At 37.8% G+C, this 119,777-nt stretch overlaps 16 protein-coding genes and 3 long non-coding RNA genes across 29 annotated transcripts; 9 read left to right on the top strand and 10 right to left on the bottom strand.

Moving 5' to 3' along the window:
• Positions 1-932: 932 nt before the first annotated feature.
• LOC140791935 (U-box domain-containing protein 35-like) lies at positions 933-4,611 on the bottom strand. 2 transcript variants are annotated; one of them, XM_073142664.1, is made up of 9 exons: positions 4,197-4,611; positions 4,020-4,120; positions 3,812-3,933; positions 3,492-3,697; positions 3,347-3,392; positions 2,859-3,219; positions 2,341-2,769; positions 1,500-2,256; positions 933-1,401 (listed from the first exon to the last, which is right to left on the bottom strand). In XM_073142664.1, the coding sequence occupies exons 1-8, from the start codon at positions 4,363-4,365 to the stop codon at positions 1,546-1,548; spliced, it is 2,145 nt and encodes a 714-aa protein (XP_072998765.1). In that variant the 5' UTR covers positions 4,366-4,611; the 3' UTR covers positions 933-1,401; positions 1,500-1,545. The 2 variants fall into 2 exon arrangements, with proteins under 2 accessions (XP_072998765.1, XP_072998773.1); XM_073142672.1 differs by having other exon boundaries at positions 4,193-4,357.
• Positions 4,612-5,215: 604 nt separating this feature from the next.
• LOC140780708 (putative lipase ROG1) lies at positions 5,216-11,348 on the bottom strand. Of its 3 annotated transcripts, none has more exons than XM_073126428.1 (10): positions 10,731-11,348; positions 10,561-10,628; positions 9,263-9,336; positions 8,846-9,088; positions 7,672-7,835; positions 7,530-7,585; positions 7,323-7,375; positions 7,096-7,216; positions 6,318-6,415; positions 5,216-6,236 (listed from the first exon to the last, which is right to left on the bottom strand). In XM_073126428.1, exons 1-10 carry the CDS (start codon positions 11,033-11,035, stop codon positions 6,201-6,203), a joined length of 1,218 nt encoding a protein of 405 aa, XP_072982529.1. In that variant the 5' UTR covers positions 11,036-11,348; the 3' UTR covers positions 5,216-6,200. The 3 variants fall into 3 exon arrangements, with proteins under 3 accessions (XP_072982529.1, XP_072982527.1, XP_072982528.1); XM_073126426.1 differs by having other exon boundaries at positions 5,216-5,450; positions 10,731-11,346; XM_073126427.1 differs by having other exon boundaries at positions 5,216-5,450; positions 9,263-9,333; positions 10,731-11,346.
• Positions 11,349-13,711: 2,363 nt separating this feature from the next.
• LOC140780509 (uncharacterized) lies at positions 13,712-18,920 on the bottom strand. The gene is made up of 4 exons (XM_073126119.1): positions 18,494-18,920; positions 15,261-17,206; positions 14,212-14,424; positions 13,712-14,127 (listed from the first exon to the last, which is right to left on the bottom strand). The coding sequence occupies exons 1-3, from the start codon at positions 18,815-18,817 to the stop codon at positions 14,217-14,219; spliced, it is 2,478 nt and encodes an 825-aa protein (XP_072982220.1). The 5' UTR covers positions 18,818-18,920; the 3' UTR covers positions 13,712-14,127; positions 14,212-14,216.
• A 195-nt stretch (positions 18,921-19,115) lies between these two features.
• Positions 19,116-22,263, top strand: LOC140780780 (uncharacterized). 4 transcript variants are annotated; one of them, XR_012107557.1, is made up of 5 exons: positions 19,116-19,414; positions 19,580-19,743; positions 19,892-20,059; positions 20,163-20,230; positions 21,888-22,263. It is a non-coding gene; the product is annotated as an uncharacterized lncRNA (long non-coding RNA). The 4 variants fall into 4 exon arrangements; XR_012107559.1 differs by having other exon boundaries at positions 19,126-19,414; positions 20,176-20,230; XR_012107560.1 differs by lacking the exon at positions 21,888-22,263 and adding an exon at positions 20,690-20,779 and having other exon boundaries at positions 19,126-19,414; positions 20,176-20,230.
• A 3,869-nt stretch (positions 22,264-26,132) lies between these two features.
• LOC140790940 (uncharacterized) lies at positions 26,133-30,679 on the top strand. Its single transcript, XM_073141263.1, has 7 exons — positions 26,133-26,748; positions 27,459-27,497; positions 27,851-27,921; positions 28,544-28,608; positions 28,725-28,814; positions 28,914-29,006; positions 29,929-30,679. Exons 1-7 carry the CDS (start codon positions 26,297-26,299, stop codon positions 30,343-30,345), a joined length of 1,227 nt encoding a protein of 408 aa, XP_072997364.1. The 5' UTR covers positions 26,133-26,296; the 3' UTR covers positions 30,346-30,679.
• Positions 30,680-32,121: 1,442 nt separating this feature from the next.
• LOC140794028 (lachrymatory-factor synthase-like) lies at positions 32,122-32,619 on the bottom strand. The gene has a single exon (XM_073145876.1). The coding sequence runs from the start codon at positions 32,617-32,619 to the stop codon at positions 32,122-32,124; it is 498 nt and encodes a 165-aa protein (XP_073001977.1).
• A 3,368-nt stretch (positions 32,620-35,987) lies between these two features.
• On the top strand, positions 35,988-37,014 carry LOC140780376 (uncharacterized). The gene is made up of 2 exons (XR_012107492.1): positions 35,988-36,031; positions 36,710-37,014. It is a non-coding gene; the product is annotated as an uncharacterized lncRNA (long non-coding RNA).
• A 2,768-nt stretch (positions 37,015-39,782) lies between these two features.
• Positions 39,783-45,294, top strand: LOC140790826 (casein kinase 1-like protein HD16). Its single transcript, XM_073141114.1, has 16 exons — positions 39,783-40,528; positions 41,683-41,817; positions 41,907-41,980; positions 42,157-42,226; positions 42,356-42,411; positions 42,504-42,575; positions 42,703-42,797; positions 42,929-42,995; positions 43,157-43,286; positions 43,372-43,590; positions 43,682-43,824; positions 43,898-44,072; positions 44,208-44,298; positions 44,384-44,541; positions 44,649-44,837; positions 44,919-45,294. Exons 1-16 carry the CDS (start codon positions 40,211-40,213, stop codon positions 44,976-44,978), a joined length of 2,052 nt encoding a protein of 683 aa, XP_072997215.1. The 5' UTR covers positions 39,783-40,210; the 3' UTR covers positions 44,979-45,294.
• A 1,787-nt stretch (positions 45,295-47,081) lies between these two features.
• LOC140790833 (transcription factor MYBS3-like) lies at positions 47,082-50,578 on the bottom strand. Its single transcript, XM_073141126.1, has 3 exons — positions 50,157-50,578; positions 47,951-48,159; positions 47,082-47,845 (listed from the first exon to the last, which is right to left on the bottom strand). Exons 1-3 carry the CDS (start codon positions 50,461-50,463, stop codon positions 47,312-47,314), a joined length of 1,050 nt encoding a protein of 349 aa, XP_072997227.1. The 5' UTR covers positions 50,464-50,578; the 3' UTR covers positions 47,082-47,311.
• A 3,133-nt stretch (positions 50,579-53,711) lies between these two features.
• Positions 53,712-62,018, top strand: LOC140790813 (azadirone synthase LFS-like). 2 transcript variants are annotated; one of them, XM_073141103.1, is made up of 12 exons: positions 53,712-53,964; positions 54,969-55,164; positions 55,367-55,465; positions 56,050-56,101; positions 56,515-56,636; positions 56,732-56,832; positions 56,931-56,989; positions 59,946-60,002; positions 60,608-60,653; positions 61,168-61,247; positions 61,446-61,580; positions 61,660-62,018. In XM_073141103.1, exons 1-11 carry the CDS (start codon positions 53,884-53,886, stop codon positions 61,534-61,536), a joined length of 984 nt encoding a protein of 327 aa, XP_072997204.1. In that variant the 5' UTR covers positions 53,712-53,883; the 3' UTR covers positions 61,537-61,580; positions 61,660-62,018. The 2 variants fall into 2 exon arrangements, with proteins under 2 accessions (XP_072997204.1, XP_072997197.1); XM_073141096.1 differs by having other exon boundaries at positions 61,446-62,018.
• A 388-nt stretch (positions 62,019-62,406) lies between these two features.
• On the bottom strand, positions 62,407-69,142 carry LOC140790806 (NADP-dependent malic enzyme-like). Its single transcript, XM_073141083.1, has 20 exons — positions 68,912-69,142; positions 68,421-68,689; positions 67,797-67,917; positions 67,627-67,701; positions 66,968-67,119; positions 66,783-66,888; positions 66,637-66,702; positions 66,374-66,469; positions 66,208-66,279; positions 66,026-66,109; positions 65,821-65,919; positions 64,880-64,927; positions 64,631-64,684; positions 64,434-64,532; positions 63,852-63,941; positions 63,685-63,762; positions 63,497-63,571; positions 63,290-63,380; positions 62,792-62,920; positions 62,407-62,722 (listed from the first exon to the last, which is right to left on the bottom strand). The coding sequence occupies exons 1-20, from the start codon at positions 68,939-68,941 to the stop codon at positions 62,634-62,636; spliced, it is 1,923 nt and encodes a 640-aa protein (XP_072997184.1). The 5' UTR covers positions 68,942-69,142; the 3' UTR covers positions 62,407-62,633.
• A 7,289-nt stretch (positions 69,143-76,431) lies between these two features.
• On the top strand, positions 76,432-79,420 carry LOC140788892 (auxin-responsive protein IAA16-like). The gene is made up of 6 exons (XM_073138776.1): positions 76,432-77,156; positions 77,270-77,420; positions 78,118-78,377; positions 78,598-78,748; positions 78,984-79,047; positions 79,172-79,420. Exons 1-6 carry the CDS (start codon positions 76,838-76,840, stop codon positions 79,211-79,213), a joined length of 987 nt encoding a protein of 328 aa, XP_072994877.1. The 5' UTR covers positions 76,432-76,837; the 3' UTR covers positions 79,214-79,420.
• A 970-nt stretch (positions 79,421-80,390) lies between these two features.
• Positions 80,391-85,577, top strand: LOC140792424 (elongation factor 2). Its single transcript, XM_073143424.1, has 3 exons — positions 80,391-80,529; positions 81,504-81,643; positions 82,905-85,577. The coding sequence occupies exons 2-3, from the start codon at positions 81,553-81,555 to the stop codon at positions 85,343-85,345; spliced, it is 2,532 nt and encodes an 843-aa protein (XP_072999525.1). The 5' UTR covers positions 80,391-80,529; positions 81,504-81,552; the 3' UTR covers positions 85,346-85,577.
• A 1,978-nt stretch (positions 85,578-87,555) lies between these two features.
• LOC140780572 (uncharacterized) lies at positions 87,556-88,088 on the bottom strand. Its single transcript, XR_012107533.1, has 2 exons — positions 87,950-88,088; positions 87,556-87,868 (listed from the first exon to the last, which is right to left on the bottom strand). It is a non-coding gene; the product is annotated as an uncharacterized lncRNA (long non-coding RNA).
• Positions 88,089-90,598: 2,510 nt separating this feature from the next.
• LOC140781130 (protein IQ-domain 26-like) lies at positions 90,599-94,236 on the top strand. 4 transcript variants are annotated; one of them, XM_073126948.1, is made up of 4 exons: positions 90,599-90,961; positions 92,469-92,921; positions 93,077-93,256; positions 93,341-94,236. In XM_073126948.1, the coding sequence occupies exons 2-4, from the start codon at positions 92,508-92,510 to the stop codon at positions 94,043-94,045; spliced, it is 1,299 nt and encodes a 432-aa protein (XP_072983049.1). In that variant the 5' UTR covers positions 90,599-90,961; positions 92,469-92,507; the 3' UTR covers positions 94,046-94,236. The 4 variants fall into 4 exon arrangements, with proteins under 4 accessions (XP_072983049.1, XP_072983072.1, XP_072983064.1 ...); XM_073126971.1 differs by having other exon boundaries at positions 90,624-90,961; positions 93,344-94,236; XM_073126963.1 differs by lacking the exon at positions 90,599-90,961 and adding an exon at positions 91,906-92,076.
• Positions 94,237-98,733: 4,497 nt separating this feature from the next.
• On the bottom strand, positions 98,734-102,425 carry LOC140792343 (profilin-2). The gene is made up of 3 exons (XM_073143297.1): positions 102,180-102,425; positions 99,928-100,065; positions 98,734-99,164 (listed from the first exon to the last, which is right to left on the bottom strand). The coding sequence occupies exons 1-3, from the start codon at positions 102,300-102,302 to the stop codon at positions 99,030-99,032; spliced, it is 396 nt and encodes a 131-aa protein (XP_072999398.1). The 5' UTR covers positions 102,303-102,425; the 3' UTR covers positions 98,734-99,029.
• An 803-nt stretch (positions 102,426-103,228) lies between these two features.
• On the bottom strand, positions 103,229-106,916 carry LOC140791758 (phosphatidylglycerophosphate phosphatase PTPMT2-like). Its single transcript, XM_073142405.1, has 6 exons — positions 106,251-106,916; positions 105,743-105,865; positions 105,065-105,158; positions 104,215-104,297; positions 103,982-104,071; positions 103,229-103,678 (listed from the first exon to the last, which is right to left on the bottom strand). The coding sequence occupies exons 1-6, from the start codon at positions 106,437-106,439 to the stop codon at positions 103,403-103,405; spliced, it is 855 nt and encodes a 284-aa protein (XP_072998506.1). The 5' UTR covers positions 106,440-106,916; the 3' UTR covers positions 103,229-103,402.
• A 2,163-nt stretch (positions 106,917-109,079) lies between these two features.
• Positions 109,080-115,771, top strand: LOC140784467 (ATP-dependent 6-phosphofructokinase 6-like). The gene is made up of 14 exons (XM_073131891.1): positions 109,080-109,484; positions 109,726-109,772; positions 109,876-109,915; positions 110,119-110,181; positions 110,256-110,393; positions 111,319-111,477; positions 111,604-111,657; positions 111,867-111,935; positions 112,035-112,164; positions 112,746-112,786; positions 112,906-113,130; positions 113,367-113,415; positions 113,503-113,657; positions 115,375-115,771. The coding sequence occupies exons 1-14, from the start codon at positions 109,383-109,385 to the stop codon at positions 115,585-115,587; spliced, it is 1,485 nt and encodes a 494-aa protein (XP_072987992.1). The 5' UTR covers positions 109,080-109,382; the 3' UTR covers positions 115,588-115,771.
• Positions 115,772-116,399: 628 nt separating this feature from the next.
• Positions 116,400-117,656, bottom strand: LOC140784458 (zinc finger CCCH domain-containing protein 20-like). Its single transcript, XM_073131881.1, has one exon. The coding sequence runs from the start codon at positions 117,609-117,611 to the stop codon at positions 116,706-116,708; it is 906 nt and encodes a 301-aa protein (XP_072987982.1). The 5' UTR covers positions 117,612-117,656; the 3' UTR covers positions 116,400-116,705.
• Positions 117,657-119,777: the final 2,121 nt, after the last annotated feature.

The following is a 119,777-nucleotide window of genomic DNA, read 5'->3' as shown; positions in this document are numbered from 1 at the left end:
TACAGTAAATTGGAGGGATAGTCGAATACCTACACTGTATGTCAGGCATTGCTTTAGGAGACATCCATGAATGTACATGTATGCATCCAATTAGGGATGGTCGAATACCTACACCGTGTGTCTGGAAGGATGTGCATCTTTACAAGAAGGACAGGGGGGGCCATCATAATGTGTAGACACTGTAAAAGATCAGATCCAAAAGAGGGAGTTCATTCATGCCCTTGTTTGGGACTTCATTGGGTGAGAAGAGACAGATCGCCATTGACAAACAACATCCCGGAGAGGCAGCTCTGACATGAAGCCGATGGTATGTGCATTACGGGAGAGATATTATTCAGTATGCCCATCTTGGGACTTTTAATGATCATCTCTAGCAAATGTTTCAAAGTTCCAACTTTTGAATATATATATACCGTAGCAGCATGCAAGAGATTGGCTTTAGCCCTTTAGCCTTCTGTGATCAAAATTGGGGTCCTCTGCTTCGACTTGATATAGTGCTTGATATAAATAAATGAGGAGTGCTTGCATGACATTGTGGACAGAAGGCAGAGCCTGTGCTACTTGCTAGATGCTAATTGTCAACGACATTGCATCGACTATCACAACCTTTTCTTTCTACAAGACGGTATACGATCACGGCAAGTTTCTGCGACCTGGGAGTCAATAATTTATCGTGCTGAGAATATCTTAGAATAAATTCTACTTGCCTACTTTGGTACTTCCAGAAAGTTACATATTTTGACTCTCCAAACTAGCTTTGTGTAGCAGAGAAAGCTATAGCCAATTTGGTGGATGCAAGATTTAGGCAATCGAAACCCACATTATTAGACTTGCCCCTGTTTCTAAGTTAAAACGCTTTCACAGGGCCTGCTAACAAGCTTGGCTATTGATGCCTATATTTTGGTCCACTTTGATACTAACAAGCTCCACTCTTCATCTCCGAAGTAACGTATGCATTGCTCAACAAAACCCAGGACTATACATATTTTTATATTGTTCTACAGTAAAGTTACACTTGCTCTCTAGAGCTTTGTGACAAAATCAGAAGGCAGCAGTTGGCTGCCTGGCAAAGGCGTCGACTAGAAACCATGGGAGAATGAGAGCAGAGGACATGCACCCACTACTACTCAAGGGCTCTTTTCCTCCATCAGATCCTTCGTAGCATCTACTATATGTATTTCTAGTAGTATACTCAGGGCGTGACAGTGCTTCTTCTTCCTCTAGCATTATACCATCTTCTACCTATCTCTTCCAATGCTTTATATACGTGGAGTATAGTGTTCTTGAATATATTGTAACACTTTCTGATGACACATTTGATCTCACTCCGGCAGTTGATGATTCACTTGTTCTTGGGCTATATCCAGACTGCATAAACAGGGGTTCATTCTTGATGACATCCTAAAAAACCGAAAACAAAATGATAATAATTGTTAGCTTGTACTCATGATGAAGAAATACCAACAGGATTATGCTAATTAAAAGGATTACCACCTTACCTGCCGTGAAACATGAGTACTGGAGAGGTGAGCTACGTGGCCGAATTCATAGGACGCAATGCTGCATGTTTTCTTTTCCGAGAGCGCTCAGCCTATTGAGCTCTGGCAACACGACGGTCGCGAGATCCGGCCGGTCTTTCCTTCGCAACTCAGCGCATTTTAAAGCTGTCTCCGCCAGGCGCTGCGCCTCCTCGACCGGCCAATCCGTCACGGCGGGGTCCAACATCTCGGCGAACGTCCCCTTCTCAATAGCTCCGCTCACACAGTGAGTCAACCCCATGGGAGGCTTCGCCGTCACGATCTGGAGCAGCATGATGCCGAGGGAGTAGATGTCGGACTTGACTCCGAGCATGCCAGTCTGCTGGTACTCCGGATCGATGTAACAAAACGTGCCAGCGGTCGACGTCATGCGGTACTGCGTGACGTTGTCGGCGACGGAGGGCGGCACGAGGCGGGCGAGGCCGACGTCGCTGATCTTGCTGACGAAGTTGACGTCCAGGAGGATGTTCCCGGGCTTGAGGTCGCGGTGGACGAGCGGCTCGGGCTTGGTCTGGTGGAGGAAGAGGAGGCCCGTCGCGATCTCGGCGGCGATGCGGAACCTGTGTTGCCAGGGGATGACGGCGGTGTTGCCCCGTCGGAAGAGGCGGTCGTCGAGGCTGCCGTGGGCCATGTACTCGTACACGAGGCACCCGTACTCTGGGCAAGCCCCGAGGAGGAGCACCATGTTCGGATGCCGGATGCAGCTAAGCACTTCAACCTATGATAAATAATAATTATTATAAACTAACTTTTATAGTTTTCATAATCAAATTTAACTTCCGAAATCGGAAGGTTTCATAACCTCTTGCTGAAACTGAGACCTCCCTTGAGCCGCATCAGCGCGAAGAACTTTAACGGCAACCGGCGTGTGGTCCAGGTAGCATCTGTAAACAGGACCATAGCCACCCTCGCCAATCTTTCGGCTCTCGTGAAAGAAATCCGTGGCGATTTCGATCTCCTCTATCGTATACTTGCGGTAGCGTACATCCGTATGCGAGAGCGCGTCCAACGTTCTCCTCTTCTCCTCCGATTCTCTGAGCGCCGTCATCTCTGCGTTGATTCTTTTCTGCGCTTCTAGCTCCGCAATCCTTTGAGAGGCCTCCGCTGCCTCCATCGCCGCTTTACATTTCGCTTTCTCTCTGGCGACTAGAGCCAGGGCCGCTTCCTCTGCCAGTCGAGCTTCTTCTACTCTGTGCGCTTCCTCCACCTTCCACCGATGAAGCTCCATTGCCTACGCCACCCATTCAAACGGAGTTATCTTAACAAACAAAAAAAAAAAACTCATGCTAAATAATTAATGGTGACAAAATTAATGTTTACCCTTTGTTTAGCTGTGAGTGCTTCTTTGCATGCAGTGCTGTACATATCCATTGTTTGCTTGAGTTCTAGCCGCAGCCTCTTCATCTCTGCTTCCACGTCATCCAATCCCTGTGATGACCATGATGTGCCGGTGCTGTTGGAGAAGGGAGAGAACTCGTTCCCCGTCGATAGCGAATCTGACGAGATCTCGAAGCTATGGTCGAGCCCATCCGATGCATCAGACAACCTCGGAGTGAACGCGCAACGATCGACGCTCGGCCTACCGGAGCTGACGAATGAGATATCAGAGGACTCTCTGAACAACACATCGGGGTAGGACTTCTTCGCCGAGCCATTATTGCCTGCCCTGGTGAACGGAGACCTATTCGAGAAAATAATATGTTCCACTCTTAATTGGCATACACGGATAATTAAAAAGAAAAAGGAAAAAAAGAGATATATATATTTAGCAATATATGGATTAAGAGTTGCAATTCGAACTTTATTACTTGATAGAGTTGTCGCGAAAACTTGGCGTCTCCGGAGAAGCATTGCCTGCAGCAAGCACAAGGACATGCTCCACTCATTTTGTTTCTCTCAAGTTAAAGAGAAGAAGAAGCGATTAGCAGCAAGAAGATATGAAAGATTACGAACCTCCCGTGGCAGTCAAGTTTTGGTTGTTCATGTTGGGTTTCTGGGTCGCTTTGTTTTGGATCTCTGTTCGGAGAGGGGACACGGTCGGAGCTTGACGAATGGCGTTCTTGATGAATGACACCTTCCCTTTGGAGATGACGTAAACGGAGCAAAAATCCGGTGCTCCTTTGGAGATGCTTGTACAGATGTCCGCGTGCTTGAATGTTCTGAGACAAAGGATGCCAAATTAGTACTTCGATTGTGAATTATTACTATTACTATTATTATTATTTGGTCTTAGTAAAGAAAGCTTAAGCTTAGGAACTTATTTTAAAGGTCACCTGACAAAACCCCCTTTTGGTGATGCCCCTAACACCAGCTTCTCTATTGCAGCTTGGGAAATGAACTCGACAATAGCCCTTGGTACGTCGGCTTCATCAATCACCACATCCTTGCATTCAATCTGCACAAAGTATATTCAATTGGGCCAACGGTGATTAACATTGGAAGGGCAAAGAATGAGATTGGAAGCTCATGATATATACCCACATCTTTACGAGTGCAGAAGAATCTAAATGGAAGGAAGAGTTCCTTCATCTGTGGATCCGTGGGTTCTTTGAAACTGGCATTGCCATCATCACGGCTCCCAGCTGCATTTTGTATAAGAATAATGAGAAGGTAATGTAATGCATTGGCCATGCAATTGGAAGGCATGCACTTACTTACATGAGGTTCCCCTAGTGTTAACATGGACAAGGGCGATCGTCTGACCCCTGGAGACAAGGTTGTCCACGGCCCATTTCAAGGCATTTTGGCTTCCTTTGTCCTTGTCAATAGCAACTGCAACCAAAGGATAGCCTCCTTCCCCATTCTTCACTTCTTGATACTTCCCCATTCCTTCCTACCTCCTTAACCAGACAATCGAATGCAAAGCCTTATTGTTGGTTTCTAGCTTTCTCCCTCTTCCCCTTGTGTGCTCTTGACAAGGACCCTCTTTGCCAGGAAGAGCACCAGGTTACATATGATCCCTCTCCCCTCTCTTAAACAGTCCAAGGGAATCCATGTGGATCTCCCGTTTGTTCCGGTTGTTGCTCGAAGTGACTCGTGGCCACCAATCACCCTTGCGTCTAGGCGTGAGGACCTCAGAACCATTGCAAATTAAGGGTTGGACCAAGTTTGGCTGAGACAATGCTAAGGGAGAGTAGAAAGGTATAAGCTTATATGGGAATGGTGGGGTTATCTTTCTCATACCATTTATCTGCATGGTTAAATATATATATATATATATATATATATTTTTTTTTTTGACATGAAATATTGGCATTATGTTTGGAGTATAATATATCGAATTGGTTCCAGGCGACAGCCAAAGCTACTAATAAGTTTCCACATCCCCATAAGCTCACAAAAGATGTGAAGATGGATTGGATTCAATATGGATATAGTAATATTCAGAGATAGCAATAATTTATTTTCAAAAACAGTTGCATGTAATAATCTAAATTTCCCGAAAACGGAAAATAAAATCATCACAAAAGCAAGGAACTGATAGCAGTTGAAGTGGCCAACCCTTTGGATTAAAGATTGATGGTAACTGTGAAAGATACTCACAAAATCACGAACCCTGGCTTAAATAATGTTGACCTAAAATTAGCATAGGATATTGATTTAACAACCAGACCAGTAATCCATACATTGTTGCTTTTCGGAAATTCATGCATGAAGTATGCGAGTTCATCATGAGATTGCAGAAATAATTATAATCTTTTATTAGCCTATATAATATAGACAATATTGAGTTATACACAAAATTGAGGATTACAACATCGATGTACACTCATTAATTGGCCAAAACAATAGAATTCAATACTCTACCCTACCGATGAGGTTTACAGAATTTATACAGGATTAGATGAGAAAATTATCTATCATATGGAAAATCACATCTGCACCATCTGAATTCAACCAGTAGCTCTTCACCTGAAAAGTAAGCCAGAGTAAATCGTAGTAGCATTTAACAAAACATGTAATTGGTGTTCAAAATGTAAATGTGCCCAATACAGCATGTAACAAACATGAGGTTTCCAAGGTAGAGATTCTATCAAATGGCAAATGTTGGTGCCTCTCCACAAAGAAAAGGTGCAACGCTGGGAGAAGTTAGATCCTCACCCACCTTTTAATGTTTACAGGTCCCATAAAACTAGGACAGATAATAACGCGAATGCAAAAAAGTTAACGGCAGGTTTTAACTTCCATATTTTCTGTGAAGCACAACCAGAAGAGGATCAGTTTTATGGATAAAGAAGAATAGGCCATGCCCCAGAGAGGTCCTTGTATCAAGTTCTTTAGTGTCAAGCTTGTATCTTGTCAAATGCGATTATTTTCTTGTGGGAACAAATTGTAAGTTTGTCCAACATGTCACTATCTTGTAAACACGGATTCCTTGAGAGTTATGACAAATAACCTATGTTATCACAAATGTCCTATTAATACAATTCAATAGTTCCATGACACTTTCATGCCTCCATCTGTTGTAGTTCCAGTAAGTTACTCAATGAGGATTTCATTAAAATTACTCACTGACCATAGAATCTACCAGAATTAGCATCAAGCATAATTATGGATCAAAACATAGCTCGTACTAAATAATTTTAGTTTCTGACAAGTAGTCCATCAGAAAATTCAAGACCATTGTATACATACATAAACACAAATTGGTTATACAAGAGCTCAAGCACTAAATGGCAGATGAAAGAAGCCACACATCTGTAGATCAATAGGATACAGAAGCTAGTAAGATCCTGAACAAGGATATACAACCCATACGGTGCATTTAATATAGAATACCTGGATGGTGTTATGAGCGACATATCTTTGCTTACTTTTCTGGAAGCTAACATCCACACGTTCCCAAGACACTTGTGTAAGGCCTCTAATCATCTCTTCTGCATGTAAATATAATCTGTTAACGCTGAAATAGAGCATAAGAGACACAGTGTTTGCAATTTCATTGAAAATATTACAATCATAACATTTGAATTCACTCCAAAAGTTATGAGTTATCACAAGGTTTAAAGGTAAAATGCAGAGGATTTCCTGTTGTAACGCTGTTAGTTAAATAGTTGCAGACTTGCAGATCATTAAAAAAAGAGTTCAACAATATTTTGCCAACTGATCGATAGAAGTACACATCTAGAATGATACCTCTTGATTTGGGAGGGACTGTTATTACTATTACTATTTTTATCATTCATGACCATTTCATGGCTAATGCACAATATGGTTGTAGACATGTTTACTACTTTATCAAACCTGACAAGTTTCTGCCATTTAAGCAGCAGATTTAATAAAGATACCATATAATTTGGCTACAGGGCTTCTCTAGGGATATCTGTCAGATCTAGATGACCAGTTATAACTTTTCTGAAAAACAATAGCGCATGAAGGAAAACATGTGAAAGTTTGAATGTGGTATCATGCATGTCTGCGCCATCTAAAGTTCTAATCTATGAAATTCCACCTACTGAAGGATAGACAACAAACATTTAACATAATGCATTTTGTCAAAGGCATCATTCATATCATGGCCCTGGAGACACAAACGATGACTAAGTTATCGACATACCTTCCATGTCATAGGGCTGAGCTTTGACATCCGAAGTTACTTCTTTATGATTGTTCCCTCTATTCCCTTTGTCGACATGAACAATATGTGGATACTTCTCATCCTGTACAAGAAGGCGATGCTGGAAGACAAGAAAACAAGCACGACAAATTATCAAGGAGAAAGCAAGTGCAGAAACCCAAATAGTATTCCATCTTGCCAAACAGATCAGAGGAACTTATGCATACTTTTGGTAACTCATGTTGACGCCGGATTGACGATGTTCTCCATCCTACCATATCTTTTTAGCCAGTTAAATGAAGATAGTTCCATATTAACGATCAGAAAGTCAAAATGCATGAAAATAGACACCGAAAGCTATTCCAATACTGTCTACAGCCTCATTTCAGAAAAAGAAAAAGAAGAAGAAAAAAGAAGCTATTCTGACAGGATACGATCAAAATTTGCATTTGCATAGGCAACACGGCGCTTGAAAGAGCGCAATGCCGACCTGCATAAGGAAAAGAAAGTACTGAACATTCAAAATCATGAACAAATAATTAGCATCAAAAGCAGAAAATTTTCAAGAAAACAAACCTGAATTTAATATCGTCACAGTCATCAACCATCCGGAGGAGAAGTGGCGGCCTCCCATCAGTAGTATCTGTGAGGAAGAGATGTTTACCAGTCCTCCCAACTATCAAATGTGCAGTTTCCAATGCCGTTTGCTCCAGGAAAGGAAGACCACAAAGAATAGGAAGCTGGTGGAATAACATAGGCACATGGTAGAAGAATCTGAATATGAGACCACAATTATTCAAGTACCCGCAAGTATTGCAAAATATCTTGTTTTTTTCATGAAGCTTCTAAACACATTATGAAGTGGAAACAAAAGAGACCTGCACTCCTTACAAGTAACATAGGGAAGAGACCATGTGAAATAAAGAGAGGACAGGCCTACTAATTCTTGTCTTCATAGAATTAAACAATGAAGTTAACATTTCATCCACTTTATCTCGGAATAAGGGAATAAAATTGAGTCAGCAAAGTGATGAACGGTGATCCACAGGGCAAAAGAGTGTCAGAATGCTTTTAGTGCTGAATCCCAAAGATCAAATAATCTATGGAAACTCCCACAAAGGCCAAATAGATTAAAATATCAAATAAAGCAGTCAGTCTACCTATTTTCACAGCAATGATCACAATTCCTGATTTGGAATTGAGTTTACTCAGTTTGCTACACAGCAAAGGTGAAAAATGATAATAGCACAGACATCACAGAGTATGAAAAGAATGAGAACTTCTCTACCTTTTCTAATACATAATGATCGATCGACAAATGATGTTGTTAACAATACATAATGAGTTGCTACAAATGTTTCAGTTTCATTAACCATGGTTTCAAACTTTCAGTAACATATGATTCATGGCACTTGCATACACATAAATTTTTTATAAAAGAAACATGCTAAACAAGCCCAAGAAAAGAAAAAAAGTTTAACAAAGTTGTAACAATTTGGAAGATTTCTATTCAAATTTCTAGTCCCATTTTCCCTTTTCATTACACAATTTGATTTTCAACTTTAAGGAAATCAGCTGACAGAATCTTAAAATTGTTCACTTTACAGGCAAACTTAAGTACATGCTTGTACCATTCAACTTTCTCTCTATATCTAGAATGATGCCAGTTTCCCAGCCCAAACACATCAAAATGTTATTTGGTGGATGCAATTGAAAGGTACACCAGTCAGTATAAAGTAATTAGCCTCACCTGTTTATGCCCTCTTGAACCCAGATGAGGTGAGGCAAATGTAATAAAATTCATAGGTTCCAACCCAGCTATTCGACCTTCGAGACCATTGACTTCATCTGAATTGTTATCTGCAGGAGACTTCATTGTGTTAACTTGTTCATAAAGCCTTCCTATAGCATATCTGGCTACTAGGCCACCCAAAGAGTGGGCCACAAATGAAATCCTCTGTACACCTCTTCTCTGCTTAACAACTGATCTTACCTGTAAAAGTTTTATTAAAATCATTCATACACTCTTACCATGAAAGTGTAGTTCCTTCCAAAAAGGATAAACACACTGAGTCATAAGAGTAGGGAGTATGAATATGAAATGGGTAATATGGAGACCTTCTGGGAATCGGGTAAGATAATCAGCATGTGGAAGGAAAAAGATTACCTCCTTGGCTAGTCTCTCACCCATCAAGTCAACTCCATCAAATGTCAGCCTAGAAGAATTACATTCGCTGCCTGCTTGAAAAAGGTTGTATCAGGGTTCTCAGTACTCAGTAGTAGATGAAACAAAAAAATATTAGAACCACAATTAACTTGTACAACAGTCTCATAAGTGATAAATATGCAAGAATAGCTGCTGCTTCAATTTAACCTTTCTTCCAAATTAATTAGCAAAAAATATCTATCTCCTGTTCCAGCAGCTTGGAGCAGAATCATAAGAAGTATCTTTCCTTTATGTTTTTTACATTTCTTTGGACCTCCTAAATTCTAACATTTTTCTGTAACAGAATCAAATGATATCATGGCTAAACAAATTTCAGAGAAAACAGTGAAAAACACAGAACGTGGTCCTAGAAAGATATAGCAAAGATGCATGAAAATTTCAAAATACAATTTCAAGTTTTCTAACCATGGAATTTGCTCTTCTCAGAGATGATAATATGAACGCATTCAAAATCTGATTAAAGTAACATAGTACCACTTGGAATAGACACTACTTGATGACTCATTCTTAGGTCTAGGAAACAATTTACCTAACCTAAGAACTGGAAATATATTTATCTTCACATTCTTATACCATATGATAATGATCCAGCTCATCTCAGTGCAACTAGCAATATGGGTTGGCAAGTCAGCTAGCACTGTACTATTTTACTAGTAATCTATTGTTATGTATCTTATGGTCCCATATCAGCAGCAGTCATCTTCAAGCAACTGTTATCTTACGAAGTTACTTAGGTACCCCAATATTATTCGGCACTCAAATTTCTAATAAACTATAAAATGCATGCAGTTGCATCACAGAACAAAAGACTACTTTTTAGCCATCTTTCTTTTATGCTATGAGTTATGCCTTACATTGTTTTGGTTGAATGCTTGAATTCATCAATGTAAGGTAAGATCTCTCCGGTAAATCTGGCGATCAAATTCATTCCCAATTCTTAAGCAAACAGGACAGACATGGAATCTCATTGATAGAACGTAAGATGAGTTATACAAACATCAATGTGAACATATTAGTGCTTGATGCTATAAGCTTATAATGCCTGCTTTTAAAATTAGTCTTCAAGTTCTCTCTAATCCATATATTTCATTGGATCCAGACTAATTGTCAATTCACACTTCAAGTAGAAGAGGTACTGATACTGAATCGTGCTTCTTTTATAAACTAGAAAAATTAAAATAAACATTCCAATGACATGGGAAAAAAAAGCAGTTATTGGTAATGAGAGCATAACTCACGATGCACGATTACTTCATCCGGCAGTTTCTTCACGAGCTGCTCCGCAGCAAATTTCCAGTCCCCCGCACTGCAAATTAACCATAATTGACCAAAACGAAAAAGATTGCACAATAAACCAATTAATTGCAAGCAAAACTAAGTTCACTCCTCCAACAAGAGATGCACTCACCTTCCGACCAAGCCATTGACCATTATAACGAGATGCTCCGGGAAGCTCCCGTTCTCCTTCTCCGCCACCGTGCTCCAGATATCCACCCCTCCGCCGCGCGCCGCCTCCATCTCCACCTGATTCCCTTTCCCCGCCGCCGCCTTGAGGCAGCATCCCATCGACCTCCTCGTCACCTGCGCCGATGTCGCCGGATAGAACCCTAGCTTTACGCGAGCCACCCCCCTCGCGCACCGGATCCGGCGGTGGCCGCCGGGGATCCCGGGCCCGAGGCTCGCGGCCCGGGACATCGATCCGGCGGCGAGCATTCGTCAGCGACCTCGAGAGGCTTGGAAGAGGCAGCCGATTCAAACCCTAGGCTTCCAATCCAATCCAATCCAATTGAGCTTTTGCAACTCGGTAAGTTTTTAATAGTCGCAGTGGAGATTGGGGAAAAACGGCGGAGGGCGGCGGCTAAATAAAATCACTTAAAACGAGCGACGGGAAAATAATTAAATAAAAGTAGCGGGAGATATCAGATATCGCCTTAAACCAATCTACGTCCACAGGCACGCGTATAGTTTTTCTAACAAAACTTCATTACTTGGGTTTATTTCTCGACTCGAGCTATCCTTGTCGTCTGGTAGCTGACAATGTCCAACTTTAAACCGCGAACATGCTCACACTGAGGTCTGAACTTATCACATGGGCTTTTTTTTTTTTTCATATAAGCCCCTCGTGCATCACGTGATTCACATGTGACACGACCCAAATTAGTGAAAAATGGTCATAAAATATGGGGCCACGGCCACGGCCACCCCACCATCAACGCCACATTTGATTTGATTTTTTGACAAGTTGGAAGTAACATGTTTCTGCAGTTTTAATCGACAATATCTTCCTAGATAAAGAGAATAAAGTTAGTTTTAGACTTGTGATTCTTGTGTTCTTATGCCATAAGAATTGTGTGTCTAATTTTTTTTATTTTTTTCACCCATTGTTCTATGTATCTTCTAACATTCCAAGACCATTTAATTTACACTAGAATTCACTGTGAAAAGTCTAAGTTGTGAATCATAATATCACCCATGGATTGGGACCCGCTCAAGATCAACTCATGATTTTGTTCTCAGAAAAGAACGGGAAAAGAAAAAAGAAATTTTACTTTCTAAGTTTGGCTTGACGCTATGTATTAACTTAGGGGAGCAGCTAAATAATGCGGTGGTTTAAATTAATACTCAATGATGTTTAGTTTGAAACAATAGCTCAATAATGGATTGACTTGGAGCTTGTATATGAATACAAAGAAAAAAAAGAGTCAAGAAAAGAAAATAACTTTTTGATGATTTCTTTTTCTGGGGTTTTAAAAAGGCATTCATCACCTTAAAAGAGGGCGTAATAGTTCCTCAAGTATCTAGAAAAATACTTGTGGAGTCCCTATATCAACATTGAGCCAACTCAGTCAGTGAAGAGACAAACCAAACAGATCTAAATCTTTGATCCCATTCTAGGGCTGCCAACTCGTGCGCAGCCTAGTTGGCATTCCTAGAGCAGTGGCTTAAAAGTTTTAAAAGATGTACAACATCAAGATACATCGCCCTCCATTGCTAAGAAGCCGGTGCTCGTTGACACAAAATATTGATGAGGCCTTCAGAGTCAACCTCAGCCATAAAATTTGATAGGTGAAACTCCTAAACTTTTAAGAGTACCAGACGTAATGTTTCCGCCTCTACTAGGAGCGAGTCTGCAGCTCGGCGCTAGTAGCACCGGCCAAAATAGAGTCCCCTTTCCCGTCGCGAATAACAAATCCCAACCTAATAGTCGTCGATGTAGATATAAAAAAAGCATCCGAGTTCAGCTTTAACAGCCCTTGAGAGGGCTTTTGCTAGCCAACCAAACCTCCTCCTACTCCATCTTTGTTCTCAATCACTTCTCATCTTATACAGCCTCCATCGCATCAGCCACAGTCCCATATATGCTGTTGGTCCATAGTAGTAATTTAAAAAAAAAAAAAAAACGAACGCGTTGGGAGCTAGCATGCCTAGAGCAATAACGCTAGTTATAAAGTTCCCAGCCTCTTTCGGTAGGCCCTGCTCTTCACAAATCCAGTCGCCTCTTTGCTTTTTCCTGATGCCTGAAGTTAATATTCAAATGTGCCCCTACAGCCTTCCAGAAGGCTATATAGCTCTAGAGCACCCATAATGTGATCCAATGTTTCCTCCTCATCACACACTAAGCACAAAAAGCTCGTGCATATGAGTAGGCAAACGTTTTCACACAGCTTTCCAGAGAAACATCTTTACTTTAGCAGTGACCCACAATCGCCAAATGATAGGCCATCCGTACCAAGGGAAATGTGCCTCCTATTTAGACACCTTAATAAATTCCGAAATGGACGAAACCTTGGGCTTCCCAATTTTGCTCTGTGGCAAACGTTTTCCACACAGCTTCTTGATGATTGGCGACAGGGAGGAGGAAAGGATCATAGGACGTTAATAGTCGGCCATTTATGCTGCTTCTTTTTCCCCCAAAATCATGAGATAGAAAATCAAAAATAGAAAAATCAGTCACTCAAACCTTAATCTTGATCTAATTCCCTGTTACACGAAATTGAGCCATTTATAGGAAAATTTTGTGCTCACGGGAAGACCGTCAGAGTTAAGATGCTGCCACAGCACTATTTAGATTCCAGAGAAGTCGATAAAAAGTCAGCCACATATATATATATATACTTGCAAATGTAGCAACAAATAACCTCCAAAATCATGGTTGAAAATTTCAGTTTTAGCTTCGATTTTGATCCTTATAAGAAAAAACATTTAGGACAAAGTAGAATACTTTTAGCTGCTCGAAAATAAATGTGAAAAGAATCCAAATAATTTTGACCTTAGCAAATAAATTTCAGCTTTACCTTTTATTAAGTTTTTGCCGTTACTGTTTCGCCTTGAGTGAAACTTTCAAATTATGCTCCAAACTATATGATAATAGATTGCAAAGACAATACATGAATAAAATGGGCACGTTGAAATTCATGTTATATATGTAATTTGAAGAATCACTCTGAAAAACAAACTCTCAATGACTCTAGAATATTGAGAACATCACGCGTTCATGGCCTCATTTTTGCATTCCCAGAGGACAAGGATGATGGCGCTGTCCCCGAATGCCCCGGTATAATGAACAATACCATGTTGCTAAAAAGAGCATGATCTGGTACTTGATTTGGATCCTGGGAATAAACATGACCTCACTAAAGTGTTACCTGAAACTGTGGAGCTCAAACCCTTCCAATCATCAAAAAGTTTATGATAATCTGAAGGCAACCAAGAGTCAGGTTGACCTCACTGACCGAGGTATTGACATGAATCATGCCTACTCTCCGCTGATCATATGCGGGAATATCAACCAACACATATTTCAGCTATGAAAAGGAATGCAACGATTCAGTTTTTAAACAAAGATATAGTAAGAGAAACTTAGCAACAGAAAGGCGTCATCTGTATACCAGGTTCAGGAATTTGACTTGAAACTCCCAGGCTTATCAGGGATTGAGAGCTCATCCTTGAGCATGAATGAAAGATCATGCATTTGAGATAACAGGATCTCTAAGTTCACATTGGGAGGCTCTGGTTTTTCAGTGGAAACATGATCAGCATCCATGGACCCTCCAAATGCAGAAAATGGATCAGCACCAATCATCTGATTTGTATCATTCGTCCTGTATAAATATCAAAATAATATTTAATGAGAATTGTACTTCTATCTTAGGAATGGAAATTGAAATTTCAAATGCAAAAAGCAATAGATGCCCAAAATAAAGATAAGAATGGATTAAAATCAGACAGATTCAGTAAGGAACAAGTCCATTATCATATTTTTATACAGATTCCATGATTCAATTTGACAACTTAGAGAATTAGAGATAATATACTCATTCTAAAATTCTAAAGCAACTCGCATTCGAGGTACAGTCCATTATAGATGTTAGTTATAATAGCAGCGAAAATGGAAGCATCATGTTCCAGGACAAAGCTCTCTAGTTGCCCCTTATCTGGTGAGATTTATGAAATTTAGGATGTTTTACATGAAATGAATGGCCAAGTTAAAAGGAGACAAATTTTCTCTTCATGCCTAAGTCTATTTATTGCAGAATCACATGCCATATTTAAATATCGTAATGTAGGTTTTGATGATTGAACATTAAGTGTATAATGCGTACTTAGCAATTCAATTTATAATTCCTACAATTGCCCATGTAGTATATCACATTACCCTCTTCAGTGTTTAAGATTAAATATCATTCATATACTTTCAGTTCTCACAAGCTTGCAGCTTGTGCCTTGAGCCTCATGGCATACATTCACTTACTGTGAATGTGAATGCAAGACTTCAATTTGTCCTTTCTTCAGAAAAAAGGGCGGAATTTTGAGTTGGATGATATCTAAGGAAAAGAACAGCAGGTTCTAATTACCACAAACTCAATAAATTGAAATTAATAGTTTCTATAGCCTATAGATAAGCAAAAAAACTCTACCATTACCATTTCTCACATACCTGTCAAAAGTCAGTGCCTCAAATAGCATGCCATTTGCTTCATTAGAATCTTTCTTTTCATCTGGTGCTTTCGAAAAGGAATCGAAATGCATAAAGCTGCCAAATTCCGAACCTTGTAGTTCATTCTGCTTTGATCCTGAAGAGTACTCAAAAAATGAAGCCCCAACTTGTCCCCATGGTTTTGATAAGCTTTCCTGTGCTTGACCAGAACTGGTGAAATCATGCCAATCACCAAAAGAGTCATTATTTTCATCTACAGATTCACCCAATCCCTTAATGCTGCTAGTAGGCCACATATCTATAAGTTTACTTTCTGGGGGATGTTCAAATGACGTGCCTGCAACTTCTTCCCCTTGATTTGATAAACTTCCTTGAGCTTGACCAGAACTGACCAAATCTTGCCAATCATCAACAGAATTATTATTTTCATTTATAGATTCAGTAAGTTCCTTAATACCGCTTGTGGGCCACAGGTTTGCCGATTTAATTTCTGAGGTATGTTCAAGTGACATGCCCCAAGTTCGTTCCGCAATATTTGACAAAGTTCCCTGTGCTTGATCAAAACTAGCAAAATTTTGACAATCATCAAAAGAGTCATGATTTTCACTAATAGATTCAGTAAACTCCCTAATATTGCTTGCAGGCGGCTGTTCCGTAGATTTTATTTCTGGGGATTGTTCCAATATGTCCCTAGTTTCTTCCCTTATATTTGGCAAAGTCTCCCGTAATGGGCCAGAACTGGCAAAATCTTGCCAATCATCAAAAGAGTCTTCATCTTCATTTACAGCTTCTGCAAGTTCCCAGGTGTTTCTTGTAGGCAACTGGTCCATAGATTTAGTTTCTGAGGGGGATTCAAATGGCATGCCCTTAATTTCTTCTGGTATATTTGAGATACTTCCCTGTGTTTGACCAGAACTGGCAAAATCTTGCCAATCATCAAATGACTCATCATAATTTGTGTCTTTGGTATTATGAACTATATTTGTGCTGCTTGTAGGCCATGGGTCCATAGATTTTGTTTCAGAAGAATGTCCTTGTGGTGTGATTGCAGTTTGTTTCTCCAAATTTGGTAGACCTCCCTGTGCTTCACCTGATCTGCTAAAATCTTGGCGAGCATCAAAGGACTGTAACGTGTCATGGCCATTTCCAATATTCTCAGATCTTCTACTGCTGTTTGTAAATAGTAGATCACCCTGAACCCAGTTGTCACCTGAAGAGACTTTCAGTTCACTGCTGTTGGTTTCATCAGTACTTCCAGTTCCAACATAAAAATCTTTGTCTAATTCCGTGTTCTTTCTAGGCCAAAGATCATCTTGAACAAATTTGTTATTTGTCAAAGGCTGGGCCACAACATCAGGAAGTTCTACACCTAAACCTGTGCTATTCTTTTCAAGTTGAGTATGTATTGTCTTGTCAAAAGTTGGTGCAACATTTGGGTGACTTACAGACTTGGTAACTGAGTGACTCCGAAATAAGTCAACTGATTTGGGGTCTGCTGCAAAAGATTCAGAACTAGCAGATTGAAATTCAGCGTCCCAATCAGTGAATGAATGACCAGATTCACTGTTTTTAGTATTCAAAGAACTACCTTTGCTGCCTGAAGATTGAAAGTTTTCAGATAAATCAAAATCATCTGGGCCAGAAAATGTATGATTTTTCCTACTGATGTGTCGCTCATGTATATACTGGCCACTACCAGAAGCAGAAGCATCAGGAGCTAGATCTTTCTTTGTTTCAGTAAAAAAAGAATCCAGATCAACCGCTGACAAGTTAAGAGCATATTCACTAGAAGTAGATTCCTTGTCTGCAGAGCTTTGAGTATCTCCCTCTCTCTTTGAACGCCATCTAAGTTCCAAGTCCAAAAGATCAGACAAAACCAACCCATTCTTTTGTGTATCTTGGCCTTTAATTGGATCCATTGACTCAGTGTCCAGCATAATAGGTTCCTACATAAGAATACACCTATGTTCGTGAAAAGAACTACTTAGTACAGAAATTATCAACAGTGTGCTATCACAAACAAATCTATTCCTTGACAATAAATGAGGTGAAAAATATATGATACTAACACAGTAGATCCACTAAAAGAAGCAAACAGATAAAGACACATTAAAACTTCTTTAAATAATTCAAATAGCTCAATAAGATGAAGAAAATCACACCTTTCAACAACATAGATATTTCAGATAGCTAGTAGAGAACCAGAGTGATGCATAGTAAACTCAACGTGAGAAAACTAACCTGATCAACTTTCAGTTGTAAAATAATTGGTGAGAAATGCTTTTCAATATGAGAATCTAAAAAAATATTCATTTTGCTCTTATTCCAAATTGGACTGTTATAGTTTTTGAACCTCCCATTTAACTTCTTTATATGGATCCTCTAAATTCTAATAATATTTTCTGTACAATGGAATAATTATCTGACTGATTTTAGGCAATTGGGAGTTAGTCCTATTAATTTCAACCAGGTTAAGCTGAAGTGCTAAAATTATCCTTGATTCATTGCATCAGCATTGTCCTAATAAAGATCAAGATGTTGGAGTTCAAGGACCCGAGTTTTGCGTAAGCACCATCCCAGTTGGAAATTTTCAATCTCAGTTTGCAGATTCAGGTGAAACTTTAAACCATAATTCCAAAAGATCAACAACCGATAACTCAGGCACTGAATTTTACTTCTACAACTATATTAACTTATTCTATTATTTCAAATTAACAGGGGAAACAAAGTCATACTAAACATTATCAGTTTAAATATAAGAACTAAATTCCAAACTCTCACAATGGAGATAGAATCTCCCTTTCTGGCGTTGAGATAACATATCCAAGCAGTTAACAATCAAATTATGCATGTCAAGATTTTGTTGAGCTCACGGTAGAACCACTCAACTTAAGGTTCGAATGAAACTTGAGCCAGAGAGGAAGTTCTCAAGGCAAAGCTACTGTGGATCAGTGCCAAACTATAAAAATCCATACCATGACCCAATTTCCATTTCCGCGTCCATCACTTTAAGGCCACCTTGGGCTCAAATTATTGTTTTCCACGAATTAAATTTCCCCTATATCAATTGTTTAACAGAACCGTATGCTTCCGGAAATTAAAATTCCACTTGCATTAACACCGAAATCAACTCACAGGACTTCGTTTAACAAACTAACGCCCTCCATAATTTGAGAACAAATCATCCAAGCGCGAACTGCAAAATAATCACGAGATCAGAGAAGCAAACTCACAGATCCATCCAGTCCAAGGGAATCGAGCAACCACCGACACGCGGCGGTGCAGCGGAAGGAGATCGTATCGGAGACGCCTTCTCCGCTCCGTCTCTCGCCGCAGTAGATGCACAGGGGAGAGCTGAGGCCTCGGAGGAGGCCACCCTGGCATCGCGCACATCGGAGGGAGGACGGGAGGTCGGGGTCGAGCGCCGCGACGGCGTCCTCGACAGAGGGCGGAGGAGGTAGAGAGGAGTCGTCGGGGTCGTAGAAGCCGATTCCGGCTTCTTCCCGGAGTGAGATCTGGAGTTGGTGGATGAGAGCGGTGGGGATCTCGAACGCCATTGGTACTAGTTGGGGGGAATGGAGAAAGTATCGGGGTTTCTCCCTCTGGTTCGGTATTATCTCGTCTCTCGTTGCGACTCGAGATGTGGTTAACCAATTCGTACAGCTATACGCCCCCCGAGTCAGATTAAGAGCCCTTATTCACAGATAAGTAGGCCTTATCGTGTTACCAAATCGGAGATGTGCAAGCAACGGGTGTGAATAACATTACTTATCGCAGGTTTATTCCGGGACCCGTTCCGTTCAATACCCACGTGTAAGCTACAACGGCACTCCTAAGTCGTAACACTGGTTCGTTTCTCCCTTTTGAGGTGCTTTCGCTACTTACCAAACATTAGAGATCTAGTGGAGAGATTGGAAGCCTCCAAGCCGCGGTGCAGTCGCTCTCTGCGCGATCTCGGCTGTCGGTTTCTTCACGAGAGGTTCTCGATGCGTCGCCGGTGGACGCGGCTATCTCGGCATTCGAACAGTTGGTGGAGAGTTCCGTCCGTCGGGTTTCGGCGGCTGCCGCGAACATCGGAGGGAAGGTTTCGGAGGCAAGCAAGATACTGGAGGAGGCCTTCTTGGTGCAGAGTAATCAAGGCCAGACACACCCAGGTTACTTCTGTTTCTTTTTTGGGTCTACGGGATTAATAATTGCCTACCAGATATAATTCGGATTGGTGGTATTACAAATATACAACTCATGTGATGCTTTTGAGTATTCAAGTTGAATCATAGGTCATGTATTTATGCTACCCAACTTTCTTTTTTTATTTGCAGATTGTGGTGGTGCGATCTACTGATCGAGAAAGCTATAAAGTATACATGAAATTGAGTTCCAACTTATGACTGCGCATTTTACTTTATCAAAGCCGACGAGCTCTGGATTTATAGTTGTGCTTCATTTTGCACATGATTCGATCAAAGTTAAGAAACTACAGAAGGTAGATGGAACTTCAATTTATGCTCCCTCCCTTCTTCATCTCATTAATCATTGTATATTAATATTTTAATTTGTATCTTAATTGCTCCGACTCACCATTCCAATTCTTAATTTGATGTCTAAGTGATAATATATGATCTCTGCCGCAGAAACCCCGCCTTGAAGATTTGGCAGAGTTCTTTAACCACTGAATGAAGTAACATTAAAAGCAAATGCTTTGACTAAAGATACAAAATCAGATTATATTAACCATCTGAAGATGGCCGCAGATAGCTTGACAGCTTTGGCTTGGATTGCTTACTCCGGAAAGGATTGCGGTGAGTGGTGATAGCTTTAAAGTTGCTATTCTTGATTTGCTTCTCTTTGGAGAGAACTATTTTGACTTGATCTATCATTTCTCTCTTCGAATCTTACTTGAAGCCTCTTCCCACAGCACATGTGGATGAAAGTTGGCAGATGGCTGAATTCTATAAGACTACAACAATAAGGTGTTTCAGCATTCTCAGCTCTGATCTTGTCCTCTTGGTTCTCTAATATGTACAAATCCTATAGAGTAAATTAAATTTCGGTGGCAGTGATTAACTCATCTGTGAAGCAATCCTGTGAACTTTCTCTGATAACATGTTATGCCCTTCACCTACATAGTATACTTAAGAATCTCTATAGATAATCATATCAATTGATTCTTGTGCTTGCCAATATGCTTAGTATGATTAGTGAATATAATACCTTCTCTAATGACGTTTCTACTGTTTTCAGATTTTTTGTCTTTCCGTTTCACTATTATTTACTCTACTGTAACATTTATTGCTTTGAATATTAAGTAACTATCTTTTGTTTTTATGCAAACGGTCTGGATAATGAATAATTTCTTAACTTTTTTTAGCATCCTGTGCAGTTGTACTATAATTCATGCATAATGTTGATATAACTAAATTTGAATACAGGGCTTGTAGAGTACAGAAATAAGGATCCTGACCATGTGGAGCGGGCTAAAGCTTTAAAAGTCACCTGAAATAGAGTCCCCAATTTAATGCATTTATCTATGGTTATGTTGCTTACCTTTCCTGCAGACAGTATGTGATATGCAGTTGGTTACCCATGTTTTGAGAAAAGAAAGAACCGTGTAGAAGCTTTAATTTTAATTATTGGCACATGAAAAAAAGGATTCATAGAAATAGAATGACCATTTGAAACCACAAAGCTGAAATTATCCTTAACTTGCAGTACACAATCCTTGCATCCAGACGCATAATTAGAATCACATCATTATTAAGTAGGATCTTGTTACCAATCTGTTTTCTTCACCACCCATCTGCCAAATGTATTCCCAAGTTGGTAAATTGCAACACTATATAAAACAGCTAAGAAGAAATTCTTAATTCATTAGTACAGTATTGCTAAGGAATGAAGTTCCCGTTACTTCTGACCCATCTGAATCTCCAGTTTAGGTATGCTTGAATTTGAGAAGGAAGAAGTACAGAAAGGATTTATTTTTCAGCTGCTCTCACAATACCAGTTCTGTTGTTTCTGTTCTTTGTTTTTGTGTCATCTGTTACCTATTGCAGACGTGTCATATAGGATAATGTATTGTGATCTTTTTGTATGTAACTTTAGGAAGAAGATGGGTTAGATGGCATTTTATTCTTAGTACACAAATTGAGAACAACAGAAGGCCTGATATAATTCAGGTGAAACTTATGATGTGCATTGAAGGATTACATATATGTCAAATCACTTACCTAAATGTACACAATGGGGGAATATACTGGTATAGCAATCTATTTTGGTGTAGGGTGTTGTTGCTGCTTGTGAGATTGTTAATTGCAGCAGTATTGAGGTGCAATGCGAGGTATATCTTGCAGTCCTAAGTAATTGCACTGGAACTATATGGCCTTATATGATTTCGAAGAATAAATCTATCAGTTCTAGAGCTCAATGGCATCCAAAGGCATTTGCAGCTCATGAAATTCACCAATATAATTGTTGATCTGGCTGATTTCAGTGGAGTTGGCTCTTGAACTACAGTTTTCAGGGAATTGCTTTAAATATACTGAATTTTTAAGATGAATTGATCATTGGTGTTTAAATTGAATATATCAATATCTTGTCAACTTTAGCTACTTTATTTCCTTACCATCTCAGGGTTCAGCACCAACAATATCAATACACAACACATCAAGCTGTCAACTTTACCAGAGTACAGATTTGTTGGCGGTTTCTATAACTACTGCCAAATCTAGTGAAGTTAATGTTCTGGTTCAAGATGCTGGTCCTGAAGGTGATTGAGTATGTTTTTCTTTCTGTCAAAAAATTATTTTGGGTCGCTTAATCATGAGTACATGAAAACAATATCAAAGTAATGTAATTTAATATCAATGTGATCCAAAATGTCTAGATCAGTACCAATAATGTAATTTTCAATAAATGTTATATGCCACTCTAGTCTGATTAGTTGGCATCATTTGTTCCATGTCCATTTCATACTCAGATAATAAACTTAGTCAACAATGTTGTTAAATTTGTAAGCGTTCATTCTAACCATCTAAAATATTGACAGCGAGTTATATGGACAGAGTTAGATTCTTCTCTTTTCTACTTCAAATTATGAAACCTCAGTTACTTCTGATCCTTCTCATTTTCTATATCTTCCTTTGGACCAATTCTAGGCCAAGCATCCATTGCCACAGTAGTTTATTCACACTCTCGCTCTCTGACAATTCACAACATCACCAGTGACCAGTCTCTCACTCCGGTGGATAACCAGTTGCATCAGTTAGTTTAATTGCCTTTTGAGGATCTTCTGTCTTGTTTGCTTTGACTTTAGAGACCCTTCCTGAACTAATTTAGTAATTAAATATTTTTTAATCTTTTTTTTATATCTAATTAAATTTATTCTTTAAAAAATCAAGACTGAAAAATAAGACTAATTAATCGAGTTCGGAGTTTACTCTCAAACCAAATAAGGCTTTAACGATTTATTAGTATTGCATGGAGCACCTTTGCTAAATTCTTAGCCAAAAATGGTTACAATTTTCTAACCTATACAGTTTTATTATCCTTTTTCCGGAAGTTATGTTTCACTATTTCCTTTTATTTTCACTTTCAGTTTGTAAGAGTTAAATTTTTGTGTGCACTTCAGAGCTGCCCATGTTTTACCTGACATAGTCTATTGGTTGCATTTCATTCTCTCCATGTTTTAATCTATTGATTGCAATAAGAATACCATCCAATTTACCCGTGAATATATAATCATCATATACTTTTTAAATTACTTTGGCAACCTGAGCTTGAGCTCAGCATGTTTAATAACCAAGTTGAGTTCGAACCGAGACCTGCAAACGAATTGCGAACATATACTGAAGAATGAATGATCTTTGCAATAAAGGCTCAAACATAGGTGGTGGTATACTGATACGTAAAAGATAGGAGAAGATGGAGCCAGTTGTTGGGCTAAGCCTCTCTTTTTGTAAGCCTTGCACCGGCATGACCTGAGCCCAATTGCATCTGTTCCGAGTCAGGACTAAATCAAGCCGGACTCAACTAGACTCGATCATTCACTAGACTTCAATGACTTGTTCATCATCTGATGTTGGCCAAAATGGACGTGCATTTATGAAGCAGACAGCTATAAAACCCAACCTATTTCTCCTTCAAATCCTACTAATATACACGCAAACTCAGATACAGGCGAAGTGGAATTCACTATATATATATAAGCAAATTATAGTTTAACTCTTGATTGATAGTTTACAAGTAAATTATAAAATGACGAATATTAGTTATAATTTAGTGTGAACCATAAAAAGTTACGAAATCTTATAAAGATAATTTATATATATATATATAGCGGAGAAAAGGACAGGTTTCAATGAACACGCCAAGGCTTTTAAATGTAAACATGTATGGTAGAAAAGGAGAGGTTTCAATGAGCACGTCAAGGCTCTTAGGTTTACGTCTCCATCTCCTGCTTCCATGGAGCCAGATCATGGCATCAAGCCAACAGTATATGATTAATACTTATTGCACTCAAGACTTAGTTTGGTGACTTCACCAACCTCTACTTAATGACTCCTGCTATTTTGTCTTTGTTGGTAAGGGTGGTGACTGGGGAAGGGGTGGTCTGTGTCTCAACAAAACAAACCCAAAGACATGTCTCTTTTTAAGTGTTCCTTTTGAAATCTTGAGCAAGATTAACTCTTTCCAATGCATAGATTCAATATCTAACTTAGCTCTCTCTCTCTCTCTCTCTCTCTCTCTCTCTCTCTCTCTCTCTCTCTCTCTCTCTCTCTCTCTCTCTCTCTCTCTCTCTCTCTCAGTAAACGATACTAATTTCTCCATCAGAAGAAAAGGAAAAAGATCCGCGATATTTGACCCTGTAGCCTGGAAAGGAATGCCATGGTTGACAATAAAAGGGTAGTAATTTTCTCTTTGTCTTCATATGCTGCAATTAATTAGCTGACAGGATCCACACGCAAATATAGTCCTGCATTCTTTGAATGTTATTCTGGACTTCCACTGTTCGCTTTCAAGATCGTGCTTCCACACACTGTGTGCCATCATCTCTCTACGTTTAAAAACTATGGATGTAACTAAAGATGATTCTTTATAGTAAACATGGACTTAAGTTTGATTCGCATATAATCTTTATAACCTAAGTAACATTGGAAAGAATCAAACTGGGTCGGATTACAGGCATCTAATTCCTTTCCTAGAATTATTCGAGTCGATCTTATTGAATTCAAGTTGGAGAAACTTGACTCACATTTAATTACTTTGATCGTGGGCATTGACCTGATCCAATTAGACCTATTCCTGCCCTTATAGTTTTCTTCTTTCTTTCTCATTTTTAGAGAAAAAAATAATCTTGAATGTTTAAATGGATCATAGATTTGATGAGGATCTCTCTCCACTACAGGCCTCTGGTTTCAACAAGATCCCAATAAACTATTTAGTTAGAGATCAAATCCTACGAAAATACTAAAAAAGAATTATAAAAGATATATCTAAAGATTCTAAGTCCAAGCTCTATCTACCAGGCAACAGTTATAATTCATAGCCAAGACTTATCCGCAACAAACAATAACAATCCTAAGTTTCTTAGAACATTTAATTGGTCATTTACATATTATTATATTAATATAATGTATAATTATGACATTTTATTTGTAAAACAATGATTATAGAACAATATAGTCTGCACATAGAATGAATGAGACAAAGACATAGCTAATTGTTAATTAATGTCATAAAACGTTCGCCATTTCTTTTACCACTCCTTTTGGACGAAGGTTAACTTCGTTCCTCATCTAAACTAATATTTGTTGATCTAACTCTGAAAGCAAACTTATATTGTTAATTAATTTCATAACCTCGACTTTGCCAACCGTATTTAAAAACTAAACCACCTTTCAAATAGTGTTACGAGACCCACGTACCTGATAAAAAAAATTAGTTGTAAATATAACCTAATTAACCTTTAGTATTTTCTGACATATTATAATTTATATATTTTACTCTCTTGTATTTTAGATTAAAATCATTTTATCCTTTGAAGTTTTGACTAAATTGTAATGTTAGATTTTCCGTTGTCTATGCTTTTTATTATCTTAGAAATTGCTATTAATTTGAATTTTTTTTTTTGTAAATATATTTTTATTTAACACAAGCAGCATACAATTAAAATACAAGTGGGTAAAATTTATTTATATTTTCGTCATTTTCCTATTACTATGTAGGAAATACAACAAATATAATACCCTTATGAATTATGTGGGAATGGTTATGATCAATTTGATGCTAATTTGAGATCATGCATATAGTACTCGGATTAAACACTAACAAGATATCAACTCTAATATTTATAATGAGAATGGAACTCATTACCTTGGTCGTAAATTAGTAATATCCAACTATTAAATAAATAAATAAATAAAAGTCCTCAAAATTCTAACTAAATAAACCGGGGAGCGGTAACTACCTCCGCGAAATAATGTAATAAAATGTCAGCCGACGACGGAGACTGCTAGCACGTAGGAAACGCATAATACACGTGGCAAATTACCGAGGGCCGAATATCTCCTCCGCGGGTGACCAGAACCAGAATGCCACACGACTGCGGACCCACTTGATTTAATTTAAGGCAGTCGTTGTTTTGCACATCACCCCCTGCCTTCTGTGGAATTACAGAATAATTTCGTTGTGTTGGAAATATTTGACCTCGTCCTTCCTCTCGGTTTCTCCGCAACTGCTAATAAAATCATCTTAAAGGATTTAGTCAAGAAAAGAAAATTAATTTGGTGAAGAGACCAATTGCCAATATATTGAATAAATTTGCAAGGCAAATCCTTCACGTCCTTATAAAAATGTACTTAATAGTTATCATTTTCCATACGATAGAAACTTAGTACAACCACAACGACGTGCGTGAACATTTGCAAAAACAACCCCTTTTACTGGTGAAAAGTTGGAAATTGTACAATTGGGGGCTTCATCTATAAAACGAGAGGCAGAGCGGACCGCAGAGAAGAATAGAAGCCAACGCGACGGAGGCGATGGAGCGATCCCTGCCGGTGGAGGAGTTCACCTCCGGCGCGAGCGGCCGTATAATTCCCCTAGCCCGCGACGTGCGGCGCTCGCTCCTCTCGTGCGCCGCGCTCGTGCGTGTCGTTGTCTTCCTCCACGCCATCCTCCTCTGGTTCCTCCTCCGCCTCCGCGTCAACTCCAAGTCGTCGTCCTCGTCCTCGTCGTCAACGTCTGCGGCTCTTCCGTCCCTCGCGTCTCCTCGGCGGAGAGGCGGGCTGAGGAAGAGGTGGATCAGAGGGGCGGCGGTGACGGAGGAGGAGGAGGACGTGAGGCGGCGGAGAGCTCTTGCGGAGGAGGTGGCGATGGTGGGGTCCTCCCTTGGCGGCGGTGGAGGGTGTAGGTGGGAGACCTTTGTGCTCGTGGGGCCGAGGAGGAACGAGCTCTTCTGCCGGTCGTGGCTCCCGGCGTCTGGGGAATTGAGGTGAGGTCTCTATCGGGTTCTCGGGTAAGGCTTTGGCCTCCCACTTTTGACTTTTCGAGGCTTTAGGGATTTTTCGCGTTGAGTGATCGTTTCGCTGCTCTAAAGGTCGCCCCTTTTCTCATTCTAACTTGGGGAATTGAGTTGGTTAATTACTTTTTATCGGGGAAAGAGATAATCTCATAATTGATGCCAAAAACTTAATAAATTCCTTGTGACTTCTTATAGATGATGTTCGATAAAAAGGAGTAATTTTTAATAAATTTCAACTTTTCTGAGTTTAGGATATTTCTGTATGTGTTATTCGTTATGCACCTTAGAGCCGTCTAAAAATGATACCGTTTCTACAAGAGGACTTAGGTTCGATAATTTTGGTACTACTTGTGGGTCATTGGTTTGGATCCTTTTGTTGTGAATGTTATTTTAGCAATTTCATAAGTTGAAATGCTTGGCGCTTCATGTAGTTGAGGGGGAAACTTATGTCTACTGATCCGATTCAGCCAGGAGTTATTACTTCACGTAGGAACTTCGTGGATATTGTTTAGCCTCTTCAAAAGATGTTTGTTGTGCGATTAATAGAGTGTTGATAAATACTATATGTTATTTGCATCACCCTTCTGACAAAAGTATCCTCTTATCAATCTTATGTTGAATCGTTTATGATCTGCTTAGAGTGTCGTTCTTGATGAGAATTATCTTTTTTCGATTGTTAGGGGCATATTGGTGATTATACACGGGCTTAATGAGCACAGGTAACAGTCCTAAGGAACTTCTCCTTCAAGCTTTAAACTTTTCCTTCCCATTTCAAGTTTCTGTATATGATGGTTCATGCAGACTTAGAATATATTTCTGCTGGTGTGAAGCTACCTACTGATTCCAATTTGTACTGAATACATCAATTTGGTCACTTTAAAGCCCAACTATGACCACTATTTATTATATATTATCCTGTGATTGGCATGAGCTTTTCTCTTTATTCCATGCTTTTGGCTGAATATATTCTGAAGCAGTAGTCAATTGATGACTGTGTCTATACTCTCTACAAGAGCATGAGTGTTCTGTTGAGTTATGGAGAATCTGATAATGCGTTGGCTATGACTTATAGTGGAAGGTATGCACGCTTTGCAGAGCAGCTAACATCATGCAACTTTGGAACATATGCAATGGATTGGACAGGTGAGCTATTTGCACTTGAAATCTTGCAGATCTTAGATCTCTTCTCATTAATCTCAGTAGTCGGCTGTGTATTAACAGAAGCAAGTTTATATATACTCTTGATGTAAGACAGCTTTCTAGTGAATAGTTATTCTCTAGCTGATCTTGTAAACATCACTGCATATACATGCAGAACTTATTGTGTCAGCATAAATTTGGTGACAGACTATCTTCATATTCTCCTCTATCCAATCGTTAACCTCCCATCATGCATCTTGAGATGGAACAGTAATCCTGAATTCTTAAACAAATCTTCAGCTTGGTAACCATTACCGTTATGCTGATGATGCGTTTTTTTTTATTGAGTCAATCACTTGAGTACTTGACCTGTACTAATTAGTGCCACATAGTGGCAGCCTTGCAGGTTTAGTAAAGTATTTGTTCATTTTTCCAATTGAGCATGCTTGTTTATAGTTTCTGTTTAGTTGTCGGTGTTCAAGACTTCAAATGCAATTTTTTTTAACCTGTCAAAAAATCGTGCTTCTGGTTCTAGTGGTTGCAATTAATTTTTTGCTACAAATAAGTTCAAGCTAATTTGCATGAGAATGTAAAAGATAACTTGATACTTCTTGGTCTTTGATAGGCCATGGTGGTAGTGATGGATTGCATGGATATGTACCTTCGTTAGATTATGTTGTTGATGACACGGTAAGTTTAATGACTTCATATTTATTTAATGGTTCTTAAGAAATTTAACAGATTATATATTTCTATTTGTTGCTTGGTTCAGAAAATGACTGTTATTTTTATCTTCCAATGAACAGGGTACATTCCTGGAGAAAATCCAAATGGAGAATCCTGGTGTACCTTGTTTTCTTCTTGGTCATTCTACTGGTGGAGCTGTGGTTTTAAAAGTATTCTTCCTAAATTATTGGTTTTGCTTTAAAATTTTGAGTTTGTGGCTTGCATCTGTTTCTTGGTCCCCTGGCTCATCTCTGGCTGGAACTTTGCAGGCAGCTTTGTATCCTCAAATTGAGGCCATGTTGGAAGGAGTTATACTAACCTCACCAGCATTGCGTGTAAAACCAGCCCATCCTATTGTCGGGGTAATTCATTTTCTCACCATATTCTCACATGCAGATCAAGCTAAATTTGAATTTCTTTTTGATGTTGTAAATATTTTATACTATTTATGTTATTTTAGGTATGTCTAAATCCTTATATCTATCTAATAATCATCTGTTAGTGATTAATCCTGTAAATCTGTCGCTCTGACACAATCTAGCAAAAGATTGGGATATATGGATATTCTTTTGTTGTGTTGTTTCACTTTGTTGGCAATGATTGTTCCTGCTACTTTTTAACACCTGCAATAGTTTGCTTGCTTGGGCATATAGCATGTAATGGCCTGCTAAATTATAATTGTTGGCATATTGAAGAAGGTTTATGTGCAAATTGTTTTTAACTTTATGATAGCTTCTACATTAGCACACACCAGTTCATTGAAAAAACATTCATGAAATTGACCAGTTTATAGTATGATTGCTCAAAAATAATATTTCTGATGATTCAAGTTGTTAGATTCCATTACTCACTGAGTCTATTTGGTCTACCTGAAGTACATTAAAGAATCTAACATTTCAAAAACGCTGCATAAGACCTGATTGCAACCTCCATAAATGCTCTTTTGTTTTTCTTCCTTCTGGACCAAAGACCTCAACTTTTGATAGGGCTTATTGTACCCTTTATGCCGGTGTAAGTTTACTAGCTAATGTTCCTAACGTCTGTAGTCCTTATGGCCCAGACTGGAGTACTGATAACGAAACATAAGGCACTGAATATGGTTGATCTTCGATATATAGGCACTCATCAAGATCTGGAAAAAATTATAAAAGAAAATAAAATAAATAGAAAATTAGTTATTAACTCTCTGTAGTGATTGATGACATATGGACATCAGCAGCTTAACTAGCTTTTGTTGAATAAAAGCGAACATTGCTATGGTATCAATTTATCCCTATTTTGCAGGCTGTGGCTCCATTTTTTTCACTTGTAGCCCCCAAATTCCAGTTCAAGGGAGCAAACAAAAGGGGCATTCCAGTATCAAGGGACCCTGCTGCTCTTCTAGCTAAATACTCTGACCCTTTGGTCTACACTGGGCCAATTAGGGTAAGGACAGGCTATGAGATCCTACGACTATCGTCTTATCTACTGCAGAACATGAAACAAGTCACTGTTCCATTTATGGTCCTGCATGGAACTGCCGATCTGGTCACAGATCCATCGGCTTCTCAAGAACTATACAATGAGGCTGCCTCAAGGAAGAAGGATATAAAGCTTTATGAGGGCTTCTTGCATGATCTTCTCTTTGAGCCGGAGCGCGATGAAATTGGTGCAGATATTATCAGTTGGATGGAGAAGAGGTTACAGCAGCAGAGCTTGTAAAGATAACAGGGAAAACATAGAACAGTAGCTTTTCATGCCAGAGCACCTGGCAACAAAGGCCTGTTTCATCGACCCTATTGGTTAGTTACATTGGTTTGGATTGAGATTTGTCAAGTTAGCAAATCAACTTAGATAAGCCCTGGGTGTTGAAGTATACTGTAAACAATATTTTATTGACCTATTGCCACGTTCAACTCTATTGCATTCTAATTTTGCAGATTAGGGAATAGACAATTAGATGTGTCTGAGATAAATCATTATAATTTCATCATGTTCTTCTTATAAACTTTATCAAGAAAGATCTATAAATGCAGATTTCGAAGTTCTTATTAAACTGTGTTATTTATTCTCCTTGTGATTCAGACCTATATTAACTGCCTGACACTTTTAATATGCAAGAACTAAAATACTCCTTTTGGTCTACAATAACCAGTTGGGATAATGATATATTTTTTTATGAACATTCTTAAGTCATAACATTTCATCTCAAATCCCTCTAATTTTTGTATTGATAAAGGGTAAAAATGTCAAAGTTTTAATTATTTGATGGAAAATTACCTGCACCAAGAAAAACATAATGGTTATTTATAGATTAGAATTACAAAAGGATTGAGTGATGTATAAACTGTATTTTACTTTACAAATCTAATGAGAATAACTAGAGATAGGACAAAGAGAAAACTAAATTGATCGATAATTGTAGATTTAGCTCCTCTCTAGACCGCCCAATCTTATCCGAACCTTATCAGGTATAAATTTGAGTAAATTACGAATTGCAGCAGTACCTGCAGATGATCAGCTTCCTAGTTGAGTGCACCTTCTTCCAACCTGATGGAATCTTAGGGTGTGAGCAAATTAAGGCACTTTTCTCTCTTTTAAGATCACCAGGCATTGCAACTAACACGAAGTTCTACACAAAGGATAAGCCTTCCCTCTTCTCTCACATGATATGCAATTGTCCTGAGAATTTTTTGCATTTTGTTTACAACTTAAAATTATTGTTTTAATTTCATCGGAGAAATATATGAGCTCTTCGTGTTAGATTGCTAATTAGTTGATTTAAAAACTCAAACTGCTTATGAATAGATGATAGATAATAAGATGTAATAAGTTAAATAATAGAAGTAAGCTAAAAGCTCACCAAACCTAGCTATCTTACAGAAAAGTTGTTGTCCATGAGAGCCAAATCAATCCTTTTAACTTCCACTGCGAGAATCTTATCTTCGTTTCTGGAATATAATATTCATGCTGGCCACCTTTCCCTTTCAAAATATTGGACGGCTTGCCATATTGAATCTATTTCTGTTGGATCTTGGTGCTAGCTGACACTAAAAATATTCTGGGTATATATACCTGCCCCTAGTGATCTTGAAGCAACTACTTATCTAAGGATAGAGACATTAACAAGGTAATATATATCTTCTAAAAAAGAAATATTTTAATCTGAAAAATAAACTTCACAATATTATACAACTTTTGGAGTTTTCTTTTGCAGCTAAAATTTTCAAAATACTATTTTTTTTAACATGGATACTTCCTCATCAATTAAATGATAGCAAAATAGAAATACTTGTTCTTGTTTAAATATATTTAAGAAAAAAAAACTTCTATATACTCATAATAATGATATTAATGTTTCCAAATCAAACAATATGCCACTACCCTTCATATCACAATCAAACTACACAAACATCCAATTCTTAAAAACAACAAACAAAGTGAGATCCATCACACACCTCTCATCCACTCCTAGTGGTAGTAGCATCGGCATCAGTGTTAGCATTTAGCCTCATCATCTTCTTTACCTTTTAGGGCTTCCTCCACCCTCTCCCCAATGGCCTTCACCCCTGCATGAAGATAACCCACCAACCCCTCCTCACTCCAGCCGACCACTGGCTCACACTCGAACCCCCACTCCAGCCTACACCCACCTCCCTCCTCTCCCACCACCTCAAACGTAGCCAGGTACCTCCCAAACCCTAAGTTGTTCTCATTCACAGAGTAGCTAAACCGCCGGCCTGCCGCGTCGAACGCCACCAGCTCCTCCCTCGCCCAGCTCACCGCCTTCCCGGTGTCGCCCGCGGTACTTGACACGTAGCGGACGCAGCCCGGTTGGCCCTCCACGCCGGCTACCCTCTCGCATATCGCGACGCCGGGGAGGTAGAGGTGGATGTCGCAGAATTTGGAGAGCAGGGACCAGGCTGCGTCTGGGTTGGCGGTGGGGAGGCTGGTGGAGGCCTTGCCTTGCCATTTTTGTTGCTTGGTTTCGTCCATGGTGGATGAGATGGACTGGGGGCGACAGGGGCGGCTAATATTAATATGGTGGTGTAGCTTTTTTTTTTCTTTTTCTTTTTCTTTTTTTTAATAAAGGAGAGGAGAGGGGAGGAAGTCTATATACATGAGAACATGGGAATATTTATAATGGAGTTATGGAGGATCGGAATATTTATAATGGAGTTATGGAGGATCTCTCTCTCTCTCTCTCTCTCTCTCTCTCTCTCTCTCTCTCTCTCTCTCTATATATATATATATATATATATCTTAAATCTCAAAAGAACTAATAACTTATTTCTCTTTGTTCATAATCGAGGTCTCAAAAGTCGTGCAATAAGACATATGTAGGGCTGTTCATGCACTATGGCTAAGAGAAGACACAAACATGTGAGCAACACAATGACACAAGGTAATAGGATTGTTGAGTGCAACTATTGACGTGAAAAGATCTAGTCAACTACTTTTGGCCGAGTTTGAAATAAATCCCTTGAAAATATTAAAACGTGTTACATAAAATCCAGGTGATTATCTGCTACTCTATCATCGGAGACTAGTTTTTGACGATCAACAAGTCGAAAAACTTAGAAGTTATAGGCAATACATAGGTCCATGTATTATATTCGTGGTGTATAAAACTAATGTGCAAAACATATAAGTTCTATGTTTTTAGTGGAATTAAAGTTCGGTGCAGGTTGACCCATACTTTCAATTTGTGTGCATCATTAAATTCACAATAATGTATTAATCATATGCAACTGACGGCTTTGATGCATTCAAATTATATATGACTCTCTTGTATTTCTTCTTGACACACTAACTATATTAATGACACACATAGACCAATCAATATAAGTCAGCTTATATGGAATTCTTAATCATTTTGGTAGCCCCTGAAAAATAAGTATAACATTTGATAATTTAACTGCAATCCTTATTTTAATTAGAACCATGACCATCACTTTTATCATCACCGTCTCTCTAATAACCACTAACATCTCACCATGATTATCATCTTCACTATCACCACCACAACAACCACCGTCATAAACCTATCACCACCATTTTGGCTACTACTATCTTGGCCATCACCGAGCACCACTATCATCACTCCCTAATACTACAACCACCCGCCAATACTACATCTTAACCCAAGCTCTATCACCACCACTCTAGCATTCACACTAGAAATTAAATAAGCGATATAGCACATTAGAAATGAAATTTTAAACCTAACACTCTACCAAAGTTATTTCTAGTATAATATCAAGTGATGCACACTTATAAAAATATTCATGCTTATATTTTACACATACGGTTGTACATACCGGTTGAACAAGCAATGCACATTAGAAATAAAATTTGAATAGACACTACTATTCTATCATATAAGACAATCCACGCTAAGAAAAAATTGATGTACATATTTTAAACTACTAATACATACAAAGGTATAAAATCAAATCAATGCATACCTATAAAAATTTAATGCACATATTTTAAACTAACAATATAAATAAATTTAATTAAAACATATTAGAAATAAAATTTTAATAAAGACTAATCTTATGTATCATTTATTCAATTTATAGATTATTAATTTAAAAAGATATGCATCAATTTTTTTATAAGTGTGCATCTCAGTTTGTTATTATGTTAGATATAAGATTTGATAGGATGTTGGCCTCTATTAAAATTTAACTTTTAGTATGTACACTTATTTAATTTATGTTATTTCAAAATATGTGTATTAATTTTTTGTAAGTGTCTATTTCTTTGATTGTGTGTTCAGGTTGAAGGTGAGCAAAGTTGTGTTACTAACAAGCATGGATAACATTCTAATTATGTGTTGGTGACTAATTAACCATGTTAGTGGTGGGTGGTGGAATGATAGTGGCGGTGGTGGGCTAGGTGATAGTGGTGCTAGCAAGGTGGTGATGATGGTGGTGTTGCCATGGTGATGACAATAGTGAAATTGATAAATAGTGGTGGTTGGGATAGGGGTAAAGGTGGTGATTTGATACGAATCAAGTCAGATCGATCATATTATGAGGACATTAAGCTTAATGAATTGGGTCTATTTAATCTTATCTGCTCATATAATTTGTGAGAGTCTTAGTAAGTTAAATTTTGTTTAATCAGCAAAATTTAGCTTTGCACAGTTTCGAGAAATTTTAGAAGATATACATTTGACATTCATATATTATATAACCAATTGAATAAGATCGGCGATATCATGATCTATTTATGGCGGAAGAAAAAACTAATCCTACAATGATAAGGAAAACTAATTTAACTAAGTTATTTAGTTTATTTACAGTTAGTCTCTATATATTTGTGGAGTATAGCCCTAATTTTATAAAGCAATGAATTAAGGAAGAATTATTTGGCTCAAACCTTGCAGTCCCCTACCTTCTTTGATCTCAACTTGGCCGCCATCCTCAACTTCTCCCTCTCGCTCTCATCAATCGTCGCCGCCTCTTCTGTCGAATTAGTATGTTTCCCTTCTAGGTTGCCATCCTTGGCCGCTGCACCCTTCATCTGGCCGCACCACCCTTGTTCCAAAGGGTCAGCTTCCTCCCCTTCATTTTCTCTAACTGTCGATTATCCTCTAATTTGCATTACTGTGCAAAACAATCCTAACCTTCAACTAGTATTGATCAATATCTCAATATCTAACAGGCTAAACCTTGAGATCTTGTATTCATTAAAAATCTCTCTTTAAGAGTGATAATATATCCAAATTTCAGGAGAATCCAATAAGTAGATTTGACAAAATTGCCATTGAAAATTCTATTATTGAATATGTTTAAAAAATATTACGAATTTGATTAAATCAATTGGTATCATGATTAGGGGTGAAGGTGGTGATGCCAATGGTGATGATTTGTTAAAGGTGGTGGTGGTGGTGGTGGTAGTGTTTAGGTGGTGACGACAATGATGATAATAACTCATGACCAGGGGTAATGGTTGATGATGGTGTTGGTAGTGGTGCTTGGGTGGTTGTCGCGATGACAATTGTGGTGAGGTAGTGGTGAAAATGGTGTTGGTTAGTAGTGATAATGCTTAGGTGAAAGTGGTAGTAGTGAAAATGGTGGCATGGTGGTGAGTTGTTGTGGTGGTGGATGAAGTTAGATAAGATGGTGGTAGATTGTAGTGGTTATGATCATGGTAAAGACGGTAGGGGTGGTGTAGTGGTATGTACTAGTAAAAAATAATGAGAGTGGTGACGGTGAAGGCTATGGTAGTGATACGGTGTGATGATAGTAGCAAGTGTTGTTGATGAAGGTAGTGGCAACAGTGGTGATAGGGTGGTAGTTATAATGGAGGTAGTGGTGCGGGTGAAGGCAGTAGTTTTGGTGGTAATAAAGAGAGATAAATTAGAGAAAGAGAGCTAAAAAAGGACAAAGGAAAGGTAAATGTGATACTTTTAAATTTTCTAAATAGTGATCATTTTTTACATCCATTTACCCTAGCTCTAGGGTTTTGTTTCTTCCTCCTATCTAGAAAGGGTTTCTCCTCACTATCATTGGTAATCTCCTTCACTCCCCTTCCCTCTCGTCGTCCTACTTGACTGTCATTTCTTCGAGCTTGAAATCATTATTGTGCTCTCCTTCACATTTTGTATTGTCTTGCTCACCTTCGAATCCCTCTCTGTTTCCACCTTCATGATCGGATCTGCTGTCGGTTGCGCCGCCATCTGCCTTGCCGCTATCAATATTGTTGTTAGCTCGCCTCTACCATTGTCGTAGTGGTAGTTAAAGTCATTTATTGATTTGGTTGCTTTTTTTCCTTTTCTTTTCTTATGTTTAGTGTTGATTTCTTGGTGGTGAGCTTTGATAGTCAGAATTCGTTGGTGTGGTTGTACTTTGCTATATTTATTCTCCCTTAGGGTTTCATACTATATATATTTCATTGTTTTGTTGTTATCGTTTGCCAAGTTGTTGTACTTGTTCAAACTCTCACTCTTCTTTCTTCTATATATATCATGCTTATATTCTTCTAATCGAACAAATGAAATCTGTCTTCAAGCTTTCCCTCAAAAAATATAAAATCTGACTTAAAATTGTCATTTCAATTTTTTGTGACACAGTAATCCTCCTTGTGAAAAGAACTGCATTAATATTGCAAAGAAGAAGAAGAAGAAGAAGAAGAAGAAGAAGAAGAAGAAGAAGAAGAAGAAGAGATCTAAAGCCCAAAGGGCCCAAGAGATACTTTGGTCTGGCCCAAGTTCTCTATCTAGGGACTGATCTTTGTACAACTACAATTCGACAGCCAGAAATCAATTAGGACTCTATAGGTATATGTATAATCACACAAAATCGCGTGTACAAGGCCTCTTGTAATTCCAGTAGAATGCTTCACCAGTTTCATTGCTTTATTGGAATGATTTGGATAGATTGTCTTGGTCTTTTCTTCAAGATAACCCTAGGGCTAAATTTATTGGATAAACTATCTATAGCTCAAGAACACATTCTTTGATTGATTTATACCTAAATATATGTTGGGTTATGCCTTCCCTTTTTTTTTCTTTTGAATAATTCTTGAGCATGCAGGCATAGGTTATACAAGAATAAACTCTTTCTTGGACATGAGAATAGGACCCCAGTATAAGTGTTGTTGGCACAAAAGGATTTTTTACGACAGTATTAAAAATGTACCTACAAATGTAGTGTTAGTTAGGATAAAAATATATACATAACAAGATATTGAATATTAATTAGGGATACAAATCTCTCAAGCACACACTTTGTTAGTTTTCATTATTTTCTTTATGTATAAATTATCGCATGAGTAATTATATGAGATGTGTGTACTCTTATTTTTAAAGTGAAAAAAACACATCTTTAATTTATCATTTTTTACGGTGCCTATCTTGATCACTGCCCCAGTGTATTAACAGGAGAAATTCTAACCCTGTTGGAAGGTATGAAGACGATAGAAAGCTTTATGTCGCTTGAGGATAGTTGGATCTTCAGTGATTCACTTAGTGTGGTAAAAGCTATAAACGGGTGTATGGACAATGTGGATTGGTCTATACGCCTGATGGTCTTAGAATGCAAATGGTGGATGTTAATCTACCTTAAGACTAGGGTTTGCTTCACAAGCCGTGCAAACAATAGGGCGGCTCACAGGCTAGTCAGTCTAATCTCTCATGATTGTAAAACTAGAGTATGGACTAATCCACTAATTGAATTGGACTGTAACTTGGTTCCAAATGAATATTAAAAGTCTACAAACTGCTTAAAAAAAAAAAAGAAGATTTATCATTGTAGTGAATCCACAAAAATATCCTTCATCAATTTTTACTTTATCAACATGCCTGAATCAACCAAAAGGATGGCTAATTCCTTTTGAATCTTTTGGATAGGAGATGGGAAAAGAAACTACGTTACAAGATATTCATGCAACTTCCTAATACTCTTGAGATCGCAAACTAGTTGCTTGGTCTTTTTCCAATAGCATCTGGTTTCCATTCTCACAATATCATTAAAGGATCTTTTTTATCATTTATGAGCCCGAAAGCTAGATATGAGCTAGACAAATGATCAACCCTATCTAGATGCAAGCCATGTTCTATCGCTATGTCGAGTTGCTTCTCCAAACCAACTATACTGTCGAACCATCAACCAAGTCAAGTCATTGATACAAGCCACTAAACCACCAAATAATTTTTTCTATAATATTATTTAGGGTTAGAGTCGAACTTATAACCTCCTTAGTCATGGAGAATGGTACATACTAACTCTACTAGAGTTAGTTATCATCTAAGGACTTAAATGACCCCTTCTCAACAGTGACACTTGAATCCCCTTTATCATGGGGCTCATTGTAACCCTAATGTGGACAACCTCTGGCGGCTCCTTTTCAAATGTGCTCCCTCAGGGATAGAGAAGAAAAAGTGCTCATGAGTCTAGAGGAGAGTGGAGACACAAGGATGACTATTGCATAGTAGGGCTTGAGGGCAAACATAAAGAATTTAAAAAGAAAAATTATTTTATTAATTGATTTACTCAACTCTCCTACCATTATGAGTATAGGGATATTTTAATTTTTTTTTTCACTTTCTTTCACATCTCGAAACCACGTCGTTTTGTTGAACCCTCAAAACCACCTCCCTTTGAAATCTTTCAGTGGAAACCACCACCCATAGGGTGGGTCAAAATTAACACAAATAAATCTTTCATCAGTAATGATGAAATTGGAGAGACTGGTTTTATGGTTTGATAGTCTAACTGTCCTCCTATCTATGTAGGGTCAAGATATGGTTTCTATCCCTCTATTCTAATTATAGAGACAATGACAATATGTGAGGCACTTACATTTCTTCAAAACAAGAACATTGCTCCGTTGCTCCTACTAGTGAAGTGCCTAACGGTAGGGTTGAAAGTCCCTTAGACCATCCACTCGTCCAAGTCCTTATTGATGATGTTAAAATACTAACTAACTATTTTTAAAATTGTAAAGTTATTCACATCCTTAAAAAGGCTAATCGTGCTGCCGATTGGCTTACGAACTAGGATATAACCTTAGGATATTATTGTATTTGGTTTGAGTCTTTTTCGTCTTATTAACCTTAGAAGTTAATAAAATTTTCCATTCTTGTAAAAGAAAAGTGGGTTGAGGTCTATTTTACCAAATAAAACTTCAAAAGAAGTACATAGAAAAGTATCGATAGTTTAGAAAATCTAAGTAAAATTATTCTTATTATTTATCCGATTTATGCAAGCTAAATTATTATACATAAGTAGTATTACTCTCACATACCTAAAGAATTCTTTTTATCAACATTGATAACATATCAATGAAAGAATAATCTTTTGGGGCTAATCATAATTATATAAGACCTATCATCTTTGATTTCTTTGTATATCACACTATTTTCTATATATTTTTATATTATCTTTTTTTTAATAAATGAGTTTGTAAGCTAATCATAGCTTAGATAAACAAGTTTTATTTTTTTAATATATAAGTTGGACAATTATCTTAATTTTTTTTAAAAAATAAGTCACAATATACTAAAATTATTATATTATATATATATATATAGCGCTCTGGTGCAAACTACCATAAATTTCTAACCACAGGGATCAAAACTCATAACTTCTGCCATAAGGATTCAACCGCTATAACTAACCATTCCTTAATCCTTATCACGTTTCATAATAAGCAATCATCCAATTTCTCACTCACAAAAAGAAAACGAAAAAAGTAATTAGTGAAAAAAAAAAGGCTAACACGTCGTTCACCGGCCACGCCTTTAATTGCTTCTCAGACATTGGTACTCTCGGCTAGAAAAATTCCATATCTTCTTGTCGGCTGTCATCGCCTTGTCGTTTGTCGGCGAACTCCAAAGCCTCGAGCCCAAACCTCGCCCTTCCCACTCTCTCTCTCCACCCGCGCTTCCTCCCAGCCTCGTTCCTGCGAAACCCTAGCTCCCGATCTCTTCTCCCCTCAACTATCCAAGAAAGACAATCTCCTCAATCGGCGATCTCCGCCGTCGAATCATTCCTGCCTCTCGCAACCTATGGTTCCTGAGATTGAGAAACCTAGGGCTTCCGGCGGGACGATGGGATTCCTCCGGTGAAGGATGCCGGAGCTCCGGAGCGGAGCGCGCAGGGGCCGGGCAAACCCGAATCCGATAGCAACGGAGGAGAGAGTGACGAAGAGGAGGAGGAGGGCGGCAAGGAGCAAGCAAACGTGTGATGAGATCGTTGTGACGAAGTCAGCTGAGAGGAACGAGGAGATCGGATTGCTTGAGGGAGGAGGAGAGATCGGGGAGGAGAAGAAGGACGAGGAGGAAGGAGTCGGAGAGAGGAAGATGGATGAGTTCGACAGCGGCGCGAGGAGCGCGGATAAGATCGCTGGTGCGGAGGACGAGGGCAGTATCGCTCCCCTCCCGGAAAAGGTTGGTCGTTAGTGTTTTGTCCTATTGTCGTACAATTTGGTCTGAAAAACCAACCCTTTAATCAGGCATTATCTCACTTAACCAAATGCACTTATCATTCGATTCGCTTATCTGCTTCAATAAAAATATTAAAGGTCAGGTTTTTTTTTCTTTTTTTTTAAATCGATGGTTCATTCTGCGTTTATTGCTTATCCATCACAGAACAAAAATTACATTTCTAGCTTCTGGGTTTTTGGTAAGAGTTCTAAATTTTGTCTGAAGGTCATAAGGAAGACTAGCAGATCAATTGAAAGGAAAATGGTCAAAGCACTTTGGAGATTAGCCTACACTATTGGATTTAATTCCAGAAGTACACATATATGGTAGTTCTAACAGGTTTTGTTCTTCTACTATTCAAATACTAGTGTTCCTATTAGGTTGATGATGTATGAGACTGCCAATACCATCTACTGGGAGACTTTTTCTAGGGTGAGGCACCCACTTAAAAACTTCCTTCAAGTCAGTTTTTCAGCCCCTTCTTTTGTGTCTTCTTCCCCTAATTATCTTCCATGTTATTGTATCACCATAGCTGCACTTACATGCACTCTCTTCACTTAAGTAACAATTACATTGAGCCTTCTACTGCAGTGAGCCTAGTGGCATGCTTGGTTCAACTTGTGCATATCCTGTATCACGCTCTGGAAAGAGTTGGACATATACAACCTGAAGTGTTTCACGCTGGGTTCCACTCTAGTACCTTACTTGAATGGAACAATTGGGCAGCGTTAACCTATATAATTTAAGATGGCAACTAGACCACTTAAAGATATTATCCCTTTTTACATTGATGTGAATGCTAACACTGTTGTTGTCACCACGTGCAGCATAATGTAGCAAGTAGAATAGGAGAAAATAGAAAATAGAATGATGTACTGCCTATAGTAGGAGATAATATCACAATGATGTAATCTTCGGTTCTGCTCTCTCTGATTTTCTTCCAATGTGGTTGTTCTTTAGCTTGTTATTTAGATGGAATAGAATCTCAGATGTGAGTTGTGTTTGATAGATGAAAATCTTCAATATTTGGCATTATGATATTCCCATATTTGTTCAAAGGTGATGTTCTGCAATGTTCATTTTGCAGTTTGCTTATGCACCTTGTTTCGTTGTCATAGGTCCACGTTGGTAATTCTCCAACGTATAGACTTGAGAGGAAGCTCGGAAAGGGAGGATTTGGACAAGTATATGTTGGCCGTCGTATTTCTGCTGCCAATGCAAGTGATCGGACTACTGGAGCGAGTGCTCTAGAGGTGTTATTCTTTGTGTTTCTCTCTTATTATTTCGTCCTTTAATTGAAACTCATATTTTTGTGCCTGTGTTCATTTTTCTGTTTATCCAGGTTGCCTTGAAATTTGAACACTGTAGCAGCAAAGGGTGTAATCACGGCCCTCCTTATGAATGGCAGGTTTACAAGTGGGTACTATTTAAATTTATCCATCTGTTTTTCCCTTTGTATATTTGGTTACTGTGAGTTGCTTGTCTTTAGATTCTTTATGCGGTCACCATCGACAGTGTTCTTCTTTTTTATAAATAGAGAGTTTAGCTTGAAGATGCATTTTGCCTATCTGACTATGGCCTCCATCTTGTAGCACTCTTGGTGGCATTCATGGTGTACCTAGGGTCCATTACAAAGGACGCCAAGGTGACTATTATGTCATGGTAATGGAGCAGATTCTCTTGAGTTTTGTTGGCTTTAATGATATGTTAGTAGGATATTACATTGTTCATTTCATTTGGATTGCCATTTTAGTTGCTCCATGTAGTAGTTTATGATAATAAATATTGCAGGTTATGGATATGTTGGGCCCGAGTCTATGGGATGTCTGGAATAATAATTCTCACACGTGAGTGTTCCAATTTTAGCTGGTCCTTTCACTTTGTTTTACAAGTTTCTTTATAAATAATCTGATCTATGTTGTCTTTCTAAGCCTTGCAGTATGTCCATTGAAATGGTGGCATGTATTGCTATTGAAGCTATCTCCATTATAGAGAAGATACACTCTAAGGGGTAGGCATATTCTTTAACACCTAATTATATTGACACATTCTTGAGGGTCCTTGTTTTTCTTGCTTCATATAGAAAAATTATGCCCTGATGGTGTTAATATGTAATCGCAATTCACTGTATATGATAGATATGTGCATGGTGATGTAAAGCCTGAGAATTTCTTGCTTGGTCCTCCTGGCACTCCAGAAGAGAAGAATCTTTTTCTAGTTGACCTTGGATTAGGTAATTTAGTAGTTTTATCCAACATTTTGTTCTGTCAGATATTTTTGACATGCATTTTACCTTTTCTCTTAGCTATATGTCAACTAACACTTTTTACTTTGTTTTTTTTTTCTAAACTTTTACACCATCAGCCACTAAATGGAGGGACACTGCTACAGGGCAGCATGTTGAGTATGACCAGAGACCAGATGTTTTCAGGTTAAATATCAGAGTCATGTTGATCAAATAGTGGTGTTTTTTATTGTATCAAGTTGTTTTTTCCTTATAAGTAGTTTGTAGACGTTTTATGGTTCTTTACCCTTGTTTTCCTTTGTCTATGGCTCTATGCCCTTATTGCTTGATCTTCCGTAATATCTCAGGGGAACTGTACGTTATGCAAGTGTGCATGCTCATCTGGGAAGGACTGGGAGCAGGAGAGATGATTTAGAATCCCTTGCATACACACTCATTTTTCTTCTTCGTGGCCGCCTACCTTGGCAAGGGTACCAGGTCAGTATATTTGAAACCATAGTTTATATTGGGATCTCATTTGTTTATTTTTTTTTCTTATGACGTTTTTTTTTTGTGCTTGAAGGGTGAGAATAAAGGTTTCCTTGTCTGCAAGAAAAAGATGGCAACCTCCCCAGAGTCTCTCTGCTGCTTTTGTCCACAACCCTTCCGGCACTTTGTTGAGTATGTGGTGAACTTAAAGTTTGATGAAGAACCTAATTATGCAAAATGCATCTCTCTTTTTGATGGCATAGTAGGTCCCAATCCAGATGTTAGGCCGATTAACACAGATGGTGCCCAGAAGGTGCGTTAAGTGTTGTTTCTACCATTATTCTACATTTTTCCTTTCTCCTTTACTAGCTTATGATCTGATTTTGTGTTCCGATGCTATATAGCTTGTATATCAGGTTGGCCAAAAGCGAGGCCGGTTAATGATGGAAGAAGAGGATGAAGAGCAGCCAAAAAAGAAGGTCCGGATGGGGATGCCTGCAACCCAATGGATTAGTGTTTATAATGCTAAGCGGCCTATGAAGCAAAGGTGCATAATAGTATGCTTTATTGACATAAAACGAATGCAGAACATTGTCTCACTTGTCTCATTGGTGTTTCAGGTACCACTATAATGTTGCAGATGCTAGGCTATCTCAACATATTGAGAAAGGAAATGAAGATGGTCTGTTTATAAGCTCAGTTGCTTCATCATCAAATTTGTGGGCCCTGATTATGGATGCAGGCACTGCTTATACTGCTCAAGTTTATGAACTCTCTCCATATTTTCTTCACAAGGTAAATACTTGATCTGTCTTTTTCATTCTTTTTTGTGTTGGTCTGAGTAATATGGTTCTGAACTTCTATGAATGCATCTACAACATTCACGTACTTAAGCTTTTTCATGTCTTGTACTTGAATGGTTGCTTAAAGGAATGGATAATGGAGCAGTGGGAGAAAAACTATTATATCAGTGCACTAGCAGGGACGAACAATGGCAGTTCCTTGGTAGTGATGTCAAAAGGTAATTTCAATATTGCACTACTGGGCATTGGAGATGTCAGAATTTTGTGCATGTTTGCTAAATACTTCTGATGTACTCTTCTCAGGCACACCATATGCGCAACAATCGTATAAAGTTAGCGACTCATTCCCCTTCAAGTGGATAAACAAAAAATGGAAGGAGGGCTTCTATGTCACTTCCATGGCCACTGCAGGAAGCAGATGGGCTGTTGTGATGTCCAGGAATGCTGGCTTTTCAGATCAGGTCTGTTTTATTTCCTTACATGTTGTACGATAGTTGGTAACACATTTTCTACTTCAGATTGTATTCACTTAATAATTATTTTTTGTTTTTCTTTTTTTGTTTACCAGGTCGTGGAGCTTGATTTCTTATATCCCAGTGAAGGTATTCATCGGAGGTGGGATAATGGTTTCCGTATTACTGCAACTGCTGCAACATGCGATCAGGCAGCCTTTGTTTTGAGTGTACCTAGAAGGAAACCTACAGATGAGACACAAGAAACACTTAGAACTTCTGCTTTTCCCAGTCAACATGTAAAGGTGTGTTGATTATTCCTCCTTTCCCTTGCTTGAAATTTTGGTTGATCAAGCAGTTATATGAACCGATCTGTCTGTTTGCAGGAAAAATGGGCGAAGAATCTCTATATTGCATCTGTTTGCTATGGCAGAACAGTTTCATGAGGTGTAAACTTTCATATGAATGGTGGAGAAAATGTCCACTGATGCAGCCAGAGATCCCGTTTTCTTTATGGGTATGTGTAGTATTAATTTTGGGCAGGGAATTTTGATCTGCGATGTTTTGTTAGCAGTCTCCTTTCTCTCATTTATGAAACAACTAACAGATCGTGTAGCATCATTGTCAATTAGGAGATCTTAGCTATCGACTGATGTATTAGGCATCTCTAATTATTTTTAGGCTTGTAAAGTAATTAATTGTTCACTTATTAATTAGAGATGCATGGGTTTGGAGCTTGATCTCCTAAGCAGTTGCTGCCAATTAGATGTCATGTGCACTTTACAGAAGCACTCAATAGCTTCTGTTATTTGCTTTTTGTCAGAATCCTGCCATGTCTTAATTTTTTTTTTTATATTATCACGAGGAAGTCTCATAATTTGATAAAGATGCTGCCTTTGTGATGATAGAACCATCCATATTATTCCTTTCTTTTTTCCAGTTCTTACATTCTAGAATCTATATCTAGGTTAAAAGGCTTGCTGGTTTATATTGCCTAACCTTTATCTATTTTTAAAGATGATGTTATCTTAGCAATTATCGTTTCCTTGGTGCTTTATCTCTCCATATATGGTGTAGTTTTGACATCTATGAGGATCATTTCATCTGTCTGGATTGTGCCTTCAAAATCAAACCTCAAGTTGCCAGAATTTGCCAACCCTTTTCCATTGTAGTGCTTCTTGGTTGACATATTTTAAGATAACTGTAGTCTTTTGGTTCTTTTTTCAGCTTATAATTATCTTGTAACGTGAACCAACTACAATGTTTGTAACTAGTATTTTTACTAGGTTCTCGTGGTTTAGATTATTTCAGTTTGTTGTCTATATTAGAAAAATTTATAGCACTGCAATTTGTGACCTATATTTCAAAATGCTTTCCTAAACGTTATTAGATCGTCGTCAATGGTGTTTCTTTAATTCATGTAAACGGTGGTATTAACGTTGCAGAAAAATATTCGTTAATCCCACCGTAATAATAATACCCTTGGTTTGAAATTGTAACTCTATCACTGTTGCTAGCATAGTAAAAGTATCATGACACTCTTTTACGTGAAAGAAAAAAGTCTCATGCCATATGGCTACTATAAGAGGGGGAGATCTCAAACGAAAGCAAAGTTAACACCAGTCAAAATCAAAAGAAAGCTTGTGGATGAGTCCGGAGATATGCAAACTCCACCTGGAGGCGGCGGTGCGCGGAGGTGAGGAGGCCGCGAAGCTCGAGGAGGAAGAGGGAGAGATTCCTGCTTGGGGGGACGAGGAGGACGAAGGGGCACAGCAAGAACCCCATGGCGAATAGAATCGGGATCATGGGAGCTAGTGTTGCTCTTCTTCACTAGTCTGGAAAGTGCAAGTGTCCTCTTAATGCCAGCCACAAGCTTCACTAGTAATAACAAACAGGTGACTTGAGTTAGTAGGTGGTTTGGCTTTGATCGGCAGATAAGAATGGAGGGTGTAGTGGTAGTGGGGTACGGTAGTTTCTATTGATGTCTATAGAATATGTCACAAAAGTAACTTTCTGCAATTTATTCTTGACATTTTTACATGATTGCCACTAAAACTTTCTAAATATCATAATGACCATAGAGATATTTGTGCTCTCTCAAAAATATTGTTTATTTAGTTAAATTTAACTAATCATGGTTAAAACTAGAATTGGATTATTTTAAATAATTCAAAAGATATCTAATACTTTTTACCTAATATCATAGTACAAGAAAATATATCTTTTGTATACAAGATAAAAATTGTTAATAAATATTTATGCTTTAATCTTCAAAATAGAATTATGCTTTGATCATTTAAATGTACTTATCTACTTTAACAATAATCTGTTAGGAATGTCTCATAAAAAACAAACCATAATGGTATGAAAGAGTCAAAAAAATTTAGTTGCAATTATAATATTTCAGATTTGAAAATTTTAGTGGCAATTATGGTTTAAATAAAAACTTAATTCTAATGACCAAAGGTTTCACAAAAGCACGTGTGATTTCTGCTGTATAAGAAGAAGCAGCTTAAGCATGATGATAAACTTGTATCATAGCATAACAGTTTTGAGCTATTAACCACTAGGAAGAGAGATTAATTATTTGACAGTGTCCAGTTTAACTGTTAGGAAAGAACATAAAATACAACACGAATTATTATTACATCACATCTAAAGCTTGCAAAGGCTACCAAAATGACTTTTTGAAGGCTTGCAAATATTAAAAAGGGAGTTTAGATCAGAGGAACAAGTACATACTGAGGAATGAGCCCCCCAAAAGCCACTATATGTTTGCTCATACTGCATGGATTGCATTGCTGTTACTCTTGCTCAGATCTGACCTGGTTGCTGATGGATTCTGGTGAAAGGCTGACTGCCTGGAAGTGGCGGAACCAAGAAGTTTAAGGGAAAGAGCAGATGGCTTCATGCAGCTGGAAGCACACTCACCAATTCGGAGCTTCGACATACCCATGACCTGATCTACATCACCAGGCTCCTTCAGGATGACCGGAATTGGCTTTAGGATCTCATGATTAGTCTCCTCTGTCTCTATTTCTTTTGCAGGAGTAGCAAGATTTGGAGGCCAGAAATGTAATGGAACTGGAACGAAGGCAGGGCAGAACGCAGCTGGCACCATCTGCACCGGTTTATTGTTATATGGGATGTTTTCGTTTTGTACTAGAGGATGGTTACCTGGTGGAGACGGAGCAAACCCAGATCCTTTATCTTGATTAAGATGTAACGATGGCAACTGATATGAACTTTTGGCCATGCTAGGAGGAGAGTTGAGCAAGAACTGTTCTTCGAGAACCTGAATATGGCACATTGGCTGTGAAATGCAAGAAAGGGCAATAGAACAATGGAGGCATAGTTAGTATATCAAAGCAAGAGGAAAGGCTATATGAATGAGAAAGTAGAAGCCAAGGAATCATACCATTTCAGGGGCCATGTCAAACAAGCTTGACCGCCTCTTCCGCCTTGCTGCACTTGTCTGTCGAATGAAGTACTTCTGGGCATGGCTGGCAACCTGAGTTGATGTCCTTGACACGACAAAATTTCGAGCTATCCCGCGCCAGTCGCCTTTTCCCAGCTTCTGCAGACCCAGTAAAAACATTCGGTGTTCTTCTTCAGTCCATGGAGTGCCTGGAGTTGTGAAAGAAACAAAAGTGTTCACCAGTTACATATTGACATGGTTATCATGCAAACAGGCATACCCTCTTCCTCTAACAAAAATGGATGTAGAACAGTTATCACCCACTAGATTGCTATATGATAGTATGGTACGCTAAAAATATCCAAAACTCTTGAAGATGGACCTCCCCAGGTTTTCAAAACAAAGCATCTTCGGAAAGATAAAGAACAAAGTTTCTACTATTCAAGCAATTGATTCAACATGAAGTAATCATTAAGTTAACTAAAACTTAGTGTTATCATCAGATCTTAACACTTTGCATAGACTAACAACTAGGAGGGATAGCAATGGTTTCCAATGTTTACATAAATCTGATTTCATGATGGAAATATTTCGATTTTTATCAAATTAATGTCATCATCTGATCCTGAAAATTCACACAATCTGGACGTACCAAATGCTTATATCAATACTGTAGAGAATGATGAATTAATTGGGGGAAGATAAATAAGGGAAACAAACAATAATTAAGTGGGACCTATTAAATGGACAGCAGGGAAAAAGATTTCAGAAACAAACAAAAGAAATCAAGACACAAAAACAAGCAAACAAGAATTCACAGGTGGCCCTTGTTTCAAGGAAGCTAAGTTGCATCCAACCTCAACTACTTAGTCTACAATAATGTCTTTTAACATTTTCAGAACCTGTGTTCATGCCCAGTCGAATTTCCTCCATAGCTAACACTGGTGCACTTGCAGTTGGAACTTGAAAATTATGGACAATTTACCTCCAACTTTGTAAAACAAGAGAAACAAATTGGAGCCATTGATCACTCCTGGAACAAAATCCAAAGGAACATTTCTCCTCCATTCATTTGTTCATTCATTAACATTGTCATATAGTGTTATTCTCTAGGTGCAAACATTTCTCACTTATCTTCAGATAATTGATCTGAGGTATATTTGCAAGGCAAATGATTAAGGGAGTGGTATGCAAATACGAATATAGTGTGGGCTAATCGACAATTAACGCTGCAGGGGTTATATGTAAAACAGAAATCCAAAAATTAAAAATGGACCAGCAAGATAACGCTTACCTACATAAGCAATTCAGCTACAAAATGTCACGCCTGTTATTGCACCATATTAACAAACATATATCAATTGGAAGCATATGATGCCCCATTGATTGCCATTTTGCCGTCAACTGACAAACTTTTGGCAACTTCCTACGTTGATCAGCTCAAATCAAAAGTCCTACCATATTTTAAGGGCAGTACCATCACCCATTGCTTTCACGTAGAAATGCATATAAAATTTAAGTAAACGCCCTGGATAGCATAAGTATGGAGGGATATCTTCTAAGGTTTTAGCTAGCCATTAATATATGACTCAAATATCCGGCAGACGGAAGGGCTAATTTCTATATTTTAAAAAAAAAATTGATAGTAATAAAAGATAACAAATGCGAATGGGTAGAAACAAAATCTTTATTTACTAGGCAGCACGTCTTTAAAGCAAAACGCCACCAATTAAATGACTACGAGATGAAGGGAAAAAGCAAAACTACGAAACGGATTTTTATTCTTAGAATTCAGCTAACAAAACGGATTTTAGTGAATAAACTGCTCACCGAAATTTCCATTCAAAATACGAAAAGAAGTCGGAATCTTAATGCCGCTCAAGATTGAAAGCAAAAAAATCAACTTCAAAAGGAGTACACCGTTACAGGGGAAGCAAAATAAGTAGAGGCAGGCAAATAATGCCACCGACGAATTAAAGAGAAGGAAACTATTTTAGCACAAAAATCCAAAATTTTAGCTCAAAAATCTTCATAGAGGAATTGAACAGAAGGAATATCACAAAAAACCAAAGACACACAAACAATACCAACAACGAGTTAAAACAGAGGAAACGACTTTACCCAAAAATAGGAAAAGGAAATTCAAGCAAAAAAAGAAAGAAAAAACTGAAGAGGAATGAGAACGGAAAGGTGACAAATGTCTGACCTTTCTTCCGCTCATTGCGGCAATTCATCGAGCAGGAGGAACGCGCGGGGTCATCGGAGGCATAGCCTCCCTCTCCATCGCCGGATTCTCCGGTTCCGGCGGCGCCGGCGGAGGAGGAAGAGGAGAGGCAACTCATGCTTGCGCTCTTCTTCATGGGCCCCACGCCCTCGGTGAGCCGAACACCGAACAGTCTCACTCCCCCCGCCCGCGCCGGACACGTCCGTGCGTTGTGTCCGTTGTTGCTGCAGTTCGAACACCGCCTCGTCATCTCGTCGTCACCGCCGCCGTACTCACATCCCCCGAGCATGCGACGACATATGGAAGTAGAGAACTCGGATGGTGTATGCTTGTGCTGTGCGGTCTATGTATTGACAAGGTTAGAGCAATCCGACACCTTTTTACAATTAATTACAAAAAAGCTTACGAATCTTAAAATGCCTAAATTATTTATTTGCCCTTTACATTGCTCAAATTTACATCCCGCAACCAAATTACGAGGATGACCTGGCTGTGTCCGGCGTTACACAAGAAAAAGATGCAGATGTTATGCGTTCTCGGCCTTAGGAATTTCCTACAGTCGAAATACTCTGTATATTTACAGAACAACAAGTAGATCGGTCGCAGAAAATCTTTGCAACCCGGGTAGCATGTAATCAATCGTCTACCTTTAAACTTCGAAACGGAAAAGCGTGATGCAGACGAGGCCTAGGCGCCCGTAACGGCGTTACTTCGTGGCGACGAGTCCACGTGGAAAGCCATGCTGGCAGCTTTTGCATGTAGTTGTAGAACATCAAGATTACCTAAATACCCCTCCCCCCCTTCCCTCAAACATTTATAGATGTAGTTGGTGCTGATATGCTATCCTCCGGAATCTGGATAAGAACATTAATAAGTTGGATTTTCTCGAAAACTGGGTTTGGTTGGCTAAGAAAAATCTTGAGCAGTGAACCGAGTACACGTTTAAGTAGCTAATCGACACACGTCGTTGTGAACCACGTGGATTAGGTGGGTAAAGGAGTTTGGCGAATAGAAACGGCTGCCCCGGACTCGGGCCCTGAGAGGATTTTTTAGTGGGAAGTTGATTGCCTGCAGTCTGGTATGCTGGAAGTCATTGCAGTCGGTATTTGGCAGCATTTGGTTCGACACATCATACTGCCCAAAACCTTGAGATGTACAGAATTCAAGCCCCCTTCTCATAGAGATAGAGGTGGTGGGTTCAATTCCCTGTTGACATTTAAAGTTAATATTTATTAAAATGTTAGCTGAAAATTAATATTTAGTAGATTTTTTTTATTTGAAAATATATGCGAATAGTTTGGGCTTTTTGTGATTTTCTTTTTCTTTTTTTTTAAGAGTTGATTCTTTTGTATTTATTTTTATTATTAGCCACAAGTTCATAATATATCAACAACAACCAAAAAAATACTGTTATAGGCGACCACTGTAGTGGTAGTTAGGCCATGTAGTCTATTGAGATTTGATATTTGATAGGAAATTTTGTGAAGTCTCAAAAATGCATTTAGTATTTTGATTATATTTTTATTTAGGAAAAGCTCATAGGCATAAAGATTTATTAATGCACTAATAATGGTCTCGTACACAAATTAAGAGGGGGCATAGCATGATGGTTATTTAACACAAAATTTCTGCTTAGCTGCAATAATAGACAGCATAATAAGTTCTGCTTAGGTGCAATAATAGACAGCATAATAAGAAAAATAAAATATTAAATTTGAGGGCGGATAATGATATACAACAAAAAAGTACGACCCTAGTTAATTCACATGGGTAAAAAGCTTAAAGTGAGTTTATAATTCTATCACAATACAACAGAAAACACAATCTCACAACTCTACAACAAAATAATAATAAAAAAAATACTCTTTCTAAAGTTTTGAAAAATAGTATAACACTACAATCCAAGCTAAAGATCTAACAATGTGCCGCTCAAGGTGGCATTGGCAAAAAAAATTAAATCTAATAAATCTCTCTATAACTAAACCCAACCCGCCCTAGCGCCACTCACATATGTCGGCTTTCACCGCTACAATCTCAATTACCTCAATAAGGCCTATGAGTGGAATGTCAAGAGGGCCATCTCCAACTCGTATCCACCGGTCGGATCACTCCAGCAAAGGAGTAAGCCGTGCAAGGTAGGTCAATCATGCCAAATAGAGAGAAATGGGGGGAGGAAAAGATTAACCTCACATATCTCGGTGGAAGGGAGGAGAAGTAGTAGCAATGGCAATGACACAGTAATAACGATGACAAAGTGTGATAGCAATGGTAAGACGCGGCAACACAAAGGGTAGAAAACTGAAAAAAGATGATAAGGGCTGAAATAGAAGGCACCCACTCGTAGTTGGACTTCATTGGCAACATAAGAAGAAGTCATAAAAAGAGGAGAAAAGAGAGGTGAATGAGACAGAGAAGAAAAACCACACAATGAGAGAAAAAAAAATTCCGATGACGACTGTGCATGACAGAGATTCCTTATGAGAGAGAGGAGAAGCGAAAAATGAGGTATCTATGTCGGTCTACTATTAAAAAAAATAAAATCTACTCATAATGTTTATATATTACATCGTATATTAGTTAAATCAACTTTAATCTGATGGACGCACGAACGCACGACGAAGACTTCCCTTAAATCGACAAAAGCACACACAGAGGTAGCTTTTCCCAAGTATACTTCATCAGGAAGGAAGGTGTTAGTGTGCAAATAGTTTTAACACTAAGAACAAAGTCAAATCGTTTACTACAAGCAAATCTCTTTTACTTTTCAACATTTTGGAGAGACAGGTGACAAGCATCCCCTGCCTACCTTAATAATGATATATAGGAGAATATTCTATAAGTCATAATTGTTTATCATCATCTGATCGATATGATAGTAAGAAGTTAGTGACTTAGGGTAATGCAATTAGTAAAGATATTGCAACATAGATATATAGGATAAATTAGAGTTGCCATTATTCCTACCATCATTATATTAAAAAAAAATTTTAATAAAACTTTCAATTTCATTATTGTCGTCACATTCTTTAAACTATCATATTGCCACTAAAATACTAAATAATTAAAATATTATCTCTTTTTTAACTTTAGAGCATAAAAAATTTATCAATTTTTACATAAAAAATATTTTTTGTTATAAGAAATTTTATAAATTACACTCTATATTTTATCTATTTTACTTTTAGCGATAGTTAGATTCTTCATTAGCACCCGAGAGAAATCTCCTGTCTATCTAAATAGGCATCCATTCACCTCAAAAGCTCCTTTTTTTTTGTATACCCTAAAAGATACACTTAATTAAGAGTAATATATGCAAAAGATACTAAGAGTATTTTTTTTTTCTTTTTTCCTTCTTCTATTAACTGGATGAAAATTTAAGTGTTAGTTAATTCTTATTGATATCCTTTCAAAGGTCTTCATGTAATAAACATGTAGTGTTCTAAGGGGTATATACATAAATATCAACTATAGAGGTGTATATATATAAATATCAACTTATCCTTGTATTTAGAACCATCTAAGTATGGATGACAAGTTGACAACCGGAAGAACCAGAAAAATAAACATATTTTAAGAATAAAAATGGAATTATTTATAAAATTAGGTTTTTAGATCTCCCTTTTGTAATGAAATTTCTCGTCACTCCTGGTCACCGCCTTCTATCGGATACACAAATAAGCGAACGAGAGAGAGAGAGAGAGAGAGAGAGATGGCGAATTCGAGTACTACGCTAAATTGCATCGATCTCGCCGACCCCGACATCGGCAAATCGGTTGCGGTTCTCAAGCAGGTCGCTCCTCTTCCGATCCCTCTACTTTTGTCTCTTTATTTCTAACTAATTCGAGTTCGTCTCTTCGTTCGTTCTCTTATTTGATTTGTTCGAATAATCCTGTTCCAGCTCGTGGTTATAATATCGTTTTTTTTTCCTTTTCTTTATTCTTGTTTATTGGAAGAGTTGAGTTGCTCTCTTGCTGTTGGGAAATCGAATAATAATGAGTTTCATCAAGCTCGTTTGATTTTAATTATTGAATCTCAAGTTCTACTTGTATTATATGGTCTTTGTTAAAAATTGGCATGTAGTTGTTTATGATTTTAATTATAAACTAGAGTTTGAATGGTTAGTAAGTTAAGTAGGAAAAATATATTGATAGATAGAATGACAGTGGTATACCTCAATATGCCACTCAGTTGCACACATGTTGGAGGCTTTAAGTACCCACAAAAATAAACTAAAAGGCTATGCCGCTCTCAGAACTCAGAAGTTACTACATTTGAGAGAAAAAAAGAGTAAAAGCCAAGAGGGGCGGAAACTTATATGAACGATGATAAGATGGGATTAAGGTATCAGGGAACCTTAGTTCTCTTCTTTCTCCTATTCACTTATGTTGTCTTTCTATAGCCAAGATGGCTAATTTGAGGGGTCTGAAGTTTGAGGTCTTAATTTGAATATGACCAACGATATTATATAGTGCCTGTAGTTCATATATTTCTGTTCATTTGATCTAGGAGAAATCCAAAGAATATGCAGGTGTTCTTACACGTTCTCTATGTAATCTATTTCACACGTTATCATCCAAATACTCAATAATCTTTTTTTTATTTCTTTATTTATTGCAATTAATTGAAGGCAGTGTTTTTGCACATTCTCTATGTAACTGAGTCCTATATTCTTTTATGATCTCAATTGTCAAATTCTTGCAGCTTTTTTGCTTTTTTTTCCTCCCTTACTGTGAAAGAAGTTCATGCTCTGTGGTTTTATTTTAAAATGCATTTTCTTTATTCATTCTGCTGCAGGCATGTCTGGATTCAGGATTCTTTTATGTGGTTAATCATGGAATAAATCAGGAGTTCATGGATGAGGTTTTCGCCCAAAGTAAGAAATTTTTTGATCTGCCTATAAATGAAAAGATGAAGCTTCTGAGGAATAAGAAAAATCGAGGTTATACCCCTATTCTTGATGAGATTCTTGATCCGGATAATCAAGTCAATGGTATGTCTTTGAAACATGCTTGATGATGAATCACAGCTGTAGAGTAGACTTCATATTTCTGTATTTGACTTGCATGCATGCACATTGGCATTAGCTCATGCTGAACTATGAATTTCCTTCATAATTTATGTAATCTCCATTAGCTTTATTTCCTAGGTTGATGTATGATGTTACACTGTTTTGAAGATAATTTCGTTCCTAGGTGACTACAAGGAAGGATATTATATTGGTATTGAGCTACCTGAAGATGATCCAGAAGCACATAAACAATTTTATGGACCAAATCAGTGGCCTTCCAGAGGTAAATTAATCAAGTCTTTCAGATATACTCTTTTCCAAGATTATGAAATTTGAAGCAAGTTAGAAACCTTTTATTTACATCATTATAGTGAATTATATTGTCATGTATTTTCACTAACATTTGATATGATGTCCGATTATTAGTATTTAACTCCAAATTTTGGATTATGACTATATGATGTCATTTTATTTCTCACCCAGGATAAGTCAGCTATTTATCTCTTTAAAGTTGACTGTGGATGTTAATTTTTCCGGCTTATATTTCTCTTCCCACTAAATTTCAAGTTGAAGAATCCTGCTTGCTTGGTGCATACTACATTAAGGTGTAGTTAGAGGGTTGACCAATGTTATAGTGTTAGAGGGTTAATGTTATCTGCCAAAAGACACAGAAAAGTGCTCCTCCCCATCTTCTCTCATTTATGTTTTATTAAAGTAAATTAAGCTTTGTGCATATATACGTTTTCCGTGATATCTCAAAACAATTTCTATTTGGTTTGGATATTTGCTTTCATAAGCATGATACACTGAGTGTGACATACTTGTATCTTTGTCCTTTATAATTTGATCTTGCTTTTGCCTATTAAGATCGATTACCCAGATGGAGGGAGGTGATGGAGCAATATCACAATGAGGCATTGTAAGTTGTCTTGTTCTTTTGCACTTAATTAAGAAAATAAAAATTATTTTGCTACTCTTCTTTAACATTATTATGCATCTTGCTGTTACAAATGTGAAATGTCTATGCTGTCATTCGGTTAATTGAAAGGTTAAGCCGACAGAGGGGATGTAACATCTCAAATTTTTGTATCTGTGGAAACAAGTAGAACTAGTACCTTGATGTGTGTACAGTTGATGTACAAAGTCATTCCTTTGTTTATTCCTATATCTTTAGGTACATTTACTTAGGCTTTATCATGTAGATTGGCTAATAAAATTTGCAGATGTATAATGTGACATATTTGGGTAATTGTTTGTTGTTTGATTGAGTTAAGAGTAAGTATGCATAGGCATTTAATTTTCTATCTTCCCTCAATTTTTACAAGTTTACAGGAGGGTAGCACAGGCCGTTTCTAGAATCATAGCTCTTGCACTCAACCTAGATGTCAGTTTCTTTGATAAGCCAGAAATGCTTGGGAAACCCATTGCAACTTTGAGGCTCCTACACTACGAAGGTGTAAGACTTAGTTACAGGTCATGCCTTTGTCTTCTGATGTTCAGAAAGATTGATTGTTATAATACTATCGTAGATTTCTGCCCTTTTTATCAGGTAAGGTTTCAAATCCTGCAAAAGGAGTGTATGGAGCTGGGGCACATTCTGATTATGGCTTGATCACTCTCCTAGCAACTGATGATGTTGTAGGCCTCCAAGTAAGAAGTTGAAAGAAAAAAAAACTGATTACATGTCAAACTTCCTCCTCTATAGTGGAGTATTTTCATGAACCCAATACCTACTTCTTTTGGCGTAGATATGCAAAGACAAAAGCGCCCAAACTCAAGTATGGGAAAACATAGCACCATTAAAAGGGTGAGTTTGTTTAGTATGCATTTCTTTTTCTTAGTCCGTAGCTATTTCCTTCTCCTATTTTTGATTGTGCTAGAATATTTGTAGCATATATTAATCGATCAAATATCTGACTATATATTGTTGATATTATCGTACTATTTCTCTCTATTGAAAAATTATCCAAAAGGGGCAATTTTATGTACTGTGTCACATTTTTAACGCTGCCATTTACACTGCTGTCTTCATACTACTGATAATGGGTCACTTGTTGCTCAATTTGTCTTCTGTTATATTGTTTAACTCGTTGACCTATGTACTGTTTCCTTTCATGGGAATCTGAGTATTCTGACGGATGGCAGAAGAAATGGGAGAGAAAAGGAGATGAAAGAAAGAAGTTGGAAAACCACATCAGTCTTTGCTTGTGTTAGCTAGGACACAAGCAGAGGATGTCATTAATAAGAGCACAAGCAGTGCACTGAATAATGAGCTAGGCCCCTTTGAGCATGAATAAAGAAGCATTGAACTTGAAAAAACATATTAAGGATCTTGTTTCGTGCCACTTATCTCATTGGTCAGGCTACATAAGTTGTCCTTAGATACATATACCTCATGTATATACTTCTTCCATATTATAGCTGGAAAAGATATCTTAACAGGAGGGCCATCTTTTATATACCACCTAGGATAATCATTACTGATCTTTGCAAATGAAGTTGTAACATTTTGCATTTGATTGATGCTATTAGATGTGTAATAGTTCAAGTACAAAAAATGGGAAAAGCAAAAATTGGAAGTTGTACTATGTATGGTTTTGCATTATACAAATTCTATGAATAATATTATAATAGATATCCAGTACATAAATCAGAATATCCCCTCCTTTTCGCAGAATTTGCTTCTTGAATTTCTTTGTTTTTTAATTAAAGGAAACATGAGAAGTAAATAACAGAAGCTTAGAGTGCACTTATCTAGATAGACAATCAGTAGTATTTTCACATCATATGAGCTATTACCATGATTCCATGCAAGGATTGTCATGTCAGTGGCATGCCGCAGCATGCCCAACATGCCAGTGTGTCATTGACACGCCTCTAATATCTCTTTGCATATTTTTAGTTTTTATATACGTATTAAAGCATGCATTAGAGTTTTTATCTCTAAATAATGTTGCCAATGATCTACTTGTACAAAATATATCAGTAATCAATAGTAATTTACAAAAAAAATATTATTATTAAATAAATTTTAATTATGCTGAAAATTTAGTTCAAAATTATAAATTTTGGATACAAATCAACTGATATGGAATTAATCTAACCAAGAATTGTCATGCCAATACTCAGTCGACACAACATGTGTCAGTCAACACTAGGCATGCTGGCTTGGCACTCCTTTGCATGCTAGTGGCATGCATTGACATTGCATGCCACACCTCTAATATTTCTTTAGTCTTATATCCCTAAAAAGTCACTTATTACATATTTTTAGTTTGAATATATGATTTAGAGCCTATTTTAGAATTTTTTATCCTAGTTTGGGATGAGCTTAGGCCCGAAGTAAATTTACCATTTTACCCTTGATAAGACCAAATGGCAAAACTTATCATTTTGTACCTAAAAACCTGCATTTCCTGCCTACAAGCAGACATTGTGTACCTATAGATAGGCACTGTATTCCTATAAGCAAGATTGCTTGTGTACCAACAATATTGCTTACCTACAATCAGACATTGTGTACCTATAAGCAGGCATTGTTATCTATAAACAAGTATTGTGTATATAGAGATAAGTGTTACACAAAATCATAAATTGGACGCGTTTTGAAAAAGAATGAATGGAAGTGAAGGGTCATTTTTAATAATATTGAGCTAGATCTATCATTCATATCCTCCAAATTAATTTTTTAAGTGTAAAACAAAGAAAATACTTAAAAGAATGAAATAAAAGTTAATTCTTTTGTTGGGATTTGAAGAAGAAATCTTACATTCCTCCTTAATCTCCTTGCTTTCTCCACTCTATCATTTCACCTCAATCTCTATTTTTAGTAAAGTGGCTGCGAAAGGCCCAAAGCATCCTTAATGGGTCTCTTTGGTTAACCCTTAATGGGTAAGTATAATTTGTTCAACACGGCCTAAAGTCCGTATCTGGTGGTGATTCTTCATTGGCACAGGCCATAATCGAGTCTAATATGTTTCTACCATTGAGTTTAATATGTTTCTACACTGATATTGACCCAATTTTGAATTTTTTTAAATATTTGGGGGAAATCAGATTTTTCCTTTGATTTCTATATTTTGAAGTATTTTTCATAGATGTAGCATCAACATACTAGATTTATATAAAATAACTCATAGATTTATATAATATAACTCCTACAAATAATAAATCTAGCAAAATTAAGCTAGATTTATCATTTTAGATCTTTTTGATTTTATATAATGGTCTCGAGCCACACATATTGAGTGTCGTCCGATACTATACCTATATTGGATGAAACAAGCTTAGCATGGATCAATAAGGCAACCTTCAATTCTGTGAGTTTTTGCAAGGTTGATGTATGACAGGCATTCAACTGCAGGGTATGTTAAAATGTAATAGATGGTTTTCTTTTTTCCTTTTAATTGGGCACTATAATTTGGACCTTAAAATGATGAAAGAATGTAGAGAAGCAATGTGCAAAGATTTCAACGCCTGCTGCACATTGTAGAAATCTATGCATTTGAGCTCATTATTTTGAGGTTTGTTCAGTAATAGGATGTATCTTGTACATTGTACAGCTCTTTACTATCAATCTTTCAGGTTGTTAAAGGGTATTATCATATTATGAATTTATGATATTATCTTTCCTTTTGGATACATATGAATATTATCCTTCTTTTAATTTCTTTTTGTACATTGTACAGCTCTTGTAAGTCTGAACTATTTTTATTGGAAAGTATATTCATGTTGCTTGAAATTCTTGTTGCTCTGCCTTGCAGAGCATTCATTGTCAATCTTGGCGATATGCTTGAGCGTTGGAGCAATTGCATTTTCAAGTAATCATCTTCCTTTAATGGGTGGTATTGTACTGGATTTCAGATACAAGTTGTTTGTCATTCCATTGAGGTTTGCAGGTTGTTATTGAGATACTTATGTCAGCTTCTTTTCTTTTTTAAATAAATCATGGGTTCATAAGCTAATTAATGGCTAGATAAAGGGACACTTAATCTGATGTATATGGTGGATAAACTACCCTTAATGTCTAAGGTGAGATATGAACCTACAACTGCTGTTATTATACGATGGGATGCCAAGTCACTTATGCTAGTGATTGAGCCTTTGTCACTCGTCAGCTTCTTTTGAGAAGTCATAAATGTTTCCTTTTTTCATTTATGACTTCTACAAGAATTTGTTGTTAAAAATATCAGTGGTTTTTTATAAGTTTTTTTCCAATGACGCACTGACTAATTGTCGAGCATCTTGCAATTAATAGAAGACTAGAAAATAAATGTGAATATAACATTGCATGGAAAACCATTCAGAAAATGAGTGAAACAACTTTACCATGTCGGTTATCTAGCTTATTTCCTTTTAGCATTTTTTAAAAGATTTGTATCAATGCATGCATAAATTGTTTATAAGATTGCTTTTATATTTGTAGGTCAACCTTGCATCAAGTAGTTTTGGCTGGACGAGAACGCTATTCTGTAAGTTCTTAAAAAAATTCTACATCATCTCTGTAATAGTCCAATCAGTTTTGTTGTCTTCATATTCGTTCCAATTGCTGAATCACTCCAGCTGAGCAGATAATTTAGTAGATTTCAGCACCTTCTTTTTCGCAATGCGAAGTTATATCTGGCATTCCTGGATCAGTATAACATGTATTATCACAAGGCCTCAGCTGGTCATTTCTGCTGACTGCATTATTATCTGCTTTTGCCCTCAAATCCTATATAAGCCTTATTTTTTATTGCAAATGGAACGACCTATCTAGGAAAGAGGGAGAAAAATCAATGTAACAGTTGAAAACCATTTCTCTGCGGAACTTAAATGAACAAATTGATCATGCATAACTTAAATGATGGAAATTAGCACTACAAATGAGATCATTTAGACCTTACCTATAATAACTCTTTAGGTATAACTTTCACAAGTATATTAGTGTTTACTTCTGGACAAGATTGAATGTGATGTATTCATTTGTCTATCTTATTGGAGCAGATTGCATATTTTGTGGAGCCAAGCCATGAGTGTCTAGTGGAGTGCTTGCCGTCCTGCAAATCTGAAGCCAACCCTCCAAAGTAAGTTTCACTAGAATATTTTCAGCCGAAACCTTCTTATTGCTGGGAAAGACAACCCAGACCAATTATATTTCACTTGCATTATGCACCCACATACTGTTTACATCGATGGTTCACTTGAAAGAGTTTGCCCTGCTTAGTTCTCTATATCATGTTATCATATGCATTTACTATTTGCTGACTTACCATTTTGATCAGGTTTCCTCCTGTAACTTGTGCAACATACTTGCTCAAACGATACAAGGAGACACATGCTGACCTGAGTACCTATGGTGAGCATCAAACCTAAAAGAGATGCCAAGTTTCTTTCCAGTAGAAAGAGTTCCAAACGTGGTACGACATTTCTTCCTCCAAGATCCTCGTAAAGTATATTCTTATGGGATCTTCACTTATATTATAAAAGGTAGTTCAGATAACAAATGAGACGTTGAATCTAAATGATACATCATTTCACTCTCATGTATCCGAGGGTCACAACTCAGTCTAGCAATGGCTAAGAGACCATGCATATGGATAAATACTGTGATACTTTCATTCAAGTTAAGAGCACGGAATTTGTCAGCGCAGACGCATGTGCAGATAATTTTTCTTCGGAGCTGATACCAAATATATATTACGTTCGAATGTCATCTCTCTCAAAGAAAAAGAAAAGCATTGGAGCTTCTCTACTTTTAGAACAAGTTCTTTGGTCAATAAATCTTCCTTAGGTTGGGAAGATAGATGTTTTGATTGACATACAATTCTCTTAACAGTAAGCTGTACATTGTACTATCTCTCAAGTTGTGACAGACAACTAATGTGCAACTGATGGTTTTTTTTATTAAGACTAACGAAGGGTAAAAGACAATATACATCAAAATTGTCAAAATTTTAACCTTTTTACCCATTAGCTTCTCTTCTCGGGATGTCAGATTTTACAAAAAAAAATAAATAAATAGGGATTTGATAACAAAGAAAGAAGATCCAGTCTGACTAATTGGTTTAAATTATATGGGCATTTTGATTCTTTTATATATTAAATATTTGTCACACAGTCAGTCGATAGGTCAGAAATCTATTGTCCGAAAAAATAAAACTTTAACACAGGCGCTACGAATTCAGGCTACTCCAAGGGGGTTGAAATATATTCTGATAACATAGAGACCAAAATACAAGGCTGTGATTATAATTTTACCTTCTTAATATCAAGCAGAATGCCTGCTTCTGTAGAAACAAATGTAAGACTGTTGACTTTATGACACTTAAATAATAAGTAGAAGCTATTTATGTGAGGTAAATCATGTCTCAGCAGTACACTGGTATGAACCATGCCAAACAATGCTGGAAGACCACAAACAGCTAACACAAACTAAAATACTATGACTGCAGAATTGATGGATCCTACATTTACCGATAACTGTGATAGGCGGGGGTGTACATGCAGCTTTCTGCATATTCCACCAAGTTTTCAGGGCGAGGGAGCCGAGTAGCCAAACCTACAAAGAGAGGTATTATGAGTTCAAGAGGGCATAAGAGAAAAATGCACGAGTGAATAGGGCACATACCAAGTTCATATGCTTTAGCAGCAACGTTTGCAGCAATGTGAGCAGAAATCTTTCTGATATTACTGAAAGGAGGATAGATCAGTCCTTTATCGAAGTTCTCCTGTGTGACCTGTTGTGCTAAAGCTTCCGCTGTTTCAATTCAAGAGAGAGGGTTGATGAGTAACTAAATTATTGCCCATTTCGTAGCATGTCAGGAATTTCCTGAGTGATATTATCCAACATTGCTCCTAATCCAATTTCAAGACTCTTGAGTGACATCATGGAACAATTTTCCAGAACAGCAGTGCAACTTGCACTTGAGGAAACAAATTAAATTCAACGAAGTGATCTAAACAGGCCTAATAGCATTGTATAAGGGGTCAGAGTGACAAAATAATGCTAGGAGCCTGACTGACAGTATCACTGCCCTCACATTAGCAAAAGGCAACTTCTAACTAAACACACAATGATACAAATAAGGAATCTAGGATGCATTCAGATGCTCTGAGATTTACTTACAGGCAGCAAGAAGCATGTCATCATGCACACGAATGGCTCCAGAAATGACCAGACCAAGACCGAGTCCAGGGAAGATATAAGCATTGTTTGCCTGAAAGAGCAAGGAACCGAAGATGCAAAAGGAAAAAAATCAGTCTCGGCATCTCAACTATTTTCCAACAAAAATAACCTTCACAGTTGCTTCCAGAGACGGCTGAAAGTTCAAACCTGGCCTGGCACGAAAGTTTTTCCGTCATATTCAACAGGATCAAAAGGACTCCCACTAGCGAAGATTGCACGACCCTATAAATAGATGGAGGCTTTAGAAAGGTGTTTTTGGATTCAAAGTGTACTATAGAAAAGGAAAAAAAATTTGTTCTTAATAGAAACAGGAGCAACCAAAATGCAAGATTCACCTTGCTCCAATTATATGCTTCCTCAGCAGTACATTCAGATTGCGATGTTGGATTTGAAAGGGAAAGAATTATTGGTTTCTGTAATCCATGTCCATAAAATTTAGGGTAAGTACCAACTGAAGCTGAATGGAAAAGGATAAGTATGAATAGTAACTACAATACATCACCTCATTAAATGAAGCCATGGCTTCGACTACATCTTGCGTGAATGTTTTTCCTACTCCAGAAGTTCCAATTAACACAGTTGGCTTGATAGCCTACAAGAACCAAGAAATATTAAGAACCTAAGTACCTTGCAATCTCATGACATGGAAAGCAAGCAGATTAGAAAAAATTTAATTATGTCACATGACAGAGTTTAAACATATGGTCAATTTGCCACTAACAGTGTCCCTGCTTCTACCCAAGTCAGCAGGTAGAATTGCCTTGTTGTAAGACGGTCACAGGATCAAGTGACCATGTTTGCTGGATGCACGGACTACATGTATTCTAACAGGGACAAGGCTATTACTGCTAGGAATGAATCTTCCAGTAGTCAGATATAGGCAGAGTATTAGCCTCATTGTCCATACAACCCAACTTGTATCACACCAAAAGAATTGTCATTATCAGCAAGAACAAATGATATTGTAAGACCATTATCGACACCAGTAGGCAACCTAGGATATAGCAGCGGAATGATGTTCTGGATATCTTCATATAGGAGAAAAAGGAGGTAAATGGGAGGATCATGTTTGAGACTTCCTTACCTGGACAGCATCTAAGAGGTTGTTGATAGTTCCATGCTCATGTGCCCAAGGTTTCTTGAAGTGTTGAAGGGACTCCTTCCGGGAGCTCACAATCAGTCCCTACATAGGATGAAATGTGTTGTAGGTTGATAGACAAAGTAAGATAAATCCATAATGACATGACATAAAGGTGGTACAATGTCAGCTTGAATCTCTACCTTAGAGTCCACAAGCCAAATCTTCTTACGGCATTCTTCAACTGGAGCATTTGTCTGAAAAATTACCAAAACATAAATATATATATATATATATATATACAAACATATGTGATATGTAAATAAGTGAATATATTAGTATCATACGCGACTCGGAATCTGAAATAAGCAACTAGAAGATCGTCATTATTTCTTTCTTGCTCTCCTTTTTCTTTCGGAAGGAAAATGCTATAGAGAATTAAGGTCCAATACCTGTCTTGACATCTCAAGGGCAATGAGTTCTGCAATACCAGTTCCAGCCTGCAGAGACCACATAAAATTCGAGGCGTTATTTAGAGGTCATCCTGGATTGATTATTTTAGCAGGAACAAATATAGTTCTAACAATGGACACTAATCAAGAGTTCAACGCTACACTTCTATCAAAAGTCATCAGCTTGGCTGTTTAAGAGTAAATCACTTGTCGACTTTATTACATAAGAATAAAAATGCCTGACAGCCTATTCTATGGGTGCCAGCTGGCTGAATTGGTGAAGCCAATGAGTGATACCAGAACCATAATGAATCCACCCATATCCTCTTGTTGTCCAGGAATCCAGAGAGACAGAAAAGAGAGGAAAAAAGAATCAATTCGTCATCAAGTTCAAGAGAAACTCCAAGATGTGTCAGAAACATTAGATTTAAGAAAGCGTAGATATAAGTATAAAATTGTTCTCATAATTTTGTCTTTTTATGCTACATCTACTGTTTGCTAGGAGTGATAAATTTACTAGGTTCATCTCTTTTTTCTAGAATTAAGTTGGGATCCTAGATTGGAAAGTGAAAGTTCTACTGTCGGGTATCGACTAATGAAGTAGGTTCAAGATCCAACATCTAGTTGGTGTGCAGACCCGAACCTTCACAACACTAGGACATTTGTTAAATAACAGTATCCAGTGGCATTCAGGTTAAATCAAACAGTCGGTTTGAAATCAACTTTTGAACACACCATCATTCGATCAGCTAATTCTTTTCCACACATCATACAGACAGTTTGGACCAGGTATTTTAGTGCGCATGGCAAATTTCCTATTGGAACTGGACAGATTTTATATTTAGAATGCTGGACTGGACAGGTTTTTGTATTTATAATGTTGGATGGAACAATAAGCAGTATGTAGAAGAATGAAGAAAAAATAGCACAAACCTACTAACCTCACCAGCACCAAGGAACAAGTAAGTATGCTCTGCTAAGGTCCCACCAACCAACTTCAGTGATGCAACCAGACCAGCAAGGACTACAGAGGCTGTTCCCTGCAGCTCTCAAATTTGATTTGTAAGAAACAGAACTAATTGAATTTAACAAATTAACAATGAAATGCCATTCTGAGTTGCAACAAGAAAAAAACAATACTTTTACCTGAATGTCATCATTAAAGACAAGATGGGACTTGCTGTATTTTGCAAGCAAATCGAAAGCATTATGATTAGCGAAGTCTTCAAACTGTCAGAAAAAATAAAGTTAGTGAAAATTATTTACAGTAACAATACTTAGATTTCCTGTGTGACTAAGGATTGCAGATAATCAGTGTTTTGACTGACCTGAATAAGGACTTTCTCCCCATAATTCTGCTTAACAGCAGACATGAACTCATCTAGAAGATCAGCATATTCCTACAACATATAAGTTCAACAATTTATGTATAGAGTTATAGACTTAAGTTCTAGAATATCTACAATTCTGCATGTGTACAAAGTTATATTTTACCTGCCCTCTAGCACGCTTTTGCCTTAACCCAATATAGAAGTCATCATTCAGCAATTGCTCATTGTTTGTACCCACATCAATTGTTATGGGCAAGCACTGAAACGAAAATGAAGAATATTATAGAACAGTATATCATCAAGCTACAGTATTCTAATCAGAAGCTACTCCAAACACATATTTACAGTGGACAAAAGAAGCAACAAGATTTTCTGAGCAAATACTGCTAATTTACCACAGGGCAACATAAGGAATGAAGCACTTACAGCAGAAGGACGAAGTCCTCCAAGGGCAGTATAAAGGGAGAGCTTGCCTACAGGAATTCCCATCCCCTATACCATTCAAACTTCATTACATTACTAAAGAAAGTTTTATCACCTGATTATATTTAAATAACAAAGTAAATATTAACCTGGCATCCAAGATCTCCAAGACCCAAAATGCGCTCACCATCTGTTACCACAATAACTTGAATGTTCTTCTCAGGCCAGTTCTTGAGCACCTCAAGAATCTTTCCCCTGCAACGCCCTTCAGTCAGTCATGGAAAAGACATAGAATGGTTGTGTAAATAGCAAGGAAACAAATCAGAGAACCCACTTCTCTTTTAAACTGATATATAGACCCTGCGGACGTCTGAAAATGCTGCCATATTTTTGGCAAGCCTCACCAACTGTGGGAGTGTAAACAACAGGAAGCAGCTCCTCGACATTATCAATTAGAAGTTTGTAGAAAAGCCTCTCATTCATCTCCTGAAGAATCATATGATTATTAAGACTCACCCATTATAACTAAAGATGAAATTTCATTCAATACTCAGTATTGTTGAATATGTCATGGTAGGAAAACTACCTCTCAATATTCCCAGATCAACCACACATAGCACTAGAAATGTTCAACTAACACCCTGGATGGCTGGATCAAATTTAACCAAGCAGAGACCCTAACGCAAATGGATCAAAAAGAGAATATTTCATTCTCTTTATTTCTAACAACTACTAATTAATTTTCCCTTTGTTCATATAAGTGTTCAAGTCCTTGGTAAGGAACTCAGGATGGATTAATCACCCGATTTAAGTTGGATTCATATTGCTAGGTTCTTATCAAATGGACCTAGGATTTTTGAGTTACTTGGTAGGTGACTAACTAAAGATTGACAATTTTAAGGAAATGTAAGGCTCAGTTTAGAAATAGCTATCACTAATGCAGGGTGCAAAATAAAATATTGCTATACAAAAAGGAGTAAACTACTGAATCACCTGAAGGTCCATCATTGCCATGTAACGCTGCAGGGGAACCTTATATTGGCGAATATTGTGCATGAGCTTCTTCACCTGAGAAACCAATAAGAGAAAGCAGGAAAACGAGCATAAGTTCTAAACTACAATAAGAGAATGTATAACTCTTGAAAGCATGGATTAATACGAACCTGAAGCTCTTGACTCACTACAGCTGGAGGCAAGAGGCCCCGCAAGTAGTGTGCATCTCTCTCCTTCTCGCTGAATGCTAGCCCTTTGTTGTGATGTGGATCCCTTAGCAAAGTGTAGCCACTGTTAAGCAATAATAAATCATATCAATCACCATTTTTGAATTCAATGATTCTGAGGAAGATGTACTACCAAAGAGTGACAATAATTAACATAATTATATCAAAAAAATTATTGAGGCTGGGAGTCAGGACAAAGACCGATCCACCTACATCCCAAAGAGCCCACACGACCTATATATATAACAAGTATAGAGACCTCACATGGCAAAAGAGCACGTCAATATAGTGACATAACGAGAATTATATCAAATAAAAAATATATACGTCACGAGCATACACAAATAGGCTACTACTTCCATTCTAAGATGGCCGGGGAAAAAAATAGGGTAAGATCTACCGCACATTACAAGGAGCCCGCCGACATATAGAAAAACAATTATAGATCTGGAACGCCACAAACTACTACATACATCAATAAAGCGACAAAAATGGCAAATCAAATTAGAATAAATAAAGCAAGCAAGCCGATGAGATCGAAGGAGGTGAGATGTGACCAGATCCGACCTGGCAACGGAGAGGGTCCACGGAGTCACTTGCTGGTCCTCCATGGCGCTGTCCTCGCCGTACGTGTCCTTCACGCCGCCGCCGACTGTGCTCTTCGGATCCATCATGGCCTCCAGCTCATCCTCGTGCGTCGCCGCCGCCGACTCCATCGCGATCGCCCTCGAGCTCGCCTGGCAGCGCACACCCGCCGCCCTCACCGGTAAGGTTACCGCCGCCGGTGCTCTCCTCCGCGGGGTACCGAGCCTCCTGATGCAGCTCTCCTTCCACCTCTGGTCTCGAAGCAAGGAAGGAAGGTCAGACAACGACGAATCCCCATTTATTCCGATCCGATCGGAACTGTTACTAGTCTCGATCAAGATTAATTGCTAAAATTAAAGAAAAGAAACAGAAATGCGGGCAGATAGCTTTCGGAATCGCCATCATCCTTGGTCGGGGATCAGCTGCAAGATACTAGCTTGGGTAATTATTAGAAGGGGAAGGGGGAGCTTTACCAGAGAGGTGCTTCCGTTGAGCGAGAGCATGGCTAGAGAGAGAAAGAGAGGAGAGAGAGAGAGAGAGAGGTTTCTCCTTTCTCTCTCTAACTCGGTGTTTCCAACAAAGAACGGAGAAAGAGAGAAGAGAGGAGAGGGAAGACGAGGAGGGTGGGTTTAAATTGAGTTCCAAGCTTCCCAGTTTTAGGGTGAATAAAATACAAGAAAAATCCCGTGGCGACATCAGATCTCAGGAATAATTTAACGCCTCGCATCTCCTTTCGTTGAGTATCACATCAACCAAGTGCGAAGGGAAAAAGTTTGGAACTTGGCGTGAACTATAGTATGCCACGTCGCCTTCTGCGATTAACTACAGGTGGGTCTGTTTTAGGTAGGTGAGTAACTAGCACCGTTGGATTGACCGGTGGTGCGTGATTTGGACGGCTGATGTGATGGGGGGAGGGAGTTGGCTGTGTGGCCAAATGCAGCGTCGCTGGGTTTGGTCGTCGGAGTACCCAATGTCGGATCGTGGCTTGCAGTTGGGAGCCGTGTGCACGCGGCGAATAGCTTCTACACACGCATTTTCTAATCGACGAATGTGACGTTTTTGCCCCCCCCCCTCCCCCAACTACTTTCGCTTTCCTCCTTTCAATTGGTATTTGCAGCACAAACTTAGAAACGCGGTGGATTTTTTTTATATCGGGAAAATTTTATTTTAGTTAGCCTTAAATTTATTTTAACATAAATAAAATTAGAAAGACTTAAAATAAATTTAAGTCTAACCCACAGGGGATATAATATAATTTGCTATTTTTATTTCTTATGAGTTAGTTTTTCTAAATTATTTTGATGGAATTTCTGATTGGGTGATGAACTGACAAATTTGATCCATTGTTCCTTCAATCTTTTTTTAATGCCAGATCCATTGATTCTTTAGTGGATTGGATAATTAAGGCCTTAGTAGTAGAGTTAAATGCAATGTTGATTGATGAGTGGGATGATATGAACCTCAACCACATAAAAGAGATCATGGGGTCTACTAGTTAATTTGACTGCTGTAATCGTGGTTAGGTTCGTTCGGCAACCAACGCTTTAATTTTGAGGGGCCAACTAACCCAACCCAACCCTTCCCTTGAGAACCAATCAATTATTATTCTTGATGTCTATGTGCCCACTGGCAAAATTATTCCACTGTTCAGTGCGTTGATCCAATCAAAATAAGTAGGATCGTGACATTATATAGTTGCTCATTTTCCCCTGTCCATTTAGGGACCATTTTAATTTATTCATAATTTAAAACCACCTCATTTTTTTTATCGACCAATAGAAAAGATTATGTGTAAAGTCATATTAGCATGGGTAATGCTTAACCACGTCCGTATCTATATTTTTTGTTCGGATACAGATCAGATCTTAAGCAGACGTTGATCGAATTTTAGACGAATTATAATATTTTATTTAGAAATAATTAACATACAAATATTATAAGTTTTAAAAAAGATAAATTTCTTGCATGTCAAATAGATATAAAATTAGTAAAATTAATCTCTACAAATAATATATAACACATCATTTGTAACAATATCAATATTCACTATTTAAATATACAAACTAAAAATTATAAATTATTTAAAAAATATGCGGATAAACGGATATCTGGTATTCATAAAGAAAATTATATCTAACTCATATCCAAGTTTTTTTTAAAAATCATATCCGTATCCGAGCCGGATAGCGAGTCAGGTCGAAGTTAATCCGACTTATTTTTATTCCTACATATTACACATAGTTATTAGAATCGGACATGACACTAACACGGTTGAACTACATGATAGGAGTTTTTATTTCTACCATGTAATCATGTCCGGGTTTTAATAACTACGCTTGTAATTCTTAGTTTGAACCGGTAAAAAGATTTGGTAGAAAACTTAGAAAAGAGAGAAGAAAAAAGTGTCGGGCGCACGTTAACCTCCTTAAGAGCTAAGTCAAATTTGAATTAGTAATGCTTAGTTATTCAAACTATTAGGCTAGAAAGGGTGAGGAAGATGTTTGAATTAAGGGAGACAGTTAGGAGGGCCGATGTAGACTTTTTAAGCTTTGTTTATATTGAACTATTATTCGAAATCAAACGACAAGCATTCAGAAAGATGCAATTTGTTTCTAATATTTGGTAGCCGTAGTTTTATGTAGATTTTCTTTTTCTTTTTCTTTTCTTTCTTCAATTAAAGAGCAACAAACTATTTCACACAATCGAAATAATAACTTCCAAAATTCCTGAGTGGTTGAGGCTTATCCTTGTATCCACTTTCCTAAAACTAACTTTTCATACGTATATACATACGATTTTGACATTTCGTGTACGATATTATGGAGTACCTAAGGCGCATTATACCCATCCCTAAGGCACACCAGAGTTGATTTGCATCTAGCTCAAGCCCTCTGTTTGTTTTGAATTTAGATTTAGTAGCCGAATATTTTTTTAAAAATTAAGACTACAAAATAAGATAAGACCTAAAGTCGCTTGAAAGTTATTCATTTATGTATATATTTTTTAAAAGTTTATATTAATTGTTCATGTTATTTTTGACAATTATATTATGTTAATAATTTATTTAATAAAAGACATATATACTATTAATTGAGAGTAAATGTATGTATGTTAGAATAAAGTTATTTATAAATTTTTTATGGTTAATTTCATGAAAGTTTAACTGAATTCTATCTCGTGAATTATTTTTATAATTACTTTCATATATTTCTTATTAATTTAATAACATATAAAGATTAAAAAATATATATATATATATATATATTTAATTGAACTCTATATCCAATTAATAGAAATTTAACCGGAAGAAACGAAAATTGTCTTTTTGAATGATAAGTATGCCCCTTTTTTTTTAATGTAATATATGGTTGCATTCTGTATATGAAAACAGTTTATAGTGGCTAGATTATGATTCTAAATTTTAAACGTACTAATAAAGGATGTGTCTTAAAAATATGCTTCACCTTTTGTTAACCCTCAAACGTCGATCCTGACGTGTTCTGCTCGTGGTTCCACGTTGCTGCTAGATCCAGTTGGCGTGACGTGTTTCTCCGTTGGCGTACTCGGCCAAGGACACGTCATGTTACGCGTTTACCGTGTTCCACGTGACAGACTATTAAAGAATCTGAGACGAAATTAAACCCACATCCTAATTGGCTGCTTTTGGGCGAATAGGATGTGACGTGAGCACTCTTGACAAAAACTAGTAGGAGAGAGAGAAAAAAAATTTTAATTGCTGTTGGTGAGTTGGTGAAGTTTTGTATGTTTAGTAATGGATTAAATATAATTTATCCTCTTAATTTTGGACCAAAATATGCTTACTTGCACTGTGTTTCTTCGCTTATATTTATTCAAATGAAACAGAATCATTTAAGATTATTTTTTGTTAATAGCGTTTATATTTATAGTTTATAGAATGATCCATGCCTTAGTACACATCTAAGAGTGATTCACTAATAGTTGGGCCACTATGCATCATTAGTACATGAACGGCTGCAAACAAAGAAATGACAAAAGCCCAATAGAATATCTAATGCTCAAGCCCTAACACTATTGACGAATAATGGTAAAAGATACAACTCGAACTCTTTAGCTTTTATTGAAGAAGTTTACTGTTTCCAAGTTCTTACCTTTTCTTAATCGAGGATTCAATCCAAACTCTTTAGTCTAAGTTACGTGCATAAGTACGTATGTATATGTATGCATGCACGTATATGTACGTAAGCAAACATGTAGCAATGCAGGGTGGTATGTATGCATGTACGGACGGATGCATGAGTACGTGTATTAGTGCAGGTACGTATAATGCATGTAAGTGCGTGTGTATACTTTCTTTCTTTCGCTTGCTAATGTTGACCCGAGTAAAAATAATAGACATACAAGTGATTGATATGATCGAGAAAACTTATCATCAAATCCTTAACTATATGAATGCATACCTTCCAAAGTTAAAGATACTTAAATTACCAGGGCCCACGTATGAGTAGTATTACTGTTCTTACAAACACCTTTGATATGACGACATTCTAACTTTTAATAATATCTCTCTTTTATCTCATAATTAAGGATCATCTTGTAGAATGTCTGTAAAGTGCTTGTAAGCATAGCATTATGATGTTTCGAGGTCAGTTATTTTCACACTACAACTTAAACAACTTATGAGAGCACCGTTTTCCATGTGGATGACTTCACTCACTCAACCTCTTTTCCCGGCATATAAAAGATGAGGGAAATAGAAAGGCCTTAGGATCTCTAAGTGCATCTCAACTTGGCTAGAACTAAGTGACTTTGCTTTTATGTTATGCCTTGTCTTGCCTATCATATATATATTACGTAACTACGTAAGCATGGGGTACTAATTAAAAAAACCCAGCCCTCATCACTTTTGGAGGGACAAAGTGAAAGTGGGCTGCTTATAGAGCTCCACAAAGCCATCAAAGCTTCATTTTGGATATGCTTCAAACTGACAATTAATAATATTTTTCTTTTCTCTGTTCAACTGGCGTGCTTAAGTAGCTTGCGTAGCGAGGATGCATGCATGCCTTTTAATCTTTTTATTTAATAGGTCATGTAGTTGGTGACGTTTTTCTAATTTGTTATAAGGTAGATCTAGCAATGCTATCTATCTCAGCCGTAATTAGGTGGTCTCTCTTAATTTCCTCTTTACTTTCACATTGCATCACCTAGCTCCCATCTAGTTGGTCATTAGCTTGGTGCACTTCAAGTAGTACAATTTCTCTCTCTCAAAAGCAAAATAAAAGAAAAAAAATAAAATAAAGAACAGCAATCTATCTATATCTCGAGATAAAAAAAAAATGGTGCATTGGGACGAGTACATGTAAAGAGGTAAGGAAAAGAGTATGACAGTGATTGAGAGAGGATCTTAATATGTTTTATAAGTAAGCACGTTTATATTAATGGTCTCTTAGCTCTAGGTTTTATCTCTATTCGTTGATGATAAGTGGGATTCCATTAAATATTTTACACGATATTATATGTTATATTTTCATAGTATACGCATGCCAATATTTAATAGCTCTTGAAAACAACGTTTCAAATCTCATGATAGGTACTAAGGAAAAAAAATTAATATGTATCGACTGTATCAATCGCTCCGATCAAATCAAAATATTTTTTATATACATAAAATTTTAAATAAAAAAGAGAATAATAATTATTCACGTATGAAAACTTAAAAACTAAAAACATACTAACTTACTCAAAACTTAATTAATACTAAGTTAACTCTCATAAATAGGTTGAAGAGGAAGAAAAAAAAAGAGAGAAAGAATAAACCAAAAAAAATTGCATTGAAGAAGAAAAGGAGAAAGAAAAATAAAAAGCCAATAATTTCATTTAGACTGCTTGAATTATCACTATTTTTTACATATGTTTTCTAAACTTTTTTATTATCCATATACACCTTCTAAACTAAGAAAAAAAAAATCTATGCGGACATCTAAACCAAATCTTCTTTTGGATCAGGGGATGTATATAGTAAAAAAATTATAAAGTATATATAAAAAATAGTAATAGTTCAGAAGGTCTAAGTACCCAAGATACTAAAGTACTCGCTAGAGTTGGATATGCACTATGGAGTTTATAGAAGTTGGATCTAGGCATCAAGAGAGAGAAAGAGAGAAGGAGAAAGACAATGAGATGGAAACATTAATCATTAATATTCATGGATCTGATATGGGATTTGACCCAATCGACTCAAATAGCTTGATTCAGATAGATATTGATCAACCCCACCCAAATTGATTAGGATGTGATCTGGATCGGAATCGACCAATTTTTCTATCCATGCTTGAAAGTATCTTCCTTGTGTAACTTTTGACATAAGCTTCCACTCGGTGAGGAGGCTAAGTGGAGCTCACCATGTTTTGTGTGTGTGTGTGTGTGTGTGAGTGTGAAGTCCACATCACCTATATTGTGAGAGGAGCTGCCATTAGTTTTTGCTAGAGAGATCCTACACGTGCAAATCGTTTCTTACTCTATCCTTCAAACTTAGCTGCCTATCAGAAAAGCCGGCACACCAGCAACCAAAATCTAGAGAGAGATGTCTTTGTGTTCAATTATTCTATCTTGGGCAGAGATCAACCATACACATACATATAAAATGGTGGCCCATTGTGAGAAGACGACAATGGCTTTGAGCCAGTGGAATCTATTTTGTGGGTCATCAACTCATCATGGTTGAGGATGCATGGCAAAGAAGTTGTCATGGATGTGGACTTCTTTTTGAGATTCCATTTCAAGTTGTAGAGTTCCTTTATTCCTTTTTATTAACTGCTAAAAGAGAAGTCGAGAAGAAGACAAAAGATGCACGGTGAAATGTTATAAGCTAAACAAACTCTTTCTATATATTTGTAATACATATTACACCGCTGCTCTTCAAATTCTTATGCATTATAAAGAAGAAGTTGATAAATTACGAGCTAGTAAACTAACTATGATTAGATTAAAGAATTAACTCTTCTTTGTGATATATAAATTGAATAATTAAATCAACTTCTATGTTTAAACTATTTATACGTATATAGGGAAGTTACCTCGTCTACAGGTAAATGGGCCATGGACTAACGGTAACAATGATTGATTCCTTCTAATGACGTTGAGTAAGGCCACCGTTTGCAAGCCACTTGTCAAGCGCCTACTAAAAGATTGGGCAGCACTTTACAAGTGGAATATCTAACTCTTAAATCAAGTACAGTAAATATAAATTTAAAACACCGTTGAATTATATTACATCTATTAGCTATTATAATAATAGATAATATTTTATTAATTTAAAAAATTTTGAGGATAAAAAGAACTAAAAATCCCTTGGTAAAAAGTACAGCCATTATGCTTAGATAATTAACTTAACCCATTCGGGCCATGAAAAAAAAGCTCATGATCATTATGAGAAATGGTGGTACTAATAATAAAATAAAATTCAGAGTCCTAATAAAGTAACAAATATATACACACAAATAGTGACAGTTTATTAATGATAATTATAAAGGAAAAGGATTGAGCGTTGTTTAGAAATCTCTCTAAAAAAGATTCGGATGGTTGAGATTGTGGACTACGGCCGACGGGGGAAATGATGACGACGCCGACTATGAAAAGGCGAGCATGTTGCTCGATGGGAAGCGGGGTCGCGAGCCACCCACGCGAAAGACAACGCGGGGCCCACTCCAAAAGGCCGATAAACACCCACGTTTCGGAAATCCATTGGCCGGGAAGCAGCACGCGTCTATTGACTTGGACCGGATCCTGGAGGTGCGGTGGCGCGAATCATGCATGTGTAGGAATGGAATTCATCACAATCGTGGGGTTCAAACTGTAAATATCCGAACATCCATTATATTTTCTAGTAATACTAAAAACTAACCACCTCTTTAATCTAAGTAAAACGTGATTTAGCTTTATAACGTATTAGCTTTTAGGTACTACTGTTTCTTTTTTTTTCCTTCTTTTAAGAGGTATATAGAGGAAGAGGATAGAGCGGCATTAGACTCACATCTCCATCCTTGGGCTTGACAAGCGCCGAAGTTGTCAGAACTACGCCTGCTCGGTTTCTTCTTCTGTAGAATAATTGCGTGAGAGATGCTCTTAATTCCCTTTTAAGGAATGCCTTCAGCCATGGAATCTCTCATGGTTGCTCGGCTCTTTTCCCCTTTATGATCGCAGGGGAGAAAAAGAGTATTTAGAAAGCAACTTTCTTGTCCTCTAAAAATCTCGATTTGAGTTTTTATTTTTTTTCCTGGTAAATAGTGGTGTTTTGTAAGTGGGTTTTTGATCTTGTAGCTTGAGGGGAAGGAAAAGGGTGGCAACTTTCCTCTGTGGCTGCTCAGAGTTCAATATCATAAATTCCTAGTGGTCTGTAGGTTTTCCCCAAGAAGAGAAGAATGGAGGGAGACCTCAAGAAAGGTTTAGAAGCATGCCCTCAGTTGCTTGATCTCATAGCAAATGAGAGAGAGTGGTTGGTTAAGGAAGGGGGAGGAGAAGCCAATGGTTTTGGAGTAGCAGAGGAGAGGAAGTTAGAGCTAAGACTCGCTCCCCCTGGAGAAGAAGACTGGGTAGAGGAAAAGGAGAAAAGAGTGGAGCATTCTGTTAAGTCTATTCTGCCTCTTGGCCACCTCTCTAAGGTTGCCAAGAACAATGGTTTTAACCCTTGTTCTGGAGCCAAAAGAGGGTTCTTGGGTGCAGTTGAGCCCAACTCAGAAGGTAGTACTTTTAAGCTAGTCTTGGGTCTTATTCTTTCTATGTTTCTTTTTATCTACAACCTTGATTTCTTTCATCATCTTCTTCTTCCTCCTCTTCTTCTTCCTCTTCTTTAGGCTTTGAGCGGCAGCAGTCTGGGCTTCTTCACTTGCAGAGTAAAGCAGGGATGGAAAAAGAACAGCAGAGCACTGAGAGGAAAGCAAGTGGTCCTCCCCATGCAGTCACTGCTGGGAATGTAGTTGTGAGCATCAATAGCTCTCAAGCAAGGCAATAATTTCATGGCTTTTGAGCTTTTACTTTTTAATGGAATCACTAATGATTGTTGTATATTGGTTCACATCTTTGAAACGGTGTCCCTTTATCTTGTCATGCATTTCTTTTTAATATCTTAGGGCTGATGTAGTTGAAATTCTATGTTACTAGGCACTCCATGCCTTCTCATGTCCGATTTATTTTTGGTCATTCCTTTTATTTTTACCTTTTGCGCTCATATCTACCTTTTCATGTTGTATGCAATGATTAGAATCTTAGTATTTAGCTAGAAGTTAAGAAAAAAAGATATTCATTTTGATGTTTTATCACTTTATGTGTGTACAAGAATAACAATTATGAAGACTTTTGTTGGACAAGAGAAGTATTAATTTGTAGTATTAGTTTATGTCTTTGCACAATTTTAGTTTTATGTTTCCACAGCAATGCCAAGTTTCGGTTGTCTCTTCTAGTTTTTTACATTAGGATTTCTCAAAAAAAGCACATAATTTTTTGTATCTTCCTGTCACCATTTCAGTTATTATTCTTGCTAATTGAGTAACTTCAGCTTAATGATCTATTCTATATTTCTTAGTAGGTTGCTATGTCTCAAAGCTTCTTTTTATATAAAATATGAGTTTACTCTTAGTTAGTTCTGCTGTGTTCTAACAACATTCTTCACTGTTATCTTTGTTCTTTGTGTTCATACAAACAGAACCGCAACAACTCCTATTGTTGGGTGGCCTCCTATTCGTTCTTTCAGAAAGAACATTGCGAGCTCTTCGAAACCAGGTCTTGGAACACAGAATGTCAGTTCAGAGACTGCAGCTAAGTTTGAGGATGACAAGAAAGGATTATTTGTAAAAATCAACATGGATGGCATTCCTATTGGTAGAAAAGTAGACTTGAAGGCCTACAATAATTATGAGAAGCTCTCTTTGGCTGTAGATGAGCTCTTTAGTGCACTTCTTTCAGGTATACCTCTCAATTTGTTACATATTTACAAATAATGAAGTCATAAAAGTTCTGACTAGCATATTTTTCAATCCAATTTAATCATCTACTTATTACTTAATATTGTAGTACAAGTATTGACAATATTATATGTAAATTACTGGAGGATATTTCTTGAGCTTAAAGTCCTCAAAGTACTGATCTACGAAACTCTCTCCTCTTTTTCTTACTCTAAAATTAGCTCAAAGGGATCCAGTTGCTAACGGAGGTCAGAAGAATGCCAAAGAAAAGGAGACGATCAGTACTGGCTTACTAGATGGGAGTGGTGAATATACTCTGGTTTACGAGGATGAAGAAGGTGACAAGATGTTGGTTGGAGATGTTCCATGGGAGTAAGTTCTTTTATTCTGAATAAATTCATTGGTTCTTTTACTTCCTACTTATAAAAGCTTTAGCTTGCCATATAAATGCACGCAACCAAACAAATACTTGCAAATTTGCACCTCACTGTGATGGAGTAACAACAATTTGATCATGGACATTTCATTTAAAGTGATCCACCTTCTTATGAACTATATCGAGAATAATTTCCATGTAAAGAAATATACTGTTCTTCAAATTTTGCAGCATGTTCATTTCAACTGCTAAAAGATTGCGCGTTTTGAAGAGCTCCAACCTCTCCGCATCGTCTGTAAGTCTGCCCACAGGATCATCTATTTGTTTAACACTAGTTCCCCTCTAGAAAGATGCACAGTTTTATGTTATGCTTCTACTACATCTTACTGACTTCACCTTCTTCTTGCTTGCCTTTCCAGCTGAGATCAGTGAGCAGGAAAAGAACAGCAACTGAGTGCTGAGTGGCAAAGAAGAATGTGTTGTTTGAGTCACTGGTTTAAATGTTATTTTGCTTCCTTTTACTTGCAAAGTAGTGGTCTTTCCCTTCCTATTAAGTTAATTACTCCTGTAAAGTATCAAGTTGAGCTTTTATAATATTGTAATTTTTCTTCATTTTGGCTAAAATTAACTTTGTTAATGAAGTGTCAAGTGGATCACTCTTGCTTCAATTTGTGAGTAAATAAATAGTCACTGTCATTTAAATAGGATGGAGGGTAACCAAGCAAAAGAGTTGTGATTCCTTACGAAAAGAGTCTGCTAAGGAGTTTATCTCCTATACAAAAGTGAGCACCACTCCAACTCTCCAAGGACAGCCTTGGACAAACGTGCCTTAATTCCACTCCCCTATCACCCTCCATATGGAAAGCTTAAAGAGGTCAAGACTAATGACTTGTGAAGAAGTGTCTTCCACTGAAGTGGTAAAAACACAATCATTGACCATTTGATTTGGTTAGGTCCTAAGATTGACCCACATTGTTCCAATTTATTGGTTCATTTATTATCTTTTTCAGATAATTAAATATATTTTACCCTCTAGTTTTTTATATTACTATGATCCCTTTAGAATTTTTTAAATTGCAACTGTATATTTTCGTCAACAGAGATGGCAGAAAATTCACGATGAATTAGTACAAAACTAGAGAAAAAAAAGCAAGAATAATAGACAAAGTAATGGTGAAATGAATTAATTGTAGTTTTGTTGTTATAATAATAATGATAATAATAAAATACAATAAGAATCATTCTTATTGGTATGTTTTGACTTCTACTCCACCTAGTTGAGAAACTAGCCAGTGATTGCACATTGGGATTTAGAAAAAACCAACCTTAAAACTTTATTTTACCTTAAATTTTTATTAAAATTTTAAATTGCAAAAAAGCCCCCAAATAAAAATGGGCCAAATCTGCAAATGTGCCGAGACGTGGCGCCAAAGCAGGATGTTTTCGTCTGCTACTGCCAGTGCGAAGAATCTACTGGCAATGGTGGCATCTCGCACGAATAAACGGTGGGCGCCCTAAACGGGTCGCAAAGTTCCGGTCGATCCGATAACCCGTTTGGACCATCGCATCAACGGTACGTATCACAATCACGAACTAACTTCATCGGATCAGACCCGTCCAATGGTCAATGGATCGGTTGCTGAACTGTTTCCCTCACTTTGCCGGACCAATCACAGATATTTCGTCAAAGCGAAGCACAGAATAAAATCTCCTGAAGAGAAAGAGGAAGGTGGTAGGGCTTTAGAAACACTTGCGCCTCCCCTTCCTACGCTCGGAGGTAAACGCCTAATTCAATCCGTGATGGATCGTGATCTGCTTCTTAATAGTTATAGATATATTCATTTCCTGATTTCATTCTTTGTTTTGCTTCTGTTGTTGGATTTGTGTTGAAATCCCCCTTCTTTTTGTTTCCATTTACTGGGATAAATGTCTCCTCTTAGGTTTGGTGGATTTTGATTGGGGACGTGCTCTTATAGATACAGCTTTAGCTGATATTGATTGAAACTGGGGATCTAGTTTTCGTGTCAATGATGCTTATACTCTAGCATCAAATTTTTTTGTCTGATCTAATGTTCATTTTTTTTATTGGTATAGAATTTTTCCTTCTTGTTTAAACGGAATTTATATTGTTTTGCATGGCGTCTTTCTAAAGAAAACCAAATTTTATTAGATCGAGATTTCGAAGAGAGCGAATTGAATTATTTGCTGCTATCAACTGAGAATATGCTCGCAACTTTGTTTAATGAAAGTCAATTTTGTGACTTCTATATTAGATGGTCAGTTTCGTTTCACAGCTGATTTTACTCATCCTACTCCCGAAAGTATCAGAATAATTTCTAATCCTAGCATCTCAAGAGGGCCTTATGTCATCTGGAGTTCAGTTTTGATGCTGCAAATGCTGAGCATGAGTAAATGATTAGTCTAACTGTTTGACCCTGCTAATTCGTTATTCGTTGGATTGATGCACAGAGGTCTGCCATAGATTTGAAGCAGGATTTCTGTTGGTTAATGATTTTATTCTTTTAACACATCCAATATTTGGTTGGATGAACATGGTCTGTAGTCTCCGAAGTTTCTGGTCTTTGCGAAATAATTTCTATTTAATTGTACTATTTATTGTTACCACATTGGAAGTTTGCTCCACATCGAAATGCCCAGCTGCCTAAGATCAAACAAAAACCAGTCTTATCATATTCTCTCAACATTGCTGTTATTAGCATTCTGCTAAAGGAAATATTGTTTTTTCCGTAGGTCGGAGAGGAGTTTATCTATTTTTGTTTGATCTTCTAGAGCAGTCAAGATGGTGAAGTTTACTGCTGAGGAGCTTCGCAGGATTATGGACCTGAAGCATAATATCCGTAATATGTCTGTTATTGCCCATGTCGACCATGGTACAACATTTGCCTCTCTTTTACTAGTTAACTTTGGTTTTGCACTATACATGGAATCAATGTGCTTATCTTTATTGTTATGCTCCAAATCTGCTTTCGTTGTTTACTCCTTTTCTTTCTACTAAGGCAAACAATTCGTTGATTTATCAATCGCCACAATGGCCTTTCTTTATCGGATTGAACTAATTCTTGAAACTATAATGTTGGGAATGCAGGTTCCATTTATTATTTACTTGGTTGTGTGCTCTGATATTTTTCCACATTGTATTCTATGATATTTGTGTGGTGTTGCACATTTTCTGCCAAAGCAAACATCCATATATAGCCATGGGAACTCCATTACTGGCTCATTGACAAGGTAGATGCTGGTTGTCCCTCTAAGAGATGAGATTTTGCCCAAGCAGATCGTGCAAGGTACAATTTGGCATCTGCTTTGGGCAAATCGTGAGATGAGCTCTTCATCCAGGGTTCATGACAATCATGACATTGCTAATAACTATGAGTGAGTGGAGAGCTCACAAGGAGAGAACACAAGTTGTGGTGCACTGGTCATGTGTTTGTCTCTTACACCTCTCGATAGTCATGTTGGCATCCATGTTCTTTGACTCCATCCGACAGCAGATATATGGAATAAAGGCTATTAACCACTCATAATGGCAAGCAATTTTAGAACTTGTCTGCTCCAAGCACCCAGATGTTAAATATACATATTTCATTTCTTCATTATCTTCACAGTGTAGAAGAGGATGTTGAGGTGGCTTTGGTGCATTGGTGCTACTGTATAGAAGAGAAAGTACAAATTAATTAAATTTGTGAAAGGGATACCACCATCTGAGGATAAAAAGAGAGGAAAAAATGTTCAAAATTGTTTGGACGTGTTAAGTAAAGACATTTAACGCATTAATAAGGAGATTGACTTAATTTTGTTGCAACTTTGCTTAATAAGGAGAGGAAACCATAAGGGACTTGAAAATGGCAGCGTGAAAGGGCAAAACTAACATTACACTGATATAGGAGATCATACACTAATACATGATAATTGGAACATACGGTGTTGATCTAGTTGACTTCTTGATGTTTAACAGTCTTGAAAGATAACCTTTTAATGTGGTGATATAAGTTGATTTCACACCTCTCTTTTTTTTTTTTGTCTTCAGAAACTCAACCATGACTTTATTTGAGTACAGTTTCATGCATGCAGGTTTACCGCATGTGCTTTAATGTTTTTGTACGTTGTTCTTTGCTCTTCTTTTTCTTGCAGGGAAATCTACCCTCACGGATTCACTAGTGGCGGCTGCTGGAATCATTGCGCAAGAGGTTGCTGGAGATGTTAGGATGACAGATACCCGTCAGGATGAAGCAGAACGAGGTATCACGATTAAGTCAACAGGGATCTCCCTTTATTATGAGATGACTGATGCCTCCTTGAAGAGCTTCAAGGGTGAGAGGGTTGGGAATGAATACCTCATCAATCTTATTGATTCACCTGGGCACGTAGATTTCTCCTCTGAGGTCACAGCTGCGCTCCGTATCACTGATGGAGCACTTGTTGTTGTGGACTGTGTCGAAGGTGTATGTGTCCAAACGGAGACAGTCCTTCGTCAGGCCTTAGGAGAAAGAATAAGGCCCGTTTTGACTGTTAACAAGATGGATCGATGCTTTCTAGAGCTCCAGGTTGAAGGTGAGGAAGCATATCAGACCTTTCAGCGTGTCATCGAGAATGCAAATGTTATTATGGCAACTTATGAAGATGTCCTTCTTGGTGACGTGCAAGTATACCCAGAAAAAGGTACTGTTGCTTTCTCTGCTGGATTGCATGGTTGGGCTTTTACATTAACCAACTTTGCAAAAATGTATGCTTCTAAGTTTGGGGTAGATGAGTCTAAGATGATGGAGAGACTTTGGGGTGAAAATTTCTTTGATCCTGCTACCAGGAAATGGACTAGTAAGAATACTGGCTCGCCTACTTGTAAACGTGGCTTTGTACAATTCTGTTATGAGCCAATCAAGCAGATCATCAGCACCTGCATGAATGATCAGAAAGATAAGTTATGGCCAATGCTGCAGAAGCTTGGGGTCACCATGAAATCTGATGAGAAGGAATTAATGGGGAAGGCTTTGATGAAGCGTGTTATGCAGACTTGGTTGCCCGCAAGCACCGCTCTTCTTGAAATGATGATATTTCACCTTCCATCACCTTCCATGGCACAAAGGTACCGTGTGGAGAATTTATACGAGGGTCCTCTTGATGATATATATGCAAATGCTATCAGAAACTGTGATCCAGAAGGCCCTTTGATGTTGTATGTTTCAAAGATGATTCCAGCTTCTGATAAGGGTAGGTTTTTTGCATTTGGTCGAGTTTTCTCTGGAAAGGTTTCAACAGGTATGAAGGTACGTATTATGGGACCAAACTACATCCCAGGGCAGAAGAAGGATCTGTATGTGAAAAGTGTGCAAAGAACTGTTATATGGATGGGTAAGAAACAAGAATCTGTGGAGGATGTGCCTTGTGGAAACACAGTAGCCATGGTGGGGCTAGACCAATTCATTACCAAAAATGCAACTCTTACTAATGAGAAGGAGGTTGATGCCCATCCAATCAAAGCCATGAAGTTCTCAGTTTCACCTGTTGTTCGTGTTGCAGTACAGTGTAAGGTAGCTTCAGATCTCCCAAAGCTTGTGGAGGGTTTGAAACGACTAGCCAAATCAGATCCCATGGTGGTTTGTACAATGGAGGAATCTGGTGAACACATCATTGCTGGAGCTGGGGAGCTCCATCTTGAGATTTGCTTGAAGGACTTGCAAGAGGACTTCATGGGAGGGGCAGAGATTGTAGTTTCTGATCCAGTGGTGTCCTTCCGTGAAACTGTACTTGAAAAATCTTCGAGGACAGTGATGAGCAAGTCTCCAAACAAGCACAACCGTCTTTACATGGAAGCACGCCCAATGGAGGAGGGGCTCGCTGAGGCCATTGATGAAGGGAAAATCGGCCCACGAGATGACCCTAAAGTACGTGCAAAGATTTTGTCGGAAGAGTTTGGGTGGGACAAGGATCTCGCCAAGAAGATATGGTGCTTTGGGCCTGAAACAACTGGACCAAACATGGTTGTTGATATGTGCAAAGGAGTTCAATACCTTAATGAGATTAAGGACTCTGTTGTTGCTGGGTTCCAGTGGGCATCAAAGGAAGGTGCCCTGGCTGAAGAAAACATGCGAGCTATATGCTTTGAGGTCTGTGATGTGGTGCTGCATGCTGATGCTATCCACAGAGGTGGTGGACAGGTTATTCCTACAGCAAGAAGGGTTATATATGCTTCTCAGTTAACAGCTAAACCTAGGCTCCTCGAACCAGTCTACTTGGTAGAGATCCAGGCACCTGAGCAAGCACTGGGAGGTATCTACGGTGTTCTCAACCAGAAGAGAGGCCATGTTTTTGAGGAGTTGCAGAGGCCAGGTACTCCACTTTACAATATCAAAGCCTACCTCCCAGTCATCGAGTCCTTTGGATTCTCAAGCACTTTAAGGGCTGCAACATCAGGGCAGGCATTCCCCCAGTGTGTCTTTGATCACTGGGACATGATGTCCTCTGACCCCTTGGAGCCCGGTTCTCAAGCTGCGCATCTTGTTAGTGATATCCGTAAGAGGAAGGGGCTAAAGGAGCAGATGACCCCACTATCTGAATTTGAAGACAAGCTTTAGGGAGGAGCTCTACAATTTATATACGAGTCTCCCCCTTGGTCTTACTGTAACTTATGGTGATTTGGCCTGCATATTTCCTCTATTGAGCTTTCTATTGTTATATTTGTGACTAGTAAACAAGATGGCCCAAATAGTTGGGACTAAATATTTGTTATTGTTGTTGATTATGTTACTATTGTTATTAAACATTGATGTTTCCTTGATAATATCAAATTACTTTTAGCTTTGTTTACCTCGTGGAGTTGTTCAATTCATGAATTTAAAGTGTTTGATAAGATTACTGCAACAACAAAAAGGTACGTAAGATCACCTGTGAGGGTATTTGTTTTCCTATCTTGATTTCTCAGTCACTGTTGATTGATTCCGTCCCTTGATCTTCTTTTGTGCTGAATAGCCCTGAAATTCGATCTCTTTGCCAGGACAATTACAGCAACGCTTTTGTCCTTTTTGACATTCCGTAGACAAATGTATTTAGCGGTAAACACGATTACAAATTTGATGTAGTGGATGGCGTGGCAAACTAATAACCTGCATTTAAATTGTTTCAAAGACTTAGAATAGGCATAGCATATCCGTATCCTATATTACAATCTTGAATTAGAGTTGAAGAGTATTCGACTGCTGGTACTTCTTTTTGCAATCAATAGTTTCAACTTCACTTTAATAATCGTTTATAATCCACTTAGCCACGTAATCTTTGGCTACCATCAATACCTTAATACCTTCGAGAATGTCTATGTTTCTCCATATAATGTATTGCCGCACTTTTCCAAACAGATTGACCTCCCAAACCTCACATGTTTCTCCTAACATGCAACATAAATGCCATCACCACCATTGCCAAGGCATTAGCTGGTAGGGGTAGGGTCTTGGAGATTGTACAAATTATGGTAAAGCTCCTTTTGCAGGTCTATTGCCATCATAGTAATCTTTGTCTCTGCATCAGCAACTACTTTAGTCGAGTTTGCTAAAGCCCCTCTGAATACTCTTTCGTAGCGTGCCTTCCATATTTCTCATAGGATATTGATATAATATGACATTTCTTTATGAGAAATGCTCGAGTTCAGCTCGGTAATCCAATTTTTTGAGTTGATTGGATCTTCCTCCAAGCCTAAAACCAAAATGGCTACAAAACCAATCGGCATGAATAACGTGGGCACATAGCTAGAGCGCTAGCGAAGTACTTCCATAAGAAAACTTTGATACTCGGTTAAGTTGCTGCATTCTTCCGAATAAATGTGGATATGTTGTCTAACCTCGTGCTTGATGTGCTACACTCCCAGTAGTTGTTCATTAGAGCTTAATTTGCATGCTGGTTTGGTTGAGAAGGCCCCAAAACTCGTAGTATTATTCCACATGATCACATCTTGGCGTATGCTTGAATCCGGGCTCGTGTACATTTTGAGGATGATAGATGCAGGTACAGTTGAGAAGACGAGTTCCACCATAGTTTGTGTTCCATCTAACAAGAATTTTGCAGTTGCTTGTAAAAATTCCTTGAGATGGGATATAGTATTCCAAGTTCAGCTTGCAGTAGCTTTGGTTTTGGCTTTCCAAAAAGATGAGGATGGTATTTAGCTTTCAATACTTTTACTCAGTTTGAGAATAAGAGCTTCATTCACATACTGAGGATGTGGAATGCCAAGTTCTCCTTTTTTAAGACAGACTTGCTTGCATAATCTATTCCATCCGTAAAAGACATAAGTTCTCTTTTCTTTCCTTAAATTCCCACAAAAGAATCTCGCATTAGAGATTTGATCTTATTGAGAAAAGAGACGTAATCATGAAGTAGAACGGAAGTGAGCTCAATGCATCCTTTATCAACACCAAATGACCCGCTTGCGTCAATGACCGTCCCTTCCAAGATGCAAACCTTCTTTGTATAATTGTATCTAATGAAAGAACTGGTACGTTGTGCCTTTGATTTGCCTACTAAATGAGGATTACCCAGGTAATTATCCTCTCCGGCTAATTCTTTAGATTATAGCACATTTTGCCTGGGGTAGTTAGCTTGACGAAATGGACGGCGATCTTGTCAATATTGATCTCCTGTCCAGAGATATTATTGTAGTAGGCTTCCAAAACAGTAGCTATACTTGTGATTTCTTTCTCCAATGCCATCCCTTCCCGAAGATGAGGAGGTCATCAGGAAACAAACAGGCAAGTGAAGGCGTGGCCTTAGACTGACTACAAGCTTAATCCCATGAAGGTTTCCACTAATTAAAGGGCATCATTTTAAAATAATAATGGTAGTACATTAGCCCCCCAAAATGAAGAGATAGGCTTCGAGAAGGGAGAAAGAAGCCATTAATTAGCTTTCCCATTTACTTCCACGGCAAGCGTTGAAGCACAAATGGTGTCTGCTATAGAATTGAACAGTGGAAAGCTATCAGTCTTTCATCACATATTAGGTCAAGTTAAAAGATGCAAGTACTTCTAACTTCTTCTTGCAGCTAACACAGTGTGAGTTGCACCCTGATTGCAGGTTTAAGCCAAGATTCCTGACTGGCTTATTTGACCTACCTGTTGATGCACAAAAGAATTTTAATTGCAACTAAATTGATAAGAAGTTTTATGAAATGCTAATAAATGAGGCACACTTACCCAAGTAGAGATGAGCTACGCTCTATTGTCAGATTGCAGCAGTGCATTCTCTTAAGTTTCTCAAGTTGGCTGAGAGACATCTATTAGCTGCAAGTGCCTGCAGGCATCAAGAGAATGCCATGATGCAGGAGACAAAGCCCCTCAGTATTTTAACCTTGCAGGCCAACAAATATGACACTCCTTTATCCTGCCAGCATGGTCAACTCCCACTTCATGCATCTGATACCATCAGTGCAATGCACTTCCTGGTCAAATTTGGCTCCTGAAAGTGTTACTTTATGACAGCCCGCAAGCAACTTGGATGAGTCTACTACTCTACTTCAATTACTTCAACTGAGAGATTACAATCTAATAAAAGTACTTGAATGATCCAGAAAGATGGTGTAAAATTAAGGTAGCATTTGCTAGCTTCTCTCAAGCGAGCTTTTTTCAGAGATTAGATGTTTGGGATAAAACAACTGAGGATTAGTAGATAGTGAAGTTTGTAGATGACTACGTAATACTCTTATTCCTTCATGTCCTGGTATCTACGATGGAAAAGTTGGATCTCCATGGAAAATGTTGCAGCTCCTTCGAAAACTCCAATCCAAATTTGAGACATTTGAAAGGAAATTACTTGGTGATTCTTCTTTTCGTACTACTTTTCTGGATAAGTTTCCTCCTGGGTCAGGTACTCAGTCCTCTATCACCGTGAAATTCCCACAGAACTTCCCCAAAAACCCACATTCCCTCCAAAAAAAAAAGAAGTTATTCTTTCCTTTTCTTTTATGATAATTAACTAGATATCTCAACCATAAGTAGTGGGGGAGCCACATAGAGGCAAGACACCAAGAGGAGACTGACTGACTTCTTTAAATTTTGGATTGAGATTTTTATTGTTCTTAGTGTGCATATACCAAGCAATATATTCAACTGGATGAGTTACAAACTTATTTATCCCACTAATTAAGTTTAAGTTTCGGCTTAGATGAATGCCACGTAGGATAATTTATACATGTATACAAAATTATTATCTGAGTTAATAATTCTACTTAATATATTTTTTTTTTCTGTGAGGGATTTTGAGCATACGACATAGAAAAATATTCTCACAACTATTGAGCAATTTCTAGATCTACACCTTAATTTTCTATGCCAACTGAGAATCATTCGTCTAAGTTAGAGATTCTTATTGAATAAAATTATTATCCTTTGATTTACTTACGCAGTAGCCACGTGAACTAAAAATCACCTACTATTATGATCCGACTACATGGGTTAAGTCGAGTCAAGTAGAGTTGAGTCACATTAGTTACTTAGCTTTATCTTTCTGTTTTGAATTTCAAATAATTTTAAATAAATCAGATAATCCACATGTGAATCCGATCTGTTAGGGATTTTACTCCTATAAATAGGGGTGGACATGAGTTGATAATGATTATTAAGAGAAATCTGAGTTTAGCCCGTTATTATTTTCATCATTATTTTGTTTACATTAACCGTTGGATTGTCTTTATCTTTATAGGAGTAGATCTTAACCGTAGATATCTTTCGAGCATCCAAATCTTAGCCACCTCCTACCTCCAGCAGCCACCCTACTACACGGCCGTCCACCACCACCCTTGGCCGTCCATCACCCTCTGACGACCGCTACAACGTCAGAAATTACCGTTTTGCCTTTCCTAACCTATCTTCACTATTTTATTTTTATCTTTTCATCTCGATCTCTGATTTATGTGAAGCTAGAGCCATTAGAACCCTAACTCATGAGGCTACCTTTACCTAAATTTTTATAATCATCATTCGGACAAATTGTTCCAAATCTGGTCCGTAACACCTACTTCGGTAAATAAATTAGTAACTCATTTATCCGAGCACAATATTTAGTGCGTAGACCTAAAATAGCTATAAAAAATAACTCCTCCACACTAAACATTTACCTCTAGAGGCTTTGGCTAGTAGTATACTAGTATACTATAGTCGAGACATATCTTAGAGAGATTATCTTCCAATGTGAATAAGTTTAAAATTTGGATAAAAATAATGAAATAGTACACAAATTAAATCTTTAACTGTGCTCAAATCTCTAATATTGATTAGTAAGACAAAATTAAAGGTGCATTATGAACTCAATAAAGCCACATTAATTATGAAATAGGAAGAGAATAATTTAGAAAACTAAGTACACAATTAATATCCCAATAGCTGAATCATTCATTGACCAGTCCACCATCGACCCCTCTTCCAACGGATCCTTTTCATACTAGCTTAGTATATTAATTAACTTTTATCAAATTGCGCAGCAAAATGACAGAAATACCCCGCTTCACGTTTGAAATTTAGGGTTCCTTCACCACGTGAATGGTGGCACTTTCGTCATTAGGGGAATATGTCGGAATCTTCCGTTAGTTTAAGGTGCACTCCGTTTCAAAAATTTAAAAAGATTCCGTATATTAGCGGGAAATTTAAATAGAATCACTCCTGTAATTCTTTTTTATTTTTTAATTAAATTTTACTCTTATAATTTTTCTACGATTTCACATGAAAAATAAAAATCTGGTAGGAGTACGATTTTTTTTTTTTTAAAATAATAACTTCACGGATCGGATCTAATATTATCCGACCCGTTTAAACTTGCCTTGGTAAGAGGTTGGCCTTTTTTTTCCATTTAGGGATAGTGGAACGTTGTCCCATCGTCCATAACAGGAAAATTTAAAACCTTCCTGTATTTAAAAACAATTTCCAAAAAATAAATTATTCTTAGGAGAAGGGATTCGCTTTTCAAATCTCTCCTTCCTCTCTCGCATCAAAATACCCCCTCATTCCATTCCTAGAGCTTAGAGGAGATTGCCCAAAAAGAAGCGATTCCTCTCGATCCCCTTGCCTCCCGTACCCAAAAGACTAGATAAAGATCCCACTTTTTCCTCCTCTTAGCTTAAGCTTTCTTTTAGCAACCCACCATGGATTCTCTAAAGCAGTGAAGACGGTTGGTTGTGGAATAGCAACCAGCGAGAGGAGATAAGAAGTAATCAAGTAAGTCTCTTCCTTTAACTTTCTCTTCTTTTTTTGGGAGGGATTTTATTTTTATTTTCCTTTAATTGACATGGTGATTAAAGTCGTCATCTTGGTCAGGGGAGAGAAAGATATGGAAAGCCCATTTCTCTCTTTCTATGATGACGTCTATGTGAGATTGTGGCAGGTGGAGAATACGCAGTTGCCCACTTCTCCTTTCCATCTCTGGCTTGCGATATCGTCCTTTAATGGTAGCCCTTTTAGAGATGAAAGGCTGAAACTTGTAGCAGATAGGAAAGAGAGGAAGTAATTGAGAAAATAAAATAAAATAAAGAAACTGAGAGAGATAGAATCTATCATAAATGAAAAGTTATGGATTGATTCGCGAGATTGTCAGCAACCATAAGATCAAGGAGTATATATACATATATATAGAGAGAGTGAGAGAGAGAATGGACTTGGTCATGCATGTTTTGATTTGGGTGTTGCGTTCTTAAGTTCTCCATTGAAGGAAAATCCTCCCAGCTTGGGTAACTTCAGAAGTTGGTTTCCTTTCTCCTGTTGCTTACATTGTCTTCTTCTCTTTGTTCCTAAGTGAATAACAAGTTTGATGACAATGGTGCTTTAGGGGTCACAAGTAATCTTTTCTCTTCTCTGTCTTCTTCTGCTAAAATTTTGGAGAGGTGGAGAATATTTTGGAATGTGAGCTGCTTCCTCTCTGTGCCCTTTTGAACCACCCAGATTAGGCTAAGCAATCTCCTCCTCCAATGACTTCAACAATTTGAATTCTGAGGGTGGCCCAGTTGCTCTAACTCTTTCCCTCCACTCCCATCTACTTCTTTCACCTCTCTCTCTCTCTCTCTCTCTCTCTCTCTCTCTCTCTCTCTCTCTCTCTCTCTCTCTCTCTCTCTCTCTCTCTCTCTCTCTCCCCCCTATTGTTTTAATTGTAATGTATTTTGCTTTAGGTTGCAATTTCTAATAGTTTAATGGGGTTGGGTGGGAAAGGGTCTCTCTCTTTCCCCAGCTCTACTCGGAGCATCAACTTTGTCTTGTAATGCAGTTCTTCACGAGGGGTTGACAGCTCTTTCCACCTTTCCTACTCTCCAATTGCTAGCATCTATTGGCTTTTCTCAAAGGTTTTTTTTTTCTTCTTCTTCTTCTTCTTTGCCTTTCACTGTAACTTCTCTCCTTTAGAAACTTTGGATGCCTCAAAGATAACTCTTTTTTGCATGTGCATTTTTGGTAACTAGTAGATTTGGAAAAATATTTTTAAAAAAACTTTTTTTTCCTTCATCTTTGTATAGATACATGCCAGCTAAGATTATTTATTGTCTTAGTTATTATTAATGTATCATCTTTAATTTAAATATCAGACTTAGAAGGACATAAACTTAATTAGGAGAGTTTAGAGGGATAAAAGAACAAAGATAGAACTGCGTCTCCCCCTCTTTTGAAACTTTTTACTACCTCAAAGATATTGAGTAGATGAGCTCTTAATTCATACCCATTACCTCCTCTTCCCTTGCAGCACCTCCAAGCCCACCATTTTCTCAACAACTCTTCTCCTATGGGTCGGGCTACGAGGTGGCTAAGAAACCTCTTAGGAGGAGGCAAGAAGGAGACCAAAGAACACAAAGAGCATCCCATCAATGGCGGGGAGCATACCAAAGAGAAGAAAAGGTGGAGCTTTGCGAAGCCTTCCTCCCGAGACTTGAACGAATCGGCCATGGGCCACAACCCATCAATCGCCAAAGCAGCGGAGGCGGCTTGGTTGAAGTCTCTGTACACCGAGACAGAAAGGGAACAGAGCAAGCATGCCATCGCCGTCGCCGCTGCAACCGCCGCCGCTGCAGATGCGGCCCTGGCTGCGGCGCAGGCGGCGGTAGCCGTCGTACGTCTCACGAGCCAGGGGAGGGGCAAGGTGGTCCATGAGAAACTGGCGGCTGCTGTCAAGATCCAAACGGCTTTTAGAGGATATTTGGTAATTATTCCAAAGGAATAGGCTTTATTCTTATTCACTGTTCTTGCATCTCTTATCCGAGCTTTTATTACTTGTTATCTTAGTTGGGTTTGTCTTCAATTCTTTGTTAGTATGAATAGCTTATCGAAAGTTCGCAACTTTTTACTTCTTTGCAGGCGAAGAAAGCTCTCAGGGCTCTCAAAGCATTGGTTAAGCTTCAGGCATTGGCTAGAGGATATCTAGTTCGTAAGCAAGCAGCTGCAACTCTACACAGCATGCAAGCTCTCATTAGAGCTCAAGCCACTGTTCGAGCTCATAGATCTCGAAATCTACCCTTCCAACCAAGGAGATCTCTGGTTTGTTCTCCAAGTCCTTTGAAATTCTTAGTTACTCCAATAGCTTGCATACATTTAAATGACTCTATTTCTATATATCAATAGCAGGAAAGGTACGAAGACAACCGAAGTGAGCAAATGGCGTCGTTCCACAGCAGGCGGCTGTCGGCGAGCACCGACATCGGCTTCGACCGGAGCCCAAAGATCGTCGAGATTGATACTTGCCGTCCCAAGTCGCAATCCTCGCGTCGAACAAGCCCGACTGTCGTAGACCCAAATGAGGACACTCCTGCGATCCCGGTCTCCTCTCCACTCCCAAGCCGGATTCCGGCTCAAATCTTGATACCCAATTCCCGGGACTTTGAAGACTACGATTGGTATCTCCCCGGCGAGCAATGCCGGTACTCTGCCACGGCTCAGAGCACGCCTCGGTACGCGAATGTATCAGGAAAAATACCTATAACTCCGGCCAAGAGCGTGTGCGGCGATGCCAACGGTGGTTTCCGGCGATTCTGGAACCTACCCAATTGCCCAAACTACATGGCGAACACGCAGTCGTTCGAGGCGAAGGTGCGGTCGCAGAGCGCGCCGAAGCAGAGACCGGAGCCGGCCATGGTGAGGAAGAAGCTCCCATTGAGCGAGGCCATGTTGGAGTCCAGAGCAAGCTTGAGTGGAGTTGGAATGCAGAGGTCTTGCAGGAGAGTGCAGGAGTCGTTCGACTTCAAGACCGCCGTCGTCGGCCGCCTCGACCGGTCCATGGATTTGAGCAAAGAAGTAGAGAGGGATTTTTACTTCCAGGGGAAGTGGTGATTTGATCCCCATGGGGTTTAAAGGCTTAGGAATAAGAGGATGGAGAGAGTTGTGTGTTCTTCTACCTCTATCACTTCTCTTTTCCTACTATTTGCAATGTTAATGGAAGAGAGAATTCATAGAACAGTTGGATGTAAATTCTTAGCTCTTATTATGGGTTGCAAAAAAAAAAAAAAAAATCCTTCTTCTTCTCTTCTCCTTTTAGATCACTCAATGATACTCAAGTTTTGATCTTTTAGCAGTCATAAAAGATCTTTGAGTTTAAATTCATTAAATGGGTTGGCTAAAGTTGTCCCATTTGGACATCGATTAGCGTATTGTCTTGGCTTATAATTAGCATAAAGGGTGGGTCTTGATAAATGAAAAATAAATAAATAAAAATAAATGGACAGCAGCTGATGTAGGGCATTTGATATTAGTCCGGATACTAAGAAGGGTCTTATCAATTGGACTGTTTTGAATAAAGTGCATGTGACTTCAACAATGCCTTCGCTCACCAAACTATTTATTTTAATTATTTAAGAACGCTAGATATGGGTTGGACCATTCCAAGATACTGAGCAATTAAAAAGATGAAACTATTTCTTTCAACTAAAAGCTACTGAGATGAGATAGATTCTAAATTGTTACCGTGTTGAGCTATTACTTTAAGCCAACCACACTATCGAGCTATTAATACTTAAGCCGATGAGTTAATCTATCAAATCACTAAATAATTTTTTCCATAATAATTATTTAAAATTAAAATCTATCTTATATCCTCCTTCTCCCTAAGAACCACTCTTTAATACCAAAATTTGGATCAAAAGCAGCAGCTTTCTTGAATTATACCCCTCTTCCAAAATTTATTTATTAAAATAAATTATGCTCTAAGTCTAACAAAAATAAAAATAAATCTGTTTTTATTATAGTTGTTCTAATAAATTCAGCCTTTTCTAAAACTTAAAATACTGGACACATCTAAAAGTAAATACGAACAGCCACAGTAAAACATATTTTATTTAATATTAAATTTAAAGAGCTATTTATTTCGATAAATAATATTTGGGAGGTTATTTTTGTAAAAATAACTACACTTCTTCCGCAGTGTACTTTTTAACCTATCACATCTTTGGATTCCACTGGTTTCTTTGCACGGAGGCCCCTTATTTGCATAAATTTTATATGCACTCCCTGTTTCTTTTAAGTACACATTCCTTTCTCTAAACTATAAATATTATTATTTTTCCTCTAAAACCGAGGGGTAAAAAATATACCTGGTTAAAAATTAATTATATGACATTTTACATATTATGTGGGGTCTAGGTATAATTATTCATAAACTTTTTGCTCGTGACTGTGATTTTATTCAGTAACTAGTACTAATTAATGTAGCCTTATTTAAAGAGAAGGAAATAAATCTTATTCTACTTTGAAAGAAGAAAAGAAAAAGAACAACCATCATTAGGTGTAAGTCTTAATGCAGTAATACTACTAGTCACTTCCAAACTACCTCAAAATCCAATTTCCCTCCTAGTTTTATAGATTTTCTTCCAGAAAAATTCCACTTGTAAGACTGGAAAGCCCTTGGCTCTAAGCCATTACCAACTTCTGTAACCCATCTTAATCCACTAATAAATGAATAGCAGCAGCAGTAGCAGCAGATAACAGTTTGAATAGTAGTTCTGTTACATATCTGGAATAATCGAAAGAAGGATAAACAAAGTTGACCCTGCTGTAGAGAAGGAGTGGTCAGTCATAGTAGCAGTTACTGGAGGTCATCTGGCAGAGTGAATAGTGAGAAGGAAACGTCACGTAGATAGATAGGATAGATAGATAGATAGATAGATAGATATCTTTAGATATGTAGATAGATAGACAGCTGGGACTGTGGATCCAGTCAATAAAGAAGAGTGCAGTGCAAGTGGGTGGATAAAGGGAACCAGGTTAAAGAGGGCTCTTATTCACACTTTATCCATAGGGAGCCAGATAAAGGGAAGGTAACGCAAGAATAGGCTGGAGGAGGGAGAATAGAAGTATTTTTAGGTTTTCTACGTAGCAACTTAAGTTTTTGGATTAATTCATTACCTCGTGAGATAAACTTTAAGTTTTTAATGATTGTGATCTCCAAACTTTAGAAATACTGAGAGATTTGGAAAAAAAGAAAGAAGAAGTATATCATAAAAGTTTATTTTCTTATTAGCTGATTGTTATAAGTAATAAAAATGCATTTTAAAATTTAAATCTGAATTTTGGCTCAACAAATGGCCATCAAATCACTAGGGTATTAATCATATGTTTAAAATATGCTTGCACCCATTCAAAGAGGCATCTCTCATTCTCTCTTTCCTTTAGTGGACGCAACTTTATTCTAATTAGGTTCTAAGCTCGATTAACGAAGCTTTTCTGTACTAAACTAGTTAGTCTTTTCAAAAGTTAGGATGGTTCTCCTGATTACTTTAATCTTGGGGGGATTAAAAGATGTATAGTTTTGATTTTTGAAACAAAAAAGGGAGGAGAGAGTTGATTGCTGCCGCTGCTCTTCTAGGCAAAGACCAAGTTTAGGGCAACTTAATTTTGTGTTGTTTGTGGTCCAAACATTTAAGTGATAATGTTTTACCTAGGGCTCCACAAGGTTTAATTATATGTGCACATATCTTGATGGTGTTTGTTGCCTAATAAAGAATTTTTTTTTTAATTAAACTAATTAATATTTTGACCCCCAAGATGCTTGCGTTAGATCATCTATGCCATATGAGACACAATAGGGTAGATAGATCCAAAATTCTATATTGGGGTTATGAATGCTTAAAAACTAAGTCACCAAAATTAAAAATTAAATTTAGGCAGAGGTAATTCTAATTGTGGTTGAAATTGAACATTGAATGGTCATAGGAGTCTTCAGATGCGGCGGTCAATAGAGGGACTGATACTGATAGACTTACTAGATTAATTCTTACTTAGTCATGCTTATGCTCTAGCATTTTACTTTAACTATGAATAATAAAAATATAAAAAAAGGGAAAAAAAATTAGCATGTATTAATTACAATAGTAAGCGTGTAGCAAAGATTCTCAATGCACTAAAAAAGTTGTGATCCTAATTGTACCGCAATATTATTTTCCTTCAAGAATAGTAAAAAAATGAGATGCCGTGTTACATGAGCACTAAGTGTACTATCCACTAGTAATTATATGATTCTATGTAGGGCTGTCAAAATAATATAATATAAGTAATACTTTCCATATTAGATTATACTTCTTTTATGTTCTAAAATTTACTTAAGTGAATTATTATATATTTTAATTTTAAATTCTGATATTATCATATATTTTTTCTTCTAAATACATGAAGATTTCTATTAATTCATATTTTTATAATATTCGTATACTTATAATTGAATTATGCCCTATCTTAAGCTTGATTTAGATCTAAATCAAACTTGATCCAATTCAATGTTATTTGGACTTGAAATTTCTTATTGATCGGCTCATTGAGGCTTAAGCTTAAAATTGGTTAATTTATATTTGAACATAAATCTAAGCTCAAAATTATTTTTAATTCAAGGTTGATTAGGACTCGGCCTCAATTACACCCCTAATTCCATTGGCGCAGCCTCTCTTGATTTCTTTCCTCAATCTCCATCTTTTAATTTTGGATAAGGATTCTCTCAGTTTGGTGGCTCCTCAAATGTCAGAGGTTGGTGCTTTCTTCCTTTTATTCTAAAAAGTTTAGTCTCCTCCAAAGCACTCAACTTGGATGTACCTCATGCAAGATGCAATTGGCTACCAGCATACCATCCAAGGAACTGGCAGTTTTCTCATTGAGCTTGAAGTGGTGTGGTGGGGCCAAAATGGCAATGTTTAAAGAATAAAGGCAGTGATCCAAATCACAACTACATGCATGCTCTGAATGCTAAATGCAATCATGTGACTCTTCCTTGTAGATGTGGGAGTTTGAATTCAAAATGAGAAAGAAATCAAACCAAAAAGGAAAGATCTTGAATTGTGGATAAGTTGCAGTTGTCTATAACTATTCTTCAACGAGCACTATCAGATCTTTTGTTGGTTGTGATGTTTGGATCGTAAGAGCTGCAATGGCCTTACGTCTATATCTTCTTCCTAATGTGACACCTGAGATGATGTACTAATCCTTCAGAAAACGAAAAACGAAAAGAAATAACTCAGGGCACGATCCGAGCATTGCATCACAAGGATATCCCAACACAACATTAGACCAGTTTCTCAGAAAAGGGGGGGGAAAGAAACATTTGGACTCAAACCAACCTGTTAATAATTCTCAAATACACAAAAGATAGTTTCTTCTAGTTCAGGCATATAACTTTCAGCAATCGAAATAGAAAGAAGATTTTCAATATACCTGAAGAAACCAATTCTAAATGTCAATTGCATAACAAATCGATAGCAGTTATAGATATCCCTCGACTAACCCCTCTGCTGAAATAGGAAGCATTACAGGAAGAGAAACTAGAAGCAAACTTTAAATAAGCAAGTCAGAACCTATTCAAGATGATGTCAATCAGGTTCGACCGAGTGGATGTTTCCAAGTTCACATAGGTGCAACATTGAATATTGACCCAAGCTAGATTTCATATTTTAATCCAACTATGATGCAACATGATCTGCAAAGAGAGATAATTGCCTAATTATAGGATTTATGCGCAGAATGAAGGCAAGAGTCACCCCTCATAATATCAACAAACTATGAGCAATCATAATTTCACATCATGCAATACAGTGAATTGTACAATTTTTTTTCTCAAACCATCAGGAATTAATCATAAATAGGTAACACAACTCGGCACAATGTCATAACCCAATAAAAATGAAAAATTACAGACAGTGCCAATGGAGAGAACAACCACCAGATTTTCAACAAATATCCCAGATGATTTCAAGCTAATTATTCACTGCATAAATTGCACTCGACAAGCTCATCAAGATACAGATGAAGAGTAGGAGCCTCATCAGACCATATGCCAAATTCAAAAGCCCTGATCGAGGAGATAATCACCAAGCCTCTCCACGACAATGTTGCACTGCCCAGCGGTCATTGGTTCGTCGTATATGCCAATGATCAAAGCCAGAGTAGTTTTCTTAACAGTTACACCTCCAGAGCCCTGATAGGGAACCAAAAAGGACAAGTTAAACAAAATCTTACTGTAATTTAGGATTTTCTCTTACAATCTCTCCATGGAGAAAGGAGAAATAATAAACTTGGCAATTGCACATCAATTCGAGAAAGTTGGGTTCGACACAAAGCAGGTATCCGCACTTGAAAAGAAACTCTACAACTGTATCTACTAGAAGAAATGGGAGGGCGTCCAGAGCAAAAGCTACATCATTGATGATAAAATGGTGTAGCAAGGATTCTATTCTACCTCCAAGGAATAAAGCAAGAACTTTTTAGCCACAGATTTTATGTAGTAAATGGGTGATCCAGAAGTGCTAGTTAAATATCTTACGAGAGACACAATGGTAGTAGCTAGAACACACCAATCGCTTGATTTCCTAGCATATCAAACTGCAAATAGTTAAATAAACTCTATGCTTCAACACAAAGAGCATTACCTTCATTAATGACTAAAGAATCAAATGTGACACTCCAATAATTCTCCTTCCCTTTTCTCAGATTAGAGTTATTAAATATAAACAGTTGTTCTGAAATAAGTAAAACTTCATCATCAATTTTCAGTTGAAGAATTAGAGCACAAAATCACTTCTTCACACTTCACAGAATGTTGTCAAGAGTAGTGATTGTGCATAATGCATCAAGCTTTCCTTACTGAATGCAAGAATCATAATAGCTATTAAGTGAAGACATGCCCTAGCAGTATTAGGCTTCAACAACTACAAATAAAAAATGGGATAGCAAGGCCAAACCTTCTTCCCTCGAATGACAGCCCCTGGTTCACCTTGGATTACCATGTACTTTGTACCTCCAAGGTATAAACCAGTCGGTGCAAGAGTTCCAGGTTCAGCGAAGTCATTCATGATACCAGTAATCTCTTCAGGTTTCAACTGCAGCACATAGAAACAAGTTCATAGAACAAATAAAAAAGTCTGTATTAAACTACTAATATACCAGAATAGAGCATAAAAGATGACATGAACATGCAAGCATGCTGTATCATGAATTTTCAAGAAATCAGTTTGTATTAGAGGCCTTCAGATGCCAAAGTAACACCTGTCTATGTGATCAGATACCATGAATCTGGAGATAACAAGAAGTGACAGAACTTTCAGTTTCCACGAAACAATTTTCTGTCTTACACATTGGTAGTTCCATAGAAGGTATGTCTAGGGGAAAAACAAGAAATCATTTAGATCCAATCATGTGACCGTCGGGGACCATAAGTTATAATCAAAATCATAAGTTGTGATAATACTGATTGAAAGTCAATGTGAAAAGGAAATGGATCATAGCTCTTTCTATGGTATAGCTGCAGCAAAAAGATCTAGAAAATCATTAACGAATGAAGTTTAGAAACGAGGAATGAAATGAAGAGAGTTAAAGAAGAAGGTTACGTAGTCAACAATAACCAAGTTTCTTAATTCTACATCAGCTCTGTAAATGAAGTGATTAGAAACTCCTAGTAGAGATTAAAATCCAAGTCTATAAGCCAACTCAGAGGATTTCTAGAGTCACTTAGATGCACGCAAGCGAGAATCCCTTACTACATCTCAAATATAATAATGTGCAGCATTTACATTCCTGCTGTGGCATTACTTGGAAGACCGTTGAGCACATACAATTTTAGAGGGACTAGTGTTCAACTTGTTTTTATGTAGTACCGGCCTATCAAATAAAATATGTGTTGCCACATTTCTTATTCTAAGTGAGAAAGAGAAGGAATTAGGGATGTACAGCAACAGCTCAAGCACTTGCATAACAATAGAATGGTCTGCGATAGTATTAGCATCTTTTCATAAGGGAGAGCAGGGTGAGGAGAAAAGAGAGTGAAAAAGCTCAAAAAAAGAAGGCCGTGGTAAATGAAAAATCAAGCTCCAAATAATCTTGTCATGGCAGTAAAAGTTTCTCCTTACATCCAAGTGGTCATGATAAGAGTCATGGGAAGAGCCTCCACAATATACATACATCATTTGCTCATGATTTTGGACCCTCTTTATGTTTCAATAAACCCAAACGCAATATAAAATCCATAATATATGAAAACCATATTAAAGTTCACAATGAAGGATCAAACAAACAAAGTTAAAAAATTTGATTCCAACTAGTTGTCAATTTTTAAAGATAAAATCTACTAGCCAATTAACACATGCAAACACATAGTATATATGGACAGATAAATGCACACAAACTTAGCTGTGCACACATGCGTATAGGTGTATAAGACAATAAAGGGAAATAGGTTTGGAATCTATAGAATCAACCGATCACAAATTTGCATCACCCAGTATGAATAATTCACATGGTATACAATGTCAGTCAATTTAAGAAACACAAAAAGGAACTTCAAGCAACAGAAAAGAGGACCTAATGCAAGCTCATATGGTACAACAATGTACAAATTAATCGAATAACATCTGCATGCAACAATCCCCAGTATCCAATAATTTCCAACATAGCTTAGATAAAGTTACAAAGCTTTGGCAGTGAACAGAACTAGCAAACCCCAATGTAATAAAACCAAGAAAGAGTACATGCAAAGCGATAACAACCATAAAACAAAAAGAAGACAAAGACAGTAGTCTTTTACGAACCCAACACATGTTATTCCAGCTATTATGATAGTAAAACCGATTATTTCAACTTCATTGATAGATACATCACGAATATATATATATATAAAACACGTTGCATCTTATTAAGTAAAAAAAGTGCAAAATTTTGGAATTTATTACAACTAGATCTGAATAATATTAATGACAACAGCGAGAACCAATATCAGAATGTGCTTCTAGATGAATAAAACACCAAAACAGATGAGATCTTTGCGCCTGGATCCAGATCAAGACACCACAGAGTGAAATCGGAAATTGAACAATAACGACGCAATCACCAAAGATCTATCGGTATGTATTCAAGCATCATAAAACGAAAAAAATAAATAATCTAGAGACGAGAGTAGCACGGAATCATAGAGATCTAGGAACCAAATAAGAAAGAATACCTGGGGGAAGGTTTCGCTCTGGGCCCAGACGCTGCCGTCGTGGCCAACGATGGCGGAGGCCGAGAGGTGTTGCCCCTCGATCTCGCACATCAGATGGTCATCAACGTACGCCTGCCACGACATCTCTCTCTTCTCTCTCTTCGCTTTGATCGCACGCGAAGTCTCCTTCCTCTCGGCTTTGCTGGGCGGTGAGATTTATGTGTCAAAGAAAAAGAGGCAATAAAAATAGCCGAAAAGAATAAACTCTATTGAATAAATGCCTTTGGCGTCCGGCCAAATGGAATGGACTCACGGACCCCAGTCCCCAGCCTATGGGTCTTTGCCTCCGTTTGATTGCACTACACGAGAATAATGAGACGTGCATAAGAGGATCTCTGACCGTGTCAGTGTGTACATCTAGTATCTATCTATCACCGTTTTAATAGGGCATTTCATGCAGTGGTGGCGATTGGATTAGGTTGGACTCCTTCTAGAGTTGACATAATCCTCGTCGAATGCCTCTGGCTCCACGTTTTCGGCCTTCGTGAACATGACCACAAAATAGTTAAGTTTATCGTATAGATTGCATGACCAACTTATTTAATCCACGCAAGTCATATATTGCCCATGTAATCATATTAAATCTATATGTCTTGGTTCGGATACCATCCAAACATGCATATGTGACACAAACGTCACTCGGCGTTTATATATTGACATTATAATTGTAAATAGGAATGCATACAAGATGAAAGATAGCATATTTACATTAGCTACATGTTTGTGAAGAATTCTTTGCAACTTGTGGAAAGACATAACATATGACTTCATATTGCATATCTGCAAAAGTTTTCTATCATGGCATTTTGTCCAATGGGGTCGAAACTCCAGTATGTATCACACTTTTTGCTCAACAGTGAACTAACAATTGTTGTCACGGATTTTGCTCAACAAAATAGACGTCCCAAGATCAGCACATCGAGGAAGAGGTGATTGGACCACTTCGACACTATACAGATTAGATAATCCAGTTGTGAAACAGCACCTGTCCCTTACCACTGGCACTGCAATTCAAATAAAACCAGAGCTTCCTTGATGTTATAAGTTCTTACATATATGTGCACAACATTTGCTTAAGGCGACGTGATTACCGAGAGTGACTGTATACAAGTTTATTCCGGCAACATAATCTGTTTTTTTTCCCACTTATTTACAGAGATGTTTGTTGCTAATCTGCGGTAGAACTAGCAAACTCGCATTTCGGGCAGCCGGTGGCTAACTGGTGAGCAACCACCTGAAACCTTGAGTGATGCAAAGAGACACGATAGCCTCGCTATCATGGGCCTTGGCCGAGCAACTCTGTAAGTTGAGACACTAAGATCCTTCGAAACAACCTCATCTGTGTCGTAGCCTTCTAGATCGGCTTCTGTTATCAATACTGCATCTCCTGTGAGAGAATAAGTTGGGGAACTCCTAACAGCTGGTAATTCAAACTTTTTCTTGTTGAATTCTTGAACTGCCTGCATGTAGAGAAACCATAGTCGCGTCTAGTTATTTTAAAGGAAACATAGTTAAGCAGCATGGCATATATGAAGTAATGATTCCTCTCAAGACAGAATGTGATGAAAGACAATAAGTCAATAACCAAATTCACAGAAAAGGTCAACAAGTGCACCCTTGTAGTATATGTACTCATGCATATCAGAGAATGGAGAGAGATATAAACTACTTTGTGGCACATAATTATTGCAGCATCATTCTATATTTGTAACCATCTATCAGTGCAATTAAACACATCAAAAGAAAAAGGAAATGTCCCATACCATCCATTGAGAGCGAGCCAACAGCACTCGAGGCCTTATTGACCGCACATATTCCAAAGCAGCAAGAGGTGTCATGTTCTTATATTTCACCTGTGAAGTTATTACAAATTAGCAGATTACGCAGTGGTTCTATTAAACAGCATATCCTTGAGCATAAATAAGGTTCCATGAGATTAAGAAAAATAACTAGATGAAAGCTCTACTTCTCATTGAATGAAAAACTATTAGTATACCAAATAGCATAAGACGATCGTTGTACTACGCCCCCTTCCAGCTTTGCAGTGAACATATGTTGTCCTCCCATAAGTTGCATTTTCTGAACAAAATAAAGCACATGAATATGAGCATTGTGTTCAGAGGATAAGAAACATAGCTGTATATGGGCTGTAATATAGCGCATATGGGCTGCAAGAAACATCTGAGCCCTATCATATCACTAATTTATTTTAATGTCACAAATAGAAGTGAACTAAGTAAGCTTGGGCAGAATTCCCCAGTATTACATGAAACATGAAGAAACTGAAAACCAACAAATTAGAACATGCACCTTTTCTGAGATTAACATTTCTCATTTTGAGTCAGAAAAATGTCCAAGATATGCAATAGATAATCTGCTTATATAGTCAAAAATTTATTCTCTTAGTACTTAGATATTCATAGTTGTTTTCGGTTCTTTTAATCCTTCAACCAAAGTGAACGCCCAAATAGTTAATATGCTAAACACGATCCTCTCTTTTTAAGAACTTCAGCCAAATTTAAACAAAAATAAAATTTTGAACCTTAGTACATGGTTTGCAAGGCCAATCAAGAAACATAACATGAATAAATCAAATACCATTTCAAGTCAAAGTTCCAAAACCAACTAGCTAAAGTGTTTGATAGAAGATATCAAATGGTGAAGAAGAGTACACCAATGGCCTCGTAACAGAAACTGCAAGGATTTTGCAGGAATTAGAAATGAATCACACCACAATTACATTAACAGTTTGTAGCAATTTAATACCACCAGGACAACAGAAAGAGAATCTGCAACATATAGTTGCAGATAAGGATAAAAGGCACCATCAGATGATATTTACTTACCATGAATAAAATCAACAGCTCGGCATATGTCCACAAGAGAAGGAGCAAATAAGTAATCCCTCGTAGGAATAACAAGGTGGTCGATTCCATGAAACTGAAGGTCACAGAAAGAAAATTAACAGGCATGCACAACCTAATTAACATAATATTTGCAAAATTATTACTTACAAAGTAGAGGAAACAACATTATTGCTGACTGCGTTTATGGCCACCAATATTGTCAAACACAATTTGCTATATCCATTTCAGACAATATATTTTGCAGAAATAGAAAGAAATATTCATCTTTCGCAAAAGCTAGATCATAACAAAAATAAGGTTACGAAAATTTCAAAATTATGCCAGAGAACGACATCACTAAAGCAACAATAAGCACATAAAGAATGCCATTTGTATATTATGCCCTTTGGCCCAACAGTTGATAAATTTTTCTGTCCCCAACTTTGACAACTTATAGAAGACTAAACCTAGAACATCACCTTTTTACGAGCATGACTCCATTTTCCCAACTGACATTACATATAACTAATCCAATTAGAAGCACGTAACTAATACTCTAAACAGGGAAGATGTTTCTGTTCTAACACAAACCAATTCAATGGAAATTAACTACTACAAAATGAATTTAACTCAGCTCATAACATATCTATGTAGGTTAGCCAAGTGAAGTGAACTTGCCTGATATAATGATGATTTCACCAAAGTCTCATATGGTTCATTCAGGGTGACAACACCATGAACCCCAAGCTGTTTCAAACGTGGAACATCCTTGGGAAATGGAACAGCCCCAAGCAACACAAACTGACAAGAAAAACATCACGCACCGAATGAGTGAAAGAACCAGATGAGGTTGATGCTATACTAATTTCCTATGGATACTGTTTCATAAATAGGTGCAACTGAGGTGCTAATTCTTACTTACCCTGGAATATTTTTGGTATTCAATTTGTGAATATCAAAATTCTGAACTTTATATTAAGTGACTTGCAATAACTGAGTAACACCATAAATCTAACGAGGCATGTTGCAGCCAATAAATAGAATTACTCATCATTTTATCACTTCATAGATTCTATAAATCCTATACAAAAAAGAATGAGTAACTACTCTATGTAGAGTAACAGCAAATCATCACTCTCCCATGGATAAATCGAGAAATGGACAAGTAAATTATCGAATAAATCACCTGATCTACTGCGTCCCACCATCGGAACTCCGTCTGGATCTTGCTTCTAAAGACATTATAGAGAAGAGTGGGATAGAATAGAATCCGCGCTCCCGCCCCAACCAGAACCCTTTTCGCCTTGATCGGCACGATCTGACGTTCACCGGAATAGTCGTTGGAGACCTCGTCCTCCAATTCAGTAATCCTCATGATACTAACTCGAATTGAGACGATCAAGAACTAGAATAACCCGGTAAAACCTCTACTCTATTCCGCCTCTAATTCCGATCGCCTTCTCACAACAGAAACTCCAAGAACAAAGTAACCAATCCGACGAGAATCTTCTCGGAAAAGCCCTAGTCGATCGAACAGAAGCCCTATTGAGCATAAGCCGCATCGGATCAGTGACTTACATGAAAGATCGAAGCCGGACTTCGAGATCAGATCGATTGAAGCGATCGAGATCTCGACTGGGAGCTCCGAGAGAGGAGACCACGAATCGGCACGGCAAAGAGAGACGATACAAGATAAGAATTTGGAAGAAGGAATCCAATCTCGGGATTATCGCTCGCCTCGAAACCCTAAAATGCAAATGCCTCGATCGAAAGTGGAGAAGAACGTGGGCGAACGAGAAGGTCAAAGCTCGAGAAGGGAAGGTAGCGTAAATAACCAAATACCCTCGAAACCTTCCATATTTACTTTGACCACCTTACTTTCTTTTTTTCTTTTTTTTAAAGGCATTTAATATTACGTCAAAGGACGTCCAAATAATCTACTGCCTACTCTTCAAAAGCCACGTTATGAGATATTCCAAATAGATTTAATATATTTTATCTTTTATATTTTAAATAAATATTACTCTCTCTTTCCGAATTTTAATGTATATTACTTCATCTCCCTATACTTTTCATTAAATTTTAACTATTAAACACTTTACATTCTGAATATTGTTTTTAATCACAAGTCACCCTAAATTTTCTCTTTTATATATATATATATATATATATATATATATATATATATCATAAAATATCATTATAAATAACAATAACAAGTTTGGTTTCTGAATAAAATAGTAGACCAATACAAGTATTCAAGAATCAGCTCGTAGCATTATTGTACAGGAAAGAACGTACGTGTTAAAAAGAAAAAGTAATAGAACCAGAGTGTCCATATATTGGAGGCAATCATTGAGCCTAATCCAATGTTCAAAATCCTAATGATATAGTCCACTATCACATCCAGTCGTCCACGCATTCCTACTCGAAGAGTCAAAGACTTAAGAAGAGAAAGGAAATGGAATTTACTTTATACTCTAATTAATTCTTGCAGAAAATTTGCAATCTAAGACTATCACATGTGAAAATGGATTGAGATTTTATCTGTTGACTGTTGTAACTTATAACTAAATAGATGGAGGTTCTATATTTTTAATGAGAGGTTACTAATTTAAAAGATTTTTAGCTTAATTTTATGCTTATGTATAATCTCTTGTTGCAATAATAATAATAATAATAATAATAATAATGGCCCATGAGATGACAATAGAGAATTGAGATTCAATGTGAGAAGGTCATGTGCGGATTGGCTTGAATGCTATTTGAATAATCGTTCGATATGTATCAATTTATCAACTGCTATTAGAATAATTGTTCGATATGTATAAACTTATCGACTATATACTATGTAATAATCTTGAGTAATTATTAAATGTGTATAGCCGATGGGTTAGCATGCTTGAACGATGACAATTCAATCAACTTCGATTTTTTTTTTGGATTATTCAAGAGTTTGAAGGCTAGATATAGACTGAACAAAAGATTAATCATTTCTCGAAACAAATGCACTTAGACGCCACTAAATTTTTTAGCCAATAAATATAGTCATTCAATTTAAGCTCCAAATTATTATGCTCCTCGAAACAAATGCATGTCTGCTCCTCCTATCCAACCCACCTTTACCTAAAACATTAAACTGAGCCGAGTCGAGCCATCAAACACTCAAATAATTTATTTACAACAATTTTTTTTAAAGGTGAACTTAAACTTGTGACCTCCTATATCACAAATGGTTAACTACCTTTTGGTGCCAATAGGTGCACTAAGGTAAGATATATTATGATCATTTAACTCTTACCGTTTTAGCTGTTAAGATAAATATATTATAGAGTTGAATAAATAATGGGTTCTGTGTGAAAATACACAATAGTTCCAAAAGGCTACATATAATTAAACTTATTATTAAATTAACAGTATGATCTCTAAAGAAAAAAAAATAGTATGATATTTTTTCCTATAGATCTTTAGCCCATCATAACTAGAAATAAAAAAAAAACTTAGACAATTGACATTCCATCTCTTAGCCCAATTGATAATACGCTTTAGTAGAAAATTCTCTAATTTTATACCTAATATTTAGAGAGGGAATCCAAACAATGATCTTTAATAATATATTATACATAATATATATGTTAATTCCAATTTAGAGATTTGGATGCATCCGCTATTTTAGTGGTATACATCGTATACCACTAAAATGTTTTGAAGGATTTATTATTATTATTTATTTATTTATTTATGGATTTTTGAAGCTTCCTCTTGCATCGCGTGCTCTCTTTGACCGCCCCAAACTGCATGTTACATGAACATCACAATATCACGTGCTCATAGTTCTCCTTAAATTACCAGATTACCCTTTACCTTTTCTTCACTTAAATGACATTTTTGTCCTTCCTGGGTTCCTGCTCGGATTCTGTCTTCATCCTCTCCTCGCTTGGGCCAATTGGTTTGGCACAGAAGGTTGGTCAATCTTGTAACTAAATAAGTGAGTGGCATGTCCTGTGAATAACTTGGAACTCGATGCCATTTACGTATGTAGCTGTCCATTCTCTAGCCTCTAGACAGAGCAACTTCTTCCTCGCTCCACCGTCTCCGATCCTTTCTTCTTCTTCCTCGAGCAAAGCTTGGATTGAGAGAAACGAAACCCTAGCGATAGCAATTCCTCGTCATACACAAGTATATTGTGTGTCTACGCTCCAAGAGCTCATCGGGAGAATCTGTCATCTCCTGAGTTCGGGATCGTCTGCTCAATCGAAGGAGCTTGATCTTGTCGGTTTCAGATCCCAGGAGGAATAGCCTTTGATCGGAGGTTGTGATGGGGAGTGAGAGCAGACCTAGTGCGAAGATCGTGTACGGAGAACGCGGGTACGTTCTTGAGGACGTCCCGCACCTCACGGATTACATCCCTGATCTCGCTGTGAGTTTTCCGGGGTCCTGGTTTGGTTCCTTTCGGCATTTTGGTAGGAATCTAAGGATTTCGTTGCTGGATTTTGGACGGAAGTTACTTTCCTACTCTATTTGGTAGTTTAATTTCCGAGTGGAAAAGTCATGTACTTATCTACTTTTCAAAGTTATTCTTCAAATTTAGTGATATTATTTGTTGATTTGATGTATTAAATGTCCCTGAAAAATGTCATTTTGGTGCATGGACCTCGAAGACCTATCCGAATCCGCTGCAAGATAATCCAGCATACTCCGTAGTCAAGTAAGATTCCCTCTTCACCACTTAATTTTCCTCAACATATTACTGGAAGTATACTAAATTGGCTTCTGTTGAATTATTAAAACTTTAAACATTGGATTTGCAGGCAGTATTTTGTTAATCCGGATGATACTGTTGCTCAGAAGGTGAGCTCTAAGCTCCTCTGCATTTTATCACTGTTTTAAGATTGATTTCCTAGTCTTTTGGTAATTTCCTCTTCTATTTTGTCTACTTTTAGTTTGCACATCATGTACTGTAAGGTTTGTCGCCAACATGGTGAAGGAAAAGTCTGTTGGATGGTTTTACTTTGCCAGTTGAGATTTATCAATCTATTATTTCTTTTCTGCAGATTGTTGTTCACAACAATAGCCCCACGGGGACACACTTTCGACGTGCTGGGCCTCGTCAGAAGGTAGATCATGATATTATCGTGAGATTGGGCTGAAATTTGAACCAAGCTGATGAGCTCTGTTGCATCTTGCGCAGGTGTACTTTGAACCAGATGAGGTGCGTGCTTGCATCGTAACATGTGGAGGCCTATGCCCAGGACTTAATACAGTGATAAGGGAAATTGTGTGTGGCCTGTATCATATGTATGGCGTCACCAGAGTCCTTGGCATAGAGGTGAGCAATGCAGTATTGTATCATCAAACAATTCTATTCAGTATTCTAGACAACTTGCAGTTGTGGGCTTTACGTCCTTAGCTTAGGTGTTTGTTGCTCTTATAATAATTTTAATTATTACAGCTTACTTTTGAGTTTTGATGATTCTTATATAATTAAGAGAGAACTTACAGGTGGGACAGATCTCTTATCAACTTCATGATATGCTGCTCAGTTACTGATAATATCTTTCAAATTGACATACATGTTTAGTAGTGGACATTATGCTGTCCCTATCAAATAATATCTGATACCAATTGGCAGTGATTGCTATATGTTGTCTAGCATTTCTCTGCATTATGTGTTACTCTGTCAGTATAGAATTGTAAATGCAGGATAGGTGCTGCAGGCATAAATAGGTACATACTTTGAGTTAAATTAGCAGTCGTAAATGTGCATAAGCTTTAGATGGCATCATGAATATGGAAAGCATTAGCTCTATAACTAACAGAATTGTACATAAGGTATAGATGGCATCAGAGAATGGTTCTTATGTCATGTAGCCACCATGGAGTTTCCACTTTGTGAGCAACAAATTCTTGCTCAGCTTGACTGGTGCTTAGTTTCTTGCAGATACACTACCAGTTTGTAGATGTGCAGGTCTGAGAATTGTAAATTTTATCGTAATTGTTGAAATCTTTGCATGACCTAAGTTTTCCTTTTCTTAGATGATTAATGCAACCTTTGCGAAAGGTATCATACTACCATTCTCTGAATCTTAGCATAAAGAACTTCTTTTAATAGGAAGTTGATGTTCTGGTTTCCTTTCTATAAAATATTGTGGATTGCTTGTGCATTGATATCATGTAATAGTCATGAACCTTAATTAGTTACTGTATCATCATAATGTTGTTATCTAAATGTCTAACTTGGATTATGTCCATAGGATGGATACAGAGGTTTTTATGCTCGCAACACCATTACCTTAACTCCCAAGACTGTCAACGATATTCATAAAAGAGGAGGAACCATCCTTGGCACATCTCGTGGGGGTCATGACACTTCAAAGATTGTTGATAGCATCCAGGATCGTGGGATTAATCAGGTACATGACATTATTTTAATGCTTTCTAGCCTTTTTTCTGGTCATTTGGATTATAGGTCTATCATTGAACTTTTAAGTGATTGACAATTAGAAGACTGCTTTGCTCATTTGTACTCTGTCCTTCAGGTCTATATTATTGGAGGAGACGGTACTCAAAAGGGGGCTTCTGTGATTTTTGAGGTTTGCACAATAACTATCCATGTCAAGACTTAAGAAGATCTTGATGTGGACATGTTCCTTCTTAAATTATGTTTTTCTTATTGGAAAAGGTTTCTTAGCCTCTCGATCTTGATTGCTTCCTACTTTCCAGAAAAATATTCCAATATATTGTAGTTCAAATACTGGTAAAATATTACTGCTTTTCTTAATACTGTCAACTTATTTTACAGGAAATTAAGAAAAGGGGTCTCAAGGTTGCTGTTGCTGGCATTCCAAAGACTATAGATAATGACATTGCGGTACTTCATTTCTTATTTATATTGTTGCAAGTCCTATTTTGATGTGTAGCCGATTAGAATGTTGATCCATGAATCTATAATAGAACTTTGTGGATTCAGGTAATAGACAAGTCATTTGGTTTTGATACTGCTGTAGAGGAGGCCCAACGGGCAATAAATGCAGCTCACGTGGAGGCTGAAAGTGTTGAGAATGGTATAGGTGTTGTGAAGTTAATGGGCCGCTATAGTGGTAGGTTCCTTATCTTCTATATTTTGCTTCACTCATCTTAACTTTGATTTCTCAATACCTCTGGTGTTAACAAACTTTATTAGTAATAATGCCAGAAAAATCTGAAGGAAACTTCTACGCCATTTTCTGTTTTGCTGTTGACGATGAAAATTCAGGGGTCCAGTTATGTCCAAGTTTTGTAATTTTCTAAGACCATTAATTCCATATAACATATATTTGGCCACATTGCACCACATGTAGTGTAGGATTAATGGGTTACTAATGGGTCAGGTCCTGATGGATCAAGACCAAATGTGATCTGAGTCAATCACACTAACAGCTGGATTTCACCCCATTTCAGCTGAAACAGGATGAAATGTGTATGAAGCTGATCACAAACTCACTATTCAACCCTGGATCCAGATCAATTTTTGGTTTTTTGATGGGTTCTGGTTTTCTCTCCATGGGAATCAGTCGATTCTTTTGCCAAAACTGATCAGTTTCGGCTAAAATCTCAAACATGCTATAGGTTATATGCTTGCAGAAATATATCTTCAGGATATCTAAACAGGCTTAACACCCTGTAAGTTCTATTCATGCAGGTTTTATTGCGATGTATGCTACCCTTGCAAGTCGAGATGTGGTATGTTGATGGTCTCCCAACTGAAATTTGTTTATGCATGATGTTTTTTTGTTATTGGCAAGTAAAGAGTGCACTTCTTCCCTTGTTGACCTATATAAATTAACTCATTATTTTCTCAGGACTGTTGCTTGATTCCAGAATCACCCTTCTATCTAGAAGGGAAAGGTGGACTTTTCGAGCATATAGAAAAGCGTCTTAAAGAGAATGGCCATATGGTTATTGTTGTTGCTGAGGGTGCAGGACAGGATCTTATTGCTGAAAGTATGCGATCCATGGACCATCAAGATGCTTCTGGAAATAAGCTTCTCCTTGATGTTGGGCTTTGGTTGTCTCAAAAGATAAAGGTTAGATAGATTCCTGGTCAAATGTTGCCATCACTTTGGTTACTTATTCACTAGTTAGCTTATGGCCAGTAAAGAGGCAATGGAACCACCAACTTTAGTTGAACTTGTTACTTATCTTCCTCCAACCATAATTACATAAGCCACAGTTGTGACTCTTTAGCCACCTCCTAATAGCCTTACTAAGTCATGGTTAACAAACACTAGCAATTTATCAGCGCTTTTTTTCCATGATGCAGGATCATTTTTCAAGGCGACGAAAGATGGCCATGAATCTCAAATACATAGGTTTGTGGCGGGAACTGAAATTTCATCTGTTGTTGTCTGGGGACTCTTTGGCTGATAATAGATTACCCTAATATGCTTCCTCTGCAGATCCTACATATATGATACGAGCAGTTCCAAGCATTGCATCCGATAATATCTATTGCACATTATTGGCACATAGTGCCATTCATGGTGCCGTGGCAGGATACACTGGTTTTACTGTTGGGCCGGTTAATGGGAGACATTCTTATATTCCCTTCTATGTAAGATTCTTCTTATCATCGTTGGATTCCTTTTTGAAATTTCCTTCTGAAGTCATGAAAGGTCCACTTATTGGCTATTCCCTACAATTTCCATTTGCTAGACAAATTACTTATTTTACATTTTGGAATAGTTTTATTCTCAAGACACTAACAACAGAGTCTTGAGTTCTCTATGGACAATTGATCATTCCATTCTAAATCTTACCTGGCTAATGCACAAATTGATTGGGAGGTTAACAGTCGAGTTACTTCATCCAGTTTTCTCAGGACTGATGACAGTTGAGTTCTCTATGGACAATTCCCTTTTTGATTCTCCTCACTTAATATTTTAGGCTATCATCACAGTACCACATAGATGGCCATGCACTAGTTTTAGAAGCAGTACTTTCCACTGCAACCACATAAAATCTTTTGTGATGACAGTTGTACTTTCTCAGGATACACCCTAGTGCTTGTATAGATTAGCACTTGCTACATGATCATGTCTCAATAACTTTTAGCTCAAATTCATGTTGATCCAATGGCCAATGGTGAAAAGTGAGTTCCTAATGTGGTGAAAAGCACCTTGGTATGTGGCCTATCAAGCCACTGCATACCATATATGCTGTGTGCGGGTGTACATGCAGGAGCATGCGCGGTCTAGCAATAGAAATTTATTTACATAAATATTGAATATTTTATCAGTAATAAATAGTAAAGGTAGCTATCTTCCGTATGGGGAACCATGGACATGAAAATATCTATCTACTAATATGATGTTACTTTATAATCATGTGATTACACAAGTATAACTACAAGTGAATATTTCCAACATATATGATAGGTTGATAACTGACATCAACAAAATATTCAGTACCGGATAAAACACACGATAGACTCGTGTTTTGCGGTGTCTGTAGTGGCTATTTTGGTGGATATGCCCGTGAAGTTGATGGATGGCATACTGCCATTGAGTGCAACATTATACAATGAATTTGGAGGGAGGACTGTTACAATTGGGTGGGAGCTCTACAACTTATTAGTATCATATTCATAGGCGAGCATATACGCATATGAAGTGCATATGCAGTTCAAATGCGATACATGCAGGATGATAAGCATATGCAGCTGCAAAAGTATATGGGGTCAAACCACATATACAGACCATATAATACATATGTGGGGGGTGGTAACCCCTCCTCGCGGACTGTACGGCTGCTTTTTACTTGGTTGTTTTGTCCATCTGATGAAATAAAAAGTAGTACAAAGATGTTTATATTTTCTTCCCCGTTGGCTGCTCCAACTTCTAGTAGTAGATAATTACTGCTAATGTTATGATTAATTCATAGATAATTACTGCTAATGTTATGATAAATACACAATCCTTTCGTTGGCCCATTGCCCGGATTAAAGCTTTTACTTATTTGGTAATAGACTAAACTTTTTGTCATTTCAGACAATAACTGCCCAAACTTCTGAGTCAGTTCCTGCTTTATATATTGTCATCTTCCATGGAAATCCTAAGAGCAGTGTTTGATGCTAATGGCATTTATTCTGAAAGTTAGGGAGAAAAGCTTATCTCTTTCTCTAGTTAAGGATTACCATGTCAAATAATGGTTGAAATATCTATAGAGGTACAAAAAGAAAAGATTAGTAGGAGTGTCATCCTATATACCCTGGCAATTATCAGCGATCCTACTTCAATTGCTGACTGCCTTTATTTTTGTCAATACTGCAGAGGATCACAGAGAGGCAGAACAAAGTTGTGATAACCGACAGGATGTGGGCCAGGCTATTATCTTCAACTAATCAACCAAGCTTTCTTAGCAACAAGGATGTTGAGGAAGCAAAGAAGGAAGAAGAACCACCTACACAACTTTTAGATGGGGATACCTCCAGTCTTGTTGACCATACTGAGTCTGATGGCCCACTTGGTAATGGTGGTCTGTGAGATGCAGTAGATAAAATGTGAATGTATTTTTAATGCAAGTAGTGAGCTAGCAGCGGAAGCAGCAAAGTAATCCAGAGAATCTAGTTGTTGTTCTATTCCAAGTTAAATACTGCTAGAGCAGACTCTTTCGATGATATTGAGGTTATCTACAATTATATTATATACTACTATAGATATTTTGAGCTGTTTGTTGTATTACCATATTACCAACAAATTTAGAGAAATTTTTCCAGACTTTTAAGTAGGTTCAATTTTGGGAGGATTACTATTGGATCCTTCCAAATCTAGTGGGCTATAGAGGTGGGTCTAAACAAACCATATTCTTTTGGACTATCATATAGCCTTGCACTACCCAATAGGAGGTTCCTATTTTCTTGTCCTTCTGACTGTCCTTCGGGAAGAAGTGAAAATGCAGCCTCTGTTATATTGTTTCTAATACCTTGTACTTGCAGTTGTTTTCTTCTGACAGCTCATCAGAGTTATTCCTCTGCGGGAGCCCCAAAAGATGATGTTATGCTAGATCTCTACTAACCAAATAAGTTTTTGACTTCCTTTTTCTTGTAATAATTGTTAATGTCTTCCTTCGGAATTGCTTCCTTTTGTCGTTGCTTTCTTGTCTTCCATCTTGTATTGTTGCTTCTTCCAAATAACGTTAAATTTAATCGTTTTCACTGCTTTGTACTGGATACATCTGTGAATGGTATTGGAGGTATATGCTAAATCTCTCCTCTCTCTCAGAAGACCATTGTGTGCAAGTTGCCGTCGATCGAGTGACCTTTTCAATCATTGTAGCTCAAGAGGTCGCACAACAGTAGAAGAAAGCATGCATTTCATATATATATATATATATGTTTATAACAGCTATTACATATTATATCAGATTCATGACTTGATGAACTAAAGACCTTAATCATATTTCAGACAAGTAGCAAAATAAACAAAATGATCAAAATATGTCGGAATGAGCATCTCATGCTCTACTACCACTCTTCACTATCGATGTTCATTCTTCTTTGTACACCGAGAAGCAAACTTCTTTTTTCTGCCTCTCAATTCGTCTCTGATAAATATTCACAAAGAGTTTCTTCTCTTCCTTCCTCCTAGTAAGTAGTATTCCATCAATTCACTAGCTCAGAAACCCACCCCACGTCCGGCGCCATCACGCTCTCCTTGCACAGCCTCTCGAACATCTTCGCCCTCAGCTCCCTCCCCGACTCCCTCTCCTCCTCCCCCGCCGCCGTCGGAGTCGACGGCGAGCTGAACAGTCCACGACCACCGCCACCCACCTCCATCCCCCACGAAGCCGGCACCGACTGCGCCTTGCCAATCTGCAGCTGCCTCAGCGACGCCAACACCTCATTCATCCCGGACGCCGCCGGCACCGACGCCCTCCTCATGCTCGGCGACACGGGCGGGGACTCCACCGAATGCCGCCGGAGAGGCGACCCATCATACGACTCACCCCTCGGACTCCTCGGGCTATGCTGCTGCTGCTGCGGCAGGACCCGGAGCTGCTCCGGCGTGTGAGCAAAAAAGCAAACACGTCGCCTGCACGAAGTCCCGTCCTTGCAAGGCTGCGTCCTGTACCGCGCCGGGTGGAGCCAAGTCTCGAACACCCCGTGTGCGAACTCGCACGCGTCCCCGCGCTTGCACCCGCCCTTACGAAAGTCCGGGCACGGGGTGCCCGCATAGTGATACCTACGCGGGTCGCGCCTACGAGCCTTCTCGCCCGGGTGGGCGTACGGGCACTCTGTCCAATCATGGCTCCGGCCCCGCGCGCACCGCCGGATCTTGAACTCATACATCCGGAACTCGTCGCACGCGTACGCATCCAGCGAGTCCGACTCGTCCGAGTCGGAGTAAGACGACGAGTCGGCGAGCTGGCGGTGCAGGGCGGAGAGCAAGTAAGCCGAGCAGTCCCCCGCGGTGACGCCACTCACGGGAGAGGGGTAGGGGATCTCCGCCGTCAGATCGGAGAACGGGGACCAGGGAGGGATGTCGACCGTCGCATTGTGCAACATCATGGTGGTCGTTTTTTTTTTTCTCTCTTTGCTTGGTTTGGATCTTACTTACCATTCGTACGCACGTACGTTCATATATATAAAGGGTTTGGAGAACTGACGGCGTTTGGACAGTGAGGCGGTGGAAGGGTAGAATAGATGGGTTGAGGGCGAGAAGGGGATAACGGAACGGAGTGAGAGGTTAGAGGTAGGACAAGAGGGGCGTGAGGTGGTGGGACACGTGGAGGAAGGATAGGGAAGGTTATCGGGGAGGGACACGTTTTGCGCCGTTGCTGAATAATTTTTATTTAATTAATTTAATTATTTTAACAGAGGCAAATTGAACTCATCCGGCTTTCATGAATGATTTCGGTGCTAAATTTATCTCTCTGCTTCACTTTTCTGTGTGTTTGTTTGTCCCTTCTACTCACTCATTGGGCCACGTAAGCTCGGTCCCATGTGAAGGAAAGGACTACACCACGTGGGAACCCATACTGAGGCAGAGAGAGATGGAACGACCAGGACGTATCTCCTTTAGCTGTCTGCACGTGGGCTCTGTCGCATCAGCCGACACGTGTATCGTACGATAATCAGCTTGCAAACCACTTAGGCTGACACGTGTAGCTCTGATGCTAGCCTTTATTAAAGTATTGCCGGGGTACTCTAGAACGCACCACACTTAGTAATGAACAATTTAACCTCGCTTCCTGTTGGATTCTTGTCGGGCTTCTCAAGATAATATGTTTACGTTTGGAGTCTTGGCATTTGGCACTTCGCTTCTACGGCGCTACTTACCCAAAATAGATATATATATATATATATATATATATGCGGCGTACTGGGGGCAGAGGCCGGCCAGGTTCGAATTCGGATTCGGGCCGGGCCTTGGCGGGCTCGATTTGAGCCCGATTCATTATGAATTTGGACTCGTTTATTACGTTAAATTCTGCTGAAAATTCTGATAATAAGTTTTTGTTTTTCTGATTTAAGGAAAGGTCAGGTGTTTGTTTGTTTGTTTCTCTTTATTGATCATGAGCATGATAAACAACTAGGCTAACTAGCCCAACGGATAAAAACTCTATAAAATATCAACCCCAGTGTGTTCATAAACGAAAATCAAATTCATGACCTCTGTCATTAGTTAGTATGGCTTAGTCACGGAGTTACCGTGATGACTTAAAAGACTATATTATTTACAATTAGTGAAAATATAGGATATTGATTATAAATTCGATATAATACAAGGCACTATGCATAAATTATTGTGCCCATTAGAACAGTTAGCATGGATGGATACGTATTATGCTAATATATTATAAGCATCGATATAGAGGGAGTATCTCGATAAAGCTCTAAAAATGCACAAGTCATTGCGCGTTATAGCACAATTCCCTCAGGGTCATCCATAATTATAAGAATGCATGCCACTAGGAAATGGTTATATTTTACTTTAGACAAATCCAATTTAGAGTCTATTATATTTCTTTTGAAATCTCTTTGTATCATAGTGTTTTACCTCAAAAAAAAAATTAGGAAAAATCTAGTATTGAAGGACTTTATGTTAGATCTATTGTCACCTATTTTAAGTGCTTCCAAAGTTATAAGAATTGTTTCTTTTAACTTGTTAAAACTATTCAGTATGTTAATAACATAGTGGTTCAACATGTACCGTGGCAAGATAGGCATTCCCCATGCCTTTAGCACGGCAATCATTCTACTGTTCGGGAAACTCTTTATGGCACATAATTTCTTATTAGATTCTTGAGTTATATTTTACTATTCCTGCTCAAAAATATGAATGCATGTTATGTTCTAAATATGAACGCATGTTATTGTTCTCTTTCAGCTCTCTGCACAAGCATGGAAGCTGTGAATACTTATTAATGAACGATGAGGATAAGGAGAACTTAATTAAAGTGGCTATATATATATATATATATATATATATATGTATGTATTTTTATTTTTGTACATTGATTTATATAACTAACTGTCGGAGAATTGAGAGAGTTCCTAATATGACTAGTTTCTACTTGTTTGTGCAGTTAATATGACCTGTATAAGTTGAGAAAGTGAGGGGCTGAGGTCCTTCATCTAAATTTGTTAAACCTAATGGATTTAGTTTCTTTTTGTTTCTCCTTTCTTTCTCTCTTCTTCATGTTGCAGTACTTCCCAGATAATTAGTTGAGA

This window comes from Typha latifolia, chromosome 1, assembly GCF_019914945.1.
Source record: "Typha latifolia isolate L0001 chromosome 1, TyphaL0001v2, whole genome shotgun sequence".
Lineage (NCBI taxonomy): Eukaryota > Viridiplantae > Streptophyta > Magnoliopsida > Poales > Typhaceae > Typha > Typha latifolia.
This window is presented reverse-complemented; position numbering and strand designations above follow the sequence as displayed.

Excerpts from the sequence above, each read along its gene's own strand:
- LOC140791758 (XM_073142405.1), bottom strand. The coding sequence starts at position 106,439 with ATGAGGATTACTGAATTGGAGGACGAGGTCTCCAACGACTATTCCGGT. Across the intron at positions 105,866-106,250 it reads GGTGGGACGCAGTAGATCAG|TTTGTGTTGCTTGGGGCTGT; the intron begins GTGATTTATTCG and ends TTTTCTTGTCAG. Across the intron at positions 104,072-104,214 it reads CGATCGTCTTATGCTATTTG|GTGAAATATAAGAACATGAC; the intron begins GTATACTAATAG and ends ATAACTTCACAG.
- LOC140790833 (XM_073141126.1), bottom strand. The coding sequence starts at position 50,463 with ATGCTCGGGGGATGTGAGTACGGCGGCGGTGACGACGAGATGACGAGG. Across the intron at positions 48,160-50,156 it reads CCGCAATGAGCGGAAGAAAG|GCACTCCATGGACTGAAGAA; the intron begins GTCAGACATTTG and ends TCACAACTCCAG. Across the intron at positions 47,846-47,950 it reads TTGACATGGCCCCTGAAATG|CCAATGTGCCATATTCAGGT; the intron begins GTATGATTCCTT and ends TGCATTTCACAG.
- LOC140790806 (XM_073141083.1), bottom strand. The coding sequence starts at position 68,941 with ATGCTCTCGCTCAACGGAAGCACCTCTCTG. Across the intron at positions 63,763-63,851 it reads CCATGGCTTCATTTAATGAG|AAACCAATAATTCTTTCCCT; the intron begins GTGATGTATTGT and ends CATGGATTACAG. Across the intron at positions 62,921-63,289 it reads TGACATGCTTCTTGCTGCCT|CGGAAGCTTTAGCACAACAG; the intron begins GTAAGTAAATCT and ends GAATTGAAACAG.
- LOC140780708 (XM_073126426.1), bottom strand. The coding sequence starts at position 11,035 with ATGCTCGCCGCCGGATCGATGTCCCGGGCCGCGAGCCTCGGGCCCGGG. Across the intron at positions 7,586-7,671 it reads TGTGACGATATTAAATTCAG|GTCGGCATTGCGCTCTTTCA; the intron begins GTTTGTTTTCTT and ends TTCCTTATGCAG. Across the intron at positions 7,217-7,322 it reads GTCAACATGAGTTACCAAAA|CATCGCCTTCTTGTACAGGA; the intron begins GTATGCATAAGT and ends CTTGTCTTCCAG.
- LOC140790813 (XM_073141103.1), top strand. The coding sequence starts at position 53,884 with ATGGCGAATTCGAGTACTACGCTAAATTGCATCGATCTCGCCGACCCC. Across the intron at positions 53,965-54,968 it reads CGGTTGCGGTTCTCAAGCAG|GCATGTCTGGATTCAGGATT; the intron begins GTCGCTCCTCTT and ends ATTCTGCTGCAG. Across the intron at positions 60,003-60,607 it reads TGGAGCAATTGCATTTTCAA|GTCAACCTTGCATCAAGTAG; the intron begins GTAATCATCTTC and ends TTATATTTGTAG.
- LOC140784458 (XM_073131881.1), bottom strand. The coding sequence starts at position 117,611 with ATGATGTTGCACAATGCGACGGTCGACATCCCTCCCTGGTCCCCGTTC.
- LOC140791935 (XM_073142664.1), bottom strand. The coding sequence starts at position 4,365 with ATGGGGAAGTATCAAGAAGTGAAGAATGGGGAAGGAGGCTATCCTTTG. Across the intron at positions 3,698-3,811 it reads CCAAAAGGGGGTTTTGTCAG|AACATTCAAGCACGCGGACA; the intron begins GTGACCTTTAAA and ends CCTTTGTCTCAG. Across the intron at positions 3,220-3,346 it reads TTTCGCGACAACTCTATCAA|GTCTCCGTTCACCAGGGCAG; the intron begins GTAATAAAGTTC and ends TTTCTCGAATAG.
- LOC140781130 (XM_073126948.1), top strand. The coding sequence starts at position 92,508 with ATGGGTCGGGCTACGAGGTGGCTAAGAAACCTCTTAGGAGGAGGCAAG. Across the intron at positions 92,922-93,076 it reads CGGCTTTTAGAGGATATTTG|GCGAAGAAAGCTCTCAGGGC; the intron begins GTAATTATTCCA and ends ACTTCTTTGCAG. Across the intron at positions 93,257-93,340 it reads TCCAACCAAGGAGATCTCTG|CAGGAAAGGTACGAAGACAA; the intron begins GTTTGTTCTCCA and ends ATATATCAATAG.
- LOC140784467 (XM_073131891.1), top strand. The coding sequence starts at position 109,383 with ATGGGGAGTGAGAGCAGACCTAGTGCGAAGATCGTGTACGGAGAACGC. Across the intron at positions 110,394-111,318 it reads CCAGAGTCCTTGGCATAGAG|GATGGATACAGAGGTTTTTA; the intron begins GTGAGCAATGCA and ends TTATGTCCATAG. Across the intron at positions 111,478-111,603 it reads AGGATCGTGGGATTAATCAG|GTCTATATTATTGGAGGAGA; the intron begins GTACATGACATT and ends TCTGTCCTTCAG.
- LOC140788892 (XM_073138776.1), top strand. The coding sequence starts at position 76,838 with ATGGAGGGAGACCTCAAGAAAGGTTTAGAAGCATGCCCTCAGTTGCTT. Across the intron at positions 77,157-77,269 it reads AGTTGAGCCCAACTCAGAAG|GCTTTGAGCGGCAGCAGTCT; the intron begins GTAGTACTTTTA and ends CCTCTTCTTTAG. Across the intron at positions 78,749-78,983 it reads GTTGGAGATGTTCCATGGGA|CATGTTCATTTCAACTGCTA; the intron begins GTAAGTTCTTTT and ends CAAATTTTGCAG.
- LOC140780509 (XM_073126119.1), bottom strand. The coding sequence starts at position 18,817 with ATGGCGTTCGAGATCCCCACCGCTCTCATCCACCAACTCCAGATCTCA. Across the intron at positions 17,207-18,493 it reads CCCTTGGACTGGATGGATCT|GAACCTATTATGCTGGACAC; the intron begins GTGAGTTTGCTT and ends ATTCTTATGTAG. Across the intron at positions 14,425-15,260 it reads GAGGCACTGACTTTTGACAG|GACGAATGATACAAATCAGA; the intron begins GTATGTGAGAAA and ends ATATTTATACAG.
- LOC140790826 (XM_073141114.1), top strand. The coding sequence starts at position 40,211 with ATGCCGGAGCTCCGGAGCGGAGCGCGCAGGGGCCGGGCAAACCCGAAT. Across the intron at positions 44,073-44,207 it reads CTCCATATTTTCTTCACAAG|GAATGGATAATGGAGCAGTG; the intron begins GTAAATACTTGA and ends GGTTGCTTAAAG. Across the intron at positions 44,299-44,383 it reads CTTGGTAGTGATGTCAAAAG|GCACACCATATGCGCAACAA; the intron begins GTAATTTCAATA and ends TACTCTTCTCAG.
- LOC140792424 (XM_073143424.1), top strand. The coding sequence starts at position 81,553 with ATGGTGAAGTTTACTGCTGAGGAGCTTCGCAGGATTATGGACCTGAAG. Across the intron at positions 81,644-82,904 it reads TATTGCCCATGTCGACCATG|GGAAATCTACCCTCACGGAT; the intron begins GTACAACATTTG and ends TTTTTCTTGCAG.
- LOC140790940 (XM_073141263.1), top strand. The coding sequence starts at position 26,297 with ATGGAGCGATCCCTGCCGGTGGAGGAGTTCACCTCCGGCGCGAGCGGC. Across the intron at positions 26,749-27,458 it reads CCGGCGTCTGGGGAATTGAG|GGGCATATTGGTGATTATAC; the intron begins GTGAGGTCTCTA and ends TTCGATTGTTAG. Across the intron at positions 28,609-28,724 it reads ATTATGTTGTTGATGACACG|GGTACATTCCTGGAGAAAAT; the intron begins GTAAGTTTAATG and ends TCCAATGAACAG.
- LOC140792343 (XM_073143297.1), bottom strand. The coding sequence starts at position 102,302 with ATGTCGTGGCAGGCGTACGTTGATGACCATCTGATGTGCGAGATCGAG. Across the intron at positions 100,066-102,179 it reads AGAGCGAAACCTTCCCCCAG|TTGAAACCTGAAGAGATTAC; the intron begins GTATTCTTTCTT and ends TATGTGCTGCAG. Across the intron at positions 99,165-99,927 it reads CTGTCATTCGAGGGAAGAAG|GGCTCTGGAGGTGTAACTGT; the intron begins GTTTGGCCTTGC and ends GTTCCCTATCAG.
- LOC140794028 (XM_073145876.1), bottom strand. The coding sequence starts at position 32,619 with ATGGACGAAACCAAGCAACAAAAATGGCAAGGCAAGGCCTCCACCAGC.